Raw genomic sequence first — 117,149 nt, 5'->3', positions numbered from 1 at the left:
CTAGCTTTTGTAGACCACGCTGGCATCGAACTCACAAAGATCTACCTGCCTCGGCCTCCCAAGTGCTGGGATTAAAGGTGTGAGCCACCACTGCCCAGCAGGACTATAATCCTTAAAAGCAACCAAGACTTAGACAGGCATAATGGCTCAGAAGGAAAGGGATTTGCCATGCAAGCCTGGTGACCTGAGTCAATCCCTGGGACTCTGACCTCCACATGTACATAATAATAATAAAATCACAAAAACAAACACCAGACACTTTGCATGTGGCCTGAGAGGCAAAGTTTCTGTTGCACCAGGGCATCAGGAGTACCCAGTACCAATTCAACGTGTCCCTTTTCAGATGAATCTTAGGCACAGACCGCTTCTCTGCTGACAGGCTCCTGGCAATCATTTCTGGGAGGAGGAGACAGAGGGCATGCGCATCCTGTGGCTCCAGCACAGGTGTCTCTGAACACCTTGGGAAGAGGAGCTCCCCAGGCTCCTTTCTGCCTGTTTCCAGTGGCTCTGCCCTGATTTTCAGGCTCTCCTCATTTAGAGTGAGCGCTTCCCCATCACCAGGTGGGGCCACAAAAATGCCTGGTGGAAGTAATCCCAACCAGCTGCCTAATGAAAGCAGCAGGGTGCCCAGGCAGCTGCTTCATTTTCCCAGAAACCCAATGCCAGGTGCTCACCGCACAGAAGCTGGACAGGCCCTGATGGTGGAGCAAAGCCCATCTCTCTGTAGCTGGCTTTCACACATTCCCTGCTGTGTAGGCTAAAATGGCCTGAAGCAGGACAAGGTTGCCCATGCTGTGGGCTCCTCCCTGCATCCCCTGAGGTTGCCTGGTGCTCCATCTCTCATGAGTACTAGAATTAGACTCTTATTCCCAAGCCTTTGCTCACCAGTGCCAGGTCCAAGGGCAGCAGCCTGCCATCACTGGGCAGGCTGGGTCCGCATTTTAAGCCATACACGTGCACGTGGATGCTGGGGAAACACAAGCTGAGCAGAACCCACAGGCAGAACCAGGGTCACTTCGAGGTGGTGAGTCCAGGCTCTCTTCCTTTTAGCAGGCTTATGGGTGCCAGGAGACCCCACCCACCCCAACAGCCTGCCTCTTCTCTGAGGACCCATGGCAGGTGTTGTCCTCGTGTGTTGGACATTGGCTGTTTTGAAACAAGTTTTGTAGCAGCTTCTTGCATCACAGAAACTAGGCATGCACCCTGACAAGGAGACCAGACACCCCTACACAGAGACTGGGTGCCCTGATGCAACAGAAACTTCAACCCCTAGTACAGAAGCTAGAAGTCCACATTCAAGGTGTCCGGGGTGAGGGCTAGGAGGGAGGCTCTGCCCCCTCTGACCACAACACTTCACGCCAGCCTCCCCTCTATCTTCAGCACCCTTCAAAGTTTCCATGCGACTGCAGGTGAAGCTGGGTGGGGTCGGGCATGGGGCCAGTGGCCTGTTAGATCCTTTCTCTCAACTGCTTTTGAATTCAGTACAGTGTTCTGTATACTTCGGCTCTGGTGACCTCTGTAGCTTCTAAGGCGTGAGCAGCAAGGCCCTAGATGCTCAAACTCAGTGGATCTCATTATTTCCTCCTTAGACCAGTGTAGCCGCGACCCCTTTTCACAGAGGTCGCATTTCAGATAAGCACATTATAGTTCAAAACAGTAGCAAAAATTACAGTTACAAAATAGTAATGAAGTAATTTCGTGGTTGGGGTCACCACAACGTGAGGAACTGTATTAAAGGGTCGCAGCATGAGGAAGGTTGAGAACCACTGTCCTTCAGTATCGGTGGGAGCTTTTCAAAGGGCTCAGACTCTGAACAGCCTTCAGAGTGGGGTCACTGACTTTGGAGCCCTGGGATGGCACTGGAAAAACAGGGTCAATGGCTGCACCCCAGGAGGAGTGACATGAGACATTAAGGCTCCAAAGGGCATCCTACGAACAAGCAGAACCAAGGCTGGGCAATGGCCACCAGTTTGAAAATGTAGGAAACCCTGCCTCCTCTGGGGCCCCTGCAGCCTCCTCCCAGACTCCTCTTCACCTTCGACCTTTGACCCTGTCACAGTCTTTTGTTCCCTTTCGCTCAGCCTCGAGGTTGCTGTGTGTACACACTCCACTGGTGGTAGCTATGGGTTGCTCAGACCTCCCCTGTATGGAATGTCACTGTTATCGTCATCAGACCGACGAACCTTGCCCACAAGAGACCCTGAGATCTGACTGGAGCTGTCTGGTATGTGGGGAGTCTGCTGATATTCCCTCTCGGAAGGAGGGACTGGGAAGGTCATGAGATCCTCCCCTGAGATTTAAGCCACTCACTCCTGTGCTCTTCTCCTGCTGCAATTTTCTGGTCACATGTGATCTTGGAAGATGCTGGAGTTTATGGGAGGCGGAAGGGAAACAGAAGGCGGTCGTGATCATCCACATGGGGTGGGCTTTTCGCTGATACAGCGGTTCTACGAATGACCCTCACCCACACTTCCAAAAGACACCCCAATAAAACTCACTGGCACAAAGCTTGACTTGATTGGAACTCCTTCAGTCAATCTTCAGTACCTAACATGGAGGAAAAAGATATCTGTTCATACTGCCTCAGGAACCTTAACCCAGTATCCCCCTAAGAGAATCTGGAGGTGTCCCTTCTCACAAGCAATGATGGCAGGAGTGGGGGGACTGGAACCAGCCATGTGACCCCAGGGAGGACCTCTCAATGGGTCATCTTTGTCCTGGGATTAACCAATGACCTGGCCGGGACTTCTGAAGGGCTGAGTCTATCCCCATTCTGATTTCATAGGTACCACTTGCCCTGTGAGCTAATGCCTTTGACACTTGATACCTATTCCTGCCTCGCCTCCCCTCTGCCCTCCTCTGGGCATCACATCCAATATCAACTCCAACTAGAAATTCGAACCCACATCGCAAAGGTCAGGATGGCACAGAAGGCAGTGTGGCCTCCAGCTCAGGAAGAATGGGACTCAAGGGACAAACGTGACCGCATCTTCTGTCCTCAAACAGGCCACAGTCCCACCCCAGGAAGCAGCCACTGACCCTGTCTCCACAACCTTCCTGGAAACCCTGTCAAGATGCCCTGTCTCCTGACCTTCAGGGATTTGTTTGTTTGCTTTGCTTTTTCAAAGCGGGGTTTCTCTGTGTGACAGCTCTAGATGTCCTGGAACTCACTTTGTAGACCAGGCTGGCCTCGAACTCAGAGATCTCCCTGCCATTCCTCTCAAGTACTGGGATTAAAAGCATGTACCACCACCACCAGGCTGGGATTTTGTTTTGTTTATTTGGTTTTTTGAGACAGGGTTTCTCTGTAGCCTGTCCTAGAACTAGCTCTTGTAGACCAGGCTGGCCTCAAACTCACAGAGATCTGCCTGCCTCTGCCTCCCGAGTGCTGGGATTAAAGGCATGCGCCACCACCATCCAGCTTGTTTGTTTTTTTTTCTCTTCGTTGAAGCAGGATCTCTCTACCAGCCCAGGCTGGCCCTGAAGTTTTCATGTTTCTCCTGGTGAGCCTCCTGAGTGCTGGGATTATGTGCATGGGCCACCAGGTCTGGCTCTCCTGGGTCTTTCCCAGAGCCCTGTCTTCTTCAAACATAGCCACTACCCTGGTCATAACCACCAGGACCCGAGAACATCCCACCCAGGTGTCCACCAGCAGTCTGACTTAGAGGACACAGGCAGACTTATATTGAGTTAATTGTCCCTGTCAAGGAGATGGTACTTTCCTTCATAACTCATATTTGGAGACAGTAACTATGCAGCCCTATGCTATATGTCAAAGGAAAGTCCAGGACTTTCATTGACCCCAGTTCAGGAGTATCTAAACAAGGAGCTTAGGGGACCTCCAGTGCTCTCAGGACTGGCCTAAGGGACTCCCCAATAAGGTCAACCCTGAACTGAGGTCAGCAGTTGATATAACTGACCCTCCCCAAGTCAACTTGAGAGTCAGAGGGAGTTAGCATGCCTCAGCCAGCCCTCAGTCTTGAATACAGAGAAGCACCTCAGCCATTCCCTCACCTCCCTGAAGCCTACTGGTTGCTCTTCCGTCTTCTGCCGAGCCAAGCCCATAGTCGATCTATAAATCCCACCAGGGAGCACAGAGCCCTGAACACTGCCTCTGCACTGGTGACCAGGGGACTCTTCATTCTGCCCCAGGAAGTCATGTGGTACCTCCAAGAAGTAGGTGTGGACACCAGCCCTGGTACAAACAAAAAGCTGGCTACTGTCATGACTCATTGTCTCTCTGTTGACAGGAAGGGATTCCGAGGAGCTAGAAGTCACTCACTACCAGTCCCCCGCAGAGAGGCCAGTCCAATGCCTTCCCCGCTCAAGAGCAGAGTGACACTCAGAGAGACTATGAGGTCCTTGGCCTTCCAGAAGGTGGCAGGGGGCCCAGCTGAGAGAACAGTCACCTTCCTTTGTGGTCGGTTGCAAAGATCCAGCTGCTTGTGTCTGCACCAGGATTTCCCCGGCAACCTTGAAAGACACCTTAGTTCACACTGTGAAAATTCAACCTCGCTAGGTTCCCATGACTTGACCACAGCACACAGCTGTGTAATCCCTAAGCAGAAGCCTGGGATGCTGGAAACCTGGGATTCTGGGCAGGGCAAGGTTGCAGCTGGAGTCTCCTGACCCCAGGCAGGGACCAAGCTACTCAGCAGGCCAATCCATGGCACGGTGAAAGAATTTCCCAACAAAATTCTATCTTTTGGGAACTGCGGACTTGTTATATTTGAGATACAACAGTACCATCTGGAGAGGTGGCTCCGTTGGTAAGAGCGCTTGCCTGGCACCTTGGATTCAGTCCCAGTAAACTGGGAATGGCGGTGCACATCTATAATCCCAGAATCCAATAGGTCAGTGTTTCTCAATCTTCCTAATGATATGACCCTTTGATACAGTTCCTCCCATTTTGGTGACCCCTCCCCACCATAAAATTATTTTTCTTGTTACTTCATAACTGCAATTTTGCTACTGTTATGAACTGTGCTGTAAATATCTGTGTTTTCCAATGGTCTTAGGCGACCTCTGGGAAAGTCTTTCAACAGTGCCCCCCAGGGGTTGCAACTCACAGGTCGAGAACCACAGCAATAGGTGGAGGCAGGAAGATCAGAAGTTCAAGATGAACTTGTACAACTTGGAGAGACTTTGTTCCAAATGAAAACTGGGAGCACTGGCCAGGCACTTCAGCTAGAAGAGGAATTGCCTCTCTCTCTCTTCTAGCTGTCTTTTTCTCTCCTTCTCTCTGCCCCCTCTCTCTCCTCTTCCTCCTCTACCTTTTATCTTCCTTCTCTGTCTTTACCTCCCCCACCCCCATCCCTGAACTTTCATGCCTATATCCCTGTCTTTCTCTTAGAGACAGGCCCCAAGACTTGCTCTCTATCCCTAATAATCAGAACCTCAGCCCCACCACAACATTACACAACAGAGAATCTGATTGGTTCAGCGTGGGTCAGTATTCGGCCCAGCCAGTTGGTTCTGGCCAAGAGTTATCCACTGCACAAGCAGTCAGCTGTTGGCTGGGAAGCCCGATCAGAGCCCCCAGGCAACAGCTCCTCACTCCAATCTCGCCCTTCCCCCTGCCCCCAGCTGCCATCCCATGCTAAACTCTTTGAGTGACTGACAGATTGACCTTTGGCCTCTTGCCATGGCTGCTCAGGGCTGCTCTATGCTGCCAGCTTAGGGAAGCCTTGTCCCTTCTGGTCACTTCCTCGCTTTCTGTTGGAAAACAAACTGGAGCAAGCAAACTCAAGTCCCAGAATGAAAAGGCCAGGAGGGGGAGGCCGCCTGATCTGCACACATTGGGCAGTGAGCTTGGCTCACATAGGCTGCCCCTCCCAGTATGATGTTTCTCAAATGCTGCAAGCATTTGGAAGCTCTGGAGACAGAGGCCCCTCCCAAAGGCAGCTCCTCATCTCTGCATCCTTCTGCCTGAGGTGATGGCGAGGGGAAAAGAACCTTGTTTTCCTTGTGAGGAACAAAGGCCCTGTGTCCGCGGTGCCCCACTGACCTTCTCATGCATTATGAATGGTGACCTCGTGATCAGTTCATGAGCTCCAACTCTGAACTGCCTGCTCCTTGGTGGCAGAAGACAAGGCTGCTGTCCCATGCCTCTGCCAGCTCACTCCCGCCCTGCACATCAGACCAAGAGGACTCTACTGTCCGGCTTCCAGTCATGAACACTAGCCAGGCAGGACTCTTGCTAATGACACGGGGGATGCAAGGCAAATACGGAAGCCGTGCTCCATGCTCTATTGTCCTCATCGTCAATTACTAGGAATGGCATTTAGGGAGCAATTGCAGGCTGTAGACGATCCCCAAAACTGTGGAGCAGGGGGACGACACGTCTGTGATCCAAATACTTGAGGGAGAGACTCAGGAGGATCAGAAGTTCGTGGTCCTCCATGGTTACATATGGCGTCCATGAGACCCTGCCATAAAAAAAAAAAAAAAAAAAAAAAGACAAGAACCCCAAATCCTAAACACGTAAACACAGGCTTTTCTTCTAAGCATAGGACCTAGCAACTGTCCTAGAGATGACTGCCCAGCGGCCACAGCTGTACCAACCTGTCCTCACTCTGACTCTTCAGCTAGGACATCAGTCAGCTTGTCCGGCCCTTGCTAAAGCTGGCACCGACACCCCCAGCTTCCTAACCCAGACATGCACATGTGTAAAGACTTGTTCTGGAGCATTCTTGGCAGTTCTGGTACAATCGCCACCCTCTGGGAATCATTCATGCCTATCCACAGGAGGGGTTGAGAGACACCTCACAGGAGTAAATATTCTATGTAATGGTTATGTGTAATATATATTACATATCTATTATATGTGTTACAATTTTAAAAACAGTGAGAGAGTCACGCCATACAACAGGGCTCACAGGGGTGGTTTATTGGAAGGAGAGAGAGAAGGGACTGAAAAGGGGGCAGAGAAGGGGGCAGAGCTTGGTCCCTGGGGATAAGAGTGGTGAAGGGGGGGGAGAGAAGAGAGAGAGGAAGAGAGGGGAGGAGAGGGAGGAAGAGGGAGATGGGAGGTAGGCAAGACCCACCATTTAAAGGGGAACTTAGCCCGTACAGACCTGGATGCTAACACTCCTCCCTTTTGCTTATCATAAAAAGGTGAGGAGTTAGAAGAGGGTAGCAGGTGAGGTGGGGATAAGGATGCTGTGTTCTCAAGACCGCTTCCTGCTGACCTGGGGGGTGCTGACCATCTTTGGGGGACCTGAGAAAACTGGGGTGATTACCACATCCTGGGGTATCTCGCTGTTTCACTTCACTGTCCAGGCTCTGTGAGACTGTCAGGTGTTGCTTGGACGTGGCAAAACGCTGTTCAAGGTGGATCTAAGTCGATTCCCTAGAGCTCACAAGAAACATGCATGCAGAATTAAACAGGAGTTCAGAAAAAAGGGGGAGGGGGAAACTGGTGTGTGCTGAGCAAGAGGAAGCTGGCTTCTCCATCTGACCCGCATGTTGCAGCAAACAGGACATTTAGAGAGGGAGCGCAGACAGACACAAGCAAGCAGATGCAGCTGGGACCTCAGAGGGCTGATTTAAAGGGTGAAGGGGACGGGAGAACACAAATGCTTCGCTCTTGGTCTGTACGGTCAGCTGGGAGTGTGAGGATTCACTGAGTCCACGTCAGACTGGGGCATCTCTGTGGTACTTCTGTGATTATTTTATTTATTTATTTACTTATTTTGGGGGGGCACACATGCGTGTGTAGAGCTCAGAGAACAACTTCCGGGAGTCAAGTTCTTTTATGCAGTCCCGAGGATCAAAACTCAGGCCGACAGTCTTGGTGGCAAGTGCCTTCACCCTCTCTCCAGCCCCCTTCTCTGTTGTATCGGATCTCATAAAAATCATAGGGCCAGTGAGGTAGCTCACCAAGTTTGCTCACCAAGACTTGGGACCCACATGGTGGAAGAAGAGAACAGACTTCTGGGTGTACACACACAAAAATAAATAAATGCAAAAACAAGGGGGAAATGGTTCAGTGGTTTGAAGCATTGCTGATCTAGCGGAGGACCAGGGTTTAGTTCTCAGCACCCAAATGGTGGCTCACAACCACCCATAACTCTAGTTCCTAGGGGTTCAATGTTCTCCTCTGATTTCTGCGGGCACCAGACACACATAGTGCCCATATGTGCATACAGGCAAAAGCACTCATTCACGAAGATTAAATAAGTGTGACTGTGGAAAGGATGAGGGAAGACACTCGCTGAAGTGCTACCCACACCCCTCCTGAAAGTGCCACGTCCCCTGAACCTGTGGCTATCACCCCCAACAGGCTAAGCCTACAATGCCCCTGTGGTCACGTTCACAGCAGCCCTCAGGTAGTCTAGGGATTCAGTTTACATCATTCTTTCTAGAAAGCCCCAGACTGTCTTTGAGTAACTTCATCTCAGGTTTGGATTTCAGTTAAATGTCACCATACCACAGGGCTTTTTCAACGTCCCTCTAAGTGAAGCTGGGGACCCTGCCTCTCCCAGATCCTGGGCCTCTCAGTCATATGTGAGCCTGTGCTGAGGACTAACTGACTCTATTTGTAGTCAGAGTCTACCTCTGCCCAGTTCTAGCTCTGTTTTGAGACTCACTCTGTTGCCTGTCACTTTGTAACTCACTATGTAGCCCAAGCTGACCTCAGACTCACTGTGTGGTCAAAGTTGGCCCTGAAATTCTGATCCTCCTTCCCCAGTCTCCCCAGTGCTGGATTACAGGCATGCACCACCATACCGTCTTTCAAGAGCTGTCCTATTGGGGATGTGGCATTTAGGCTGCTAACCACTCACAGTGTGTGATCCTGAGGGGAAAATCATCCAGCGGTCCCTCAGTGACCAGCATGAGGTCAGGCCAACACCTGGCACCCAGAATGCAAAGGGGCTATGAGGTCAGCCCTAGGGTGAAAATCAGAAACTCTAGCCCAGGGCCAGATGCTTCAGTTCAGGGTGAAATCGGAGGCACCTGGCCACTGGCTTCATTTTGAAAACTAAGAAAGGGAAGAATCGTAAATAATGAAGTCACCGATATCTTGTCCTTCCTTATGGTGGTCCCCAGAGCATCGTGGGAGATACAGTCATGGGTCTCCCCTGCAACTATCCTTAAGATCTGGTCCCTTGCCACTGATGCCTCTCAGATGTGAGTACTTCCTAGGACTTTGGTTCCCCACTGCGGGTGTTTTGGGACAATGCCCAGCCCAAGCCGGTGGTTTAAATTAAATAGCATTTGTATCATTTACTCCTAAGCCAGCACCCTGGCCCTGACACCACCTTCCATTTTAGATTCCATTTTTGCTGTCATATAAATAACAAGTGATGTCAAGTTAGCCTTTGCAGAGGCCAACACCACCCATCCCTGTTTCCCCGACTTTATGTCAAAAGTCTAATCAGTGTGTGGCTTGAATTGTCCCTTGTCACAAACAACAAAAAGACAGATCTGGGGAATATAGGTATGGTGCTTGGCATGTCTGAGGTCCTCTGTTCCATTCTTAGCTCAGAAAGGAAGGAAGAAGGAAGGAAGGAAGGAAGGAAGGAAGGAAGGAAGGAAGGAAAGAAAGAAAGAAAGAAAGAAAGAAAGAAAGAAAGAAAGAAAGAAAGAAAGAAAGAAAAAACCTGCTTTCTTTCTGAGCCATCTGCTTTCGAGGTGGGAGGAAACGCCTCCCAGGTCCCTTGAGGACAATTGTCCTTCTGCTACAGCAGCCTTCAGTGCTCCTCCCTGCCTGTCTCCTGTGACTGAGCAGTGATCTGGATGGCGGAGTCAGTTAACAATGCCCTAAGTAAGGAGAAAACCGGAGTTCCCTCAGCAGGAGTGCCCGAGGCTCCAGTTCTTAGCATTATAAACCAGCGAAGGGCTCTGGACAGAAATACTGTGTGGTAGCCCAGTCTAGGGGTGCTCAGCAGGCTATGTGGTTAGGCAGGAGTCTTTGAACATTGTAGGTAGTACTGTCAACTTCACACAGTCAGAGACATGGGGAGGGGTGGGTACAGAAGGGCAGGGGAATTTGTCAGGCACTGAGCTAGCAGCTGGTAGAGAAGGACTGAAGATCACACAGAGCATGGGGCTGGGTTACTTGGGATGGAGTTCTGTGTCTGTTCTCCCTTGGGTGGCTGTCTTATGCTACTGACCAACACAGCCTTGACCCAGCAGAGGTGGGAGAGTCTGTACCTGTCTTACACCTCTGGTATGACCCTGTGGGCTGATTTGACAGAATCCTTTCTCTCTCTCTTCCTCCATCTCAGAAGTGTCTCCCACCCCTGTGCACCAAGGCATAGCTATCTGCGGAGCTGTTCCTCACACCAGTGTGTGGGAGATGAGAGCGGTCAGTTGTAGGCGATGGGGAACTCATGATGCAGTTACTCCAGGGATTGACATTGTAGGTGTCTGGCGTGGGGTGGGGGGTGTCCTGTGCCCACCAGATGCCATGTGTGACACCAAAAAATGTGTCCAGATACGTAGTTCATTTTGTTGTTTCTTATTGTGTGCACACATGATGTTTGTGTGTGGATGTGTGGATCTCACAGAACATGCACAGAGGTCAGAGGACAGCTCTGAGGAGCTGGGTCTCTCCTTCCACCTTTACATGGCTTCCAGGGATCAAACTCAGGTCACCAGGCTTGCACAGCAGGCCACTTTGTCTAATGAACCATCTCACTGGCCCTATTATTTTTTAAAAGCCGGTTATCACTATGTAGCCAAAGCCGACACTTAAACCATCATCCTCCTGCCTCAGCTTTTCAAGCACTGGGGTTACAGGCATGTGCCATCATGCTAGCTGCAAGTCAGTTTATATAGCAAGCAGAGAGAGACAGAGACAAGGGGGAGCTGCAGGCACAGAGCTATGCCCCCACACCCCACAAGTTTTACCCAGTCCCTGCCCCATGCCTGAATTATTCTCAGTGCCAGGGACAGGGTCTGTGCATTAAAGGAAATGGCATCGTGTCAGGGAAGACTGGCAACCAGCAAGCAGGGTGCTCAGTGGGAATGAATGCTCTGAAAATCCACAGGGCTGGGAATGTGGCTCAGCTGGTGGGTGCTTGCCCAGCATGTACAAAGCTCTGGCTTGAATCCCCAGTATCACATGCATTAGGGCTCTCTGATGGAGCAGAACTGATAGCATGAATGTGTGCATGTGTGTTTATGTGTGCATGTGTGTATTTGTGTGTGTGTGCATGTATTTGTGTGAATATGCGTGTGTTTTTATGAGTGCGTATATTTGTGTGTGAGTGTAATATTTTGAGGCTGTATTGCATGTAGCACAACTTGCTTGACGTCAAGGCTGATCCTCCTGTGTCTGCCTCCCAAGTGCTAGGATTACTGGAGTGTCTACCATACTTGGTTTCTATGGTGTTGTGGCTAATTTGGTTATCAGCTTGACTGCATCTGAAATGAACAAAATGCAAGCCACTGGGCATTTTGTTTAAAGTGGGATTTATTAGGTGGTTGGCACCATACAGTCCTGTATTATGACAATGGCTGTCTCACACCAAAGAAAAGAGGAACACGGTAGTTGCTCGATCCGTGAGGCTGACCTTCTCCTCAGTCCCAATCTGGTGCTGAAGGCCTGGGGGATTTCCAGAGGAGTTCTGTGCTTTAGTCTGTGTGGGAAGCTGGAAGGAGCTGGTTCTAATATCAGTGAAGTGGCAACAGCAACAGAATAGATGAACTTGCCTGCAAATGTGAAGGCAAGCAGGCAAAAAGCAAGGTCGCCTTCATCTGTCTCCCTTTAATCTGGCCTGAGGTGTCACCATATTCAGGGCGGGTCTCCTCACTTCAAATTATCAGATCAAGCACATTTCTCACAGGAGTGTCCAGTGGCTTGCATTTGTGTTGATTACAGATGCACTCAAGCTGATGGCCAAGATGAGTCACCACACCGCATAAACCAAGAGTGGCGGTCACCCCTTTAATGCTAGCACTTGTGTGGTAGAGACAGGAGGGTCAATCGGCCTTGATGCCACAGAAGATTGTGCTACATGGGTCACAGTCTCAAAATAATAAACAACTGGGCCTCAAGTCCGCACTAGGACACAAGGTAATGTTCTAGAAAAGGGACTGGAAAAGCCTCCCGGAGGTGGCAACGTAGCAGAGATCTATGTGGGTAAAATCATGAAAGCATCCATGCCAGCTTGGTCCAGGCAGGGGAGGCAGATGTGAAAGAGCTCAGAGCAGAACTGCCCTGTGTAAGGAGGCTCATGTCTTCAAGGTGACTGTGGTCATCGGGGGTGGGGTGCGGTGGCGATGCCCCTGCAGGTGAGAGCAGCGATCACAGCTGGCCCCAAGTGGTGTCAATTTTTTTTCTGCACTGTAGACTGGGAGCCTGATGCTGGGCAGGGGAGGGGTAGGTATCTGACAAGTGGCAAAAGCCTCACTCTGGAGGCTGTAGTGACCCAACCATCTCTACGTATTGAGCTGAAAGAGTTGGTGAAGGAGCCCCTTGAAATGTATTGAAGAGTTGAGAGATGGTTGCAGCGATCATGGGAGGAAGAAAAGGAGAGAGAAGGAGGGAGGAAAATGGATCAGAACTCTTGCTGAACTAGCAGACCCAGGTTCAAACCCCAATCCCACCCCCCTTAAACTAGCAAGTTCACCCCTCTAAGCCTCAGGTACCTCTTCCATAGAATGATTCTACGCTGCCTCATCTACCACCGGCCCCCTGAGGCAATGCTGTCACTTGACACCCCAAATCGAGTGGGAGCCCCTCCTCTTCACATTGCCAGGCAGGGAGGCTTTCGATCCAACCACAATTTGATTTCTCAGCTGCAGCTCAGAGGCACAGGGACCCTCAGGACAGTCCAGGGCAGGCTCCTTCAGGTTATCAGTGAAAATACTGGTTGGAGTTCACATGACTGCCAAACTCTGGACCTCCACAGACCAGATCTGAAGCCCCCAAAGGCTAATTAAGGCAAGCTCTTCCCTCGACTTGCGGCCCCAGGCATCGTGGCTGCCCTGACATCTGGCCCACCAACCTGCTCCTGACAGGACTTTATGCTTTATTTCTCTCCCTGCCTTTCAGCTCAGCTGCCACCCAGCCCCCAACACTCTCAGCACAAATCCCAGGGAGGAGCCGTCAGGACCCTCCTACGACATCTGCTCAGGACCTCATAAATCCACAGGAAAAATCCCAGGCCTAAGCACCTCCGTGTCACACGGGATGGGGTACTGCAGGGGCCGGCTCCAGACACTCCAAGGAAAACAACACACAGGCTTGCTCCGCCTCATGCAATGCCATGGAAACAAGGCACAGGGAACCAAGCATCTGAAGAGAATGTTCTAGAATCTGTGAAAGGCCTGGCAGGAGCATGTGGGACCCAGAAACAAAGCTGGGTGTATCTGTCTCAGGCTTTGTAGACCTCCCACAACCTGGCACCCCTCTGTCTCCACACCCCTTGTTCTGATGCTAAATGGGAAAGTGTGGGGGCACTGACTGCCTGCTCCCCATGCCCTCCTCATTGGCCAAAACAATTCAGGTGTGTTTGGGAGAAATGCCAACATTTAAATATCCCAGTTTGGGGTGATTTTGAAAGTTAGGAGAGGCTGGGTGGTGGTGATATATATGTCTTAGTTCCAGACAGAGGCTGGCAGATCTCTGAATTTGAGGCCAGCCTGGTCTACAGAGTGAGTTTCAGAACAGTCAGGGCTGTTACATAGAGAAAACCTGTCTTGAAAAAAAACAAAAGAAACAAACGAAAAGAAAAAGGAAGGAAGGAAGGAAGAAAAAGAAAGAAAGAGAGAGGAGGGGAGTGAGGGGAGGAGGGGAGTGTGGGAAGGAGGGAAGGAGGGAGGGAGGGAGGGAGGGAGGGAGGGAGGGAGGGAGGGAGGGAGGGAAAGAAAGAAAACAAGGTCAGGAGTGGCAAGACCACTGGAGAACATGAACACTCGGGAGATGAACTGGAGCTACTAGGTCTTGGGACACCTTCACAGTTCCAGTAGCAAGGAGGGCCTTGAAGTCCCCATCCAAGTTCCTTAGGCGACCGCTGATGTCCTTACACTGCCATGCTTTAACCTCATCACAGTCACGCAGATAATTGCAGGTTCACTTTGTACCACAGCCTGGTCTTGAACTCCTGACCCTTTTGCTTCAGCCTCCTGAGAGCTCAGAATACAGATGTGAGCCACCGAATTCGGTTTAATAGCAGTCATGCACCGAGTGACCACAGTTTGCCGTACGTCATGCCGAGTCCTTCATTCGTGACCCGCCAGCATTGGGGTATGTATTTTACAGCCATCTTTAATATAAAGACTGTCACAATGTTCTTATTTAAAAGGTCATGAGGACCAAGCATGGTGTCACACACCTTTAATCCCAGCACCAGAGAGGCAGAGGCAGGTGTATCTCTGTGAATTGGAGGCCAGCTTGGTCTGCATAGCAAGTTCCAGACCAGCCAGGGCTATACAGTGAGTCTCTGTTTCAATAAATGCGGTGTGTGTGTGTGTGTGTGTGTGTGTGTGTGTGTGTGAAACTGAGGCCCAAAGAGGTTTGTAATTTAAGGTGGTTGCACAGTGTGGGGTTCACAGCGAGGATATAAAGGAGGCCTAAGGTGATGATGGCCCTAGTGTCAGCTGGATCCAGGCTGGTCGTGGCGGGAAGGGGTACTGCTCCTGGTGGATACTCTGCCGTCATCCCTGAAGCTGTCTATAATATAGTCCCAGAGTTGCCATGGCAACCCTGGTCGGCACTGTGGCTAATGGTTTCTGACTCTATTGTGGCTTGAGAAAGCGATTCTATTACTCATTCAACAAACATTTAAAAGTGCAGTCGAGGCAGATGTAGACGCTTCCATCCAGCAGCTAAGGTAAAGGAGCTGAAGAGAAGATGACGAAGAGCCCGGGGTGGCGGGGTGGGGGAAGGAGGAGTGGGAGGATTGGGGGAGTGGGGGAGTGGGGGGAGCATGCCCTTCCTCTTGCCCGCAGCCTGCTAAGTTAGGGTTACTATTGCTGTGATAAACACCATGGCCAAAAGCCACTCAGGGAGGAAAGGGTTTGCTTTAGTTTTCAGCCTCTCGTCCATTGTCCAGAGAACTCATGAAGCCTGGAGGCAGGAGCTGATGATGCAGAGGCCCTGGGGGAGGAGTGCTGCTTCCTGGCTTGCTCTCCATGAGTTGCTCAGCCTGCTGTTTTGTACCGCTCAGAATCGCCTGCCAAGACATGGCACTGTGCAGGGTGAGCTGGGTCCTCCACCTCAAGCATCTATCCAGAAAATGACTCTCAGATTTGCCTACAGGCCAACCCTATGGAGGCATTTTCTCAATTAAGATTTCCTTTTGCCCAGTTGGTCCTAGCTGTGTCGAGTGACATAAAAACTGGCCAGCGCACAGCCTTGACTCGGTTTTCGGCTCTAGTTACGCTGCAGGTGTGTGAGCCCAGCACCGTTGCATCTTCAGAAGTGCAAAAACAAACAAACCAAACCGAAAAGAACAAAATACAAAACCTGGGAGTCAGATTTTCATGGGAAACTGTCCAATTCAAATTTCAAGGAGGGGCTTCGGGTACGGTTGTGCACTGCACAATCTGGGGACACCGGTTGCGTTAGGTCGGGATACAGTGCTCCACCCTCTCTGCCATGTATGTATGTAAGCCTGGTCGTCACGTGGTGCGGGGGGGGGGGGGGACTGAGTCTGGCTTGTGGGTCACAGCCTGCCTCACCCAGCTCTAGGTACAGACCCAGAAAGTTATCGTACAGCCACTGACAGAAGCCACGGGAAAAGGTTGAGCAGAGTGCGGTGACACACACCTGTCATCCCAGCGGAGGGTAAAGCAGGAGGTTGGGAAGGTCAAGGCCAGCCTAGGCTCCGACAGTGACCCCTTGTCTTGGAAGGAATGAAGTGACAGATAGTATATGTGAGTGTGAAAACGTGCTCACAACGTTGTACAGGTCACTGATAAAATCCCTTCCCTGGGGGAGATGGAAGCAATACCCGATCTTCCTGAGTCCAAATGACAAACCTGAGAACCACCCCATCCCAGTTTTCTGAGTCAGGGTCTCTCATTTAACCCAAAGCTCCCGCATTTGGCTAGGTTGGCTAGCTGGTGAGCTCCAGAGATTCCTGCTTCTGCCACCCCATCCCCCACAGTTCTTAGGTTTACGGGCATGAGCCACGATGCTGGTTTTTGTTGTTTCTTTGGGTGCTGGGGACCTGAACTTGGGTCCTCACACTTGAGCAGCAGGCATTTCTCCTCTGAGTCACTCCCTCTCTGTAACAGGCTCTTTTCATTTGTATTCTGTGGGATCATCCTCTTAGCCAAACTGCAGCCATCTTTACCGAGTTCAGCTGTGCCTGGCTGTAGTGAGGAGATGCGGGCAGGACTGCTTTTTGTCCCGCCCGGCTCCTGCACTTGTAGAAGGAGCTGTGGCTGCATTCCTGCTGCCCTGGCCGCCTGGCTAGCTTATGCCCCGGAAATAACAACACACAAATTGTATTCATTTAAACACTGCTTGGCCCATTAGTTCTAGCCTCTTATTGGCTAGTTCTCACATCTTGATTAACCCATTTCTAATAATCTGTGTAGCACCATGAGATGGTGGCTTACCGGGAAAGATTCAGCATGTCTGACCTGGCAGCTGGCTCCATTGTGTCTGACCTCACTTCCCTTCTTCCCAGTATTCTATTCTGTCTACTCCACTCACCTATGTTCTGACCTATCAGGCCAAGCAGTTTCTTTATTAATTAACCAATGAAAGCAACAGATAGACAAATGACCATCCTCCCACATCATCTGGCTGCCAAATCACCACAGCTGGGCTCATAGAGGGAGGGACAGGAAGGGTTGTGGGGCCATCACCTAAGATCCAGTCTTTCCAAAAGTGGTATGCAAATCTGCCCCAATTGCAGGTGGCCTTAAGGAAGAGTGAGAGGGTGCAGGGAGGGAAAGGACTAGGGGGATGTGGCTCCATCTGTGTGGAGATGTGGGAGTCACCCATGCTGGGTGTAGACGTTCCAGTGACTGCTTTAAAGAACCCCTCACCCAGATGAGCTGTGGTGGTTCACACCCTTAACCTCAGCACTTGGGAGGCAGAAGCAGGCAGGTCTCAGTGAGTGGAGGCCAACCAGAACTATAGAGTGAGTTCCAGGGCTACACAGAGAAACCCTGTCTCAAAAGACCAGACACCAACCCCTCATCCACTGATCTGTAAGTCAGCTGAAATGTGATGATGGTGACCCTGGAAGGCAGCACATGAATGCTTTGTCTTCTTCCATTTGTAGAATTTTTATTGCAGTTATGCTTTCCCCCTTTTTGGTTGTTTTGTTTTGTTGAGACAGGTCTCACGATGCAGTCCTGGCTATCCTGGAACTCACTATGTCAACCAGGCTGGCTGCAAACTTCACAGAGATCCACTTGCTCCTCAGCACTGAGATTAAAGGTGTGTGCCACCACGCCAGCCACCTCCATGCTTTTGGCAATGCCAAAAACTTTGTAAAGAAAAATTAAGTCCATTCATAAACTTCTCTAAAATGGAGTCAAAGTTTCTTTTCCAGCCTGAAAGTGGGAGGGGCTGGCTTTGGGCCAAAGCTGAACCTCACACTGAATCAGTGGGGCCTTGGGGGCTGAGTAGGTAAAGCAGAATGCCCTGCCCCAGCCGGCAGACTCAGCAGGCAGGACACCAGTGGACTCTGCCTTACAAGTCTGTCTCGGGCTGTGGCTAGTGCCGCTGCCACTCAGCAAATGGCCATTAAGGGACCCGAGCCTCAGCTGGCAGAGGTGCGAAGGCGGCAGAGCTGCTGTCTGTCCCCACCTACAGCGACTCGCAGGTCCCCAAGGCACTCTTTAAGAGATCTGCTCTGCGAGTAAAAGGGAACTGCAGGCTGCTAGCCTGTGTGTGTTCACCCAGCCAGGCAGCACCCACTATGAACCTGAACCGTGAACGGAAAGAAAGACACGACCCCTCCAATGGAGCCTTCCACAAGGCTGGCTAACTGAGGAGAGCTTCAGTGTCTGCAGAGCGGTCGGAATGTTTGCAGGTCCAGAGCGTAATTTCAACTTATCTTGGATTATCTCCAGCCCCTCTCTGTTGGACCTAACCTGTGACTAAGAGTTGAATCTTTTGGAATGAATTAATAAAGCCGTATCCCACCAGCTAAAAGGCTAAGTGTCTCTTGGATAGCATCCAAGACCTCTCCTCTGTTGCAACCTCCTTGGTTCATGACTTCCTTCGTTACTGTAAAGATCTTCATAAAACTGATTCCAGGTTGGAATGTGGAATTTGAGGTAACCTGTAGAGAGCCGCGTGGAGTCACACCTGATGGCAATGTGTAGAGAGCTGCGTGTAGCCGCACCTGATGGTGCTGGCTCCCGCCCTCCGCGATCCCGAAAGCGAGTGCTCTCTGTGATAATCAACTCCTAATATCAACTAGGCCTGACTTATGCTATTATCATGCAATGATGGTCAGCTGCTTGCATATGCGTGGACCTATGGGTAGTGCCCACCTGGCAATCTGGGGTTGGCGGCCCAGGCCTACTTAAGGGCTGGGAGAGGTTTGCCCAGAGAGAGAGAGAGAGAGAGAGAGAGAGAGAGAGAGAGAGAGAGAGAGAAAGGGAAAGAGAAAGAAGTTGTGAATAAAGTCCTAAATAAACTGCTTAGCAAGAAGAGCTCAGGTGTTGCATCCTTCTTGCTGGCCAAGGGGGAACGCGACAGTAACCCAAATCTGTGTTCCCGGGCCATGGCTTCAGAATAAACAATCTCTTATTCCCTTTGGGGACCATTTTTTTTTTTTTTTTTTTTTTTTTTTTGCTTTTTCGAGACAGGGTTTCTCAGTGGTTTTGGAGCCTGTCCTGGAACTAGCTCTTGTAGACCAGGCTGGTCTCGAACTCACAGAGATCCACCTGCCTCTGCCTCCCGACTGCTGGGATTAAAGGTGTGAGCCACCACCGCCCGGCCTTGGGGTCCATTTTTTGTGTCCACAGACTGAATGGTTATTGGGCACCTGCTGTTACCAGGCTCTGAATCGCCGGTGCCAGGAGGAATCAGGGGGATATGGAAATGGGCCTCGGCAGCAAGCGCCCAGGCCAAAGCAGGCTGCTGGGGAAGGCCGGCAGCACAAGGTTCTGGGCCTGGGCCTGGAGGCCATCTGGACAGTCCTAGAAACTCCTGAGGACAGACTTCCCTTCTAGATGGTTCAGGCCAACATTTTGCTTCTCCACAGAGCTGGCCTCGTTTTGTGACAACCGAAAGCGTCAGACTCAATTTGGAAGAACCTTTTTTCCCCCTCTTTAAACAGTTCTTTGTTTCAAACCCAAAGGCTCTGTGAACACCAGGCAACAGCCGTCACCAAACTCCACCGTCACCCCTGCCTACCCTCCTGTCACTCCCCACTGCACCCTGCACGTTGCTCTGTTCCCCAGCTCCCTGCTAGTTTTCCCTCCGGGTGGACTTTGAACCAAGTCACCTGCTGTGGGCAACAAGGATCCTGAAGGCTGCTGGGTGTCCCTTGGGAATGTCTGTTTGGAAAAGCACAATTAGGGTCTGGGGAGTGGCTGAGCTCATGAAGTGCTGCCCAGGCTGCAGGACCTGAGCTCAGATTCCCAGCACCTGCAGCTGCAACTTAAAAACTCCAGCCTGTGTTGCATGTTGAAACCCTCGTGTTCGGGAGGCAGAGGCAGGAGATCCCTGGGACTCGCTGGACAGCACACAGTTCGGTGAAAGAGCCTGTCTCTAAAAGTCATGGGGAGGGCCAGGGAGACGGCTCGGTAGGGACAGGTGCTTGCTGTACAAGTCTGATGACCTGGTTTGGATTTCCAGAATTCACAACCGAAGAAGAGAACAGACTCCTGAGAGCTGTCCTCTCATCTCCACGTAAGTGCCATGGCAAGTGCGTGTGTGCAATCCCATCGCCCCCACCAGCCACACACACACACACACACACACACACACCCTAAATTAAAATAATAAAAATAAGGTTGTGATTGACTGGGGAGGAGGATGAACATTTGAACATTGTCCTCTGGCCTCTACACATATATGCAGACATGGCACACCTACCTGCTTACACATGCACCCCCATGGGCATGCACACACACACAAACACAAGTATGCTAAGGACCTGCACAGTGGTGCATACCTGTAATCCCAGCACCAGGGAGTCTAAGGCAGGAACGTGAGTTCGAGGCTACCCTGTGCTATAGGGCTCAAAGAAACAAAAGTTATTTTTTTCAAAAATTAAAAGCAGATATAAAGCCAGGTGAGGTAGTACATGCTCGGAATCCCGGCACTTCGAAAGCTAAAGCAGGAGAGTGGTGAGTTGGAGGCCAGCCTGGGCTACATCAGAAGACCCTGTCACAAATCTTCACTGTAAACAGACAACCTACCTCACAGATTCTGACCCACCCATTAGGCAGACACTAATGTTTTCCTGCAGTCTACTAAACGCCAAGCACAGGTGAGCTATGCACATACACACACACACACACACACACACACATGAATCACGTTACTGCCGTGTCTGAATGACTCCGAGGATCTCCTGGGGCCCACATTTATGCTTGAGGATTTATGGGAAGAGTCATTGTGTGCCACCATGGTCTGGCAAGGCACCAAGAGTGACATCAACCATGGGAACTGCTGGGGATGAGCCAAGGGAGCAAAGAAACACATTAGCATCTGTTTGAGTGGGTCTGCCAGAAACAAGGCGAGAACTGTTTCCCCTCCTTTCCAGAGGCCTCTTTCCTCTCTTGATCGCCAACCCTTCCTGTAGGTAGCACCCCAAACCTGTCCTGACACAGCAGGAAGGGCTCCCCAGGCTCTGCAGGCCCCAGTGCACTCTCACCTCACATCCTCCATGAATCACAGAGCAACATTTGCCTCTCCTGTCACACCCAGAGTGAGGCCCTCCCAGGAGCCTCGGCAGCAGGGCTCAGTCCCTTGACCTCAGCTTCCTCAGAACTATTAAGAAGGAGTCAGAGGGTTGGATGGGCTTAGGGCCCAATGCGGGGAGGGGCAGCTGGTTTGGCGGTCAGATAGGTGAACAAATCAGCCACCTTCCTGAGGTGGAACTCGGGGCAGAGACAATCAGGAAGTCCTTGGCTCCACCTGGCACAGCACCAAGCTGGTTTGAGATCTGGCATCTGTGTGGCTTGGTGGTTTAGCAGGACTCCAGTCTGTTTTTGTTGTTTCTGTTTTTTTTATTTTTTATTTTTTATTTTTTTTTTAAGAAATGGTTTCTCTTTGTAGCCTTGGCAGTATTGGAACTCGCTCTGTAGACCAAGCTAGCCTTGAACTCACAGAGATCCGCCTGCCTCTGCCTCCTGAGTGCTGCACCACCACCATTGACTCAGGACTCCAGTTTTAGCAGGGGGTATGTCATGGAAACCCAACTGTCAAGCACTGCCCAAACTCCTGTCTTGTGGAAGGACCACCCAGGCACAGGGCCACAGTCCCACCTGAGGAAGAGGAAGGTTTAAACTGACGTTACCACCGCAGCAGAATGTGTCCTCTGTCCTGAGGCCGCTGGATCTGCCATTCAGGGAGTGTACCCTTGTGTAGGCCCTGGAGCCCTCCTCCTGTCTCCTTCAGTTTTGCAGGGCCCCAGGAGTTGCTCAGCTTATGGCTGCCTCCTCTTCACATTCTCTTCTCTCCTCTCTCTTGTCTGGGTCTCAAACCTCCCTCGGACACTAGCCTGTTCCTTAATCCAGCCTCATCTTCAATTAGATCCTTAAAGATACTTTTTCCAAGGGAGGCCCATGGTCTGGGCCTGGACATGTATCTTATGGGAACCAATGTTTAGACCCCTTCATAGTCCACCTCACAGGGCCCAGGGAACATTCTAGAATCATGGCACCATTGACTGCTGGGGCTAAGGAAGTAGTTCGGTGGGTAGAGTACTTTCCAGACACACAAAATTGGGCATTGTGCTTCATCCTAACACTCTAGGAGAGGTGGGGGTGGGGGCCAGCCTGGGCTACCACAGACTTCGTGCTTCTGCTCAGCACCTTCTTTTGGAGTCACCTGAGCTAACCTAACCTCGCTCAGCCTCGGTTTAATCTCTTCTGCGGTTCTCTAGGAATGGGGAACAAGGAGATTACATCAGACTAAATCCAAGGCATACACCCCCAAGGAAGAGAGAGGCCTTTCCCCCAGTCTGGATGGCACCCCGAGACCTGGGGTGGCACACCCCCTCCTAGCCCCAGATAACCCCTGGAGTATATCTAAGCAGAGTGCCAGGGTCCCACAGGAGGGCTGGGAGAAGTTGTGGAACAGACAAGTCCCCAGAGACCAATCAGCAATAGAACAGAAATATATACCATAGCCCCAGGCTGGCTTCCTCCCTGGCTCTCCTTCCTTCCCCACCCTATGAAGGCCTCCAGCAAGGGCAGGATAGATGGAGGGCAGGAGAGGCTCGCAGGTCTCAGCCTTTTTTCTTTTTCTTTTTTTGAGACAGGGTCTGTAGCTCAGGCTGGCCCTTGTGAACTCACTATGTAGCGAAGGATAACTCTAAACTTCTGACCCTCCGGCCTTCTCAAGGGCTGTGATTCCATCTTACCATACCCAGCTTGTACGGTGTTATCCATTCTCCTAGGAGGGATTCAGAGCTCAGAGAGGTTAACCTTCCTGAAGACACACAGCTAAAAACAGAAAAGCAGATGTTGGGAGCCACGAATGTGAACTTCCTATGGATGGAGTCACCTCTGGCTTGTGCCACCGGCCAGCATGGTCATGGCCTTGTGACAGGGGAGGCGAGCTGGTCTCTCTGATCTTGTTTTTATAAAATGAAGATGACCATCTATGGTTAAAAATTTTTAAACCTGAGCCAGGAGTGGTGATGTGTACCTGTAATCAGGGGGTTGTGGCAGGGAGATTGCCACAGTCTAGGCTGCAGTGAGGCCCTGTCTCACTAGACACAAAACAAAAGGCATAGATCGAAGGCTGGCTGTGGAGACTAAGACCTGTGAGTCCAGCTTCTTGCGAGGAGAGAGGAGGGTTACAACTTCAAGGCTTCCCTGGGACGGGGAATGAGTTCAAGGACAACCTGGATCCCCTGGGCTGGAGTTACAGGCAGTTGTGAGCTGCCCAACGTGGACGCTGGAAACCAAACGTGGGTCCTCAGCAAGAACGTGGGGAGGGTTAAAAGCTACTGAAATAGAGCAAGCTGATACACATCTGTAACTTTACCATTTCGGTGACGGCCAAATGCAAATTAGGAGTTCAAGACTGTCCCACACGAAACATCTTGGAGAAGGAAACCCTCGCGCCCAGGGCCCAGCGGCTTCTTCCACAACCGCTCAGTCTGAATTTGGACAACCACACACACACACACAACACATAAAGCAGACAGCCCAACTCGTTTTTCTTGAAAAACACATTTATTTCTGTAAACTGTTGGAATGCCAGAGATGGTCCTCACAGCCCAGTCCAGTGCAGTCTTCTTCCCCAAAATAAAAAGAGCGAGGGTAAGGAAAAGAGCCATCCTCACGCACTCACGAGGGGCCACGCCCGCCTCAGCTTTTCTTTAAAAGCAAACAAAGCCATCTTTTCGAATGTGTGCTGCAGACTAAGATTGCAGCCACTGCCGCCTTCCAGGTGCCAAGGCCTGTGCTGCCTCCCGGCTTGCAGGGGATCTTTCCACCCTGGTCACCCTGGGGGGCCCTGAGGTTGACTCTGAATTCCCACCACCACTGGACTCAGACCTCTCATATTCAGAAGGCCTTCGCCCAAAGGGTAGTTTAGACCACACGGCAGAGCCACCGCCAGGCAAGATTTAAGGCAAATTATCACTTCGGACTCGGTCCATCGGTCCACGCCAGACCTAAACCTGTCCCTGCCAAGCCGCATCTACCAGATTTACATAGAGCTTAGGCCACTCTGAACAGGGTGGGGGTGGGGCCTGGAGCCATGTGTGAGCTTCATGAAGGCTGTAGGGTATGCACAGCTCCTGGCATGGTGGCCGGCAGAGGGCTAGCAGGAAACAGCCAAGGCAAGCTGGGATGGTACCCAGGCCAGGCCCCAGCAACTGGAGGCCAGGGTGGCTCAGCCCAGGCAGGCCACAGTGAGGGAAAGGGAAATGCCCGGCCGAGGGCCACTGACAGAGGCACCTGGGATCTGATGGTGTGCATGGCCCTGGCACCAAGATGACTTCTCTTTAAAACAAAAAGGGGGCAGGTACTGAATGATGCTTGGTGAGCTTGAGGGGGTCACAGAGGGGCGGCGGGGGGGGGGACACGACACGACACACACAAGAGTGGAGGGGTGGGGTTTGCACACACTGGTGGCGCCGGTGCCTCTCATGGCTCCTCCTCCCTGGTGGGCTGGTGACTCTGAGGTGGCAGTCTCCACCAAGGTGGAGCAGGCAGATGGCTCTGAGGTGTGGGGCTGGAGCTACTCTGTCTGAGCATCGTAATTGGCCCCTCCGGCCTTCTTTAGCTCGCTCCTGATGAAGTCTTCCTCCAGCTCCTTCCGATCGCTGATCACAAACTCCTTTGCAAAATTCTGCAAGGACAAAGAAGAGCTCAGAGTTTCTGTGAGGGAGGAGGGGGGGCAGGTCCAGGGTTGCCCAGGCAACGCAGCAGGAAGCCCTGGCACCCCAGACACTCGCAGAGGAGTGCAGTAAAATCATGCCAACAGAGCCTGTGCCAGAAGCCCGATCAGATGGGCAGGGATGCCATGTCCACTGGGCCACGGGTGAACCCAAGCATGGCTCCTAGAGTGTCCCATCCTGGCTGTGTTACCGTGGACAGGTTCCTCTCAATGGTCATCCACCTTCTTCAGCTCTAAAAACCCACCAGGGAGGTTGTGAGGTTGGAAAAGCAGGTCATAGAAGGAAGGGGAAAGAGGAGCTAGACATGGTGGCACATACTTGCCATCCCAGCATGCAAGAGGCTGAGGGCAGGGGAACTACCATGATTCCAGGACCAACTTGAACTACATAGTGAGACCCTATCGCAAAAAAAAAAAAAAAAAAAAAAAAAAAAATCTCAGGACAGAGGGAACAGAAAAAAAGGGGGCTCTGACTTGTGGCTACTGCTCGCCTGCATGTGTTACTACTGCACCTGGGGTTGGGAAAAGCCAGGATAATAGGTAATAGGTTCTCATACGCCAGCTCAACCATTACCAGGACTGAGTGCACTAGGGGTATCCCAGCCTTTCCACCCACATTCAGTAGTGGGCAGGGCACTATTGGCGTTCATTCTACAAACATGCCAGGCTATCGTTAGGAAACGCACCACTTCTGTCACTGCTTAGGGTGCAGGCTTTGCCCCATAACCAGAGGGCCTGGCCCTGGAGGGAATAAGTGAAGCAGGTGGTATCTTATCAGATAACACTGAGCTGTGAGGGTTACCTTATTTTACACATAGATTATACACTACAATAAATCAAGAAAATCTCAAAGGAAGACAAAGAAAGCTGCCAGAAGCACAGGTCCAAAGGTCGGGGAATTATCCACAGAAAGAAGTTGAAGGTGGCTGTGCAACCCTGTAAAGTCAGCATGGGGAGCTGCAGGCAGGAGGCATGGGAGTTCATGGCCAGACTCAGCTACACGGAGTTCAAGGCCAACAAAGTCTTGTGGTAAGAGGAACATGCACACGTGTGCGTGCGTGTACACATACACACACACACACACACTGCACATCAGCACACATGCATGTACCTCAACACTACACATCATACCCCGACATTAGAACCAGTCCTGGGGGAGGAATCTAGGGCTTAGTCTCCTTAGGCAATGCTCTACCACGGAGCAACATCCCCAGGCCTGTGGCACTGTTATCAGGACTTCCGTGTACACACACACACACACACACACACACACACACACACACACACACACTGTGCTCTGGTACCAAGACCAAGCCATGGCATCTAACATGAAACCCCAACTATGACCCTGGGACTGGACACTTGAAGAGCTACCTGAGAGAAACGAAATCACATTAGCTCCTAAGCACACGCCCCGATCTTACGTCAGTGTGATTCACCAACAGCCAAGCACCCCAGATAGCTAAACAGATGAGATGGGGCGGTACACAGAGCTCGGGCATCCCACACGGTGAAACATTAATTAGTCTGCAATGAAAAGGAATGAAGTTCAGATGCCTGCTGCAACATGGAGGAGCCCTTAACCATGAGCAGAAGCAGGCAGACACGAGAGGCCACCCACTGTCTGGTTCCCCTGACAGGAAATGTCCAAAAAAGGCAAATCCACTGAGAAAGCAGATCAGTGGTGACCAGGGGTGGGAGAAGAACAGGAAATGACAGATACCACCTAAAATTGAACGTGGTAAAATTGGCAGAGCTCTTAGAGATGACTGTAAACCAGGACGGGCCAGAAAGCCAGCTTTCTCTATGCCTAAAGTATGGCTCTGCCCAAAATCCCCCCAAGAGCAACACTTAAAATCCCCAAAACAATCAAGATGTTTCCAGTCTTCATTTTACAGACAAGACAGAGTTTGAAGACCCACTCAAGGTCACAGAGCTTGGACTGCTGCCTTGGACTGGGAGTGTGGCTCAGGAGGAGAGCGCTTACCTCAGCAGGCACGAGGTCCTGGGTTCAATTCCCAGCACCCCCCATCCCCTGTACTACTATACAGATATAAAGAAAAGATGGCAAAAAAAAAAAAGATATTTGGAACTAGGGAGGAGTGGTTAAAATGCTTAATTTTACATTAAATGGCTTCCACATCAATAAAAAGAAAATAAGCAAAATTGCCATAGCACCAGGAAGATCAACCTCTCAGCTTTCTAGATACCATGAGCAAGGCTGCCAAGACATGGAGGGATATGAAAGAGGGGTTAGTATCAGTCAAGAGGGACTAGTATTAGTCAAGAGGGACAGCCTCACACACTCTCTGAATCCACTCTGATACAGTGACTTTTTACATGGTTAAGATAAGACCCCTGGGCAGAGCCGAGACAGCTTTGTCCAGCCCCTTCCCACCAGCCCCACTGGACAGCACTGCTAAGTAAAAGCATATGACCCAGACAATGGAAGGCAGTGGGCCTCGGTCAGAAAGAGAATTGAGCTGACTTGTGTCTCAACTCCCAGCTCAACCCAACGGCACAGGGGAGGGGCAAGAGTGTCCCAGCAAGGAAGCCAACAGGCTTAGAAGCCTGCAGAGGAAGCTCAAAGTCCCCTGCTTGTGGACTGCCATATATGGCAATCTAAAGAAAAGAACCTGAAGTCTGTGTCAGGAACAGGCGATAAGGGTTAAGAAATCTAAAGGGAAGTGTTAGGGGCTGGGTGCAGCTCCAGTTAAAACCACAAGAGTGTGAGCCATCACATGACAATCAGGCAGCGTGGTGCTCACACCTATAATCCCAGATACCTTTCATCCCAGAATTCTGGAGACTGCCCAGGACCTTGAAGCCAGTTTGGGTTCAGTAGCAAAACCATCTCAACAAAACAAAACAGGGGCTGGGGATGTGGCTCAGTGGGCAGAACACTTGCCCAGCATGTAAAGAGCCCTGGGTTCAATCCCCAGCACTGCACAAACCAGGCATGATGGTACAGTCTTATAATCCCAGGTAGCAGCAAGAAGATCAAAAGTTCAAGACTGGGTGGGGAGATGGCTCAGCAGGTAAAGGCACTTGGTGCCTAGCCTGATGATCTGAGACCCCCATAGTGGAAAGAAAGACCAACCCCTGTGCATTGTGTCCTGGCTCCACATGCCACTGTGGTGTGCACAAGTCTGCACCCAAAGGTAATAGATGTGAAAAAAATTAAGGCCAACCTCAGCTACATATGGAGTTCAAGACTAGCCCAGGCTACCTAACTGTCTAAAAAAGGAGATCAGACCAGCGAACTACACATAGAAATAAATATGACCAGCCTGGTCTATAAGAGCTAGTTCCAGGACAGGCTCCAAAACCACAGAGAAACCCTGTCTCGAAAAACCAAAAAAAAAAAAGAAAGAAAGAAATGTGAACAGGCAAAATGACCTAACACTCCCATATATCCCCATATATATAACACTCACATGCACACATATACACTGTCTCAAACTATAAAATAATAAATGCAACCTCAAACTTTGAGGTGTGCTTAAAACCAAACAGCCATGAAGCGAATGCTTCCAAGTTCACAAAGTTTACAGGACAGCCAATGCTCCACCCACACGATGCCTTGCTGCATCAGTCACATAGAACATTCTCTCCTCTCTGTTGCCACAGAAGACAGGAAGAAGGAGACATGACTGAAGGTGTGTTGTACTGTGGCTGCCTGCAGAGCCCTGATCCGGGGACGGTAACTGTGGAAAAGCAGTATGGGGCCTGGGTCATGTGCTCAGCACCCTGTCAGGTCATTCCACGCCCACTGTTTTGGGGGACACTCCAGAGCTAGAGAGCAAAATGAAGAGCCCTACCTCTTAGTTGAGTGGTTTTCTCTTCTAGTGACCAAGGCAGGCATTTAACATTTCTGAGGTCATGGAAGCTCAAGCGATGCCCATGGTACCAAGGCAGACCACGGATTTGCCCTGATGCCTTGGGTTGATGGTCTCATCCACAGTCAGCCAGGCTGCGGCCTCATGGTGAGCCTGGCTGGAGGCTTGTTCTGCTCCCCTCACCCCACAAGAGCACAGGAGGTGGATCTGCACCCACACTGCACAGTGAAGTCAGAGATACCTGCAGATGCTAGAGGAGGTGCTTCCTCTGGGGCACCCATCTCCCCAGCAGCAGACTGGAAGATGACAAGGCCCGAGAAGTCATTCACTTACCCCTCCGTCCACAGTGAGGACAGCAGAGGCTTCACAGCCTTTGGCTAACACCCATGTTACATCCACTCACCTGCCCCAACCCTGCACCCGGCCCTCCAGGAACCTTCCAGATCTCAACACATGATTCAACCCTTCCCTGTACATCCTCCTAAATGAGGTTTCCCCGTTTGCAGCCAAGCCCATTTATGGGGTCCTGTCACCCACGGACAGCCCTGATAAAAGCTGAGGGTACCTCTTTCCCACTATTCCATGGGCAGTTCCTTCCGATGTGAGAAAGTGGGAGAAGCAGGCATGCTATGATGGCATCCATGGTGGGCCAATAGGGCATTGCCCCCACAAAAGACTTGATACACATGGCACATTCTTCCCATCTCGGGTGTGAATTCTACACAGTGTCCCCAAACGTATAACTTGGGCACGGTGCTGGCTAGTTTTATGTCAATTTGATACAAGCTAGAGTTATCTGAAAGGGGGAACTGCAATTGAGAAAACTCCGTAAGATCAGACTGTAGGCAAGACGGGAGAACATTTTCTTTCTTTCTTTTTTTCTTCCTTCCTTCCTTCCTTCCTTCCTTCCTTCCTTCCTTTCTTTCTTTCTTTCTTTTTTTTTTTTTTTTTGATTTTCGAGACAGGGTTTCTCTGTAGCTTTTTGATTCCTGTCCTGGAACTAGCTCTTCTAGACCAGGCTGGCCTCGAACTCACAGAGATCCGCCTGCCTCTGCCTCCCAATTGCTGGGATTAAAGGTGTGCGCCACCACCTCCCGGCTGGGAGAACATTTTCTTAATTAGTGATTAATGAGGGAGGGCTCAGCCCATTGTGTGATACCAGTCCCTGGGTTCTGTAAGAAAGCAGGTGGAGGAAGTCATAAGGAACAAGTCAGTAAGCAGCACCCCTCCACAGCCTCTGCATCAGCTCCTAAGACAGGCTCCTGCCCTGACTTCCTTCAGTGATGAACTCTGATACAGAATCCTAAGCAAAATAAACCCATTCCTCCTCAGCTTGATTTTCGGTCATGGTGTTTCATCAGAGTAATAGAAGCCCTAAGACAGGTACTAACCTCAAAACTTACTTGAAATGACCCCCTGCACCCTGTCTCCACTCCTACTAAGCAGTCAACTTCAGACCTAAGAGGGCCAGCAGCACCACCAGGGAGTCTCCAGTGCCACAGGGGAGTCGCCCTCCTGGTATGTTTGTAAAAAGAGCAGAAACCAAGTGACATCCCTGGGCAGATGAAGCCTGATCTGGGAGCAATGCCAGGACCAGAAAGAGCAAAGAGCTGCTCACCTTCATCACTGGGTGCTAGCTACCAAGACGTCACCTGTGCCAAAAGGTCACCTGCCACCACACTCGGCCCCTATACACACACGCAAGTCATCTAAGCCACAAGGAGAGGAGGTGGCAGAACCCAGGCCTGTCCTTATTGAGAAGTGTTTCGATGGCACACATACGGCCTTATGTAAATGTCACACAGCAAATGGCATTGCAGCAGCCCTGAAATGCTGCCAGTTTACCCACAAGCAGCACTCACAGCCCCTGGCACAGCCTGGCCATCAGGTGTGTCACAGGTCAGCAGCAGCAGTGACCAGCACGCTGCAGCTGTTGGTGACTGAAAAGAACACCATCTAGTCTGCAAGTAGAGTGGCCCCACGGGACGGTCTCCCATCACAGAGTCCTGCAGCTGACCTGCTCAGGGGCAGCTGGGCCTGGCAGGGGTGTGAGGGAACAAATGTCCCTCCCTTAAACCTGGTGGTGGCTTCATGGGTGCTCACAGGGGAAGCTTGCAATGTTCAAAAGTCACCCAGCTGTAGCTGTCCTGTGGTTCAAGACAAAGTGAGAGGATGGAACCAAAGGAACAAAACCCACTAAAGCCTGCCAAGGCCAACCACCCCCGTTTCTGATAGAGGAGCGGAGAGGGGAAGTGACTCATTTCAGGTCTGCCCTTCCTCCTCGCCCCTCCTTCAGGCTGGTCTACACTGTCTGTCTCCACCCCCACACCTCCATACCAGAAGCCCCAAGGCTGCCCAAGTTACCCATAGGAGTCAAAAGCACCAAGTGCCAGTCTGACTAATGTTGCCTGAGGTATTTGGTGTTGTGTCCAGGACCTGCGCATCCCTCCCAGGTGTCTAAACAGGGACTTTCCATGTCTTACCCAGTGGGCCTCTTCAAAGGAAGAGGCTCAGGGCTGGAGAGATGGCTCAGTGGTTAAGAGCACTCGCAGTTCTTCCAGAGGACCTGGGTTCGATTCCCAGCACCCACATGACAGCTTACAACTGCCTGGAACTCTACCTCCAGGGTATCTGATACCCTTGCACAGATGTACATGCACACAGAATACCAATGCACATAAAGTAAAAATAAATAAATCATTACAAAAAAAAACCCCAAAACCAAGGAAGAGGCTCTTTCAGCCATGTTCAGTTCTGGCAGCTCCAGGCTTCCATCAAAACGGCCTGTAAAGGTGGCTGAGGACAGGCTTGTCCCACAACTCTTCTTAGACCCTTGAGAAAGTGATCCCAGTGAAAGGCGGTTAGGAAGTAGGTCTGCAGACGCGTACACATACACACGCACACACACCTCTGTTTGCAAGGTTAAATTAAGTATGTTAAGAATGCATGCAAGCCGGGCGGTGGTGGCTCACGCCTTTAATCCCAGCACTCAAGAGGCAGAGGCAGGCTGATCTCCGTGAGTTCGAGACCAGCCTGGTCTACAAAGGGAGTTCCAGGACAGGCTCCAAAGCTACAGAGAAACCCTGTCTCGAAAAAACAAAACAAAAACAAAAACAAAACAAAAAAAAAGAATGCATGCAAGTATTCTCCTATCCTTGATTTTAAATTGTCTGCGCACCTCCTATTCACCCCTAGGCTGACCTTGAACTTGCTGGTAGCCAAGAATGACCCTGAACTTCAGACTTTCCACCTCTCTGGTGTTGTGATTACAGATGTGATTACAGTGCCTGGTTTATGTGGTGCTGTGGACCCAGTGAGCTAGATCCCCAGCCCCCGACTCTTTTTTGAAGGACTTCCAACTGCCTGGCTTAAACCCAGTTTTCTTGCTAAAGCAGACTGGAAACAGGATTTAGTTTAAGCTGCTCCATGCTCGGCAGCAGCCTGGCCCTCCCGAGCCTTAGTTCCTCCTCCGCAAACAGGAAGAGAAACAATGCCACATGCTGAGGCCGTAATGAGGGTCTTGGAGTCTGCACTGAGCCTGCATGTTTGCTGGGTGCGCCCAGCACTGGACAAGTGCTGACTGGCCCTCAGCTGACTTGTGAGCGATGTAGCTTTCCCTTCAGCCTCAAGGCTTCAGGGGAGCTTAGGGTTTAGTGGCTGAGCCCTTTCCTTGTTCCCCAGAGTTTATTTTCAATGAAGGGCAGCCCTGGGGCTTCCTCTGGGTAAACATGGAAGATGCTGGTTATGTCCACCAACCCAGTGGCAATCCCCAAAGCTGGGTTGGGAGAGCTGCAGAGAAGTTGCAAGCCTGCTAGGGAAGAGAGATGGCTGCCATTATACCAAAAGCCAAGCAGAACAATGCCACTCACTGTTCCCTGATACCTATGCTAGCTTAATACTCACTATAGCCATCACTTGCCCATACCCTGGGAGGCCAAATTCCAATGCTGTAGCTCTCTCTAAGAGAAGAGGAGCAGGGGCTCCAGGAGGCCCCAAACTCAGTATTCAGTGGCTCTGGCCCTGTTCTCCATTCTGTGAAAGAGGAGAAGGAGAAAAGGGGGTCTCCCAGCCATGTTCACCAGCCATCCAGGGGTCTGCCTATGTCTCGAGAGCATGAAGATAAAGATGGTGACAATGTCCCACCATGGACACCAGAATTCATGGGGAACCAACATAACATCTCAGCCTTGTTCTAGGCTTTGGGAACATCCGGAACCCATAAAAATATCCACTATACAGGGTGGAGAGTCTCTGCCACATGCATGAGCTGCGGCAGGGCGTGGACAAGTCAGTCACCTGCTGGCCACAATCAATGCCTTTCACCAACTGGAATTCCCCCAAGAATTCTAAGCCAAAGACATCTGAGTGCAGAATAAAGGCAATTAGTCCCCAACAGCCCCTTCTGCCGGGAGAAAGGACAACTTCGCAGGAGGCTAAGCAGAAAGAAATGGAAGCTCACAGCGGCTGCTGGCACTCCACTGTCAGCTCTCCTGCCCGCTCTGGGCCCTCCCACACCTATTCAAATGTCTGAAAGACCAAGTCCTTAAAACCTGACCAGCAAGGTATAATTTACTCAAAAAGAGCAGGTTCTTAAAGCAGGCATGACTCATCGGAGAAGGATGAAGGCAACAGATGGATCAGAAGGTCAAGTTTCCGACAGCTTTGATTACAAAGATCCCCCTCCTGCTCAGGGAGAGAACCAAGGGCACACCACAGGTGGGCACGTCATGATCTAGCAAGACAGAATGCGAGCAGACAGATGTCCCCAGATCCTGCTGTGCGCTGGTGTGGACCAAACCAACTCAGGGCAGTTGATCCCATACTGGGAAAATGTTGTGGAATATTCTTATAACTGGGCAGAGATGTGTTCCATTTGTTTACACTGTGTTTAATTATATAAAGCTATGCTGTATCTGTTTCACCTTGCCTGCCTAAGGCACCTGATTGGTCTAATAAAAAACTGAATGGCCAATAGCAAGGCAGGAGAAAGGATGAGGGGGTACTCTAAGCTCAAGAAGAAGGAAGGAGAGAATGACAAACACACTGCAGGCAGCTGTCAGCCAGCCAGACTTGGAAAGAGCAGAAAAGTAAGAAAAGGTAAAAATCCCCGAGGCAAAAAATAGACAAAAAGAAACCGGTTAATCTAAGTTAAAAGAGTTAGTCAGACATCTTGAAACTTGCAGGCAAATGGATGGAGCTAGAAAACATCATTTTGAGTGAGGTAACCCAGACCCAGAAAGATAATTATCATATGTACTCACTCATAAGTGGTTTTTAAACATAAAACAAAGAAAACCAACCTACAAATCGCAATCCCAGAGAACCTAGACAACAATGAGGACTCTAAGAAAGGCATGCATGGATCTAATCTACATGGGAAGTAGAAAAAGACAAGATTTCCTGAGTAAACTGGGAGCATGGGGACCTTCGGAGAGGGATGAAGGGGAGGGGAGAGGCAGGGAGGGGAGAAGAGAAAAATGTAGAGCTCAATAAAATTCAATTTAAAAAAAAAAAAGGAGTTAGTTAGAAAAGAGTTAAGCTAGGCCGAGCATTGAAAACTAGTAAGAAGTCTCTGTGTCATGATTTGGGGAGCTGGCTGGTGGCCCAAAAGAAAAAGCCTGGAACCAGGCGGTGATGGCACACGCCTTTAATCCCAGCACTCAGGAGGCAGAGGCAGGCAGATCTCTGTGAGTTTGAGGCCAACCTGGCCTACAGAGCTAGTTCCAGGACTAGCTAGTTTGGAGACAGACAGTCTCCAAAGCTAGACAGAGAAACCCTGTCTGGACAAACCAAAAAGAAAGAATGAGAAAAAAAGAAAGAAAGAAAAAGCCTGGTACAGGAAAACATCCCCCTTCATAGCCATCTCTTTAGTATATGAAAAACTGCCTAGGACCTGCTCCTCTGTCTCTCAGATGTTCACCAAAGCCCTGACCTCATGTGCTGTGACCTCTGACCCTATCTAGTTCAGGGAAGAGAAAGTGGTAGCAGACATACTCCATTCTCTGCTACCATGTCTGTGGCAGACATCACAAATCAATCGTGGCACCTTCTCCGTCAACACTCAACTTCAGAACCCTTCTTCATCCAGAGCCCAAGCAGTCCCTACCTATTGGTCAGCTAACTGGGTAGAGGTCAAATCCAGGCTGGGTCTTCATCTTCTGACTAATCAAAACTGCCCACGGCTGGGGAACCAGCTATGTAACAAAACTCTCACCCAACACGTGAGAGACCCTGGGTCTCCAGAACCACAAAGAGAGAAAGAGAAAGCATATAATTTCTTGTTCCCAGCCACACGCATGCTTGGAAATTTCATCCAAAGAATCAGTAAACAGAATTGTTTTAAAATGACAACACTTAGCCTCAAAGATGTTCACTGTCAGCAAATACCAGATGTGTTCATAATTCAACAGAAAATGAATACATAAGTAAACAGGGCTCGCTTAATTGGTAGAATGCTTGCCCCGCATGCGCAGACCCCTGGTTCCATCTCGGCACAGGATAAACGGTGCAGCGGCACACACCTATAACCTCGCCACTTAGGGAGGTAGAGGCAGGAATTTCAGGAGCCCAAGGACACCTCAACTGCATAGTGAGTTTAAGACCTGTCTCAATACTATGTACTAGCACTCCCCATAGACTGAAATCCCATTGCTCAGAAGAGGAAACAGGGAAACAGGGAGGTGAGGGGCCAGAAACATGATCTTCGGGAGCTTCTGGCCAAGGCTGGCTGAGGTCCACAAGAGAAAGAAGGCACATGACTGGCATTAGACTCATGTCTGTGGTGGGCACTCACAGAGCAGGACCTGGCTACTGAGCCTAGGGGCCACACAGGCACAACCGTGTGTGGTGCAGGCCTGTTCTGAAAGGGACTTTGTAGAGACAACCAGAAGACAGAAAATGGAGAGGTACCAGGAAGGAGGCAGGCAAAGCCTCAGAACACACACCCAGGCTTGGAACACCATGGGGAGGCTTCCCACCTTCAGGGAGCTGGCAAGCAGGAGTTCCATGGTTCTGCGTTGGGCATGGCTGCTAGGCAGCTGGCAAGTGCCACACCCAGGCACGCTGACCATGGGCTAGGAGTAGGTCTAGAGTCTAGTGAGGGGCAGCAAGCCACGGCTGGCACAGCACAGTCTTTTGGTTGAAGCAGCTTCGTGTGCGTGCTGGACCTCTCCTTGAACAAAGCCAGCCCAGGCTCCACACTGTTTCAGATGACGCCCCACCTTCAACATGGTTTCCCTTTGGTAAGTAAGTAAGATGGCTTGGCAGATAAAGGAGCTTGCTGCTAAACCTGCAACCTGAATTTGATCCCAGTCCCCAAAACCTACATAGTAAAAGGAAAGAGACTCCACGACGTTGCCTCTGACCTCCACATGCACGCACACACCCGCATATCACACACACAACAGAATATTTTTAAACTCAATAAATTAATACAAAAAAACAAGAGTGCATGAGAGCGTTTTGCAAGGCAGGCCTGATCCACTCTCTGATGTGAGGCAGCCTGGCCTGGCACCGGGAAGTCTCCCCTGCTGGCCACCACATTGTCCCCACAAGCCTGCAGAGGCACCAGAACAATGGGCAGACAACAGTGCGGCAGGGTGATCTCAGCCAGGGAGCTGTCTGTCCGCTCAGCACATTCCCCAACTCAGGGCAGTCAACTCAGCCCAGCTTCCTGCAGCCTCTTCTGCCCTGCGGCTGGTGGAGAAGGGGACTTTTGTCTAGTTTTCCCAGGCATGGACCTTTCAGTGACCTTTCTGACTTCCAGTCCCAAGTGGGCCTCAATCCCCAATCCTCCTGCCTCCACACTATGGTGCTGAGGTTACAGGCACGCACCTCCATCTGGTCAGGAATCCCAGCTCCTCATCTGAGTGACACCAGCATACCTCAACTCCCATCATGCCTCTGAACTGGACGGAACCTCAGGGTAGCTCAAATCATAAAGCTCCAGCCCCACCCCCAGATGGCAGGCAGGGTTCTTTGAAGGGACCCGACTATCACAGAGGTAGCAGCCTCTCTCTTCTGGGGTCCAGACCTTGAAGGGTCACTGAAGTCTGGATGTTCCTTCTGCTGGGCAGAGGGTGGCCAAACCCAGAGAGAAAGAGAACAAACTGGAGATGAAAGCTCCCTGAGCCTGGATCCAGCCATGATTCCCTGGTGCCCTTACCTCCCCCTGTGAAGAGCCAGCCAATTCCACTTTACTTCAACTTCTCAGAGCCTGCAAATCCATGACTGAAAACCAGTATTCCCACCATGAAGGCTGCCACCAGAGAACCCAGGTCCCCAAGTCACCCCCACTTACAGCTCTACTTGGTCAGTGTAACCATTCAGAGTTCGCAGAAACCCGAGGCTGGGACTGCAGCTTGGCCCTGGCTGGAACCTCAGCACCACAAAACAAGCATGCAATAAACAACTAAATGAACAACAGTCTAGTCATGTCTGGTGGCTCAACTGTCACACTCAAACCCAGAGGCAGAAGTCTGAGGGCAGACTGGGCTACAGAATGAGGCCCTATCTCAACAAAATTAAATTAAAATGAGATAATAATGGAACCAGCAGATAACTCAGGGGGTAAAGGTGCTTGAGGTGAATCCGATGAATTTGATCTCTGGAGGTCAAGGAAAGACAGAGAGAACACACTCTGTAGTGCTGTGCACATACACTCGGTGTTGCACGTGCGTGTGTAAACACAAGGAAAGACAGAAGAACAGAACGGACTCTGTAGTGCTGTGCACATACACTCGGTGTTGCACGTGTGTGTGTAAACACAAGGAAAGACAGAAGGACAGAACGGACTCTGTAGTGCTGTGCACATACACTCGGTGTTGCACATGGGGCACACACACATACACACAAATGCAACAGAATTAATTAAAAACCCACTTTAAATGCAATAAAGCTGACCCTTACGCTTATAAGCCCTGGAATCCCTCCTAGGGTTCTACAGAGGCCATCCAGCAGGGGCTGCAAGCTGCTCAGGCAGTAAGATGCTCACATAAGGACCTCACTTTAATCCTTAGAACTCAAAGGGAAAGGAAAAAGCTGGGTATGGTCAGGCTCCAGCACTCAGGAGGCAGAGACAAGGAAATCTCTGTGAGTCCCAGGACAGCCAGAGCTATATAGCAGAGAGAGCCTGTGTGCTGGGTAGTTTTATGACAGCTTGTCATAAGCTATAGTCATCACAGAGGAGGAAGCCTCAATTGAGACTATGTCTCCATAAAATCCAGCTGTATGAAAGCCTATAGGACATTTTCTTAATTGGTCATTGATAGGGGATGCCCAGCCCATTGTAGGTGGCACCATCCCTGGACTGGTGGTCCTGGATTCTATAAGAAAGCAGGCTGAGCAAGCCATGAGGAGCAAGTCGGTAAGCAGTACCCCTCCATGGCCTCTGCATCAGCTCCTGCTTCTAGGTTCCTGTCCTGTATGAGTTCCTGTCCTGACTTCCTCCAGTGATAACAGTGACATAGAAGTGTAAGCCAAATAAATAAAGCTTTTCCTCTCAACTTCTTCCCATCATGGTGTTTCCTCACAACAATAGCAATCCTAAAACACCCTGTCTCAAAAGAATACTTTTTAAAGGCAGCCGGAGTATTAGTCAGGGAGCCAAGGAAGCCAAGGGAAAGTACCACATCTTTAGTTTGTTTTTGTTTCATTTTATGTGTATGGATATTTTGCTTACATGTATGTCTGTGCATCACACACATACAGTGACCATGGAGTCCAGAAGAGGGTGTCAGACCCCCTGGGCTCCAGGGGCAGAGAATTTGTGAGCTCTCTGGAAATGCAGTCAAACACTCTTAATCAGTGAGCCATCTCTCCAGTCCCATTGTCTCTTTCTTTCCTTCCTTTCCTTTTTTTTTTTTTTTTTTTTTTTTTTTTTGAGACAGGGTTTCTCTCTGTAACAGCTCTGGCTGTCCTGGAACTCGCTCTGTAGACCAGGCTGGCCTCGAACTCAGAGATCTGCCTGCCTCTGCCTCCTGAGTGCTGGGATTAAAGGTGTGAGCCACCACTGCCCTGCTCTACTGCTTTTCTTTGCACATGTCAGTTGGCCCTGAGCAACAGCCAGCCTGAAGGATTGAAGGGCTAGCCACATCTACTCTGGTCTGAAATAGCAGTTCGGATAAACTAAAAGAAGGAAGGCCTCTGGCCTCTAGGCTTTGGGAAATCCTTCTGCATGCTCATCTTGCTTCACCAATACAAATTCAGATTTCCCTTTCTTCGGGTGGCTCCTCACCCAAACCCACAAACAACCTCACCATGTACGATACTGTGGACACTGCTACCGTTGTTCTTTAGTTACCAAACTGTGACAACATGCCCCATCATCAGGTGAACGCGCACCGAGCAAGTGTAAACGTGTCCCTGTGCCAGATGCTGTCCTGGAAAGGATCACATCCACTCCCCTAGGTCCCCATGGCCACTGCTGGGAGCCATCCACACTGGGACAGGCAGAGGTCTCCATTCTGGTCATCTTCTCAGCCCCCTTCTCCGTGGGCTGCTGGCTGTGAAGAGCTGGATTCCAGCCGCTATGTTTTTATGTGTGGTGGTCAAGGTGGCAGAGTCCACCCCACACCCCCATCCCAACTGGAAGGTGATCCTTGCGGACACACAGCAGACCACATTACCTGGACCACCTCCTTCACCAGCGTCTTGTCGGTCCCTGTCTTGGCTCGCTGCAGCCCACTCACGTCCTCCCCTATCCACGTGATGAGGGCAAACTTGGACCTCTTGCTCATGGCGTCACCGGTGGTAAAGCGCACAAAGGCAAACAGCCGGACGTCATCTGTAGCCAAAACAAAGAGAACATGGTACTCAGTAAGGATCCCCTGACACCATCTCCCTGGGGAGAGGCCACGGGTGTGCCCAGTAAGAAGGCGGAAACAAGTGTGTACCCACAGACCTCGGCAGCATCCTCTCCGATGCCTGCTTCACAGAGGGGAAGTGGAGGCATAGCCTGGTCATGTGACAATTGATGGTGAGACAATAGCTGGAGGAATGCTGGGATTTGTGCTCAGGCCTCCCTGGCTATCACCTCTATGACCTTCATGGGCCAAGACTCAAAACACGAATGTTATTTTGAGATAGACAGTCACCACTTCAGGCTGGGAATGCAGCTCAGTGGGTAGAGGGCTCGCCTAGTGTGCCTGAGGCTCTGGGTTCAATCCCCCAGCACCTCCTAAACCAGGGAAGGTAGCTCATGCCTGCAGCCCCAGCATTTGGGAGGTGGAGGCAGGAGGCTCAGAAATTCAAGGCCAGCTTGGCCTATAGGAGGTACTGTCTCAGAAAACCAAAGTTGCCAAATCACCTTTAAGGTTCTACCCGGAATGGGAAAGCCAGTCTGGAGAGACAAGAGCCAAAGCAAGCAAGGGTGCCTACGACAGGACAGTGAAATCCATGACATCGTCCAGCTGGAAAGTCAGGCGACTTAGGCTGCTTATGCCATGCTTGCTCATTTTCAAGGAAATTCCTTGGGTAGTTGCTCCACTGAGCTACGTTAGAGTTCTATAGTTACTCTGCAGTCTCTCCCAAAACCCACGCCAAGCACAGCCTCACCAAGTTCCATCTTCCACTGTCCGCTCCCCACACTTCATATGAGAGGCAGTGGTAGTATATGCTTTTAACCCCAGCACTCAGGAGGCAGAGGCAGGCGGATCTCTGTGAGTTTGGGCCCAGTCTTGTCTACAGAGTGAGTTCTGGGACAGAAACCATCTCAAAAAACTGTTGGGGGGAACAAAAGAAAAGAAAAAAGAAAAGGGAAGGGAAGAAAAGGAGATGTAGGACTAGCTAAGTCACTGGTGTAAGTCACTGTGGTGCAGGTGTGCCATGATTTACAGGGTGTACACAATACCCCCGGCCTCCACCACTAAAGACCAGAGCATCCAAGTTGTGACAGGCAAAAACACTGCCACACTCTCAGCTGTCCCCCAGGGACAGAACCACCTGTCCACTTGCGGGGGGCAGGAGGCTATTCGTGAAGGCAATGTTCAATGGACAGAAGACAGAGGACAGGGGTCAGAGGTCAGAGAACAACTTTGCCAAGTCTGTTCTCTCCGTTCACCGTGTCGGTTCCAGGGGTTGAACTCAGCCTGCCAGGCCTGGTGGCACGCGCCTTTACCCACTGAGCTCTCGCCAGCCCACGCAGTTTGTACTTGCATGACGCTATTGTAGGAATAGTCTACATCTTTTATTTTTTTCTTCAAAATCCAAATGTCTGACAGTTGGAAACTTAATAAAAATGTCACTGGGAAAACAGTGCGCTCAAGTATGCGCACACACATTTAAAAACTTTAAAGGATACAACTGTGCAGCCATCATCATAGCCTAATTTCAGAACGTTCTCATCAACCAAAAAGGAAACTCAGACCCAGGAACAACTACTCCCATGCTCACACAGGCCCGGGCAACCACTAAACCTGTCTGTCTCTGTATTTGCTGAGATCACTGATCTAAGCAGTGACAGGAGTGATATCACATCACACATGGGGGACCAAGTTCTCCCATAAATAAATCACTGTGTTCTCCAGGTTCACTTGTGTGCTGTGCACCTGTGTGTGTGTAAATGTGTGCGTGTGTGTGTGTGTGTGCGTGGTGGTCAGAGTATAACCCCAGGCGCAGTTTCAGGTGCTGTCTGTCTGTCTCCCACTGGCCTGAAACAGAGCAAGTGTGCTAGGCTGGCCAGCCAGTGATCTCCAAGGATGCTCCTGTCTCTGCCTCCCCAGTGCTGGGATGACAAGTGCATGGCACCATGCAGGCTTGATGCGGGCTCTGGGAATGGAACACAGGGCCTCAAGCACTTCACTGAGCAAGCTAGCTCCGAAACACCCTTTATTTCTATGACTCCCTCCAGACCCAGAACATTCCACGGTATTATTATCTACCCATCATCTGGTGGACATCAGACCTGCTTCCAAAATGGCAGCTCCACACTCTGCCCATCGTCTGGAAAGAGGGGACATTTGCACTACAGACCTAGGTGGCCCACCAGACAGAACTTTCATCTGAAGCTACTGTCCTGGTGCAGGGCTGCCAGAGTGCTGCTGTGTGGCCTGGGGTTAACTTTGAACTCTTGAATATGAAGGCTGCTAGGTTACAGGGACACAGGCCTTGTGGCTGACGCAAAGGGGACATGAGTAGCTGAGCGCATTTCCCAGCATGAGACGGGCGGGAGCATGGGCAGTGTTGTAGGCACTGTGTCCCAGTAACCAGCACTGAGAAGTTTGACTGAATTTCACCCTTGGCCTATAGGGAAGGCAGGCACCCATCCCAGTCACCTCCCTACCAGCTTTCACACAAAAAACCACCAGTGTCTGTTTCCACAGCAACGGCTTCCCAGTTCTACAGTGCCAATGAGGACTCTCGGGCACAGCGACTGTGGGTCGCTGCCAAAGGCTCTGTGTGGGGCAGTGGCTGGAGCCCCTGACCTCACTCTCCATTCAGCCAAGTGCAGAGCCTTCCAGAGGCATCAGCTCTCCCTGCCTGCCTCTCCTCCTGTCCACCCTCCCAGAGTGTGGGTCAGATTTCCCGCACCACAGGGGACTTTCACAAGGTGGCCCTCTCAAGTCTATCTCTCACCCATTTCAGATACTCCAGTCACCCCAGCCACCACGGTGTTTTTGAATTTTTTTTCTTTTTTGACTTTTGAGACAGGGTTTCTCTGTGTAGCTTTGGAGCCGGTCCTGGCACTTGCTCTGTAGACCAAGCTGGCCTTGAACTCACGGAGATCCACCTGCCTCTGCCTTCCAAGTGCTGGAATTAAAGGCATGCGCCACCACCATCCAGCTCTTTTTAAATTTTTATTTAATTGTATTTCTTATTATGAAATGTATGTAAGTAATGTGGGGTATGCATATAGAGGTCAGAGTCAGTTCACTCTCTTTCCACCTTTATGTAGTTCTGGGGATGGAACTTAGGTTGTCAGAATTTGTGTGGCAATCACCCACTGAGCCATCCTGCCAGCCCCTTGATTTCCTTTGAAATTCCCTAGCAAACATCCACTAAAACTTGTGTTCTAAAGACTAGCTTATGAACAGAAAGTAAGTCACACCCACCCCCCCAAAGGCACTGGGAACCTTCCAGAACCCCATACTGACTTCATTTAAACAACCACGGGGGAGGGAGGCAGCCGCATATGGAAGACTGCTGACAGGCACATTTTCGGAAATCCGAGTGACACTGCACTTACAAGTGCTGGACACTAGAGACCTGGCCAGACAGGATGTCAGCTGAGGCCGGCCAGAAGGCCTGTGGGTCCCAGCAGCATTTTTACCACTTCTTCAAAGCCCTGGACTGTCCCTGTCACTCTGAAAGCTTGGGAGAGCAGGCGGCCCTTTGGGGAAGTCCACATCCACTCCTTTCTCCAAACATGAGGGCTCAGAAGCTGTCAGAGTCCACGCCCAAAAGCTACCCACTTCTCAAACAGAAGCACAGACAGCAGGTGACTGAAAAGCAGGGTGAACTCCTCCATGTGTGCACATGTGTACACACACATGATAAGATGGCAAACTAGCCAGAAGGCTGGCGTCTGGGCCTGCTGGCATCCCCTCAGTGATACTCTGTTCCCGGAGAGACTTAGGTGAGGAACTAGAACTTGCTTTCCTACTGTAGTCTAGAACCGTGGTTCTCAATGATGGCATAGTCCCAGCCTTTCGACACACAGAAACCCAAAGGATGTGTGCGCGGATGAACTGGGAACTCTGGGGGATGGCTCAGGAGTTGAGCTTGAATAAGCCCCTGGGGTGACTCTGATGGGCCAAAGCTTGAGAGCCACTAGGGAAAGAATAAGGTAAGGTGGGCATGGAGGGCTCCAGTATAGGGATGGCACACTGCAGCTGGTGGGCACAAGAGATGGGACGAGAGAGCTCCAGTGTGGAAAAGCAGAAGTCCTCAGAGCTCAGCCCCACCCCTCCTCCTGCCCCACATCCCCCTCATTTTAAGGAAGTGATCAGGCCAAGTCTTCTGCAGGGCCTCGTCCCCCTTTACCACATGACCCTCTGCAGGATCAGAGACACAACCATCAAAGGTGACAGGACTGTCCCTGAGACTCACCCTGCCCTTTAAAGCCACATCAGGAAAAGGGGCCACTGACCAGTGTCATAGGGAATCCAGACTCGCTTCAGAATACCTCACTGCTCACCTACTGTGTCAAGAAGCCTTTGTCCTGATGACCAGGGCATGCATTACAAATCCACTTTAATCCCATTTCACAAGGGACATCGCTGAGAGCAAGATGAGACCAGGCCAGTGCTGGAGGGTTGGCACTAGTTCTGTACCCTCCCCAGGTATGCCAGGCCCAGGGTGATTGCACAGGACACTCCATCTCCAATTCAGGAACTGTGATACCCTCCTCATATCCAGAGAGCTTTCCTCAGGAAAGCCACCGGGTTAACTAGACCCTACCCAGAAAACCTTGGCCTGCATCTCCTCACAGGCTGATCTCTAAGAAAACTGTGGGAACAGGTGAACAGTCAATTCGGGCTCCTGCTTGCAAGGCTCCAGGCTCATCTACTGAGCAGCCCAGAACAATAGCAGGGAGCCAGTGGACATGCTCAGTGCACTGCCCATCTGACCCAGGGCACTACCTGACCCAGGACATTGCCTGACCCTGGGCACTTCCTGACCCAGGGCACTGCCTGACCCAGGGCACTGCCTGACCCAGGGCATTCACTTCCTGACCCAGGGCACTGCCTGACCCAGGGCATTCACTTCCTGGCCCTGGGCACTGCCTGACCCAGGGCACTGCCTGACCCAGGGCATTCACTTCCTGGCCCTGGGCACTGCCTGACCCAGGACACTATCTGATCCTGGGCACTGTCTGAGTGGTGCTCCATCAGGTTACTGCTGCCTCTGCCTGTTTTCCTCTCATGTCCCTTCTCTTCATGATAGCCTCCACCACCATTCTCCTGTCTTATCACCAAATGTGCCCTCTCCCTACCTGTGCCCCCTCCCCATATCTACTTTCTTCCCACCTGTGCCTGCCCTTTCAGGCTCCCTTCTAGTCTAGAAAGAGGGAAGGATTCAGGCAATGAGGCAAGCAAGGATGGAGTCCCTAGCAGGAGTAAGGAAGAAGAGAGCCAGCTGGGGTTCAGACAGGGGATGCTGGGCGGGGACAGCAATAAGGATGCTGGGCGGGGACAGAGTGACAACAAAGGACAAAATGACCATAAAGGGGGATGGGAAAATGGATCACAGAGGGAAGTCAGAATTTCTGCAATCTACAAAGACAGGTTGCTTCAATGATGTCTCCTAGAGAACATAGCATCCCCAGCATGCTGACCACTGACCGCTGACCACTGACCGTGCATACTGATCTCCCCTCCCACCAAATTCAAAGTCTCTCAGTGGACTCTTAGGTTGACTCATCCCCTCTCCCTCCACCTCTCACCAGAGTCCTCCCACACTGACCAAGGCCCTGTCTTCTTGCAAAAGTCTCCTGCTATTCCCCAAAGCCTGGCCTAAAGCTTTGGAACCAAGGAGCTGCCATATACCACTCCATACCACTCCCTAACACTCAAGGAGCTTTCAGGGACTCCCCTCATCATGTATGACACACACTATGTGTAGAACAAACAGAAATATGAATGAGCGAAAATAAAGCTGCACACGGGAGGGGCTCTGAAAATGCCCTTATCCTTTGATCGAGAGCCTCACTCTTCAGCCAGGGCTTCCCTGGAACTCATTACATAGCCCAAACTAGCTGCAAACTTGCAGCAATGCTCCTGCCTCAGCCTCCCAAGTGCTGTCATTGTAGAAGTGACCCACCAAACCTGGCATCTTTTAAACATGAGAACCATCCGTCCAGTTCTCATGTCCCCGTGCCAGGGAGGCACAGGCAGTGCATAAATGAACCATGGGCCAACAGAAAGGAGAGAAAAAGAGAATGGTTTTTGGCATCTCTGCCCTGAAGCTGAACTTCAGAGCAAGACAAAAGGAGAAAGGAGAAAGCAGAAGGATGCGGCCCAGAGCCCCATCAGCTCACACGACTGCTGACCTTCCTCACAGCCTGAGAAGTTGTGCAAACAAAGCACAGAAAGGGGAAACCACCCCCACACTAAAGAGCTGAGCAGTCATCTTCTCAAGGGAGGAGCCTGCAGGCTGGAGAGAAGGCTGCAGACTAGCAGGGAGGAGATTGCCTCCGGGATGGGGAGGGGGCGGTATATGCTGGGGAGGAGCTGCAGTTGGGGTAGGGAAGTGAGGGGAATGTAGGCTGGAGAAGAGGAGGCTGCAGCTGGGGTGGGGGAGTGAGGGAGATGCAGGGTGAGGAGAAGAGGATGCAGCCCAGGTGAAGGGTGGGGGTGGAGTGCAGGCTGGAGGGGAGGAGGCAGCAGTTGTGGAGGGGGGAGTGATGGGGGATGAAGGGTGGAGGGGAGGAGACGGCACGGAGATGGAGAGTGCTCCAACTCCAGGAAGCTGGGAGGAAGAGGAAAGAACTTTGACATCCTGCCAAAGCCCAGAGGCAGGCGCTGGACACAGGCATGGCATCCTGGCTCCTGTAGGGCCATGCAGAGGGCACTGCCCCGAAGGGGATAAGGATCTCTTTCCATCACAGGGGAAGGAGGCTGGCATAACCCACATTCATATGACAAAAGCTGTACTACTGAAGGCACACCTCCTCTCCTCCCCTCAGCCCTCACCATATTCTGTGAGTATAGTGTAGGATAGATACACATTGTATATATACTTTACATATAATATACATACACATAGTATACATATACTCTATCCCTAGCACCAGAACATGAACAAATGAATGAAGAAATGAATGTATGGATGGGTGGGTGAATGGGTGGATGCATGAATGATTGATAGTTGGATGGACATTCGGATAGATGGATGAGGCCAAAAGGTGGGAACCACAGGCGGACCTAAAATTGCTAGGTAACACATGGCCTCTCTGTTCATGAGCACATAGCAGCCCCTGGTTATCCAGGACAAAACAAATGCACTAGCACCCTCTGGTCCCAAAGGCGTGCGCGCACATGCGCGCGCGCGCACACACACACACACATTTTTAAAGACAGGGATTCCTATCACCTCAAACTCATTTGTAGCCAGAATGACCTTGAACTTCTGATCCTCCTGCCTCTACCTCCTGAATCCCAGGATTAAGACATAAACCTAGTTTATATTGTGCTGGGAGTGAAACCCAAGGCTTTCTGCACACTTGGCAATTATTATACTATATCCCTAGCTTCTCAGGAGACTGAGGCAGAAGGATTGCAAGCTTAAGACCCATCTGGTCAATTTAATGGGATTTATTTAAAATTGAAAAGCAGCCTGGTGGTGGTCACGCACCTTTAATCCCAGCACTTGGGAGGCAGAGGCAGGAGGATCTCTGAGTTTGAGGCCAGGCCAGCCTCGTCTACAAGAGCTAGTTCTAGGACAGGCTTTAAAATCACAGTGAAACCCTGTCTCCAAAAAAATAAAATAAAAATAACATAAAAAAAAAAAACAGGGCTTGGTTATGGCTTAGTGGTGGAGTCATGCCTAGGGGTGAATACCACAGCCCAAATGGCCCCAGGGAACAAGCTGACCCAGAGGTCAAACTGCAGATGGCCCCAGGCAGCCCCAGGCTTTCCCCAGCACAAAGCACAGGCGTTTGCTCTCAGCAGTCCTTTTCCTTCTCCTCTAAAGAAGATCAAGTGCTGGGCAACATCTAAGCAAAGCACCCTAGGGCCAGTGTGACTGCTGGAGCACCTCTACCATTGCAAGCACTGATTTGTATTCTTGGATTTGCTCTTCGTGGCTCTGCTAAGCAGTCACTGAACAAGCATGCAGCCAACCTGTGATTTGGGGACTACTGAATAAGACACAATCGAACTAAGAGTACCACCCGGACAGCTGTTACTTGGCTGTTACTGAAACATCAAAGGAAGAAGGAAATTGGCTCTTCCTGGGGGCTGTGATCAAGGAAGGCCTCATGGATGGGGGTCGTACTTAAAAGCTAAACTGGTCCACAGAAGGTCTCCTGTATCCCAGGCTGGTCTTGGAACTGTGTGGTCAAGGATGACCTTGAACTCCTGATTCTCCTCCCAAGCGATTGAATGACTGGATTACGACGACAGGCACCACTATATCTGGTTTGTGCTGAGAGGAGAACTGAACTCACAGTCTCCTGTACCCTAGGCAAGCACTCTACCAGTAGAGCCAGAGCCTGGAAGGCTGCATCATGTTCTTATTAGTCCCAGGGCCCAGCTGGTGTCTGGTACACGGCACACTCTCAGGAAGAGCCTTGAACAGTCAGTCACTTCTGTGGTCTCGAGAGCTTTCAGTTCTTAGTGTCAACTGTTTTAGTGCCGTGGGAGGTGCCATTCCCCCAGGGAACTGTCGGTGTGACTTCTATTCCCAGGGAACAAGCAGGAGATGCAGAGAGATCTCAGGGGCCACCAAGCAGCTGCCAGCATTTGCACACTGGCCTGACACCAAAGGGTATGGAGTGGTTGAAGCATACACACACACACAGCTGCTGGCCTGGGTGAGGCTGTGAGGTGGGGGGCATGCCCCCTTCGTCCATCACTGAGCAAGATCACACAGGAGCCAAGGGGATGTGGAGAAGTCCCCTCTCAGTCTCCAGGCAGTAACACTGTCCTCAATGGACTCAGGTGACAGAAATGAGCCCTTGAACTGTCCTGACACATGGCAAGTTTTTCAAGGGGCCAGACAAGCTCAGCATAAAGGCTCACACCTGTCATTACGATATTCTAATGGCTGAGGCAGGAGGATTGTGGGCCTAAGGCTAGCCTGTGCCACGTGGAGAGACTATGCTAAAAAATGGGAGGGAAGGAAGGAGCCAGTGAGATGGTAACGAAGACAAGAACACCAATGGTAACCATGGCAACCACAGGGTGCAACAGAGACTGTGGAGCTACACAATAGGCTGGGTGCTGGAGGACGCACCTAAAGCCTCAGAGCCAGTCCCAGGGGATACAGGTCTCTGGACAGGCAGAACCCACCCTGGGGACCAACAACAAGCAGGGCCACAGGGTGTGCGGCTGGAGGACCCCAGTTTCCCATTATGACTTGGGCTGCTCCAGCTGGATCCTACCACTCCCCATCATGGCCTCACTTTATCACTATCCTTTGCCATCTTGGGGGGCTCCCCTCTTTCTTTGCAATTTAAACTTTATTTGATTTTATTTTTTAAAATTTCTTATCTGTCAGAACCTGTGGCGGTAACCTCACATGGCAAAGGGGACTCTACCAATGTAACTTGGTGGAGGACTGGATGAGGGATGACCCTGGGGTACTGGCTTAGCTAAATGCTATCAGCAGGTCCTAAATGGGGAAAAGGGAGGTAGCAGGGTCAGGACCAGGAGCTGGCATGAGAAAGAAGAAAAGCACAGAGCCAAGGGCCCAGGAAGGTCACCATTAGCCACTGTTCTTACTAATACTATCGATTTGCTCACTATTGGCAAGGACAAGCAGAAATAATAGAAGACAAAAATCAAACAACAGTGAGTGCAAGAGGATCGATGGGAGAGCAGCAAAGCTGGAAACCCTATCAGAGCCTAGAAGTGGTGTGAGACCATGAGTCCCAGGCCAGCCAGCGCTGCCTAGACCCTGCCTCCATAGAAATAAACAATAAACAAGCCAGGCCCGCTAGGGCAGGCCTGTCAACTCAGTTACCAGGAAGGCTGAGACAGGAGAAGTCTAACTTCAAAACCATCCTGGGTAACTTGACAAGACTGAATGAAAAGAGGAAGAAGCAGGCTGGGGCTGCAGCTCTGCGGTAACACTTCCCTGCACGCACACACGAGCCCCCAGGTTCAACTCTCAGGACTGCCCCCACACACACACACCAGATCTCCTGCAAGTTAATTCCGAAGCGTAGCGATGATATAAATATTAAAAGGCAATATAAAAGCCCACTCTCGGAAACAGGCCTCTGGGGACTGACGCTCTGAGGCCGCCAGCCGACTCTGAAAGTAAGTGGGAAGAGGCACTCTGGGACACAGGGTTGCAGGAAGATGCCTGGCACCGGGCCAAAGCAGTCACGTAGTCAGGGACGCTGACAGGGGCCATTTGCTCTGCACTGGTTACTAGGCTATCACTTCAGAAAGGGACAGCGGGGCTTCCTGTGCAGGCTCAGTCCTCAGACATGGCTGGGGACAACCTAGGCAATAGGGGCTGTGGTGCTGCCCATGCACTCCTGTGTGCTCCCAACACAACACATCACACAGACCAGGCTTCTGTCCTAGGCTCAGATCCCAGCAGGGATAGTAAAGTGTGTGTGGGCGTGGCCTTCGGTATTGCCTCTTGCTCCAAGGAGTGCTGGCCTCCAGAACACTGGGCTACTCTACTTGCAGCCTGTCCACGAAACTTCTGACTGCTTGACTCCACAAAGATGCAGCCTCGGGCCATGCAGCCCTAAGTCTAAAGACACCTCTCAGCCAAAGAAGCGGAGGCATAAGCCAGTAGAAGTGTACTCCAGCTTCCTAGCGGATCCTCAAGGGTCCCAGCAGAGTGCCATTTGGGGTTCCTACACCTTCACCAACTGACTTTACTGCTTCTCCTCCCTTCTGCCCCACCCAACCTACACTCTCATCCCTGCTTCCCGGGTCTACTCCCCCAAACCCCTGGCCTGCACTCAGCTAATTTAAAACTGCCCAGGAGAAAACTGAGCAGGCTGGCTGGGCAGAAAGTGGCTGAGGCTACAGGTTTAGACCAGCCTGAGCTGAGGCTAGCTCTTTTGAGGGACACACTGGGCACAGAGAAGCTAGATGACTTGCCAAGGTCACACAGCTCACGTGGAATAGAGATTAGAGGTCAGGCAGCATGGGGTTTCCTTCTTGAAGTGGAAACGGAAGGCTGGAGAGCAAGCAGTTACAGGAGAAGCCATGACTCAGGCCACTCAAGGGAACAACACACTCATGGGGGAGTGGAGGGGTGGATACACACACACACACACACACACGAGTATATGTTATCTATATATGTGGCCAATACCATTAGGACAAGGGTGACATTAATCCTGGGCCTTAACTAACGTACAGGAGCTCTCCTGGAAAGCAGAAAGGAAGACGACAGGGGAGGCAGGAAGACTTCCCACAAGGTCTGAGGAAGAGAGGGGTGGGGCTGCAGGGGCCGACCTTCCGCTGGCCACCGCACATGGTGAAGGAAATGGGCAGGCTCTTCGCAGCAAAATGGAGATAATGCTGCCTACAAGTTGTTTTGAGTCCCTTTTAGATAGGAAAAGACCCCACGTGTGCCAGGATCTAGGCACCAGTGAAGACAGCGGTGTGTTGTGCTAGCTAGCTTGCCTGTCCTGAAGGGCCTTCCAGGTCATTCTCAGCACAAGAGCCTTCCCGACAAAAGCCACAAGAGTGCCATGGGGGAGGGGGTGTGGCACCAAAGTGAACTCAGAAAGTCACCCGCAGCCGGAAGACTAGGTCATGGGGTCAAGGACAGGGCTCAAGTCAGTTCAAAGGCCTTATTCAGTAAAAGTGAGACAAGGCCACCACAAGGGGAGGAACCCTGAGGGCATTCAGACTGACAGGCAGGAAGGAGAAGGGACAGAAGGAAGAAAGGGTAGTGAAGACGCCCCAACTAGCTGAGCAGAGGAAGGGGACAGGGAGGAAAGAGTGGACAGGACAGAGAGAAGGGAAAAAAGTGGAGGGAGGGGGACAGAGTGGAGGGAGGGGGACAGAGTGGAGGGAGGGGGACAGAGTGGAAGGAGGGGGACAGAGTGGAGGGAGGGGGCAGGGCAGAGGGAGGAGAGCAGGGCGGAGAGAGGGAGCAGGGCTTTTTTCTGAAGACTGAGGTCTCTGATGATACCAGAAAAGGTAAATAAATTGGGGGGGGGGGGCACAAAGAGGCTGGGCATGGTGGCAGAAAAAAGCAGGTGGATTGCTATGACTTTGGGCTAGCCTGGTCTACATAACAAGTTCCAGGCCATCCAGGACTCCACAGTGAGAAAGTCTTTTTTTTTTTTTTTTAAAAAAAAAAAAAAAGCAAGCAAGAAAATACAGCTGCGAAGGGGAGGGTGGGAGGTGTTTATAGCACCCAGGAAAGCAGAAGGAAGGCTGTCCAGGCTGCACCAGCTCCTGAACGTGGAGATTAAAGGAGCTGCTCTCAAGAGAGGGGTCGTCAACTACTCACGAAGAAGACAGAGAGCTGCCAGCCTATACCTGCAAACATGGCCACAAACCCAAAGGCAAGAACAAACTTCACCAAGCCGTAAAGCCAAAGAGCTGACACAAAGCCCATGTACTCAGCAGCAGAATGTGGGGGACATCAGTGGAGACTGCGCTGAACAGTAGCCAAGCTACTCACCACCCTGGAAGGCAAATAATCTACCAGAGTGGTGGCTTATATCTTAATCATGCTACTAAGGGGGGTTATTTTTAAGACTACAAGGCCAGCCTAAGCTAAACAGTGAATTTGAGGCCAACCTTGGTTACAGTTTTAAGATCCTATCTCAGAAGGAAAGAAAAAGAATTCAAATGGCTCAGGGCAGTGAACAGTCTGTAGAAATAGCTTCAAGCATGGCTGGATCAAGGGCGTAAGCAATGCCAGCTTGTCTCCAACCCTGACCTTTGCCTGAACGGTCCACGGGTTCTCTGTCTGAGGCAAACGGGTCCTGTGAGCTCCAAGCCTTCATTATTCTCCCTAGGTTTAATCTCAGAGAAAGATTAAAGGACTCTTTCCCAAGAGCCCTGTCCAAAGTCCCCAGTCCCAGTAGCAGGCCTGATCAGCTTGAGGAATCATGTGAGACCCCAACCTTGAGCTAATCAGTGTGCTGGGGATGACTTGCTCTGATTGGCCAAGTCTAGGTCATGTGTCACCTGAGAGCTATTTTCCCTCCAACCCTCCCTGCTAAAAGACAGAATGCAGGACAGTGTCCTCAAAGAGGCTTCAGGTTATTCTGCTGGGGGCTGACCAGAGGATCATGGGAGTCTCACCTGCCCTGGCACTAACCCATCACCTCTGCCAACCAAGCTTCATTGTTGACACTCTCCCTTCTCCAGGCACCACCCTACAGGTCCAGTTTACTTCAACCTGCCTGGGCCAGGCACCTCCCAAGGCTGCTATGTTGGAGCTTTAAATGTACTGAGCATCTATTTTCTGCAGGCAGCGCTTCTGCATCCGGTCACTTAATCATCCACAGTCATCCTCATCTCACAGATGCAGAAACAGACTCTGGGAGACCCTGCCCAAGGTCACACAGCACAGCCAGGCTTCACCCAAGGTCACACAGCACAGCCAGGCTTCAGCTAGAGGAAGACTGGATCCTTCAGCTGTGCTGTTCCCCGTAGGCTCTAAAACCTACACCAGAACGCTGGATTCGTTCCCAGAAGCCTGGGTTCTTTCCAAAAGAAAACCGGCTTGCAGCAAAGCCTTTGGGTCTATCAGGAGGACTGGTTAGACAATGTTGCAATTGACAGAGAGAATATTATGTAGCCGTTTTAAAGGGGCCACAGGAAAAAGAGGTAAAAAAGAAAACAGAAACAAAAACCAGAAGGTAATAAAGATGGAGGAGGTACCTCAGCCCCAGCAGGGATGAAGGGTGGTCCAACAGTCATAGGCTGGTCCCACTTTGGATCAGAAAATACATATAGAGAAATATTTCAAGAATATAGACAAAAACTAGGCCCCTGGTCACATGGTCAGTCCTCTAGGGAGACCATGAAACATCTATTGGGCATAAGAATTTCTATGCTGTGACATGTCCCCTGGCTACAGAGTAGCCACCGGAGCACAGAATGAATGACTATGAAGACTGACGACAGCACAATTAAAGGGGACACATTCCTGACTGGTCTGCACCTCAACTTTGCACCGAGTTTCTGAATACCCTAAAAGAATCTTGGGCGGTGCAGTTGGGGGAGGGGGTCTTGGTTGATAAAGGGTCTTGGGTCTCCTACACAAGCATGAGAACCTGAGTCTGGATTCCCAGCACTCATACAAAAGCTGGGTGTGGTAGCCTTGGGGTGCCCTGGTCATCTAGAGGCGAGCTCCAGGTTCAGTATAAATCCCAGTCTCAACGAACAAGGAGGCAAACTAGCAAAATGGCTCAGCAGATGACAGAACCTGTTCTCAAGTCTGACCGCCTGAGTTTGATCCCTGGAATCTAAGTGCCAGTGGCAGGAGGAGAAAACTGACTCCCACAAACTGTCCACTGGTCCCCACATGTGCACCACAGCAAATGCATGCATGGAAGTGCACGCACATACACAAATCTTTTTTTTTTTTTTTTTGATTTTCGAGACAGGGTTTCTCTGTAGCTTTTGGTTCCTATCCTGGAACTAGCTCTTGAAGACCAGGCTGGCCTCGAACTCACAGAGATCCACCTGCCTCTGCCTCCCGAGTGCTGGGATTAAAGGCATGCGCCACCACCGCCCGGCTCACATACACAAATCTTAAAACAGAGAGTGATCAAGGAAACATTGACACTGACCTCTGGACTGGGCACACACACATTCACATGCACCCACACATATGTGTGCATACACACAAAGACTCTTGAGCTGTCTGTATAGTACAAAACCAAAATGTGACTCCAGACAGCTGGAGTCTCTGCCCTGTCACCCAGGCCAGACCTATGAGTCCCCTCTACAGTTGTCATTTTTTTTTTTTTTTTTTTTTTTTTTTTGGTTTTTTCGAGACAGGGTTTCTCTGTGGCTTTGGAGCCTGTCCTGGAACTAGCTCTGTAGACCAGGCTGGTCTCGAACTCACAGAGATCCGCCTACCTCTGCCTCCCAAGTGCTGGGATTAAAGGCGTGCGCCACCATCGCCCGGCTCCCTCTACAGTTGTCATATGGGTGGTGTATCCTCTCTGGTTGGCAAGTGGTCCCTCTACCTCTGTGAGTGGAGCTGCAATGCTGCCTGACTCCACGTGGCTCTGGGGTCCTAGAAGCCCCTAGTACATTCAACCTCTTCCCCATCTTCTCCTCCTCCCCTTTCTGCCACTCTCAGCAGGTACCCTGCTTCTGCATGACCTCTGTCCCCGAACAAAACATCAATCCTATTCATTGGCATTTGAAGAACTTATTACGCCCTCAGTATACACTCCTGCTGATTCTACTGTGGCAGAAGGGTCACCAGATGGGCAGCTTGCCTGCTTCAGGAACATGAATCTGAATCCAGAACAGCCTGAACCCCTCAGCACCATGGCAACCACTTCTCCCCATGGACGGAGCAGCTTCTGCAAACAGACCCAGGCTAAGGTTAGTGCGACAGGAGGCCATCACAGGCAAGATATGGGTGGACGTACTGTGTGCTGGGTTAGGCACCCACTGAGAGTCTCAGGACGGAAGCTACAGGGGTGAAAGTAACTTTGCTAACTAATATTTATATAGTCATTCGGTTATTATTATGTAGTTATTAAGAAGAACAATTTCATAAGAAAGGCAGGATTGTACTCTGTGCACCTCTGAGGTGCTTGGAAACAAGAAAAAAGCCTTTCATCATCCTGCCAGGACAGCTGATGAGGACTTAAGGCTCCCCCTACGTCACAGTTAAGTAAACATGATCTTCTAATCTGCAAACCATTCCACACACAAGGAACAGGACCCGAAACCACTTCCTTAAAACCCAGAGCAATGGGATTCAGAGTCCAGTCCCAGCTCTGCTCTTCCTAGCTGTGTGGTGGCAGGTAAGTCACTTAACCTCTCTGGGTCTTGATCTGCAGTCCTTGGAAGGAAGGAGTCAGCTCACCGGAAGCATGGCTGACACACAGGTCAGGTATGGTGGAAGGTAAGAAAACAAGCAGGAACACAGAGGGTGAGGTCCCTGGCTCAGGAGGACTCAGCAGGGGAGGAATAGAGAGCAAACGTGGCAAGCAGAACCATCTGTACACTGTCCACCAGATGGCTGGGAGGAGAAACAGACTGCAGCTGCAGCAGACCAGCCTCCATCCCACAGCCCATTCACAAGGACCAACAAGCAGCCTGCAGAGCATTTTTAGCTCACCCGCCAGACGCTTGCCATCCCATCCCCATAGAGGGTGAGCACAGCGAGACCTGAGCAGAAAGCCACAGCCCACCAGAGGAAGGAAGTGTCCCCCAAGCAGCATCCAGGCCGGATGTCCAACAGCCGGGAGCATCAGTTAGGAATCCATCAGCAGGATGCTTGGCCTTCCTCTGTCACCTTCTCCAGCCTGGAGGAGAAAATAGTCAGAGAGACAGGATGGCTGGGGATGGGCTCTGGGTGAGGAGGGAAGTGGGCACGGAGCACCCAGCCCCAGAGACTATGAGGCCAATCCTGCTGACAGTGCAGCAACTCTGGGGAAAGTTGAGCCTGCACTTGCCCCACTGTGGAGGCATTTACTGCAGTCAGAGCAGCGGAGATCCTGCTGCGGAGCCAGAAGCCTGCGCTCGGCAGCGCTGAGTTGCACTTTCTGCCGGTGATATTTTCAGTGAATTATTTACAAAAGCAATGAACACAGGGTCTAGCAGCAACTCCAGGAGACATTTTAGCCGGGAGAACACTTACACACGAACACACAACTGCACACAAATCTAAGTACCACCCAGCACAAAGTAAATGCCCTTTGAGATGAACTAAAGACAAAAGATGATTCAATTAAGAAAGTTATGCAGCCGAGAATGGTGAAGCAAGCCTACAATCCCAGCACTTAGGAGGCAGAGGCAGGAGGATCAGGAGTTCCAGGCCAACCTACCTAGCAAGTTTGAGGCCAGAAAGTAATTCAAGAGCCGGTGGCACCGGCCCGTGAGGGCCCACAGTTGTGAGCCTGTTCTATCTCGACTGGAAGTCAGAGAGTTTGAGCTTGGTTTTGCTCTCTCAAAGTTGTTGACAACAGCTAATTAGTACTTTGAGGGTTGAAATGGATCCGCTCCGCCTGGACCAAGGGTCAGAGAATTCAAATCTACTCTTGTGTCACGCTATGAAGTCTGTTGCCTCCCTCCTCCCATTTTGGCATGAAGTATATAATAAGCGTGTGGAAGATTGAACAAGGCAAATTCAGTATTCGCTGAATGTCCCTCCCGATGCTGTTCTGTGTTTCTGTCTCCCATTTCTCCTATATCTCGATTCCTTTGGCTTAATAATTCTAATCCTCACACGCCTATCCTGGAACTTACAAGTTTTCTCGAAGCTGGCTTTCAACACAAACCAGGAAGTAGAAGTAGGAAGATATCAAGTTCAAGGCCTGCCTGGACTATTGAGTGGGAACTTGTCTCAAAATAAAATACTTTAATTTTTAAGACTGAGATGTGCCTCAGTGGCAGAGTGCATGCATGCCCGCCCAGCAAGTTCTATACCCAGTGCTAAAAGATGCAAAAAAAAAAAAGGAATAAGGAAAAAAAGAAAGCTGTTAAGGAAAGAAGTCACGTGACCTTGGCTTGGTTTTTGTTTGTCTGCAGCCAATGACTCTGACAAGCACTGCACTGAACACTTACACACTTGGGATCATTCAATCCCACAACAGCGCTAAGAGATGACAGATGAGGAACAGTGGCCCCCACAGGGACTTGTCTCCAACCCACCCAGCTGGGAAGCTGCCCCAGCGGGATCCAAACCCACAACCATCGGCCAGGAGTCCACACCCTAGCTTCCAGGTGGCCTGCCTTTGTTTGAAGTTAGTTCCCAAGCTAGAGACAACAGGGGACACTGGGACCCAGGGTCTCCCATTCAAAGCTCTCTCTTTTTTTTTTTTTTTTTGCTGGGGGGAGCAGGAGTGCACAGCCCAACTCTCCATCCTCCTGCCTCTGCAGAACTGCACTACACACCAGCTCCTTAAAAGATCACATTATCAGCTGTGTCCTGAAGGTCTGCTTCTGCAAGGGACTGTGGCCGCTTAGGCCATGTGTTCTTTCATGGGCTACACACACACCCCAGGGGGAAGATTGGAACACGCACGAACCTCCAGTTTCCCATGTGATGATGCTTTTAGTAAGTCACACACCTGCATGAATCCTTCACACCAAACCATGGAGCAGCACTTCAGCCCCCAGGGCTTCCCTCATGCCCCACCCCAGTCACTGGTCATTCACTCCCCAAGAAACCGGCCCCTTGGACCTCCCAAGTCAGCTTCACTTTCTCCAGACCTCATAGAGCAACATCAGGCATCCGCCTTTAGCATGTGGCTCTGGACTCTTCAAATTAAAGGCTTGTACGGAAGCAGATACGGACAAAGATGGAAGGAGAAAGGAGGGTGGGGCCCTGGGTTCTGCCTTCAGCTTGCAGCCCCCAGGGGCTTCGTTGTTATTGTTCACTGGCCAATCAGAAAGGGTTGGACACTGGAGTTGGAACTGGCCGAGCTGACCTGGAAACCCAGTGAACCACAGGGGGCGGAAGAAGCCATCTGATCTGACACTGCCAGGGGAGGAATTTGCACTGGACACTTCTGCCTTTGCTAATGGACAAAGGGGGTGGGGGGTGAGGGACACACACTAGACTTTAGGAAGCTCAGATCAGAGCCTGGCATGGCTGTGCACGCCTACAATCCCAGAACTAGATGCTTGTGGCAGGAGAATAGCCAGTTGGAGGTCACCCTGGATACATAATAAGACCCTGTCTCAAATTGAAAAAAAAAGAAAAAGGCAGAAATACCAAACGAAACCGGGAGTCGGGGAAACAGACCAAATATGTTGCTGCTTGGATGCCCAACCACCTTGGTGCCCAGGGTGCCCACCGTCTCCCAAAAGGTCTCAGGTCCCTACCTGTGCACTGCTGGATGAAGTGCTGGTAATCCGTTCCCTGATCGCCTGGGACAATGGTGGCGCCATCGTATCTGAAAGTCACCCTTTGGGTTGGAGGAAGAAAAGAAACAGAGGTGAGCGGCAGCGGCGGGCGGCACGAAGCAAGTCACTACCGGCATCCCCGGGCCCGCAGCGTTGCTCACCAGATGACTTCCGAGCTGTCGTCCCGCACTAGATTGTAAGCCGCGCGACACGCCTCCTTGTCGATCTTCGTGGCCATGGCCGCCGCGAGGACACTGCTGGAGCCAGTGAGCGCGCCCCTGACAGGCTGCGAGGTTCGAGCGAGCGCAGAGAGCGAGCTAGGGGAAACAAGGACGGCAACTCGGACCTAGAAATTCAGATTCCGTGAGAGGCGCCCGCGGCTAATGCGGAGCCAGATCGCGCGCCCGGACTCTAGTCCCAGGAAGGCCACGCCCCTAGGCCGCCATTGGTCACGAGGGTCGGGGGCGGAGTGTCTCGCACATTCAGAGGCCAATCTCAGCCTGGGTGGATTGCGCAACTCCGCGGAAGATTGGAGGAGGGGCTCTTCCTCTTAGTTCCCCCCCCCAATTCCTCCTCCTCCTTCCCCAGCCCCTCTCTTCTTCCACCACCTTCTGGGTTCTCCAATCTCGCTCTCCTCCTTCCCTCTCTTCTCCCATCCTCTGTTTCCCTCACTCCGTTGTCCTCCCTCTCTTCTCTCTCCCTCTTCCTTGTTCTCCCCTCTTCTCATCGATCCCTTTTATCCCACCCTGAGCCCCTTCTCCCTCCTCCCAGGGCCTCCTTCCTCCTCCTCCATCCCTTCTACCCTTCTTCCTCTTCCCCTCCATCTTCTCTTGAATCTTATTCTCTTCTCCTTTGCCTCCACCAGTGAGCTGGGCTGCAGAGTTCCCCATGGCCCCTCACCTCCAGGAGGATAAGTTAACTCAGCAAGTCTGATGAGCCAAGCTGGCAAGACCGGCCACAACCCCTGTGTTTGCTCTGTGGGTTTGGAATGAGAGGAACTGGAAAGAAGGAAGCATTTCATTTGGAAAGGGACAGACTAGGAATCACTGTTGACTTTGTAGTCTGGCTGTCTGCAGTCACGTTAGGCTCTGAAGCAAGAGCTGACTAGGGTAGGGAAGGATCCTAATTCCCTCATTGGGTACCACTCCCCGTCCACTGTCTGTCCTACAGGCAGGTGAAAGGCGGGTCCTGGAGGCCCAGCTCTGGAATTATACCCAGTGTCATTCTCATCCCCAAACCATGGAACAAGTCCTGAATCTCCTCCAAGAATACTGCTCTCTTTCCATGGTAAGAATAACACAGTCAGCCTCATTGGGCGCCTTCAGCTTTCATTGAAACGGTGTATGTATAGCAAAGGCAGACATCAAAAGAGGTCATTGTTGGTTTGCAATTAACTAAAAAGAGTCCTAGACACAAACTGAAAAGGTCCAGACAGTATACAGCAGATAGGAGAACCCTTGAGACTGAGGGTGTGGCCCAGTGGTCCAGGCCCCAGGTTCTCTGGGCACAGTAGCTCACACCAGTCACCTCATAATTCAGAAGGTTGGGAAAAGATTGTACATGGACAACCAGCCTGGGCTACACACTGAGTTCCAAGCCTGCCTGGGCTACAAAATCATCTCCAGGCAGATTCTATACTGTAGTTATAACTCATCTATACCCGGAAAACAGTCCTCATCTACTCAGAGATCTGGGGAATATGGCATTTAAATGATTAATTAAAAAAAAAAACTTCATAAAAAAAGAGACAGGTAAGAGACCAAAAGGTCTCAGGTTGACAGAGGTGGTTCGTTCTCTTCCAGAGGACTGTAGCTTCTTTCCCAGCACCCTTGACTGTAATTACAGCTCCAGGAGAATCTAATGCCCTCTTCTGACCTCTGTAGGCTTCTTCACATGCATGTGCACACACACACACACACACACACACAAATGAAAATAGAGAAGTCAAAGAAAAAAAAGGGAAGAGAGGGACGGGTATTAGAATCTTTGACAAGGAAAACAAAAAAGGAGCTAATGACCTGTCAATCCGTGGTGGGCAGCACAGGGGCTGCAGACCAGAGGGAGCAGATGCTGCCGTGGATGAAAAGTAAAAACAGGAGGTGCAAAGCCTGGTGACCTGAGTTTGATCCCTGGAACCAGCCTGAAGAAAGGAGAGAATCAAGTCTCTCAAATCACACCACAAGCATACTACGGCATGCGTGTACACATGCATGTGCCCACATACATACGTATATACAGAAAGAGAAGATAAAATTCCTAACTGATGGAGCTCACAGTGGTCCTTGGCAAAGGGAAGGGAAGATGACCCTTAGAAAGGATGGGTGTTGTCCACAGCAGGCATCAATGTCAAAACATGAATAAAAGAAACCCCGAAGGGGCCAGAAGAAAACATGAGGTGCTTCTTTCTTGCCCGGAATAGGAAAGGTCTCTCTAACGGAAGCTTAAAACCCAGAACACTCACACACATACGCACACACACACACACATACACACACACACACACTCCACATGCACACTCCACTCATACACTCTCACATACCCACATACATGCATACATATATACATACATACATTTGAATAAATAAAAAGTATAGAGACACACACCTGTTGTCCTAGTACTTGGGAGTTGAATGCAAGACAATCAGTTCAGGTTGGTCCTCAGATACCAGCCAGTTGAAGTCCAGTCTGGGCTACGTGAGACGGTCTCAATACAACTACATACACTACAGAGTGAGTTCCAGCACAGCCAGAGCTGTTATACAGAGACACCCTGTCAGTTGGCATGGAGCTCGCCCACTAGGTGAGTCTGGCTGGCCATTCAACCCCAAGGGTCCATTGTCTCCACCTCCCTGCCTCCCCAGCACTGGGATTACAAACCCAGCCACTATGTGGCTTTATGTTTTTTGTATGTGAGTTCAGGGGGTCAAATCAGGTCCTCATGCTACCACAGGAAGTACTTTACTGATTAAGATAGTTCCCCTTCTGTTCTTTTTGTGTGTGTATTTGAGATAGAGTATCATGTAGCCCATGCTGGCCTCTAATTCACCATATAGCAGAGGGTAACTCTGAGCTCCTGATACTCCTGCCTCCCCGTCTCAAAGGCAGGGATTACAGATGTGGGCCCCCAGGCCAGATGAGCCTACAGACATGAAAAATTCCAGAAGAGGAAATCAGATCCCCTGGAGCTGGAGTTACAGGAAGTTGTGAGCTGCCTGACCTAGGTGCTGAGACTGAACTTGAATCCTTTTGAAAGCAACAAGCGCTCTTAACCATTGAGCCATCTCTCCATCCCCTGTTTTTTGTTTGTTTGTTTGTTTGGTTGGTTGGTTGGTTTTGGTTTGGTTTTTTAAAATAGTATTTCTTTGTGTAGTCCTGGCTGTCCTGGAACTCACTCTGTAGACCAAAGATCCATCTCCCTCTGCCTCCCAAAGACTGAGTACTGGGACTAAAGGTTTGCGCCACTATCCAGCCTGTGTTTGTTTTTAAACCATGTGAATATATTATTTACTTATATGAAATTACTACCGAGGAGCTTGCTGGTGCATGGTGGAGCATGGTGGTACATAGTGACATGGTGGTGCGTGGTGACATATGGTGGTGCATGGTCTTTAATCCCAACATGGAAGAGAGTTGTAGACCAGCAGGGGCTGCATAGTGAGTTCCAGGCTAGCCAGTCCTACACAGTAAAACCCTGCCTCAAAAACAAAAGGAAGGAAGTATTAATTATTACCAAAAAAAAAAGTGAACTTGACCTTGCATCTTCTGGCTCTACTTTCCAAGCACCATGCTGACAATGGGAATGGGGAAACCGGAATTAATTCCCTAGGGCCCCCAACAGTTCTTTCTCTTCCTTGCTGAGGGCGCCCTCTACTGGACTGAACATGTGAAAGGGTTGATTTGCCTTGGAACCTTGATTCTGTCAATCTACTCTGCTGTGCTGTGAACAACTGGCCACCTCAACTGAGCTCCGTAGAATATCACAATACAGAAAGTAATCTGGCTGAGTGTGGTGGCCTGCACCTGTAACCACAGGAACCCAGAGGAAGAGACAAGAGAAGTGACATATGTTTCAGGTCACCTGAATCTTCAGATTAAGTTCCAGGACAGCCAACGCTACAGAGTAAGATCTTGTGACAAACTCAAAACAAAACAAAACAAAAAAATGGGCCACTGATATGGCTCAGTGAGTAAAGGTGCTTGCTACCAAATCTGACCACCTGAGTTCGAACCTGGGATGTACATGGAGGAGAGAACACAGGGGTACACTTTACCTCCAAAAGTGAGCACAGCTACCAACCACCCCACCATGGCTTTCACCAGTCATGAAAGAAGGTCCTCCGTAACACTCCGCCAGTCACTGTCACCCAAGCTTCTGCCTCTCAGCACTCATCGATCACTCTGACATCGCCTTTCTCTTATCTTATCTTTTGTCTGTCCACCCCTAGAAGAATGCCAGGTCTACAAGCAGGGATTTGTCCATCTAGCTCACCATGGATGCCTGTCTGTAAGAGCCACAGGAATCCCAGACAGACATAGACATCCTGTCCCACTGACGCACACACCCCTCCAATTTCAAAGGCCTTAGCAGCACCCGTTACTCTCCCAAGAGATAGGAAGTGGCCACAGAATGGAGACACTGGTTTCTGGGAGCTCCCTCGCAGCCTCCTTCCAGCCCCATGCCCACCCAGATAAGCAATATATATGATAATGTATGAAATGCAATTGCAGTTCCATTTATGCCAGACCACTGCAGCGTTCTATAGTACTAATAGTGATGACATCATAATTCTATATGTTAATTATCTAGCATTAACAAATATGGTGTCCTGTGACCCTGCATGCAGTGCCAGACATCGCGTTAAGTTCTGTGGGTCTGTTTTCCATCAGCTGACTGGCTTCTTACATAATTTTTCTTAGAGAATGTCATACATGTGTACAGTGTGTTTTGATCCTATCTACCCTTTTACGTCTTGATTTTTGGAGACGGATCTCATGTGGCCCAGGCTGGCCTCATCTCCTGGTCCTGCTGCCTCCACTCCCAGGTGCTAGGATTACAAGTGTGTTCCACCATGCTCGGCTGTGCACAGCCGCTTCTCTGTTAATTCCCTGTCCTTGTGTCAGCCTAGATGAGACTTGAAGCCATCCTCTAGGGCTGGTTTTGTTTCCGCACAGCCTCTCATTAAATAACCGAGACTGGCCTTGAACTTGAAATCCTTCTACCTCAGCTTCCTGAGTACTGGGATTACAGCTGTACACACACTGGTCCCGTGCCCAGGGTTGGACATGGTGAAGGTGCCATTTAAACCAAGGCCATCTGACCTCAGAGGCTTTACATCTCCATCAGAAAGCAGAGTTTGGAAATCACGAGATGGAATCAGGCTGCTGGGCTACCCAGGCTTTAAGAGAACTCTGTGCTGAGTTTTTAAGAATATCTTATTTAGATGGGTGGCATATTCTTTTAATCCCAGCACTTGGAAAGCAAACACAGACGGATCTCTGTGAGCTCAAGGCCAGCCCGGTCTACAGAGAGAGTTCCAGAACAGCCAGAGCTACACACAGAGAAACCCTGTCTTGAAAAATTAAAAAAAAAAAAAAAACCAACCAAACAAACAAAAAAGCTTATTTACACAGATAGAAAGGTAGGTCTAGCATCCGAAGCAAAGAAAGAGGGGTCAAGAGCCCAAGGTCATTCTTCGCTACACAACCAGTTTGAGACAAGCCTGAACTATGAGACCCTGTTTCCAAACAAAAATAAAAACAAAAACCAAGGGCTAGAGAGACAGGTCAATGGTCAAAAGCACTTGTTGCTCTTTCAAAGGATCCCATGTTCGCTTCCCAGCACCCACACATGGCATACAACCATCTGTAACTCCAGTTCTAGGAGATCGGGCACCCTCTGACCTCCACAGACACCTGCACACACATAATGTTTAGAAACTCAGGCACACACACACAGAGATATTTTTTAAAATCTTTAAAAACAAAACACCAAAACCCATCATATTCAACTGCTGTATTTCTGTCCTTGCAGAACCCCGACAGACTCTTTGAGGTCAGAGCTGTGGTTTCCATGTTTTCCTTGGGGCTAAAAGCTGAAGGAAAAAAGTTCCTCCTCAGCTGACCTGCCAGGTGGAATAGCACACGCCTGACTCTTGCTTCCTCAGCAAGTGGCTGCACCTTGAAACAGGTGCCTCCCTGGGAAGGAATATTTATAGACGGAACTATTAATGGAATGAGCTGATCTCACCAATGTAAGGGCTTTAAAAAGAGGTCCTCAGGGGTGTCAGAAAGATTACGTTGCCTAAGTGGGGGCTGAAGGTGCAGTCTCGGGGCTCCTGGCTGCTGGCTGCTCAGGCAATATATCCTGGGTTTCTAGTACTTAGGAGTCCAGAGGTTCTGCATGGAGGTCAAGGTCTCTTTTGGTAAGAGCTCGACAGGCACCGGCCCCAAGCCTGCGTGCTACAGCGTGCAGATACGGAGGTCAGAGGTCAACTTGTGTCTGTTCTCTTCTTCCACCTTGTGGGTCCCAGGGATCAAACTCAGGTTCTTCGACTTGGCAGCAAGTCCCTTCCCTGGCTGGACCATCTGGCAGGCCCTGGAGTGCACCCCTCTCCCATGCACACATAGATAAATAAGTGTGATTTTTTTTGAGAGTGAAGCATATGTCAGTTTATTGGCATCATCAACTATGAACAAGACAGGTGGATTGTTTTGTTTTGTTTTGTTGGTTGGTTTGTTTTGTTTGTAAAGTGAGGTTGGTTTCAGTTACCATAACAGGTGCCCACACATCTTCACTTTGAAGATGCAGAACTTCGCACAGCAGGCAGGGACCACATTCCTTTCTCTCTCACACAATTTTTATGCGACTGCCAGCGTTTGCTCTGACTCCTGTCTTCAGGGTAGAGGAGGTAGTGGCCTCTCACCTGCCAGGTAAGCACTTGACCACTGAGCTACATTCCCAACTCTTTTTATTTTTCATTTTGAGATAAGGGCTCATTAAGGGGCACTGAATTCACAATCCTCCTGCCTCGGCCTCCTCACTCCCAGTTGCTAAGATGACAGGCCTGCACCACCAGCCTCCGCTGCAGTGCGCTCTCACTGATGCGGCTGACAGAGTGGACCCCATGGGCCCTTCACCTAGACAGGCACGGCTTCCCTCCACCCATTCACCTGGTTCCTGTACTTTCTCTTCATCCTTTGCCTCTTCTGGCCTCTGAGCTTCGCCTGTCTTCCTAGAGATGTGTGCCACGGCTTTTATTCTTCTGCCTCAACATTTATGTATCATTTAATTAGGTAATGACAGTCATAAGCACAGCTGCTATAGGCCTGATGGCCGGCACTGACTCTGGGTCTACATACAGCTGATGTCAGAAGGAAGGAGAGGAAGTCTTGGCACATCATTGGCAGCTGTCAGTATCTCACAGGAGGGGACACTGCTGTGGACCTAGGGGACCAGGGATGAGAAATCATCTGGGAGACATCCTTACAAATAAGTGGTCCAGGAGCTGGAAAGATGGTTCAGTGGTTAAGTGTGTGTTAAATCCCACAGATGCAAGGAGGAAGACCACTGACCCTAATCATGGCCAAATTAAGTAATGCAAGCTTTTTGTTATTCATGTACGTGGGCTGTGTCTCCCTAAAGGTGGAGCCCAGCAAAGAGGTACTGGCACTGGAGTCCAGCCTCCGTAAGAAAGGACAGCCTCCTACCCTTAAGAAAAGGAGTCATCGCCGGGCGGTGGTGGAGCACGCCTTTAATCCCAGCACTTGGGAGGCAGAGGCAGGCGGATCTCTGTGAGTTCGAGACCAGCCTGGTCTACAAGAGCTAGTTCCAGGACAGGCTCCAAAACCACAGAGAAACCCTGTCTCAAAAAACAAACAACAAAAAAAAAAAACCAAAAAAAAAAAAGAAAGAAAAAGAGTCATCATAGAAGAGGAGCATCAGGAATGGAGGCCCCAGATTGCCTGGAGACTATTCCCTGCCAGTGTCCAGCCATGGCTGCAGGCCATTTTAAAGGGCTGAGGCCACTTAGGCTGTAGGGCAGGAAGCCATTCTCCTTTGTTCTAGCCAAACCAGAGACTGGTGAAAAAGAGGAGGTAGGTGTGTGGCTGGAACCCAGGATCTGAGGGGCTTGGACAACGTGTTCTAGCAGAGATTGCAAGTCACTGGAAATGAACCTGGAAACTTCAAAGTGGAGATATTTATATATTTGTTTGTTTATTTGTTTGTTTAGAGACAGGGTCTCACTGTTGTTGAGTAATAGCCCTGGATCATGAGGAACTGAGACGGACAATAGCCCCCAGTCATAAAGAATGGCTTAGCCCCAGCCTGAGCATTCCTGTTCCACCTGCAGAAACAATAACCACCCTCCCTGTACCCAGTGCATTCAACCTTCCTCCCAGGGAAAGGCTGGGGGTCCCTCACTGCTCCAATAAAGCAGTCTCAGCCTGTTGAGCACTCCTTTGTCTGCTTCTTTGGTTTTTTGAGACAGGGGTTTCTGTGTAGCCCTGGATGTCCTGGAACTCTGTAGACCAGGCTGACTTTGAACTCAGAGAGCTGACTGCTTCTGCCTTCTGAGTGCTGGGATTAAAGGCTTACGCCACCACCGTCTGATCCCCAGTCCCCTTTTTTACCAGTCATTTTAAGAGAGCATCTTACCGAGTTACCCAGCCCAGCCTTGGACTTGCTACGTAACCCAGGCAGATCTCCAAACTTCCATCCTCCTGTAGGATGGTTAAACAGCTAGATAACAGGCCCTTACCATCACACCTGGCTTCCAAACACCCTTAAGGCTGATAAGGAGTGTATGCTGGGGGTGACAAGAGTGTGGAGACATGGGCTTTGTGGCCACAAAATTCATGATTAACTTATGAAATTCAAATATATTCTGTGCCTGAGACCCAGCTCAGTGCTAAGGAGGATTTGCCTATGGGGTCACCCTATTGCTTGCTGCTTCCTGCGGGCATCCCATGTGTCAGTCAAACTCTGCTCTGCCTGGGATTACAAGGTCATTTCCTCCTCATTTTGGGGTCTCTTCTCCCCTGTAGTCTGCCCATTGGTCCCTCATTTACCTTGCATGCATAGTGCAAATGCCTCTCCTGGCGTTCATGCATATTTTGAGCAAATATGCTTTCCTGGGAGAATTTATCCTTCAATTTTACCTTATTATTTATTATGAGGGGTACATGCCACAGCACAAATGTGGAGGGTCAGAAGACAACTTTGTGAAGTTGATTCTTGTAGCTGGAAGTCTTTTCTCTGTTCCATCTGGTCCTGTTGAACCGATTTCTCTCCTGCCCGCCACTGTAAACAAAGATACAGGGAAAAAGAAGGCGGAGTCTGGCAGCCAACGAATATGTGAGGTAGCAAGCCACGAGCCTTGTAGTAAAATATAGAATAATAGAAATGGGTTAATGTAAGTTTGTAAGAGCTAGTTAATAATAAACTTGAACTAATGAGCCAAACAGTTCGTGCAGAGAAGCTGTCACTAGGCCGGTGGGGAGCCATCTATACCTGAAACAAAGCTCAGCTTGAATCAGTTTGGGGCAGCAAGCTAGGCTGATGAGTGGTGGAAACGGGTTCTTCTTGGTCTGGATCAATGAGAGCTTCACCTGCAGGTGTACCAGATTGTGTTGTCAGGTTCTGAGTTGCTGCTGTGCCCACAGTCTCCCTCAAAGAGCCTAAGTGTCATGCGCCCCAGGCTAGAGGAAGAAGCAGTTGTAGTGGTGGTGGCAGAAGAGGAGTCTGCTACACTGGAAGAAATGGCCTCCCCGCGCCCCAAGAAGATGCGGCAGAGTCCTGCACAGATCCTGGCCATGAGTCACCCCGTAGTTTCCAAGGAGGAAATAGGGTAGGTTCCAGTCCTGTGGCCCAAATCCTGGATCAGGCTCTCAAGCACAGCCAACCCCTTAGTCTGTTGTTTTAAGGTGACAGCATGGATAAGGAATGCCAGCCACAGACATCACCAGAACCTCAGGGCAACTCAGCTGCCCAGAAGATCCCAGAGAGCAATGAAGCCGGTTATTGACTCCCAGAGGGACCCAGGTGCAAACCTGTCCAGTCAAGAAGTTCCATGTCACTGGGCAGTGGTGGCGCATGCCTTTAATCCCAGCACTCGGGAGGCAGAGGCAGGCAGATCTCTGTGAGTTCGAGGCCTGTCTGGTCTACAGAACAAGTTCCAGGACAGTCAGGACTGTTACACAGAGAAACCCTGTCTCGAAAATCTAAAAAAAAAAAAAAGAAAAGAAAAGAAAGTTCATTCAACTCCCACAGGGTGAAAGAGAAAAAGCCTTAGATGCAGAAATAAGCGTGTATTCTTGTGTGTGGATGTGCATATGTGTAAATGCGCCTGTGTATGCATGTACATGCTTGTGCATGTATGTGTGACTGAAGCAGTGACCCTGTACCCAGCATATGGTTACCACACCCCAGCCATCATGCTTGTTAGTCATCTCATGCAATAGCGCACTTTCGACCCTCCTCCAAACCTCAGGGACAGCAGCCCTCAAGAGGCCACAAAAGGACCAGAGCTGTAGCTCCGTTGGTAGAATACTTGCCTAACACACATGAAGCCCAGGGTTCATGCCCACTACCAAAAACACAGGTGTAGTGGCACATCTATATCCCCAGAACTGAGGAGATGAAACCATGAGGATCAGAAATTCAAGGTCGTCTTGGTGGAGGCAGCCTGAGCCTCAGTTTGTTTGTTTGTTTGTTTCAGTGTAACTGACCCAATGTCACACAGTGGCTACGTGGCAGAAGCAAAGCTAGTCTGTCTCTATACCATGGGTCATTAAGGCTCGTGTACTGAATAAGTGATTGAATGAGAACAACCAATTCATCCAGGACAGCCTGCTGAATCAGTCTAGGACAGGCATTTTGAAGGGTCAGGCTGCCGGGGCTGGGCACAATGACTGGGCATGGGCACCTCCCCGTGTGTGAGGCATACTCCCCAGAACCCTGTGTTCCTGCCTCCCTTCATTCCCAGAAGCAAGGCCAGTCTCTGCCCTCCCTTATCTAGCCCTCTGACAACTGTGCTCAGTATCTGTCTTCTCCTACTGCAGATCCAAGGCTGGCTTCGCTCAGCCCCGTTTGGCCAATACTGATTGCCCAGCTAGACACGGCCCATTCTTTCCTGAATAAAAGAGAAGAGCACCATAGACCCCACAACACCTGAAGAGAGCCAGACAAGCCAGAGGCTACTTCCAACAGGCAAGCAAGGAATCAGCGACTGGCACCCAGCTCAGGAGCAACTGTGCAGCTGACAAGGTCCCGGCCACATGCTTGTTTCTTCTAAAGAGGGACGAGGGACAAAGCCTCAACTCTGCAGTCAGGACCTGAGGGATCTCAGCATCCGGGATTGTGCAGGTCGGGGAGTTTAGGGTGGGGGGAACAGAGTTTGTGAAGTTCACAGGGACAATTGAGAGGCCTGGCGATACGTGTTAGTACAGCCTGGTGATCAGTTCCCAAAATCCCATTGTTACCTCAGAGGTGGGGGAAGTGTGCGACTATCAGTTAGCAATGTCTGCCGTGTAGTCAGAATAGAAAATGGAGACCTGCCGGGCGGTGGTGGCGCACGCCTTTAATCCCAGCACTCGGGAGGCAGACGCAGGCCGATCTCTGGGAGTTCGAGGCCAGCCTGGTCTACAAGAGCTAGTTCCAGGACAGGAACCAAAAGCTACGGAGAAACCCTGTCTCAAAAATCAAAAAAAAAAAAAAAAAAAAAAAAGAAAGAAAGAAAAGAAAGAAAAGAAAATGGAGACTTGTGTGCTATGTGCTTACTGTCCTGAGTGGTAGAACTGTGGGAAATTACCAGCGATAATAGCAGCCCCACTAAACAGACTAGCAAATGTTGTAATCTCAGCACTCGGGAGACTGAGTCAGAAGGACTGAGTTCCAATCCGGCTTGGGCCTCCAGTGAAAACTTATCTCAAAATAATAATAGCAGGTAACATATCTTAAGCATGTCAATTGGGTTGGCACGTTCATTTCTTCCCTTTTTGTCCTCAGATTAACCCTCAGAGACAGATGTCATTGTCCTTCCTCTAAAAGGTCTGCCCCATGGGGCTTTTTAATATTTGTATCATTTGGTGTTACATCCTGGGCTCCTAAAAAGTACTTCCTGGCCATGCAGGCATCCAGTTGCGTGTTTGCTGAGGGATGGGTGAATTTCCATTTTGCAGATGAGGAAACCAAGGACCCGAGCAGTAAGCAGCACTTGCTCCGGGTAGGCAGCTGCTAAGTGCTACTTTAGGGCATCATGCCCTATAGAACTTTCTGGAAGGATGGACATGTTCTGTAACCTGTTCCTTATGACAGCTATTAGCCACATGTGGTTACTGAGGACTTAAAATGTGGCTAGTGTGTGGAAATCTGAATTTATAATCTCATATAAATCTTGACTAATTAAAAGCTGACATTAGAAACAGTGGCATGTGGCTGATGGCGGCTTCTCCGAATAGCACAGCCTGGAGCTTAAGGGTTTGAGCACCAGCGACTAATACCAGATTCCAGGATGTAAAGTGCACACAGGGTCAAGGTTTTCCTGGGGCACTACTGAAATCCCCGGCTTTAGGTTCCACGGAGGGGGGGAGGTGAGGTTGCCGGCCAGTGGAGGTCCCTGCATGTGCTTTTGCTGTCCTTCTGCCACAGCAGTCTGGGAGGGCCATGATGTGTTTGTTGGCTCAAGAGAGGATCTGGATGATTGAGGACAACCTGCTGAGCTGGGACAGAGCTCAAGGCCTGTAATCTTGAAGTCCTGAGTCCTTAAGCCTTATCCTTTTACTGCTCAGCAGAAAGAGAAGCAAGGTGCCATGCCCCTTTTCATGGGTGAATCAGGCTGTGGGCATTACCAATGGGAGAGGGACTTCAGTGGTCACACGCTAGAGCTGGAGTACGCACTCATTACACGCATAGTGGCTTCCAGATGGCAGCTCATTCCTCCTCCAGGCCTCTGTCCAGGTTGGCTTCCCATCCCATCCAAGGGTGATGTTGAGAAATGCCTAAATCAGATGATGGTCTGAGTGTATGACTCCTAGAGAGAGTCCACTCCAGACTTCATCAGTTTTATCAGGGATTAGGGATGAAACAGAAGAGCACCTGGGTGGGTGGTTGAGCATTGTATATCATCAGCTAAGGTTAACAGTTATGTCACAGACGGTTTGGAGAAACCATGGATTAATTCGCTAAGCTTTGATGACATCACCGGAGTGGGGAGCAGGTTGGAGGTGGGGAAACTGAGGCACAACAAAGTAGCTGGTACAGTTCACCCATCAAGGGTACAGCCATGCCAGGACTCATCCCAGGCAGAACCGGAAGGGAAATATGTTGAGAATGATGGAGGAAGGGGTGATAAACAACTCAGAGACGAGGCACCCCCACCCAGGGCTGGCCTATATTCCCACTGTGGCCCTCTCCGCGTGCCAGCCTCATCCTCCAAAGGCATCCTGACCTTCCCAGCCCCAGAGCAGTTCCAAACCTACAGAATGTGCCGGCCAAGGATTCCCAGCAAAGACATGACTGGGGCTGGCCAGCAAGCCTGCTCTTTTGTACAGAACTATCTAGATTATTCAGCCCTTGGGAGGAAGGCCAGGCCACAGACAAACCTTTGGCAAGCAGAACCGAGTGTTTAGAGAGCTGGCCCCACCTTCTAGGCCCAGCCAACCTCCTCCAGGAGCCCAGCTAACCTCAAGAGTCTTTGGAGCTCTTCATTCTCTTCTCTGATAGTCTCTCTTTCTCCTCTTCTTGCTTTCCTTCCTTTTCTTTTTCTTTTTTCTTTTTTTTTTTTCATGTTTTTATGCTGTCCTGGAGACAGAACCCCAGCCTTCGTACATGCTAGACAAGCGCGTCTACCCCTGAGGCACATCGCCAACTTTAACATCCTCTTCTGAACAGAAGTTTAGGCAGAGAAATAACACAGACCTCATTAGAGTGGGCTCTTAGGTAACAATCTAGTTTGTTTTTTTTTTTTTTTTTTGGTTTTTCGAGACAGAGTTTCTCTGTAGCTTTTGGGGCCTGTCCTGGAACTAGCTCTTGTAGACCAGGCTGGCCTCTAACTCCCAGAGATCCGCCTGCCTCTGCCTCTCGAGTGCTGGGATTAAAGGCATGCGCCACCACGGCCGGGCTTAGGTGACAATCTAAACTATTTTCCATGGCCAGCTATTGTCTGTGCTCTCTGAGATTACACAGGCTCTGTGTAATCACAAAGGCCCTAAACTGAGGTTTAAATTGTCTTGGACTTTGGAGTCACCTGACCTTGCACTTGTTCTGTGTATGCAAAGCATGATGGGATGGTAGATCTGGGCCGTGGAAGTCCCTCATTCCTACTTATTAATCAGTGTCCCTGATGGGGACCTGTGAGTGCTGCCTACCAAATGACTTAGTGTGGCTCGGGGTGGCCTATGACAGTCTACAAGTGTTCCTGAGCCTCCATTCTTATGTCCCGGGGAATTCAAAATGAAATAGTGACTTTAACACACATTATTGGAGCCAGGTATGGTGGCCCAAGCCTTTTAATCCCAGCCATTGGGATGCAGAGGCACGCAGATTACTGTTAGTTTGAGGCCAGCCTGGACTACAGAGTGAGTTCCAGGACAGACAGAGTTACACAGAGAAACCCTGTCTCAAAAAACAACACACACACACACATACAGACTCGCACAAAACAAAACGATGATTGGTCTGGAGCAGAACACAGAAACAAAGGAACATTTTGTCCTGTTTTGTGCCTCAGCCTCATGCTGAATCTCCGAGGTGACAATATGGAGTCCCCGTCAGGGGTATCCACTAAGACCCTCCTTCTGGGGTCTTAAACACAAGAACGGGCAAGCAGCATTCACCTCCATGCCATTTATGACAGGGATGCTAGCTGCGCATTCACCAGTGGGGGAGACCCAGTGCATAATCTGCACTGCAGGACCAGACATTTCCGTTAGGGCCACGCAACAGGAGAGAGTCAGTCTGCTGTCATGAGAAGAACTCATGTTGGCAAAGAGAGGAAAAGCTACCACAGAGTCCAAGTCATGTGATCGTGTTTGCATAGATGCACAGGGAATCCACAATGGGAAAGACTGTGGGCTGTGTATCTTTTTTTTTTTTTTAAGACAAGGTCTCTAGGTAGCCCTGACTGTCCTAGAACTTGCTACGTAGACCAGGCTGACCTTGAACTCATAGCAATGACCCCGCTTCTTTCTCCCAAAGTGCTAGGATTAAAAGGCGGTCGCCTCCACACCTGGTGGGCCATATCGCCTTAAATGCCCACAGCTGATCCTTTTGGTGGCTGTGTTTTTCCCCTTTATTGCTCTCTTCTATTTTCTGAGCTCTCCATGGGGAGGCACACCTATCACTATGAGCACTGGTGGCAGGAACAGGGTAGGAGACTGATTGCCAGGCATCAGAGCCCTGCTTCTGGAAGGCGGGCAATCTCAGGTAAGGGGTTTCCTTCTCCAGGTCTTACCTCTGCATCTGTAAGTAGGAGGGAAGGATGTCTTCCCCCCAGGGTCGAGACCAAATGAATCCCTGTGCATGTAGCGTTTAGAGCCATATCTAGGGCACAGTAAGCTGCAAGGGCTTGCTGACATTATCATTGCTTAGAAATCATAGAATCTCAGCATTTAGGAGACTGAGGCAGAAGGACCAAGAGTTCCAGCCATCTCTGGCCACATACAAGGCCCCACCTCAGGTTTATGATGGTTCTCCTGCCCCTGCTTCCCGAGTGCTGAGATTACAAACACAATCCACCATGGTCGGCTGGCATTCGCTACTTTTATAACTGAGGCAGAAAGTTTTTGAAAGGCAGAAAATGGAAGTTATTTCACTCCATGCTCCTAGGGAGATATGAAGAGGCCTAGGCTAGATTTACAGACCCAGGTCCATAGCATGAATAATAAAAACCAAGAGACAGATATTAGGGTTCAACCCGGAAGTCAGAAAAGCAAAACAGTCAGTCACTGGCTCTTACCTCTACCTCAGTCTGAAATGGCGATCCTGCCTCAAGGAATCTCAGAATAAAACTGTGTCTGAGGGCTGTCTCCTCCCATTTTATATTCCTCTCTAGGGCTGAGATTAAAGGCATGCACCACTACTGCCCAGTTTCTATGGCAAAGTAGTGTGGCTACTGGGATTAAAGGTGTATGTCACCACTGCCTGGTCTGTAAGGCTGACCAGGGTGGTCATTTTACTCTCTGATCTTCAGGCAAGCTTTATTTATTAAAATACAAATGAAATAATCACTACACAGGTCACCTGTGGATTTCCAGGTTTGTCCAAGGCCTAACTACAGCCCCTCACCTCAGGGCTGTGCATCTTCTTCTTTGTCTTTCCAAACCCAACACCTCGGGTACAAATGTGAAGTTACAGGTTATTAAGATAGCTTTAGTTAGGTTGTCCATGGTAACGAGTTGAAGAAGCGGTATGAGTTCGAAGTCAGTTAGATCTACTTATTTATTTTTTATTTATTTATTTATTTATTTATTTATTTATTTATTTTGGTTTTGCGAGACAGGGTTTCTCTGTAGCTTTGGTGCCTGTCCCAGAACTAGCTCTTTTTTTTTTTTAATATTTATTTATTATTTATACAGTGTTCTGTCTGCATGCCAGAAGAGGGAACCAGATCAAATTACAGATGGTTGTGAACCACCATATGGTTGCTGGGAATTGAACTCAGGACCTCTGGAAGAGCAGCCAGTGTTCTTAACCTCTGAGCCATCTCTCCAGCCCCGGAACTAGCTCTTGTAGACCAGGCTGGCCTCGAACTCCCAGAGATCCGCCTGCCTCTGCCTCCCGAGTGCTGGAATTAAAGGTGTGCGCCCGGCTGATCTACTTTTTTTAAAAAAAAAAATCTCTTTAGTTAAATCTTGATAATAATAGGTGGACATAAATTTATGCTCACACAGGTATGCAAACTAACAATGCTCTCGTTTCAAACCTTTTTTGTCACCCCCTGAAAGTCCCTGATTTTCTTTGTTGGCTGCCCCAGCTCTCCGACCCTTGGCGTCCTCTGCTGTGCTTCCTGGCTTTCCCATTTTCCTGTTTGAACATTTTACTTACGTCTTTTGTTCTCAAGTGGTTTGCCTTTTTAAGACAAAAATCTCACTATGTAGCCCAATCTGTCCTTGGACTCTTCATCTTCCTGCTTCAGCCTCCCAAGGACGACAGCTGTGTGCCACCAAAAGCAGCTGGGAGTGTCCTTTTGTCTCTAGCTTCTTTCGTGTATTGGAACCGCTTCAAGGTTCTTCCAGACTATACCGTGAGTGAAGTTTGATCATTGATAGATGAATTAATGATGATCTCAGTTCAACAAATATTTACTGAGAGGCTGTGTACCTGCCACGGGAACCCAGCAAGGATTATAATGTTCGCTGGAGGGCTTCAAGTGGAAAAGAAATAGAAAGAAAAGGGAGGAGGGGAGAGAAGAAAAAGAAAAGAATTATGTAAAATATGATGAGCCAACTAGGGCAAAGTTGAGGGCTGTGGTGATTGAGGTCCTGGGGAAGGAAGGAAAGAAAGAAAGAAAGAAAGAAAGAAAGAAAGAAAGAAAGAAAGAAAGAAAGAAAGAAAGAAAGAAAGAAAGAAAGAAAGAGAAAAAGAAAGAAAGAGAAAAAGAAAGAGAAAAAGAAAAAAAGAAAACGTAACAGTAATAGATTGGGATAAACAGTAAGGAGAAGCAGAAAGCAGGACACAGGGTGCAGGGATGCTCTCAGGGATACTGCCCCTGAGAGAAGGTAGGGAGGGCACAGTCATCCCGGAACCCTTGACATGCCCTGAGGTCTGTCTCACGGAGCCACCTCGTGTCCCGGAGCCCGGGACGTGGGGGTCAGAAAGTTTCTGCGGAGCATGCCTGGCCTGCCTAGGAGACAGCTGGGGTGCGGCTAAGGGAGATCAATAGTAAGAAACCCTGGGTACCTCTTCCAGACACCTTCCCGCCCCTAAAACTGAGGTCCGCCCTCCTGCCTGTTAGTCTCCAACAGACCCGCCACTCAGACGACGCTCCGCCTTCCACCCTGCAGACCCCGCCTCTCGTCCCGCCTTCAGGCCCCGCTCCTCAGCCGCCATTGACAGTGCAGGCTTGCACTTCCTAGCGGAGGGATGGTTGCGTTTCGGGCGGGCACCGTAGCCCCGCAGCTCGCGCTGCTCTGGTAGCTGCTTGCAAGCGGGCGCGATTAGGGTTCGTGGGTGCACAGGTGCGACCCACGCCTCCCTCAGCGCCTCAGCGCCTCAGCGCCCCAGCGCCTGCCGGGCGGGACCCGGGACGGTGAGTGCAGCCTGGGCTGCGTGCTGGATCCCGGGGACCCCGGGCGGGGGCTCTGCACCTTCACCTCACCTACTTGCACGTAGCCCAGGACGCATCTAGCGACCACAGACACGGTCCCTGAGACTAAGGCGAGCCCTGCACTGGAGCGCGCTCTCTCTCTCTGGATCCCTTGGCCTAGAAAAGAACGCTCTCAGACTGTGATGAACCAAGAGACCTGGCTGGTCTCCCTAAGTAGTAGATGGGCTGAGAAGGTGTCTGTGTTTTCCTCTCTGTGACCTTGAGCGGGCCCCTCAGCCACCTGCCCAGCCAGGGTGTGATTTTCTCACTGTGGGAACAATGGTACTCAGTCTCTGTCGGCCAAGGTGAACCGAGGGAGCCAGGGGTATGCAGTAAGTAGGTGCTTTTTTGATGACTGGTCTACTTCCCTTTTCTCTGGGCCTCCAGCAACCCGGGGACAGTCAGAGTCCCTGCATGGGGACAGCTTCGACACAAAGTTACTAGTTTCCTCCGAAAGATCCACTCCTCTCTTCTTTTCCAGGGAGAGTCGAACAGAATGGAATGTCCCCTGATTTCTTCCTCCGTGGGAACACTGGAGCCCCCTCTCTCTCCCTGTTTATCTCCTAATCGCGCTGACTTCTTAGCACATTGTTCTGCTTTAGCAAAGACTCTTTTTTCAATAGATAACAGAATGATTCTTCTGGTGGACTCAGCAGAACCGGGGGAAATGTCTCCGAACCCCAATCCTGGTCTATGTGTTATGCTCAAGTTGTTTTCGTAAGGAAAATGAGGTGGAGAAAATGAGACTGGCTAAGACAGATTCGTCTTTACCGGCTGTTAATTAGACCAGCGAGCGTCTGCACCTTTCCAGTCTTCCCAAAGGATGGATGGAGGTCCGATTCTCTGTGGGCGCCTTTGGGGCAAGCTGATTTCATGGGGTTGAGAGTAGGGAAGTTGCAGGTGTTGACTTTAGGTTGTTTGCAGTGGTCCTATGTCAGTGTGTCCCCCTTCCTCCCCCTCGTTGTCCCCTACCCCCCAACGTATGGGGCAGGGAGTCCCATAGACTCCAAGCACGAGCAGAATCTTTCTGACCACAGCTAGAGAAGCAAGTTGAGCAGGATTTCTCCGAGTCAAATTAAGCTTAACCCAACAGATTTATTCCTTCCTGGGTGTCCCTGCCAGTGCCCTCCTAGTCTTCAAAGTCCCCCAAAGCCTGGCTCCAAGATGGCTCAGTGGACAAAGGTGTTTGCCACCAAGATTGACAACTTGAGTTCAATCCCTGGGTCCCATATGATGGAAAAAAGAGCTTAACTCTCCCAGGCTTTCACAAAATAAATTAAAGTTAAGGGGAAAATACGTGAGCATGAAACACAGACTAAATGCTGTGAGATGCCACACTTTAGACATACAGGGTCGTGAATTAAGGGTTAGTAAAGGAAGTTGTCTCCTTGCTCTGAGCCGATGCCATAAAATGGGCTCAGAGTTCCAGGAACTCTGATATCCATACAGATATCCAAAGTCCTGAAAAAAGCAACTGGCCTACCTTCCACCCCACAGTTCCCAAATAAAACAACTTTACAAAAACAAACAAACAAAAAAACCCAGCTGATTCCCCCACATACACACACAGACTTTGCACTATGTGCTGTCCTGTGTACCAGGTCATGAGATACCCTTCAAGTTAATAGAGTCTCCTCTTGTGGTTGAGGGCTCTCTGTTTTCGTTCCTTCAATTCTCTTTGCCAACTCAGATCTCACACTAAGCAGTTACAGCAGCCTGACTTTTTACACACAATGTCTCATTCTCTCTCACTCTCCTTCATGGGATGGTTTCTTCATTTGCTGACAGTGGTGTCTGCCTGCTGGGCCCTCAGCTAACAGCCAGCCTGGAGTTAATGGCTCATGCTCAGAAATGCTATTCTCATTGTAGGTCCGGAATCACTCACAATGGAGGCAAGCAAGCAGATGCGAGTGTCTCGGCCATACAAAATCAGCGAATCTTCAAAGGTAACGTGGGCAGTGCCTCTCCACCCGTGGTATCGATTCCTATTGCCTCCGTCTTATGTCTCCTTAACTGTATCCACCTGCGGGTTTGCGAGGAGCTCCTGGGTATAGCTCCCTCCATTTTCCATATCACCATGACGGGTGGGACAAAAGAACCAAGGGACTTCTGCCTTCATGTGGGCCTTACCAACAATGCGAGTCTCATGGAGAGTCCAGCCTCTGACCTTAAAATAGCATCCGTCTTCCTGATGTTAGGACACCAGGGATCACTTCTCTGTTTGTGTCCAACTCCCTGGGACCCCGAGAATGAACAAGTATGGACTCCCTGGGTTCTGCCCATCAGCCCACATCAAGCTAGTTTCATTAGAATCAGACTCAGCGAGTCAGGAAAGAATCCAGGGAGAATGACCATGCCCAGTGGGCAGGGTGCACATTTGTAATCTCAGCACTTGAAGGCTGAGACAAGAAGACAACCAAGAGGGCTGGAGAGATGGCTCAGAGGTTAAGAGCATTGCCTGATCTTCCAAAGGTCCTGAGTTCAATTCCCAGCAACCGCATGGTGGCTCACAACCATTTATAATGGGGTCTGGTGCCCTCTTCTGGCCTGCAGGCATACATTATTGTATACATAATAAATAAGTAAATAAATTAATTTAAAAAAATGAGGCCAGCCCGCCTATATAATGAGTACAGGTGAGTACCAGGTGAGTACAGGCTGGCCGACCAGTCAGAGTTACTTAGCAAAATCCTCTCCCCAAAACCAGCCTGTGTGTTTGTGTGGAGGGGAGGGGTGTCACACACCTTTAACTCCAGGAGACACCTTAAACTCCAGGAGAAACTGGTGGATCTCTGAGTCTACAGGGTGAGTTCTAGGACAGCCAGGGCTACAGAGAGCCCTGTCTTAGAACAAAACAAACAAACAAAAAACAATAAAAACAAACAGGACAAACAGGCTCAGCAGGTAAAGGCATTTGCCAGTTAAGCCTGGCAGTCTAAGTTCAAACCCCGGGATTCACTTGGTGAAAGGAGAGAACCAACTCATACAAGTTATCCTTTGAGATATGTAAACAGTGGCACATATCACTATCCTCCTCCCCCCCCCAAAAAAACCTAAGTAAATAAATGTAATAACAATAACATTTTAAAAAGAAAAGAAAAAGGCCAGGAAGTGGGTCGGTGGCTAGCTAACCTGAGACCACACCTGCAGGATGCAGAGTTGAAGTTCTAACTTCAGTCCATCCGATTTAAGCCGTGGGGTCGGATGTAGGAGCACTCCTCTGATGGGAAAATGTTTACAAAGTATCTATCAAGACCTAGAAGAAGAAAGAAAGAAAGAAAGAAAGAAAGAAAGAAAGAAAGAAAGAAAGAAAGAAGGGAGGAAGCTCTTAGACTTCTGATGATAAAGGAGGAAGACAGAGAGAGCACGCAGGCAGGTTTTTTTTTTTGTTGTTTCTGGTTTTTGTTTGTTTTTGTCTTTGCTTTTTCGAGATAAGGTTTTTCTGTGTAGCCTTGGCTGTCCTAAACTATCATTCTGCAGAGCAGGCTGGCCTGGAACTCACAGAGATCTGCCAAGCAGACAGTTTCTAGGAATTATATTTAGCGAGCTGGCTAGATGTAAAATCACTTGCTGCTCGAGTCTGACAGACAACCTGAGCTCCCCGCCTTGAATGTCTAAACTGGAAGGAGAGCTGGCCTCTCACCTCCACGTTCACACTGTGCTGTGTGCCTGTGTGCTAATAAATATTTTATTCTCTTGTTTCATTTTATTTGAGGCAGTGTCTCTTTATGTAGACCTGGCTGGTCTGGAACATTCTAGGTAGACCAAGACTGGCCTTGACCTCACAGAGGCCCAACTGCCTCTGCCTCTGAGTACTAAGATTATAGGCATGTACCAGCACACCCAGCCAAATTTATAAAACATTGCAGGAGAGAGGACAAGAAGGGAGGAAAAACATGCTCTCAGATGCCCCTGTGATGCTCCGGGTTTACTTTCGTGGCTCTTATTCCATCTTATAACAATTGTCATTACCTCTGGGCTGACTGTGGTTCCCTGCAGGCCATGGACAGCAGGCCTGTGCTTTCTCTCCTGATGCACAGGCTTCTCTTCTCACGCAGGTGTACCACTGGGCTGACCACTCCACCACAGTGCTGCAGCGGCTGAATGAGCAGCGGCTGCATGGCCTCTTCTGTGACGTGGTCCTCGTGGTGGAAGAGCAGCAAGTGCCCGCCCACCGCAACCTTCTGGCTGTCTGTAGCGACTACTTCAACTCCATGTTCACTCTGGGCATGCGTGAGGCTTTCCAGAAGGAGGTGGAACTGGTCGGCGCCTCCTACGTGGGGCTCAAGGCCGTGGTGGACTTCCTGTACAGCAGTGAGCTGGAGCTGGACGGCAACAACATTGACTACATCCTGGAAACAGCGCACCTGCTGCAGATCTGGACGGTGGTGGACTTCTGCTGTGAGTACCTGGAGCAGGAGGTGAGTGAGGACAATTATCTCTACCTCCAGGAGCTGGCTTCCATATACAGCCTCAAGCGGCTGGATGCCTTCATCGACAGCTTTGTCCTGAGCCACTTCAGCACCCTGTCCTTCACGCCTGACTTCCTGCAGAACGTCTCTGTGCAGAAGCTGTGTGTCTACCTGAGCAGTGGCCAGGTACAGCACACCTGGGAGTATGACCTGCTGCAGGCAGCTCTGCAGTGGCTCACCCAGCAGCCGGAGCGCGAGGCGCACACCTGCCGGGTGCTCGAAAACATCCGCTTCCCCCTCTTCCCTGAGGACATCCTGCTCCAGCGTGTGAAGCTGGCCATGGGCTCGCTGTTGCCCAGTGTGGCTGACGGCGAGGGCTTCGTGGAGGAGGCCCTGAACTACCACAGCAACCTGGTGGCGCAGCCTGTCCTGCAGACAAAGCGAACAGAGCTGCGTTCTGAGGAGTGCTTGCTCTTCGTGGGTGGCGAGGTCTCTGAGCGGTGTCTGGAGCTGAGCGATGACACCTGCTTCCTAGACACCAAGAACGAACAGTGGGTGAAGGAGACATCCCTGCCGGCCCGCCGGAGCCACCACTGCGTTGCCGTGCTGGGGGGCTTCATCTTCATTGCTGGTGGCAGCTTCTCGAGAGACAACGGAGGGGATGCAGCCTCCAACCTTCTTTATAGGTATGACCCCCGCCGTAAACAGTGGATCAAGGTGAGATTAAAGCAAATTAATTCGTTACTCTTGAGGCCTCCCTCTTTGCAGCTCCCTAACCTCACCATGGCTTCCTGTTTGCCCTGCTTCTGAGAGAACTGGGATGATACAGTGATGGTCTGCATCCTTGCTGCCTTCCTCATGCCTACACCAGGGTAGGGGTCAGGGGATGCCACGCAGTCACCTTCTGAAGGGCTGGCTACTGCCCAAAGCAGTATTCTTCTCTGGGACTTTCTACCCTGATGGGGCTATTCTATGTCGGTCCTGTTTCCAGCACAGTGGCCACTGGCCCTCTGTGCCCATTGAGGGCTTGAAATGTGGCCAGTGCACATTTTCAGTCTTATTGAATTGCAACTAACAGCTATTAAGTATCAATGGCTGCTCCAGGCTCCATGATGGGCCTCAGCCAAGCAAAGGCCCCCGTGCCTCAGAGCCTCTGCTCGGCTTCTGTAGGAGAAGGCCACTTGTTCTTCCCAGCTGCCTGGTGGCTAGCTTAGACCCAAAATAATCACACAGAAACTGTATTAATTAAATCACTGCTTGGCCCATTAGCTCTAGCTTCTTATTGGCTAACTCTTATATATGAATTTAACCCATTTCTATTAATCTGTGTGTCACCACGAGGTCATGGCCTACCAGCAAAGTTTCAGCACATCTGTCTCCAGCGGCTCCATGGCCTCTCCCTCACTCCGCCCTTCTTTCTCCCAGCAGATAGCTCTGTCTTCCCCGCCTACCTAAGCTCTGCCCTGCTGTAGGTCCAAAGCAGTTTTTTATTCATTAATGGTATTCAAGCTTACAGAAGGAAATCCCGCATCAGGCTTCTCTTGTGGAGATATTTGAGGAGTAATGTTCAGGAAGCCACAAAGCTCTGTGCAACTTAGGGTCATTGTGGAGCCCAGACATCAGCCCCATTAGCACACCCTTGCTGAGTGTCTTAGTTACCGTTCTGTTGCCAGGAAGGGACACTGTGACCAAGGCAACTCTTTAAAAAGGGGGGTGGGTCCGGGCAGTGGTGGCGCACACCTTTAATCCCAGCACTTGGGAGGCAGAGGCAGGCGGATCTCTGTGAGTTCGAGACCAGCCTGGTCTACAAGAGCTAGTTCCAGGACAGGCTCCAAAACCACAGAGAAACCCTGTCTCGAAAAACAATAAATAAATAAATAAATAAATAAATAAATAAATATAAAAATAAAAATAAAAAGGGGGTGGGGTGCTGGAGAAATGGCTTGGTTGGTTAAGAGTACTTGTTTCTCTTGCAAAGAACCAGAGTTCAGTTCCCAGCACTCATGTGGTTGCTCACAAACATCTGTGACTCCAGTTTCAGGGGATCTGAGGTCTTCTAACCTCCATGAGCAAACAGGATACACATACATACATGTAGGCAAAACACCCATACAAGCCGGGCGGTCGTGGCGCACGCCTTTAATCCCAGCACTCGGGAGGCAGAGGCAGGCGGATCTCTGGGAGTTCGAGGCCAGTCTGGTCTACAATAGCTAGTTCCAGGATAGGCACCAAAGCTACAGAGAAACCCTGTCTCGAAAAACCCCAAAAAAATAAATAAATAAAAATAAAAAAATAAAGAAAGCATTTAATTGGGAGCTTGCTTCCAGCTTCAAAGAATTAGTTCGTTATCATCATGGCCAAAAGCAGATAGGCCTGGTACTAGAGCACTAGCTGAGAGCTTTACATGTTGATCCACAGGCAGCGGATAGAGAGACTGGGCTTGGCATGGGCTTTTAAAACCCCAAAGCAGAGGCAGGCGGATCTCCGTGAGTTCGAGACCAGCCTGGTCTACAAGAGCTAGTTCCAGGACAGGCTCCAAAACCACAGAGAAACCCTGTCTCAAAAAACCAAAAAAATAAAAAATAAAAAAATAAAATAAAACCCCAAAGCTCACGCCCAGTGAAACACTTCTTCTACAAGGCCACACCTCCTCATCTTTCCCTAACAGTTTACTGACTGGGGATTTTGCATGCGAGTTTATCAGCCTACGGGGCTGTTCTCGTTCAAACCACCATACTGAGCTACTGAACGCCCAGGAGTTTCAAGATGCCACCTTGTCTTTCCCAAGTTTCACCTTCTACCTCTCTATGCTTGTGGCCTTGTGGGGCTAAGAGGGTGGTACCTGAGTTGATGGGCATGTGTATGGATGAAGTGTCCCCTTCTGCAGTCACCTCCCTAGACTGCAACCAACTGAAATGTCTTTATGCTCACACCTCCGTGTGACCAATTGCCTCAGGGTTTGCTGAATTTAACATCTCCCAGGCATGGGAGCTCACTCCTGTAATCCCAGGATTTAGGAGGCTGAAGCAGGAGAATTGCTGCAAGTCTGAAGCCAGTTTGGGCTATGTAGTGATTCCAGGTGAACTTGGGCAATAGTTTGGGACATTGTTGCAAAAACAACCAAAATAGATTCCAGATGGCTTTTCAGTTCTAATATCAAAACTCTAGCCTGACCAGGTGGTGGGGAGCATGCCTTTAATCACAGCACTCAGGAGGTGGAGGCAGGAGGATCTCTGTGTGTGAGTCTGAGTCCTTCCTGGTCTACAGATTGGGTTCCAGGACAGCCAAAGCTACACAGAGAAACTCTGTCTTGAAAAACCAAAAAAAATTAAAAGAGTAAAAATTTAAAAAGCCTCTAGCCCGGGCTGGAGAGATGCCTCAAAGGTTAAGAGCATTGCCTGTTCTTCCAAAGGTCCTGAGTTCAATTCCCAGCAACCACATGGCGGCTCACAACCATCTGTAATGAGGTTTGATGCCCTCTTCTGGCCTGCAGGCATACACACAGACAGAATACTGTATACATAATAAAAAAAATAAATATTTAAAAAAAAAAAAAGCCTCTAGCCTGGGCCGGCAAGGTGACTTAGGACTCTGACCTCTACATACGTGGCATAGCATGCATGCCACACATACACCCAGATATACACAATTGTAGCACAAGTTCTATCTGATATAAATAATAAAACTCAGAGTCAGATATTAGGGGTGAAAGCTGAAATATCAGAGAAGCCGTACAGCCAGCCCCTTTTTACCTCTATCAATGCTCAGACCGAAGGGGCGATCCTGTCCTCAGACTTCTTCCTCTGACTGCATCTGTCTCCACCAAACCTCAGAATGCCCTGAGTGCCTGTCTCCTCCTGACGTATATTCTTCTCTCCACCCAGCCATATCACTCCTGTCTCCATCTCCCTAGTGCTGGGACTAAAGGTGTGTGATCCCAAGCGCTGGGATCACCTTTGTGTGAGCTTTATTTATTTATTTATTTATTTATTTATTTATTTATTTTTGATTGTTTGGAGACAGGGTTTCTTTGTGTAACAGCCTTGGCTATCCTGGAACTCACTTTGTAGACCAGGCTGGCCTTGAACTCACAGAGATCCTCTGCCTCCTGAGTGCTGGGATTAAAGGCACTGCCTGGCTTCATTATAAAACTTCATTAGAGTTACCACTAATACCCACACAACAGAGTCTATACTAGGCTGTTTTGAGATTTCCTCTACCAACTGAATTAATCCATAACTCTTACTTTAGCCTCAGGCAAACTCTTCAGACAAGGGTAAAAAGCAGTCACTTTCTTCTCCCAGAATATCACAAAAATTGTCTCTAAGCAACATACTAAAATTCTCTTCCTCTGAAACCTCTTTTAAATCTTTTTTAAAAATATTTATTTATTATTTTATACAATATTCTGTCTGTCCGTGTGTCTGCAGGCCACAAGAGGGCACCAGACCTCACTACAGATGGTTGTGAGCTACCATGTGGTTTCCGGGAATTGAACTCAGGACCTCTGGAAGAGCAGGCAATGCTTTTAACCACTGAGCCATCTCTCCAGCCTCTTCTGAAACCTCTTGAATGAGTACCCCATAGTTCTTCAAATCACACACAGTACCACTGTCTTCCATGCTCCTACTAGTATGGCCCATTAAACAGCAGTTAAAACATTCGACTGCTTTTTAAATCCACAGTCCCAAGTCCTTATTACTCCAAACTAAAATATAGTCAAGCCTATAATGGCAATACCGTAGTCCTTGGTACCAACTTCTGTCTTATTTAGGGTTTCTATTGCTGTGAAGAGACACCATGACCATGGCAATTCTTAAAAAGAAAACATTTAATTGGGGTGGATTGAATATAGTTTCAGAGGTTCAGTTCATTATCTCATGACAGGGAGCCTGGTGGCGCAGAGGCAGATGTGGTGCTGGGGTAGTAGCTGAGAGTCCTACATCTTGCAGGCAACAAGAAAGAGACTGTGATACTGAGAAAAAGACCTCAAAGACCACTTCCAACAGAGGCACACTTCTTCCAACAAGGCCACACCTGCTCCAACAAAGCCACACCTCCCAGTAGTGCCACTCCCTTTGGGGACCCTTTTCTTTCAAACCACCATAGTCACTTTCTGTTCTTTTAACATGAATGGTGACAATGGATCAGTATTGATTAAAAAATAATCTCAACCAAATTGTGCTTCAGTGGTAAGGCATTGCTCAGTCTGCTGAAATCCCTGATGGGAAAAATGGAAAACTGGTTTTTGTTTAAAATTTTAAGTCTTTTTTTTTTTTTTTTTTTTTTTGGTTTTTCGAGATAGGGTTTCTCTGTGGCTTTGGAGCCTGTCCTGGAACTAGCTCTTGTAGACCAGGCTGGTCTCGAACTCACAGAGATCCGCCTACCTCTGCCTCCCAAGTGTAAAATTTTAAGTCTTATATAGATTTATTTATTTTATTTTGTATGCATTAGTGTTATGCTTGCATGTATGTCTGAGCACCATATGCATGCCTGGTGTCTGGGGAGATCAGAAGAACATAGGAGACTGAATTGTTTTTAATTTTAGAAAGTCATTAATTTCTTTCATAATGCCATGTGGCCAGACCAATTTCAGGAGGTGTGCCCCATGCACCTCTCGAAGATTTGAGGTCTGATGGAAGCATCAGGGTTCTCAGAATCCCTACCAGTATCACCCATTTTCTTCAAGTCCAGGCCCTTCTCCCCAGCTCATCTGGCCACTGTCTGGTCAGCCTGGGCCATTGACTCTGTGGACTCAGTTGAGGAACATGCTGCCAGGGCTTGGAAAAGGAAGCTTCAGGTGTCTCGCCCTCACCACAGGTGGCCTCCATGAACCAGCGCCGTGTGGATTTCTACCTGGCCTCCATTGAAGACATGCTAGTGGCTGTTGGTGGCCGGAACGAGAACGGAGCATTGTCTTCTGTAGAGACCTACAGCCCCAAGACCAACTCCTGGACTTATGTGGCTGGCTTACCAAGGTGATGAGGGCTTGAGACCACTGCTGGAAGGTGATATTGGCACAGGAGAAAGTTTAGTCTTGCCTTCTGTTTTCATAATGTCCTGGCTTCTGCAAATCATCCCAGCACCCAGGAAACTGAGGCAGGGGATTGAATTTGAGGCCATGCTAGGCTACATACTAAGACTTTGTCTCAAATAAATAAATATGGATTCCAGGAACTAGGGGGCAATTCCTGGATGCTACTGGTGAGCAAGTGACACTCTGTATCACTATGACTAGGCCCTGGGCATCCATAGCAAACTGGTGAGTAGAGAGGTAGCCAGAGAGTGGCAGTGAGCAGGTGGGCAGTGTTGTAAGTGATTGCCTATTGATGGATTCTCTGAGTGAACACCGTTTATAGGGCGAAATTAAGCTGGTGGTCATGCTAAGAGTAGGTGCCACCACCACCACTGTCTTGGGACAATGGTGTGAAGCTGTGATTATTTCTAAGGAGACACCCTATGCTCCTAGTTGGTGTGAACACAATCCATGATGTCATCATTGGCAATGTGTGCACAGCCCACATTGATGACTTTCCCATCCAGCCTTCCTCAGTCATTGCCCTGTTGGCATAGCAAGCCTGCACAAGCCCCACGTGAACCAGGAGCTAGGCCGGACCCATCTCTTCTGCCTGCCCTGGGCTCTCCCTGTGAACGCCGTCCCTAGCCCTTTCCAGCCCTGATTGCCGACCAAACCACGACATGAGGTTTCATATCTTTGGTCCTGGGCTTTTTTTTTGGGGGGGGGGAGGTTGTGGGGTTTTCTCTTTTTACATTCACATTGTGTATGTATGTGTGTGTGTGTGCACAAACAGGTCCTACAGCACACACAGGGTAGTCAGAAGACAACTTACGGGAGTTGACCTCTTCCATCATGTAGGTTCTAGGGATCAAACTAAGGGTGTCAGGCTTGGCAGCAAGTACCTATATCCACCTTTTTGCCAGTCCTCTCTGACATTATTTTGAACCCATATTTATAGGTCTCACTTGTTGCCCTGGCTGGCCCAGAACTCACAGAGACCTCCCTGCCAAGTGCTAAGACTAAAGGCGTGCATCACAGGCCCAGTTTTTTGTCTCCCCCCCCCCACTTTGATAGCGTTTAGAGGAGTCAGGTTTACAGAAAACTGCACAGAAAGTGGAGTGCTCCCATGCATCCTCCCTGCGGCAGGGGACTCTTGTTCACCTGCCTTCTGTACCCCTTGTCCACTGACAGCTAAGATCCGCGAGCTATCTGTGGTTTACCGGCTCTGTGTTTTCCCCTCCGGCCTTCATGACCTCCTGAGAAGCAGGCTGTAAAGAGCCCAAGTCCCCTATTCCCAAAGATGGGAGCTGGCTCTGCCCTGAGCGCCTCTGTCCTCTGTCCTCTCTGCAGGTTCACCTATGGTCACGCAGGCACTATCTACAAAGACTTCGTGTACATCTCAGGGGGCCACGACTACCAGATTGGCCCGTACCGCAAGAACCTGCTGTGCTATGACCACCGGACGGACGTGTGGGAGGAGAGGCGGCCCATGACGACAGCCCGAGGCTGGCACAGCATGTGCAGCCTGGGTGACAGCATCTATTCCATTGGGGGCAGCGACGACCACGTGGAATCCATGGAGCGCTTCGACGTGCTGGGCGTGGAGGCCTACAGCCCTCAGTGCAACCAGTGGACCCGTGTGGCACCGCTGCTGCAGGCCAACAGCGAATCGGGCGTGGCCGTGTGGCAGGGCCGTATCTACATCCTGGGCGGCTACAGCTGGGAGAACACGGCCTTCTCCAGGGCTGTGCAGGTGTATGACCGTGAAGCCGACAGGTGGAGCAGGGGTCCAGACCTCCCCAATGCCATTGCAGGCGTGTCGGCCTGTGTGTGTGCCCTCAACCCGAGGCTGGAGGAAAAGAAGAAGAGGAGCAAGGACAAGTGCCAGGACCGAGGTCAGTGACACCGAGTCTGGCAGAGCGGCCACATTCACGGCTGTCACACCCTAGGAGCTTTTTTGTACTTTTTTCATTCCTGGTATTTCTATGCTATCACAGTAAATAATAATTAAATATTCTTCACAGCTTTACATATTATCTTGTTTGAATACTTGCACTTGGGTCGTCATGTCTGCATGGGCCTTCTTCCCGGGTCACACACCCCTGAAGGTCCCTGTGACTGTTCCTATCCACACTTACTGGCTCACAGGTTATATGAAAAAATTGGTAGTGAAAATCAGTGTCCCCAAGTTTTGGGCTTCCCCAAACCTAGCTGCAGCTTTCGTACAGACACCCAAGCTGTGCTGAGGTACTAGAGGCCTGTCCAGAGACTTGAGTTCTGAGCGTCAGCTGCATTCTGCATTCAGTTACCTCAGGCAAGGGCACACATGTTCGTTGTGCATTTAAAGACACGGGGATCCCAAGCTCCCTGGACAGGCAGGCGAGACCCAGGGACTCTTGATTTTCTTGCTGAAGGTTCCATAGCAGCCGATTCTTTTCCTGAATAGTGTCATCTTCCCTGGCTGGAAATCTCTGTAAATTCTCTGTCGTTGAGAAGGAAGGGTAGGGAAAGGCGGCGCAAACATATTTATGTGCGGTATTCCGTAGCGTGAGCTGCCTACCTAATGTCACTGTCGTAGCGAGCTCCCCAAATCTGCCTTCATTTTTTAAAAAATATTTATTTATTTATTTATTAATTATGTATACAATATTCTGTCTGCGTGTATGCCTGCAGGCCAGAAGAGGGCATCAGACCTCATTACAGATGGTTGTGAGCCCACCATGTGGTTGCCGGGAATTGAACTCAGGACCTTTGGAAGAGCAGGCAATGCTCTTAACCGCTGAGCCATCTCTCCAGCCCCCTGCCTTCATTTTCTCAGAAACAAAAACCCAGCCCTGTAGTGCTTCCAGTGACTTCTCTGGGCTGGTGCAGTCATCGGGAGCATTGCACAAATGAGTACACCGGTCCCCAAGAAGCCTAACTAGGGGCTGGAGAGATGACTCAGTGGTTAAGAGCATTGACTGCTCTTCCAGAGGTCCTCAGTTCAATTCCTAGCAACCATATGGTGCCTCACAACCACCAGTAATAAGATCTGGTGCCAACTTCTGTCTGCAGGGACACATGCAGGCAGACCATTGTATACATAATAAATAAATCTTTAAAAGAAGAAGAAGAAGGAGGAGGAGGAGGAAGAAGGAGGAAGGAGGAGGAGGAGGAGGAGGAGGCTTAACTGGACCTCTGCAGCCTTTAACACAGCAATGCCGTTCTTGTACTTTATAGTCTCTGACCTCTGAACTTTCAGGTAGATGGTGTGTGTATGAGTGCATGTGCTTGTGCATATGTGTGCATGTTTGTGTGTTTAATGTGAATAGAATTGGTGGTTTCTGTAGAGAGCTGCGTGGAGTCACACCTGATGGCAATGTGTAGAGAGCCGTGTGGAGTCACACCTGATGGCTATGTGTAGAGAGCTGCGTGGAGTCGCACCTGATGGTACTGGCTTCTGCCCTCGGTGATCCCGAAAGCGAGTGCTCTCTGTGATAATCAACTCCTAATATCAACTAGGCCTGACTTATGCTATTATCATGCAATGATCGTCAGCTGCTTGCATATGCGTGGACCTATGGGCAATGCCCACCTGGCAATTTGGGGTTGGCGGCCCAGGCCTACTTAAGGGCTGGGAGAGGTTTGCCCAGAGAGAGAGAGAGGGAGAAAGATTGCTGTGAATAAAGTCCTGAAATAAACTGCTTAGCAAGAAGAGCTCCGGTGTTGCGTCCTTCTTGCTGGCCGAGGGGGACCGCGACAGGTTTCTAAGGGGAGCTGAATGCCTTAATAAGCTGTGTCTCAGTTAACAACATGGAATGAATGAGGCTGGGACCAGCGCTCAGTTGGTAAGGTGCTTGCCTAGCAGGAAGCCTCGTCCGTGGCTTCCATTCCGAGCACCACACATACTGAGCATGATGGCCCAAACCTGTAATCTCAGCACTTGGGAGGTGGGCGCAGAAGGCTCAGAAGTTCAAGGTCATCCTGGGCTACACAGCAAGTTTGAGCCTTGGCTACAGGAGACCCTGTCTCAAATGAATGAATGAAATAGTAATAAACTAATAAGTAAAAATAAAAGCATTGGATGGACAGAAAAATATGAACCTGTGTTGACTCAAGAAGAAAGGTCATTAGGTTTAATACTGAGTAGCCACGAGGGCTGGAGAGATGGCTCTGGTTAAGAGCACTGCCTGCCCTTCCAAAGGTCCTGAGTTCAGTTCCCGGTAACCACATGGTGGCTCAAAACCATCTGTAATGAGGTCTGGTCCTCTTCTGGCCTACCAGGCATACATGCAGACAGAATACATGTATACAAGTAAATAAATAGATTAAAAAAAAACTGAGTAGCCACCAACAGCTACCCCAAGTCAAAATTAGTTAAGGTTTCTGGTGATGGATGCCTTTGGTGCCTTCTGGCGCCTAATGTCACAGAAATCTGTAACTGGATATGTTTTTTTTTATTTAACTTTATTTTATGCACATTGGTGTAATGATGTCAGATTCTCTGGAACTGGAGTTACAGACAGCTGCGAGCTGCCATGTGGGTGCTGGGAATTAAACCCAGGTCCTCTAGAAGAGAAGTCAGTGCTCTCAACCACTGAGCCATTTCGCCAGCCCTGGATATGGTTTTTTTTTTTTTTTTTTTCTTTTGGATTTTCGAGACAGGGTTTCTCTGTAGCTTTTTGGTTCCTATCCTGGAACTAGCTCTTGTAGACCAGGCTGGCCTCGAACTCACAGAGATCCGCCTGCCTCTACCACTCCAGTGCTGGTGGGATTAAAGGCGTGCACCACCACCGCCTGGCTGGATATGTTTTTTTTTAATTTGCAACATTTGTGTCTAAATTTTATGGCCTTCCAAGTTTTCCTGCCTTGCCTCCTTAGTTACCTTTCTGCTTGTTGCATTTGTTTTGAATTCCATACGGAGCTCTCAGTTCCCTAAATACATTAAAACAGCTTGCCTGCCAGCGCTGCTTTGTGGTTATTATAGGGTTGTGTTTCTGTCTTCTCTGCTCTGTGAAGATGAGCCCCGTGCATGTGGAGCGTGAGAATTTGGAAATGAACCAGGCTTCCTTTGACCATTGTGGGAGTCCGAGGCATTTCACAGCCACTTCACTTGTGCTTCTAATGACTGTGCTTACCCTGGAGTACGATTCAGGTCCTTGATTGTCACATTGAATCCCCGTGACCTGAAGTGTGTGTCAAGTGGGTAATTTGGTTAGCAAAGAAAAAAGCTAGAAATGGAGAGAGGTCTAGGCCAGGGCATGCAGTGGGTTCCCTTGGTCAGAAAGACTGTGGTTGAGGGTAGAGCTCAGAGGTACAACCTTTCCCTAGCATACAGGAAACTCTAGGTTCCATCCATCACACTACAAAATAAAAATAAAACAGCACTCCAGAGCCTACGGCAGGAGGGTTGCCATGAGTTCCAGACCACCCTGGATTGCAGAGTGAGATCCTGTCTCAGTCAAAAAGGAAAAGACCAGGGCTGCTGGAGGGATGGCTCAGTGGTTAAGAACATTGCCTGCTCTTCCAAAGGTCCTGAGTTCAATTCCCGGCAACCACATGGTGGCTCACAACCATCTGTAAATGAGGTCTGGTGTCCTCCTCTGTTTTTTTTTTTTGTTTTGTTTTTTGGTTTTTCAAGACAAGGTTTCTCTGTGGTTTTGGAGCCTGTCCTGGAACTAGCTCTTGTAGACCAGGCTGGTCTCGAACTCACAGAGATCCGCCTGCCTCTGCCTCCCGAGTGCTGGGATTAAAGGCGTGCGCCACCACCGCCCGGCTTGGTGCCCTCCTCTGGCCTGCAAACATACACACAGACAGAATATTGTATGCATAATAAATAAATAAATATTTTAAAAAAAAAAAGGAAAAGACCAGAAACTGTCAGTGAAGATAGAGGCTCCTCTCTTCTGGGGACCTGTGGGGCTGAGGCTGACTCCCTGCCTGCAAGTTTTAAGGAGGCCACATGTGGACAAGCCAGTCACCGATGGGTGCCTTCAGTTAATTCAAATCCAGAGAGCACAGGGAGGCACCTGCACATCGCATACCTGGAAGCCTCAAGCCTATCACCAATTCCTCCCCTTAGTATTCCCAGGCCATCGGTTCAAAGCCACAGTGTAGCTACAGTGGCACCTGACAGCCGGCGAGTGGTCAGTTGTCTGGGTCTGAGAGCTTCTGGGATGAAGAGACGGGAAGAAGGAGGCTTTGCGTTTTATGGAGTGACAAGCCAATTACAGCCAAGCAGGGTGAGCATCATTTGTGACACGGAAAGATGTAGATATCAGGTCAGCGAAGCTGCTCTCACCTGAGGCTCACACAATCATGGAGCCACCCATAATTCCATGGGGTGGGGGATCCCAAAAGCTAGTTAGTGAAGGGTGGGGGTCTTTTCAGCCTCCATGGCCAGCAGAGTATCGATACGTGGGAGGCAATGAGGCAATTCAGTGGCCAGAGTTGGTTCAAACTTCAGGAGTCCGACCCTAAGTCGTTGGTTTTAGGCATGTTTGAGCACAGCACAGTTTGGCAAAGATTTTGCCAATGATAATTAACTCAACCCCGGTGCACAATAAAGTACACATAAATCTCCTCGAGGAACAAAGTCGGCTAAATAGAGATCAGACGTGACTATATAGAAATTCTTTGTCAAGTACATGTGGCATCTTCCATAAAGATAGGTTCTATAGGTGACTAAGAAAAACATGCTTATGATAAGGATCCGGGGGAGGGTCCAACGTGGTCTCTGACCACACAGATAGTGAAAAGGTCACCAGGCTATTAAACATGTCCACCCCTCCCAGTCTTCTGGGCAGATAACAGGAACAACCACGTGTATTTAACATTCCAGGCTTCCCTAGTGCTTGCCTGTGAGGACAAGGACCTCTGTGCCTCCTTCAGGTTAGGAAAACTCAGCAGCTTGGGTTTCCCCCTACACACTTTCCCTCATCCTTCCTCTTGTCTTTGGTACCTGGTCTCTTTATCTCTCCAAATGGTGACCTCGTGTGCACATCTTACACGGAAACCAGAGCTTACCAGATTGAAGGTCCCCAGTGCAACGAGCAGAGGTTTCATGACTTCTGGTCCCGGTCTGAGAATGCTTTGTCACTGATGTGTGTCACCCCTGGGGGCCATTACAATTCCTCCTGCTGAAAGGGATGTCAGCGACAGGGTGGACCTGTCCCCAAGTCCTGCAGAAGGTATGTCCTGAGGTCAGAGACTGCCACACACACCCCTTGGCACTTCAGCAGGGACTGTCCCAGATGCTTGACACAGCTCTGCTTTGGCTGTTCATGCAGGAACCTGCACCCGGGCCCTGAGAGGCTCTGTGGCAGAAGTGATATGTGGGTTGGTGACAGAACTCGGGGGTAGATCCCTTGCCTAGTGTGCACATGGCTCTGGATTCCAACCCCTACACCACTGGGTGGGGGAAAGGAATGCCATTTGCCATCCCTTAGGGGGTAGGTGCAGGAGTAATAGCAGCATAATGAGTTCAAGGCCAGCCTTACCTACATAAGACCCTACCCCCATAAAAAGCTGTCATCTCAGCCTAAAAGTTCAAATGAGGAGGCCCTAGGGCTCATGTTAAGACTCTGAAAGCATGATAGTGCACTTTAGTCCCAGCGCTCTCTTCTGGGGACAGGCAGGCAGATCTCTGTGAGGTCAAGGCCAGCCTGGTCTACGCAGTAAGTTCCAGGACAGCCAGAGCTTCATAGAGAGGCCCTGTCTCAAAACAGCAAAAAATGAAGCCCTCAGAGGAGAAAGCAGTGAGAGAGGGGGAGCATGGAAGACCATGTGGAGTAGATCAGGCCTGTGCCCAACCGAGTCTCCACTGGAAAGAACTGGATGCTGGTGGGTATACAAAGGGGCTCGGGTCAGTCAGGTGGCTCACACCTGTGATCTCAGCACTTAGAATGCTGAGGCAGGAGGATGGCACATTCCAGGCCAACCCAGGCTGTGAGCAAATCTGTGGAGACAGGAAGCACCTTGGCGACCTCCTGGAATGGGGATGGGGAGAGGGAAGTGGGAACAGCTGAGGGGCACAGCTGTGCAGCCCCTCAACTGTAGGAGGAATCCTTAGATTGCACGCTTAAGGGTTGGAAAGATAGCTCAGCGGTTAATAGCTCTGGTGGAAGACCCAAGTTGGGTTCCCAGCACCCATATCAGATGAGTCGATTGTTTCTGGCTCCAGCTCTAGGAGATCAGCTGATGTCCTCTTCTGGCCTCTGGGGGCCCTGCATTCATGGCCACACACACGTGCACACACATCCACATAGCTAAAAATAAATAAATCTTTAAAAAATGTTCTGCTCTAGCTGGGCGGTGGTGGCGCACGCCTTTAATCCCAGCACTTGGGAGGCAGAGGCAGGTGGGTCTCTGTGAGTTCGAGACCAGCCTGGTCTACAGAGCTAGTTCCAGAACAGGTTCCAAAACCACAGAGAAACTCTGTCTCGAAAAACCAAAAAAAAAAAAAAAAAAAAAAAAGTTCTGCTCTTAAAGAGTCCATTTGATAGCATATGAATTATATCTCAATAAAACTATTTACAGAATTAAGCTAATTAAAGCAAAGTTGCACATTGTCCTGTTGGCTCCAAAGAGTTACAAATTGCAAGGCAGAACTTTATTTATTTATTACAAGATGGGATTTCTCTGCATAGTCCTGGCTGTCTTGGAACTCTTTCCGTAGACCAAGCTGGTGGCCTTGAACTCATGAGATTCACCTGCCTCTGCCTCCCAAGTGCTAGGATTAAAGGTGTGCACCACCACTGCCTGGCCAGAACTTAATTTTTAAAGATTTATTTCTAACATGGGGTTAAAATGATAAGGTTGGAGACCAAAGAGATGGCTCAGATAAAGATTTTTGCAGCCAAGCCTAGTGACCTAAATTCGATCCCTAGAACCTTCGCGGTGAAACAAGAACTAACTCATGGAAGTTGTCCTCGGAACTCCACAAGCACCTGGAGGCTTGTGCCCCTTCTGTCACAATAAATAAATAAAAATTTAAGCGGAAGCTTGCGTGGTTGCCTCAGGGTACCCTCCAGATGGCGCTGTGGAGCGGCAGTGCTCCGTTCTGGACCAGCTTGTGCGGGGAGGTACTCTCAGGCCCTTCAGGACAGAGCCGTCAGGCACTCCTAGAACAGCTCGTATAGGCGTGTCTCTGCCAGCACAGTTGCCTGAAACCTTTCTGTACCCACAGTCCGTTCTGGCTGCCCAGCCAACAGATGTGTCTGGTTTGTTCTAGTCAAGACCAGGCTATAGGCCTTCTCCCACGTAAGCATAGGCTGCTGGGCTAGCCTTTGTGTCCAGGCTTGAGACTGGAGTGATCTCAGCGGGAGCTCACACCTTCTGCCCACAAGGAGGATGACTCTCTGCTGCCCTTCCTGTTGACGCAGCAGGAAGCCCTGGGGTCTGGCTGGGGCCCTTTGAGCTGACCTCCAGCATCCTGGCAGAGTTCCATAGATGGGCTTACCAGGCTGGCTCTGACAGTGATTCATCCCCCCCAGGGCCTTTGGGTAGGCTGTTCAGTCATCCAAAGGGGCTTAAAATACAGTTCTGACTTCTGAGCCTTTTGTGCACCCTGCTGACATTCAGGAGGCCTCATCCCAGTTTCTGGTCATCACTTCGGCCCGCAACTCAAAGCCTCACTGGCATCTCCTCTTTTAGAGTGGGGACCCATCTCATCTCCCTGATGTGCACCAAGCCCAGGACTCTGAATTACTCTCTGCGGCAGCTGGGCTTAATTCCTAAGACTTGAGGAGAAAGACTACCGACCCTAACCATGGCCAAACTAATTAAGGCGAACGAACAAGTATTTAAAGCAAGCTTGGTGACTCATCTGGCTTTTTGCTCTAGGGGATCATCTGATGTCCTCTTCTGGACACATACACACAGACACCTTCATAGCTGCCTGGAACACACGTGTGTGTGTCTGTGTGTGTCCCCAAGGCTATGCAGTTGTCACCTACCTAGAAAGCTGCCACAGAGAGACTGAAGAGGATGGTCAGTTCAGACTCAATCCCTGGAGCACCACATTAGCTTCAGACCGCTTCAGTTTCAAGATCCAGCTTTTGATCTTGCAGACTTAGCTTCCTGCTCCGCTTGATGCAGCTGTGGTGGTTAATTTTATGGGTCCGCTTGACGGGGGTCCACAGCTCCAAGCTCACGCTCATCTTTTCAAGTTTCAAATAACGTTTATCATAGTGTATTTTATAATTGTTTTACTTTACTATTAGTGCCTTCATTAGAGCTTCCTATGGCTGTGAAGAGACACCATAACCACAGCAACTCTTTCATAAAGAAAACATTTAATTGGTGTGACACTTACAGTTTCAGAGGTTCAGTCCATTACTATCATGGTGGGGAGCAGGGCAGCATGCAGGCAGACGTGGTGCTGGCTACATATTGGCATGCAGGTAGCAGGAAGTCAACTGACTCACTGAGCTGTATCCTGGCAGAGGAAAACCTCAAAGCCCCCCCCACAGTAAAACACTTCCTTCAACAAGGCCACACCCACTGCAGCGAAGCCACACCTCCTAATAGTGCCACTCCCTATGAGATTTTGGGAGCCAATTACATTAAAACTATCACAATTAGTTATTGTTGTTGATCTCTTCCCATGCCTAATTTATCAATTAGACCTTTTCACAGGTCTCTAGTGTAAGCAAAATCAAAACATACGTAGAGTTTGGTGTCTCTGGAGGTTTAAGCTGGTCACTGGAGTCTTGGATGGTGTCCTCACAGGTGATGGGTATGGTTTGTGTGACTCTGCACATACATGCCCATAGATTCAAATGGCTTGGCTGGCTCGTTAGGCCCAGAGGAAGTTAAACTGGGTCTCAGAAGGAAAAGACATGAGGCCTGGGATGGGCTTTCATCTAAGGGCAGGAAAGAGTCCCCGAGACCCATGGTGACTTGTGCTTGTTACCTTGCTATCCAATATACAGACATGCTTTGCTCATAGATGCCAGCTAGCCCCTGTCATCGCTGCTCCAGAGGCAACTCAGCAGGCACACAGAGTTGCTGTGCAGCAGGAAAGGAGGGGGCTCAGCAGCATGCTCCATCCCCACCCTGCTAATGCCACTGCCATCAACACACAGCAAAGCCCACATGGCTCCATCCGTCCCTGGAGGAGGCCTGCGGCCGGAAGATACTCCTTAACTTCGTGAGCACCCGGCAGTGAAAAGGCCCAGTTTATTGGTGACTGGAATCCCAGCACTCAGGAGGCAGAGGCAGGTGGATCTCTGTGAGTTCAAGGCCAGCCTGGTCTACCTTGTCTTGAAATAACAACAGCAACAACAAAAATAAATGTAACTGGATGTTTTAGGTAAGATGGAGCCCCAGTGCCCTTACCTTGACCCTCCTCTAGTTGGTCAAGGTTGTGATAATGATAGAGGTAGTTAGTGGCAGGTAGTGTAAGTCCGGGTCTCAGGCCTCCATCTTTGGAGACCCCACCCCTGTGCCCACCAAACCTTGACCTCTCCCCTGAGGAGGGGCAAGGCAACCCACCAAACTTTGACCACTCCTCCAGTCTCCCTGGAAAAGTCTGAGAGAGCTCACGTTAGGAAAAATTCCTAACAGGTAGCAGATGCCCCCATCTCCTATAAAGGAAAAAAAATCTGCCTGGAATACATGCAGACAGAACATTGTATACGTAATAAATAAATAAATAATTCTTTTAAATAAAGAGTTATTAAAAACCCAAGAGACAGGAATTTACAAGGTTTTATTTGCTCTTTGGATCAAAAATGGGGAAGAGAAATATCCTCAGCCTCCTACCACCCTGTGTATGGTAGTGTTAACATTAATGGATGCCGGATGTAATGACATGCCTGCCACCCAGCACTTTGGAGGCAGGAGGATCTGAAGTTCAAGGTCATACTCAGCTACATAGAGTTTGGGATCAACTTGGGTTACAAGAGACTCTTCCCCAAACAATGACAACTAACATTCTAACATTGAGGACACAGAGCAGAGACTCCCTCCAGCAGCATTTCAAAGTCCCACCTTTGCCTCAGCAAAACTCAACTTTAAAAACCATTAAGACAGGCAAGGTGGAGCGTGCCTTTGGTCCCAGCACTCAGAAGGCAGAGGCAGAAGAATCTCTGTGAATTGGAGGTGAGCCTGGTCTACATAACATGGTCCAGGATGAACGGTTAGGACTACATAGACCCTGTCTCAAAAACAAACAAAACAAGACAAAACAAACATCTTGTTAAGGCCCTTCGCTTGGAAGAGGTAAAGCCTGGTGTAATGAGACACTCCTATAATCCCAACATTCTGGAAGTTGAGGCAGGAGGATGCTAATATCTGGGCAATTTAATAAATCCTGTCTCAAATAAAAAGTAAAGGGACAGGGCTGGAGAGATGGCTCAGTGGTTAAGAGCACTGTCTGCTCTTCCAGAGGTCCTGAGTTCAATTCCCAGCAACCACATGGTGGCTCCAAACCATCTGTAATGAGATATGGCGCCCCCCTCTGGCGTGTGGGTATACATGGAGGCAGAAAGTTGTATACATAATAAATAAAATCTTAAAAAAAAAAAAAAAGTAAAGGGACAGCCGGGGATGTAGCTGCAAGTTGTACTTGGCATTCAGAAAGCTTGGATTACAACTCCCCGCACTGAGCCGGGCGGTGGTGGCGCACGCCTTTAATCCCAGCACTCGGGAGGCAGAGGTAGGTGGATCTCTGGGAGTTCAAGGCCAGCCTGGTCTACAAGAGCTAGTTCCAGGACAGGCACCAAAGATACAGAGAAACCCTGTCTCGAAAAACCAAAAAAAGAAAAAAAAGAAACAACTCCCCGCACTGTGTTTGCTCACAATTAACGAGGAAAAAATGCCTGCCTGCCTGCCTGTGTGCCTTCCTTCCTTTCCTCCCTCCCTCATGCCTTCCTTTCTTTCTTTCTTTCTTTCTTTCTTTCTTTCTTTCTTTCTTTCTTTCTTTCTTTCTCTTTCTTTCTTTCCTTTCTACTTTCTTCTTTCTTCTTTCCTTCCTTCCTTCCTCCCTCCCTCCCTCCCTCCCTCCCTCCCTCCCTCCCTCCCTCCCTCCCTTCCTTCCTTTCTTTCTTCTTTTTTCTGGGGCTGGGGGAAGATGCTTGGCTCAGTTTTGTTTTGCTTACTCTCAGCCTTGGGAGATCCAGGCAAAAGGATGGCATTGGTGGCCAGTCTGTGTTACATAGCAAGACCCCATTCAAGAGAGAAAAACAAAAAAGAAACAGATATTGCCTGAGTCATGGGTTCCTGTTGTTTGGTTGCTGTTTTTCTTTGAAATTCATGGTCTTCCTAATAAACCATCTTGCTTTCATAAAAGGAAAAATGTTTCTGTTTTCATTGGCTAGAGCAAACTGAGTGTCCCCCACACCCTCTACCCCAAGGCTGTCTGTCGGGCAGAAAGGAAAATCTTATTTTAGATTAAAATTGATGAATAGTAAAGACTTTTTAGATGTGGGTTTCCCTCTGTATGCCATGATTACCATTAATGAATAAAGAAACTGCTTTGGACCTATAGCAGGGCAGAACTTAGGTAGGCAGGGAAGATAGAACTGAATGCTGGGAGAAAGAAGGGCAGAGTCAGGAAGAAGCCATGGAGCCGCTGCCAGAGACAGAGTACTGAAACTTTGCTGGTAGGCCACGACCTCATGGTGATATATAGATTAATAGCAATGGGTTAAATTAATATATGAGTTAGTCAATAAGAAGCTAGAGCTAATGGGCCAAACAGTGATTTAATTAATATGGTTTCTGTGTGATTATTTAGGGGCTAGGCAGCCAGAAACCAACAAGCGGCTCTTCTCCAACACTTTTTTGTTTTGTTTTGTTTTGTTATTCAAGACAATATTTCTCTGTGTAGTCCTGGCTGTCTTAGAACTCACTCTGTAGACCAAGCTGGCCTTGAACTCAGAGATCTGCCTGCCTCTACCTCCTGAGTGCTGGGATTAAAGGTGTGCTTGCCCACCACTGCCCGGCTTCAACATGTATTCACTCTGAGTGAACTTTTAAGGAAAAAAAGCCCTATTTAAAATCCATCTTAGGCCGGGCGGTGGTGGCGCACGCCTTTAATCCCAGCACTCGGGAGGCAGAGGCAGGCGGATCTCTGGAAGTTTGAGGCCAGCTAGTTCCAGGACAGACTCCAAAACTACAGAGAAACCCTGTCTCGAAAAACCAAAAAAAAAAAAAAAAAAAAAAAAAATCCATCTTATACTTATGCATAATTGAGCACACAGTCTGGGACTTGCCCAGTAAGAAAAAGCTTATGTAACCCAAGCTTGTCAGTCTAAACCGAGAACTGCCCTTCAACACCCCTTTGTAACCAACTCTTCTATCCTGAGCCCCATAAAAGGAACCAAGACCCCCAGCCATTATAAAAAAGATCCAGAAGCTCCAAGTAACAACTGAGGCAGTGGATTTTACCATCTTGCAATGTTGGATGCCAACCCAAACAAATGGCAGTACGTTGACTGAGTGCTGAGAATAGGTTTTGGTGATTATTTGCTCTTAATTTTTTTTTTTTTTTTTTTTTTTTGGTTTTTCGAGACAGGGTTTCTCTGTGGTTTTGGAGCCTGTCCTGGAACTAGCTCTTGTAGACCAGGCTGGTCTCGAACTCACAGAGATCTGCCTGCCTCTGCCTCCCGAGTGCTGGGATTAAAGGCGTGCGCCACCACCGCCCGGCGGCTCTTAATTCTTTTTAGGTTTACTTATTTGATATGTTTGAGGGACTTGCCTGCATGTATGTTCATGCACCTCATGCATGCAGTACCCATAGAGGCCAGAAGAGGGCATCAGATCCCCCTGGAACTGGAGTTCCAGGAGGTTGTGAGCCACCTGTAACATGGGTGTGGGAAACCAAACCTGGACCCTTTGGGAGAACAACTGGCACTCTCAACCACTGAGCAGTCTCTCCATTCTCCTCAGAAAAGAGTTTTCATGGGGCTGGAGAGATGGCTAGGCAGTTAAGAGCACTGCCTGAATTCAATTCCCAGCAACCACATGGGGGCTCACAGCTATAGTAAGATCTGGTGCCCTCTTCTGCCTGCAGGCACACATACAGACAGAATACTATATATATAATGAATAAATAAATCTTTAAAAAAAAGATTGGTAAAAAGAAAAGAGTTTTCACGGCTCTGAGTGTGAGTCCCCTCCTCCTTTTCTTCATTGGCTGGGTAATCAGGGATACAATTTTCATGTCATCACGGCTTAAGTGTGTCTGTTTCTCAACAGAGCCCCAGTGTGTTCATCTCTGTCTTTTAACCCTGTGCATTTTGAAGCTTCCCAGGCTTGTGACCTTGTCATGGCTGCATTAGGCAAGCCTGACTGTTAATGATTCTCTACTCTAAACTTCCAGTCTGGATGGGAGTAGACGGGCGTGTACCAGCAGGGCCCGTGCTTCCCATCCACCTGTGATATTACAGGACCTCAGCTGACCTAAGCCACTTCTGTTTTGGAAATGGACCCTTATATGCTTCTCGGGAAGGGGGAACTGGAGCGATGGCTCAGAGGTTAAGAACACTGCAAGCTCTTGCAGAGGACCTAGGCTCAATATCCAGTACCCACATGGTGGCTTGTATTCGTCCATAACTCCAGGGTCCAGGGACCTGATGCCCTCTCTGGTCCTGTGTGGGCACTGGGTACATATATGATGCACATACATATATGTAGGCAAAATATCCTTATACGTAAAATAAATAAAATTCAAAACAAAGTTTGTTTGTTTGTTTTACACTTCCCCATGCCTCTCAAAAAGGAAGCCCCAAGGGCTGGCAAGATGGCTCAGCAGATAAAGGTGTTTGTTACCAAGTTTGATGATCTGAGTTCAATCCCCCAGAGGCACAGGGTGAAAAGAGCGAGCCTACTCATGTAAACTGCCCTTTGACTTTCATGTATGCTTTCACACACACACACACACACACACACACACACGCACACACACACACATACACACACACACTACAATAATTTTAATTTTTTTTTATGTAACTGGAGACTGTGTTTTCATTTCCCAGCAGCCCAGACCTGAATAATCACACAGAAATTATTAATTACAACACTGTTTGGCCAATGGCTTAGGCATATTCCTACCTAGCTCTTACATCTTAAATTAACCCATTTCTATTAATCTATATATTGCCATGAGGCTGTGGCTTACCGGTAATGTTCAGCATTTTTTTTCCTTCAGCGACTACATGGCATCTTCTCGACTCCACCTACTATCTCTCTGTATCTTTATTTGGACTTCCCGCCTAGCTCTACTCTGCTAAGCCATTGGCCAAAACAGCTTTATTTATCAATCAATAAAAGCAACACATATACAAAAGGACATCTCATATCATTTTTAGAATTATTTTAGTATTATTATTATTTTGGTGTTTTTTATTTTGTTTTGTTTTGTTTTCAATACAGGGTTTCTCTATGTAACAGCCCTGGCTGTCCTGTAGACCAGACTGGCCTCAAACTCACAGAGATCTGCCTGCCTCAAAGTGCTGGGATTAAAGACATGCGCCACTGCCACCCAGCGAATCATTTTATTTTATGTATAAAGTGTTTTGCCTGCATTTATGTCTGTGCATCACATGCATGCCTGGTGCCTGCAGAAGTCTGAAAGGGCATCAGATCCCCTAGAACTGGAGTTGTAGGCAGTTGTGAGCCGCCATGTGGGTGCTGGGATTTGATTCCTCTGTAAGAACAAGTGCTTTTCACCCATGAGCCGTCTCTTTAGCCCTTCCCCACTCCCATTTGAATCTTCATATCATAGAAGTATGATAATGGTATTACAGTGTTGAGAGGAAATCCCAAGCAGTGACCACCACCCTGCGGTGCTCTTCCTCCAGGGTCTTTCTGTTTTCTTGCAGCATCTGATCCCTACACGCCTTTGCCTTTGGAGAAAGTTTTCTTGACATTCTGCGATCTGTGGGCTTTTTTAATCCTTTGAGTAAGATGCCAAGAAATACCCAGTCCAGACACTGGTCACAAGATAACGCCTTCATCTGTCCCCTCTACACCTTCTGGATCAGGTTACTGAGCTGACCTCAACATCTATGTTTAAAGGTAAAATATTTTAGGGAACTGAGGCAGGAGGATCAAGTGACCCTGTCTCAGTCACAGCAAATAGAAGCCGGCTCACATTTCTAGCGGCATGTGCAAGCAAAGGGAACGGCAGCCAGAGACTCCGCTCAGCTCTGGAGAGAAAATGCTCTGTGTTCCTCTCAGTGACACAGACTCAGAGCCAAACAGGAAAAGGTCGTGGGGCAGCCAGCCCAGAGTTGGAGTGACAATGTGACAGGGTGAGGAACACCAAGGCCTGCCTGCGACCCGGGAAAGGTTGCCCATGACCCTGGAATCTGAAAGAAAGGTGAGGGCTGGGGCTTCCTGCTGCTATGATCTGGGATGAAAATCAGTCCCAATCCCTCTGTTGAGGATATTTGGAGGTGGGTCTGGGAGCTGGTCACTTTATAAGAAGCAGAAGAGAGACCCAAGCTGGCATGCTCCCCCTTCGTGCTGTGCCAGGAGGCCTCAGGGGACAAAGAACTGCTGTCTCCTGGACCTCAGCCTCTAGATCTGTAAGCTACAGGAACTGTGCTTCTGTCTAGATTGCCTGTCTCAGGCATGTTTTTAGGAACCCAAGAGAGTGGATAGAATGTCCCTCAAAGCCTCCAAGGTGAGCACAGCCCTGGATTTTGTACTTCTGGTCTCCAGAACTATGACAGACTGAAATTTTTTTTTTTTTTTTTTTTGAGACAGGGTTTCTCTGTAGCTTTGAAGCCTGCCTATCCTGGAACTAGCTCTTGTAGACCAGGCTGGCCTCGAACTCACAGAGATCCGCCTGCCTCTGCCTCCCAAGTGCTGGGATTAAAAGCGTGCACCACCACTGCCCGGCAACAGACTGAATTCTTATTGTATACTACTGCAAGAAGCAGGCTGATTTAGAGTTCACCAGAGTTACCGATAAGCTAGAGAGGTGAGGCTCCTCTCTCCTACTGCCTGCTTGTCCCAGAACTCTGAGAGTTAGACTATTAAAAATTTCCAGTGTGTTACTGATCCATGATAAGAAAAGGGGGGGCAGCCTCAAGCCCCAAACTACTCATTAGATAAGACTGTCATAAACCAATGAGGTGAAAATTGCCAGGTGGTTGTGAGTCACCAGTTGGGTGCTGAGAACTAAACTCGGGTTCTCTGCAGCCAGTGATTTCAGCACTGGTTGGGGGAGCTTTAAATATTATCTTGTGCCAAGTCACCAGGCAGGCTGTTTTTGCCTTTTCTGTATGCTGATATCTGCTCTACTGAACCATATACTGAAACTGCCTCTTCACTGGTCTCTGGAATTTGCTATTATCTTATTTCCAACGTCCCTGGCTAGCTTGCCCTCAAGATTCTGGGGGCTTCTCCTTTCTTTGCCTCCCATCTTGCCATCGAAGGGCTAGCATTAGAGATCTGAGCCACTGAATCTGACTTTTACGTGAGTTCTGAGGATCCAAATTTAGGTCATTGGACTCGGACAGCAAGCGCTTTTACACACTGAACTAGCTCCCCGGTCCAGCAAATGTTTTTCCAAATCAGAATCTGAGAAGCACGCAGCGTGCCCTTGAGTGGGGGAAACAGTAGCGTCCACTTCACTGGGTTTTGTGAGAGCTCAATAAGGTCATTCGTTCATTCAACAAATGTTCACTGAGAAGCTGCCAAGTGCCTGGAGCTGGGCTAGGCACTGGGGACATCTGGGAAGCAAGATTACATAGCTGGCTTCTGGGAGCCTGACTCCAGCACGGGAGCAGAAAACTCACATGTAAAATACACACAGACCAGGGTGCCAGCTCTGGACTGGTGTGACCCAGCAAGATCCAGCCGAAGAATAGGAAGGACCACAGAGGAACCACCACTCCTGGGGAGTGGCCAGGTCCTTAGCAGGAGAGACCATTAGGTTAAATGAATTGGCTGTGTAAACCAGGCTGGACTCAAACTCACAGAGATCCCTTTGCCTCTGCTTCTGGGCTGTTAAAATTAAAGGTTCTTCCTATGCTCAGAACTAGAACGGAAGCCGGGCGGTGGTGGCGCACGCCTTTAATCCCAGCACTCGGGAGGCAGAGGCAGGCGGATCTCTGTGAGTTCGGGACCAGCCTGGTCTACAAGAGCTAGTTCCAGGATAGGCTCCAAAACCACAGAGAAACCCTGTCTCGAAAAACCAAAAAAAAAAAAAAAAAAAAAAAGAACTAGAACGGAAGGGCTAGACATGGAGCTGACAGCAGAAAGTTTGCCTGGCACTGCGGGAGGCCTTGAGCTTAAATCTCATCTCTAATGCAACAAAACTACGCACATACATAGACGTTCTCGTATGTGAACCCCAAAATGCTTTGGTTTTGTAAGTTATATCCATTTCTAGTTTCTGTATTAAAACTGAAAACAAACACAGGGCTGGAAAGTTGGCTCAGGTAAGAGCAGTTGTTGCTCTTTCAAAGGACCTGAGTTTAGTTCCCAGGAGCCACTAAAGAGACTTATAGCCGGGCGGTGGTGGCGCACGCCTTTAATCCCAGCACTCGGGAGGCAGAGGCAGGCAGATCTCTGTGAGTTCAAGACCAGCCTGGTCTACAAGAGCTAGTTCCAGGACGGGCTCCAAAACCACAGAGAAACCCTGTCTCGAAAAACCAAAAAAAAAAAAGAGACTTATAACCCTGGGTAACTCCAACTTCCAGGAACTCAATATCTTCTCACGCTCTTCTGGACTTGAGGGGGCGTGCGCGTGCACACAGACACACACAAACACAAATAAATAAAATGTGATATTTATTTGTTTGCTTTTCTGTGTAGCCCTGGCTGTCCTGGAACTAACTCTGTAGACCAGGCTGGGCTTGAACTCACAGAATTGTGCTTGTCTCTGCCTCCCAAGTGCTGGGATTAAAGGCATGGGCCACCACCATCCAATTTGTGATTATTATTAATTTTGGAGGCATTTTGCCTTTGTTTGTAGGCAAGGTTTCAAGTCTAGGCTGGCTTCAGACTCACTAGGCTTTGAATGCCCCCTGATTCTCCTACCTCAACCTCCTAAGTGCTAGGGTTCCCAGTGTGTGCAAAAACTTTTCAGCCTGATAAACCTCTCCACTGATGCAATAATCTGAATCAGACCAAATCAAACCGAATTAGAAAAAGCCCAGGTTTAATGGATACTAGTGTTCCCGGGAGAGCTTCCAGGCCCTCAGAGAGGAGATGGGGAAGGAAGACCCGAAACCACATGTTTATTCTCTGGGGGGCAGTTTAAATACCTTGCGAGAGTGGTCTTGAGGATCTCTGAGGAGGGGTCATCATTTGGTGGGCTTTCTCTGAGGTGGAGTCTGGACTGAGGAAACTCCACGGGGAGGGGACTTTCTACCCAAACATTCCAGATTTTTTGGATGTGTGGATGCCAGGGGCTGAGATGAAGCCTTAACCTAAACAATAACTATTGTTTATTTATTTGTTGCTGTTTAGGTTTTGAGACAAGAACTCACTAAGTAACTCTTGACTGGCCTTGAACTCACAGACACCCTTCTGCCTCTGCCACCCTAATGCTGGGATTTAAGGCCTGTGCCACCATGCCCACACTACATGCATGATTAAAAAAACATACATTTATTTATTATTTATTGAGCGTTATGCATGTGTATGGAGGTCAAAAGAAAACTGGTCAGCTTGTCACTTGTCTTCTTCCGCTATATGGTTTCAGAGATTGGGCTCTGGTCACCTTAGCCTGCTAAGCCTTCTCAAGGGCTTGTGTTTTATCACTTAGAGCACATTGATTGTGTGGTAACTCCCAAATGGTCCGTCAGTCTTCTTACTATTCATTACGCTTTCATTTTGTCACATCTGTTTCCTTTACCACTGTCACCAGAAAGTCTTCAAGAACTGGGAAGCTGGCTGGGTGATGGTGGCGCACGCCTTTAATCCCAGCACTTGGGGGCAGAGGCAGGCAGATCTCTGTGAGTTCAAGGTCAGCCTGGTTTACAAGAGCTAGTTCCAGGACAGGCTCCAAAACTACAGCAAAACCCGTCTCGAATACCTTGTAGATACCATTTCCCATAATTCCAATTTTTGTTTGAAAGCTTGAATTTTATCATTGACAATAAATGTCAAAGGCATGAAGCTTTTCCTGGGAAAATGTTACCTCCCTGTCTGAGGACTCTGGGAACAATGATAATAATTTTCAGCAATTTCTAAGCTCCTAGTGTATTGAGGCTAAGCCATTCACGTATATTAATCTTGATATTCACTTATGTCGCATGTAACACGGTGTTCTCGTGGGTCTATAAAACAAAGACACATTGAGAATGAACTTAGTCTCTGTGGTTGCAGGGACTGAGCCTCGGTGAACTGAAGCAATTTCCCTTCGTCTCTTGGCATCTTTCTATTTTCCTTTATTTACACTTTAGCTAGTAGATTTCCAGATCTCAAAAAACTGAATGAAGTTTCCAAAAATACAATGCCAGGTGCAAATGCCTGACTCATGAGGTACCACGGTTTTCCTGGTTTCCTCTAAACCAAGTTTTTTGTTTTGTTGCTTTTTTTTTTTTTGAGACAGGGTTTCTCTGTGGTTTTGGAGCCTGTCCTGGAACTAGCTCTTGTAGACCAGGCTGGTCTCGAACTCACAGAGATCCGTCTGCCTCTGCCTCCCGAGTGCTGGGATTAAAGGCGTGCGCCACCACCGCCCGGCTAAACCAAGTTTTTGAATGGCTTTGTATCCATGGGAAACTCTCACACAAGATTCACATAGGGCAACAAAAGGTATCAGTAACTTTTTTTTTTTTAAAGATTTCTTTATTATGTATACAACATTCCTTCCTTGTATGCTTGCATGCCAGAAGAGAGCGCCAGATCTCATTGTAGATGGCTGTGAGCCACCATGTGGTTGCTGGGAATTGAACTCAGGACCTCTGGAAGAACAGTCAGTGCTCTTAACCTCTGAGCCATCTCTCCAGCCCAGGTATCAGTAACTTAAAGGATGGATTAGGGACTGAGTGAAAAATCCGGAGCTAGGCCAGGTACAGCCCAATGGGAGGGAGTTCATGGCTGGCGAGGGTTACTTGCTAACTCTCTGGCACCAGGCCGGAATGAATTTCTACCACACATTTAAAACATTTGGGGGGGGGGCTGGAGAGATGGCTCAGCGGTTAAGAGCATTGCCTGCTCTTCCAAAGGTCCTGAGTTCAATTCCCAGCAACCACATGGTGGCTCACAACCATCTGTAAAGAGGCCTGGTGCCCTCTTCCGGCCTTCAGGCATACAAACAGAATATTGTATACATAATAAATAAAATAAATAAATATAAAAAAAAAACAAAAAAAAACATTTTGGGGGGCAGTGATGGAGTACACCTTTAACCCCAGCACTCAGGAGGCAGAGGCAGAGGCAAGCAGATCTCTAAGTTTGAGTCTAGTGTAGTCTACAGTGTGAGTTTCAGGACAGCCGGAGCTATGCAGAGAAGCCTTGTCACACAAAAAAATATAGTGCTGGAGAGATAGATGGCTTAGTAGTTAAGAGCACTGACTGCTCTGCTCTTCCCAAGGTCCTGGATTTAATTCCCAGGAACTGTATTGTGGCTCGAAACCAATTGTAGTGGGATCTGATGTGATCTGATTATTTTGGCATAAAGTCATACATGCAGATAGAACCTAAATAAGCCGGGCGATGGTGGCGCACGTGGATCTCTGTGAGTTCGAGACCAGCCTGGTCTACAAGAGCTAGTTCCAGGACAGGCTCCAAAGCCACAGAGAAACCCTGTCTCGAAAAACCAAAAAAAAAAAAAAAAAAAGAACCTAAATAAGTAAATTTTTTTTAAAGATTTATTTATTTATTACGTATACAACATTCTGCCTCCATGCCAAGGGAGGGCGCCAGATCTCAGTACAGATGGTTGTGAGCCACCATGTGGTTGCTGGGAATTGAACTCGGGACCTCTGGAAGAGCAGCCGGTGCTCTTAACCTCTGAGCCATCTTTCCAGGCCCCTAAATAATTAAATATTACATGATTTTTTTTTTTAGTTTTATTTTATGTGAGTATTTTGCCTGCCTGTACGTTTGCACTGTGTACTTCCTAGCACCCTTGGAAGTTGGATAAGGGCCTCAGATCCCCTGGAACTGGAGTTACAGATGGTTGTGAAGCCCACGTAGGTGCTATGACTCAAACCTGAATCTCCCGCAAAAGTAGTCAGTGCTTTTTGTTGTTGTTGTTGTTTGTATTTTGGAGACAGAGTTTCTCTGCGTAGCTTTGGAGCCTGTCCTGGAACTCCATAGACCAGGCTGGCCTTGAGCTCACAGAGACCTACCTGCTTCCGCCTCCCAAGTGCTAGGATTAAAGGCGTGCACCACCACCACCCTGCTAGGTTTTTGGTTTTTCAAGACAGGGTTTCTCTGTGTAGCCCTAGCTTCCTGACACTTGCTCTGTAAACCTCAAACTTGTGGAGATCCGCCTCCCACTGCCTCCTGAGTGCTGGGATTTAAAGCACGTGCCACAACCCCAAGACATAAGTAGTGCTTTTAACCACTAGGCTGTCCCTCCAGACAGATTTTTTTTTTTTTTTCGGTTTTTCGAAATAGGGTTTCTCTGTTGTTTTGGAGCCTAACCTGGAACTAGCTCTTGTAGACCAGGCTGGTCTCGAACTCACAGAGATCCACCTGCCTCTGCCTCCCAAGTGCTGGGATTAAAGGTGTGCGCCACCACCACCCGGCCAGATTTTTTTTTTTAATATTTCTTTTTGTTTATTTAGTTTTATTTTATGTGCACTGGTGTGAAGGTGTCAAATCCCCTGGAACTGGATCTTCAGACAGTTGTGAGCTGCCATGTGGGTGCTGGGAACTGAACCCCGGTCCTCTGGAAGAGCAGTCAGGGCTCTTAACCGCTGAGCCATCTCTCCAGCCCTCCACACAGATTTTGTCACTCACCTTTCCTACAGCCCTGGGAGGTGTTACTGTACCCATTCTACTGAAAGAGGAAACTGAAGCCCGGAGAGCTTAGAAACTCACCCGAGGTCACACCTCTGTGCTGCACCTGTGTGTGACCAGATTCCAAGCCCGACTTCCTCAGATTTGACAGGCCTGGAGGAATGCTCTATCCCCAGGTGTAGAATTAACTACCATGTGCTAGGCTATGTAGCCCTGTCTAAATAGGAAGCATGTTTTCTTTTTTTTTTTTTTTGGTTTTTCGAGACAGGGTTTCTCTATGGTTTTTGGAGCCTGTCCTGGAACTAGCTCTTGTAGACCAGGCTAGTCTCGAACTCACAGAGATCCGCCTGTCTCTGCCTCCCAAGTGCTGGGATTAAAGGCGTGCGCCACCACCGCCCGGCAGGAAGCATGTTTTCTTGAGGCCCTTTGGAAAACATCTGCTTAATGGGGACCCAGCTCAAGCGGGGTTCCAGAAAGTCTCATGCTCTCTCTGTACAACATGAAAAGCACCTGGTCATATTGAATAGCAGGAGGTGGGGGTGGGGTTAAAAAGTACCAGAGGCCACACCCCACCGGGATGTCTCTTATCTCCTAGGTAGGCCTACTGCCCTGAGTTAGTTTATTACAGTTGTAATAGATTACACTCAATTGACTAGTTGAGAAAAACACAAATTATTCCCTCTACAGCTCTTCAAATTAAAAAATGGACAAGGCACAAACCAAAAAGATGGCGGTGCTGAGTGCCTTCCACAGGGGTGGTGGCCTAACTGGTTTCAAGAGGCCAGCCACATTCCTCTGCTTCTGGCTTTTATCCAGGTCTCTGAGACAGGGCCTCATATAGCCCAGGTTGGCCTCTATTCAATATGTGGTTAACTTTTAACTCCTGATCCTCCTGCTTCTACCTCTGGAGTATCAGGATGACTGGATGGGCACCACAACGCCTAGGGTATGCTGTGCTTCATACACCCTGGGCAAGTGCTCTACCAATGGAACTCCAGCTCTCCATCCCCCCCCCGCCCCCGCCCTGTTCTCTCTCCTTCCCCCTCCCTCTGTTTTCACACCCCCTTGTCTGCTGTCTCTCTTGCTTCCCACTATGCTCCCTTATAGGGACCCATGTGATACCACGGAACCAAGATGGATGACGCCAGTTTACATCTGGCCTTGATGTCCTCAGTATCATTCCATCTGCAAAAGTTTCACTGCCCAAGTCATGCCTCCATCTGTGCCGGCACCAGGCTGGGCTGTCTTCAGATCTTTCGGTGGGGTTAACCGCATCCCATAGGAGAGATCCCCAGAAAAGTGAGGAAACCTGTCCCAAGTTCACACAACAACAAGGAGGGTTTGAAACTCTATAGTGGGCTGCTAAGCACTGCGGGTGCCCTGTGGGCTCCTACTGAGGCAGGATAAAAGAGAAGCTTAAGGGGTTTGGGGAGGGGTGAATCCCAACACCTGGGGGTGGGAAATCTTCGTTTATACTTCCTGTTCTTTGAGAGTCTTTAAACTGGAACTGATAAAGCCAAGGTTACCTACAGAGATAACTATTCTTAGGTCGTGCACAACTGAGTGATAAATGCAATGAGCCACTCCTACTTTGAGCAAGGAAGTTTGTGGCCCTTAGTCTAACCCTATTAGCAGCCCTGCCCATCTCCCCCCCCCCCTTCGATTTTTCCAGGCATGGATTCTCTGTGTAGCCCTGGCCGTCTGGAACTCACTCAGGCTGGCCTCTAACTCAGAGATACACCTGCTTCTGCCTCCTGAGCGCTGGGACTAAAAGTGTATGCTGCCAGGGCTGGTCAGATGGTTCAGCGGTTAAGAGCACTTAAGAGGACCTGAGTTCAATTCCCAGCACCCACATGGCAGCTCACAACTGTCTGTAGCTCCATTTTTGAGGGCCTTGAGACCTTCACACAGACATACATGCAGGCAAAACACCAATGCACATAAAAATAAAATAAAGTAAAAGAAAAAAGAAAAGGGGGGCTGGAGAGATGGCTCAGAGGTTAAGATCACGGACTGCTCTTCCGGAGGTCTTGAGTTCAATTCCCAGCAACCACATGGTGGCTCACAACCATCTATAATGAGATCTGGTGCCCTCATCTGGCCTTCAGGCATGGAGGCTGAACACTGTGTGCGTAATAAATAAATCTTTAAGAAAAAAGAAAAGAAGGGAGAAAAAAAAGTGTGTGCCACCAAGCCGGGCTCAATGTCTCTTATTCTAAATAAACAATCTTATAAAACCACCCAACTTAGTTTCATTTACAAAAGAAAATGTTGTTCTTTTTTTTCCCTTACTTTTTACTCTTTGATCACTTGGAGGCCCATTACCCAGCTCCCAAATAAACACATGGATGCTTATTGTTACTGATAAATGCCTGGTTTTAGCTTGCCTTATTTCTTGCTGGCTTTTTGTTTTGTTTTGTTTTTTGAGACAGGGTTTCTCTGTAGCTTTGGAGCCTATCCTAGAACTAGCTCTTGTAGACCAGGCTGGCCTCGAACTCACAGATATCCACCTGCCTCTGCCTCCCGAGTGCTAGAATTAAAGGTGTGTGCCACCACTGCCCAGCAATTGCTGGTTTTTCTTAAATTAACTCATCTACCTTCTGCCTCTGGGCTTTTCCTTTTCTGACTTCTGTAATCTTCTTTTCACTCCTACTCTGTGGCTGCCGCGTAGCCGATGGCTGGCCCTTGGTGTCCTCTCTCCTCTCCTTGCTTCCTTGCTCTTCTACCTCCCTTCCCAGATTTCTTCTTCTCTTTTTATTCTCTCTGCCTGCCAGCCCTGCCTAGTCCTCCTCCTGCCTTGCTATTGGTCGTTCAGTTCTTTATTAGACCGTCAGTATTTTAGACAGGCAAAGTAACACGGCTTCACAGAGTTAAACAAATGCAACATAATAGAATGCAACACATCTTTGCATCATTAAACAAATGTTCCACAGGATACATAAATGCAACATATCTTAAAATAGTCTACAACAAGAAAATTATCCTTTTTTGAGACAAAAATCTGTCTATGCAGGACATTCTGGCATGGAATTCACAAGAAAATCATTTGCCTACTTCTACCTCCCTAGTGCTGGGATCAAAGGTGTGTGCAACCAAGCAGGGCCAAAAGAAAACTCTTTTAGGGGAAACCATGGAACCAACTCATATAGTTTTGTTTTGTTTGGTTTTGGTGAGTCAAAGGTTGTAGAAAGAACTGTAGTCTTGTCCTAGGGAGACAGAGGACAGAAGATCAGGAGTTCAAGGTCATCCTTGGTTCTATAGAGATTTTGAGGTCAACCTGGGCTACATGAGAGCTTATGCCAAAGCAAAGGAAAATAAAACCCAAGACACTGAAGAAAAACTCACTGGAGCAGCTGTGTCCATACTTGCATACCACCTTTTCCCTCCTCGTCTCTCTCTAAATCCTAAACTCAGTCTGACCTATGCACCATCCCTGTCCTAACTCAGTCTGACCTATGCGCTATCCCTGTCCTAACTCAGTCTGACCTATACACCACCCAGTGTAATCTTCTTGGGAGGTTTTACCCAACTGTAGCAGGTTAGGGGAGACTCCCCCAGCTCCTATGACAAAACTGGGGCATAACTGCTGTCTCTCCCCCCAAATTTCCTTATGCTGGGAGGTGCTACACAGCTTTAATCCCCGCACTTAGGAGGCAAAGGCAGGGGTATCTCTAAGTTCGAGCCCAGGCTAGTCTACAGAGTGAGTTCCAGGACAGCCAGGGCTACACAGAGAAAACCTGTCTCTGTCCTGAAAAAAAAAATGGGTTTAAGGGCACCCTGATCCGGAGAACCAGGTACTGTCACAAAAGAAAAAAGTAAGAGGAAGGAGAAGGAGGCAGAGGCGTGGTTGTGCACAACTTTTATCCCAGCACACCAGAGAGAGGGGAATGTAGATTTCTCTGAGTTTGAAGCCAGCCTGAGTTTACTAAGGGAGTTGTAGGCTCTCTGATGCATGGTGAGACCTTGTCTCAAAATAAATAAACCAATGTAAGGAGACGATTGTGCTCATTGCTATGTTGATGAAAGACACAGTGATGGAGGAGGGTCATATGTCTATTGGTTAATAAAGAAACTGCCTTGGCCCTTTTGATAGGACAGCAGCTTAGATAGGCGGAGTAGACAGAAGAGAATGCTGGGAGAAAGAAGCCGAGTTAGTGAGTCGCCGTGATTCTCCCACCCGACACAGATTCAGGTTAAGATCTTCCCTGGTAAGCCACCTTGTGGTGCTACACACCTTATTAGAAATGGGTTAAAGCAAGATATGAGAATTAGCCAGTAAGGGCTAGAGCTAATGGGCCAAGCAGTGTTTAAAAGAATACAATTTGTGTGTTGTTATTTCCGGGGCTAAGCTAGCCGAGCGGGAGCCAGGGCCGCAGCCCACCGCACCCTACTACAACACAGTCTGAAAAATTTCAGAGTAACTTACCAGTGTCTGCCAAAAGTTTTCAGTGGTTCAGCAAATAAGTAAAAAATAAATTCAAGCCGGGCCATGGTGACGCATGCCTTTAATCCCAGCATTTCGGGAGGCAGAGGCAGGTGAATCTCTGTGAGTTCAAGGCTAGCCTGGTCTACAATAGCTAGTTCCAGGACAGGAACCAAAAGCTACAGAGAAACCCTGTCTCGAAGAACCAAAAAAAAAAAAAAAAAAAGTTCACAAGCAAATAAGGAACTAAATTGTTGCAAAATGTTAACACTTATGGGATCTAAGTGATACTATATTTCAATTTTTCTCTATAAAACATTTTGCAACAACAATAACAAAAAGCACGTTATAATTGCTATAATGTTGTTATTATTGTGTGCCATTGTGTCTATGCTTGGAAGAAGACAGAAAAACTAAATCCACACAGAGATAGATACTTAAATACACAGAAAACCCCATAGACAGGTGCTGGAAACATGGCTGAATGGTTCTGTTCACAGCACCCATTGAGTTACACACAACCACCTGTAACTCCTGTTTCAGGGGATTTGACACCCTCTCTGGCCTTTGAGTGCGCCTGCACATACATGCAGGTACCCTCAAAGACACACACACACACACACACACATATATATAGTCTTAGAAAAACTATTAATTCATATGAATTTACAGTAATGTCTGTTGGATTTTTTTTGGTTTTTTTGTTTTGTTTTGTTTTTTTTTGTTTTGTTTTTCGAGACAGGGTTTCTCTGTGGCTTTGGAGCCTGTCCTGGAACTAGCTCTGTAGACCAGGCTGGTCTCTAACTCACAGAGATCCGCCTGCCTCTGCCTCCTGAGTGCTGGGATTAAAGGCGTGCGCCACCATCGCCCGGCTCTGTTGGATTTTTAATCAACATTTCATGAACAAAAAAATGGAACTGATAGTAAACAAGATCCAGTCTTTTTTTTTTTTTTTTCTTTTTTGACAGGGTCTGTCTACATAGCCCTGGCTGTCCTAGAACTCACTACGTTATTAAGTAGGCTTGAACGTCTTTAGTTGTCAGAACAGAAACAGTGAAGCAAACCTGGCTTGGTGTGCATCCTCCCGCCTCTACCTCTTCAGTTCTGGGACCACAAAAGTGTGCCAATACATTCAGGTTACTTGGTGCTTGGGATAGAACCCAGGGCTTCATGTATGAGTGCTAGGCAAGTACTCTGTCAACTTAGTTACATTCGCAACCTCAAAGGGTCTTACTTTTACCCTAGGTTGACCTGAGACTTGGTACTCTGTATCCTCCTGCCTCAGCTTCTCGAGTCTTGAGTGTTAGGATTACAGCACAAGTGCAAACTTGTTCAGCAAATACAATGTTCGTTTACTAATCCTCTTTGTGTGTAGTGCTGGCATCAGAATCCAACACTGACAAGAGTCAGACTTGTTCCCACAGTCCACGAAACAGTGAGCCTGGTTTTTCAGATGAGATGCCATAGTCTATGGACGCTCCTCCTGAACAGGCCTAATCTCTGAAGCTAAGCAGCATCAGGTCTGACTAAATTAGTTGTGGGAGACATGTGGACGCCTCGAAACACATACAGTGCAGCAGAAGGGTGCGCTTGAGCTGGGCAAAATAAGACCTCGAGTTAAGGTGTTTTTTCCTTCGGTCACAGGCGGGGAGGACTAAGAGAAAGGGCAGTAACTTATCTGAAGGCATACAGAATGGGGGTGGATGGTAGACTGTGCAGTCAGGTAGGGGGCTCAGCAAGGGTTTCTTGCAGTATGTGGTGGGTTAACAGTCGTCCTCCTGCCTATGTATCCGCATATGCGTGCTATAGGGAACATCTACTGCTCAGCGTGTTAAGACCTGAGTATGAGTTTGTTTTGAGACAGAGTCACTTATGTAGCTCAGTGTGACCTGGAACTTCGTCTGCAATTCACGGATGATCCTCCTGCTTCTGCCACCTATGTACTGAGATCATAGGAGAACAATCCCGGATCAACGAGATCTTTTTTTTTTCAAACGAATTAATTAGTATATTTTGTGTGTGCCCTGTGTATGTCAGAGGACAATTCTGTGGAGTCAGTTTTTCCTTTCTGTCATGTGGATTCCAAGGATGGAAGTCAGGTCGTCAAGGGTAAAGGAGGCAGGCTCCATTACCCGCTGAGTCATCTCACTGGCTCCCTCAGCGTTTATTCCTGTGCTTTCAAACAGATTTTTT

At 49.3% G+C, this 117,149-nt stretch overlaps 2 protein-coding genes across 4 annotated transcripts; one reads left to right on the top strand and one right to left on the bottom strand.

Moving 5' to 3' along the window:
* Window positions 1-23,273: 23,273 nt before the first annotated feature.
* Window positions 23,274-58,333, bottom strand: Cotl1 (coactosin like F-actin binding protein 1). Its single transcript, XM_057753729.1, has 4 exons — window positions 58,097-58,333; window positions 57,915-57,997; window positions 38,922-39,079; window positions 23,274-24,409 (listed from the first exon to the last, which is right to left on the bottom strand). The coding sequence occupies exons 1-4, from the start codon at window positions 58,171-58,173 to the stop codon at window positions 24,299-24,301; spliced, it is 429 nt and encodes a 142-aa protein (XP_057609712.1). The 5' UTR covers window positions 58,174-58,333; the 3' UTR covers window positions 23,274-24,298.
* Window positions 58,334-76,115: 17,782 nt separating this feature from the next.
* Klhl36 (kelch like family member 36) lies at window positions 76,116-89,351 on the top strand. Of its 3 annotated transcripts, none has more exons than XM_057754160.1 (5): window positions 76,116-76,183; window positions 78,110-78,186; window positions 80,299-81,369; window positions 86,473-86,630; window positions 88,022-89,349. In XM_057754160.1, exons 2-5 carry the CDS (start codon window positions 78,127-78,129, stop codon window positions 88,572-88,574), a joined length of 1,842 nt encoding a protein of 613 aa, XP_057610143.1. In that variant the 5' UTR covers window positions 76,116-76,183; window positions 78,110-78,126; the 3' UTR covers window positions 88,575-89,349. The 3 variants fall into 3 exon arrangements, with proteins under 3 accessions (XP_057610143.1, XP_057610141.1, XP_057610142.1); XM_057754158.1 differs by lacking the exon at window positions 76,116-76,183 and adding an exon at window positions 76,849-77,073; XM_057754159.1 differs by lacking the exons at window positions 76,116-76,183; window positions 86,473-86,630 and adding an exon at window positions 76,849-77,073 and having other exon boundaries at window positions 80,299-81,338; window positions 88,022-89,351.
* The last annotated feature ends 27,798 nt before the right edge of the window (window positions 89,352-117,149 follow it).

This window comes from Chionomys nivalis, chromosome 21 (genome assembly GCF_950005125.1).
Source record: "Chionomys nivalis chromosome 21, mChiNiv1.1, whole genome shotgun sequence".
Classification (NCBI taxonomy): Eukaryota; Metazoa; Chordata; class Mammalia; order Rodentia; family Cricetidae; genus Chionomys; species Chionomys nivalis.
This window is presented reverse-complemented; position numbering and strand designations above follow the sequence as displayed.

Coding starts and splice junctions, on each gene's coding strand:
- Cotl1 (XM_057753729.1), bottom strand. CDS start 58,173: ATGGCCACGAAGATCGACAAGGAGGCGTGTCGCGCGGCTTACAATCTA. Junction 57,998..58,096: donor GACAGCTCGGAAGTCATCTG/GTGAGCAACGCT, acceptor TCCAACCCAAAG/GGTGACTTTCAGATACGATG. Junction 39,080..57,914: donor CTTCATCCAGCAGTGCACAG/GTAGGGACCTGA, acceptor TTTTGGCTACAG/ATGACGTCCGGCTGTTTGCC.
- Klhl36 (XM_057754158.1), top strand. Junction 78,187..80,298: donor AAATCAGCGAATCTTCAAAG/GTAACGTGGGCA, acceptor CTTCTCACGCAG/GTGTACCACTGGGCTGACCA. Junction 86,631..88,021: donor TATGTGGCTGGCTTACCAAG/GTGATGAGGGCT, acceptor TCCTCTCTGCAG/GTTCACCTATGGTCACGCAG.